At 52.7% G+C, this 134,130-nt stretch overlaps 25 protein-coding genes across 25 annotated transcripts; 14 read left to right on the forward strand and 11 right to left on the reverse strand.

Annotated features, from left to right (window-relative positions):
• Positions 1-10,190: 10,190 nt before the first annotated feature.
• On the forward strand, positions 10,191-12,133 carry ETH_00019280 (DnaJ domain-containing protein, putative; the record flags this gene model as incomplete). The annotated part of the gene is made up of 6 exons (XM_013375716.1): positions 10,191-10,299; positions 10,525-10,626; positions 10,732-10,906; positions 10,968-10,981; positions 11,528-11,692; positions 12,006-12,133. The coding sequence occupies 6 exons, from the start codon at positions 10,191-10,193 to the stop codon at positions 12,131-12,133; spliced, it is 693 nt and encodes a 230-aa protein (XP_013231170.1).
• A 2,477-nt stretch (positions 12,134-14,610) lies between these two features.
• ETH_00019285 (fatty acid hydroxylase, putative) lies at positions 14,611-16,458 on the reverse strand (the record flags this gene model as incomplete). Its single annotated transcript, XM_013375717.1, has 3 exons — positions 14,611-14,926; positions 15,173-15,448; positions 15,728-16,458. The coding sequence occupies 3 exons, from the start codon at positions 16,456-16,458 to the stop codon at positions 14,611-14,613; spliced, it is 1,323 nt and encodes a 440-aa protein (XP_013231171.1).
• A 7,147-nt stretch (positions 16,459-23,605) lies between these two features.
• Positions 23,606-33,224, reverse strand: ETH_00019290 (aspartate carbamoyltransferase, putative; the record flags this gene model as incomplete). The annotated part of the gene is made up of 14 exons (XM_013375718.1): positions 23,606-23,764; positions 24,248-24,535; positions 24,766-24,889; positions 25,138-25,451; positions 25,841-25,936; positions 26,021-26,131; positions 26,326-26,633; positions 27,875-28,003; positions 28,343-28,436; positions 28,681-29,109; positions 29,301-29,993; positions 30,233-30,500; positions 30,646-31,224; positions 31,588-33,224. The coding sequence occupies 14 exons, from the start codon at positions 33,222-33,224 to the stop codon at positions 23,606-23,608; spliced, it is 5,229 nt and encodes a 1,742-aa protein (XP_013231172.1).
• Positions 33,225-33,874: 650 nt separating this feature from the next.
• ETH_00019295 (MORN repeat protein, putative) lies at positions 33,875-36,876 on the forward strand (the record flags this gene model as incomplete). The annotated part of the gene is made up of 5 exons (XM_013375719.1): positions 33,875-33,955; positions 34,575-34,652; positions 34,984-35,440; positions 36,014-36,147; positions 36,577-36,876. The coding sequence occupies 5 exons, from the start codon at positions 33,875-33,877 to the stop codon at positions 36,874-36,876; spliced, it is 1,050 nt and encodes a 349-aa protein (XP_013231173.1).
• Positions 36,877-37,743: 867 nt separating this feature from the next.
• On the reverse strand, positions 37,744-43,452 carry ETH_00019300 (uncharacterized protein; the record flags this gene model as incomplete). The annotated part of the gene is made up of 9 exons (XM_013375720.1): positions 37,744-38,489; positions 38,651-38,704; positions 39,019-39,110; positions 39,420-39,943; positions 40,112-40,352; positions 40,678-40,952; positions 41,070-41,724; positions 41,939-42,270; positions 42,403-43,452. The coding sequence occupies 9 exons, from the start codon at positions 43,450-43,452 to the stop codon at positions 37,744-37,746; spliced, it is 3,969 nt and encodes a 1,322-aa protein (XP_013231174.1).
• A 1,347-nt stretch (positions 43,453-44,799) lies between these two features.
• On the forward strand, positions 44,800-50,220 carry ETH_00019305 (GTP-binding protein, putative; the record flags this gene model as incomplete). The annotated part of the gene is made up of 13 exons (XM_013375721.1): positions 44,800-44,814; positions 45,788-45,828; positions 46,251-46,438; positions 46,703-46,830; positions 47,190-47,275; positions 47,573-47,618; positions 47,722-47,784; positions 48,168-48,266; positions 48,808-48,920; positions 49,228-49,382; positions 49,836-49,876; positions 49,969-50,044; positions 50,171-50,220. The coding sequence occupies 13 exons, from the start codon at positions 44,800-44,802 to the stop codon at positions 50,218-50,220; spliced, it is 1,101 nt and encodes a 366-aa protein (XP_013231175.1).
• A 460-nt stretch (positions 50,221-50,680) lies between these two features.
• On the reverse strand, positions 50,681-51,502 carry ETH_00019310 (uncharacterized protein; the record flags this gene model as incomplete). The annotated part of the gene is made up of 2 exons (XM_013375722.1): positions 50,681-50,719; positions 51,209-51,502. The coding sequence occupies 2 exons, from the start codon at positions 51,500-51,502 to the stop codon at positions 50,681-50,683; spliced, it is 333 nt and encodes a 110-aa protein (XP_013231176.1).
• Positions 51,503-52,163: 661 nt separating this feature from the next.
• ETH_00019315 (uncharacterized protein) lies at positions 52,164-52,700 on the forward strand (the record flags this gene model as incomplete). The annotated part of the gene is made up of 1 exon (XM_013375723.1): positions 52,164-52,700. The coding sequence occupies one exon, from the start codon at positions 52,164-52,166 to the stop codon at positions 52,698-52,700; it is 537 nt and encodes a 178-aa protein (XP_013231177.1).
• A 276-nt stretch (positions 52,701-52,976) lies between these two features.
• Positions 52,977-53,887, forward strand: ETH_00019320 (uncharacterized protein; the record flags this gene model as incomplete). The annotated part of the gene is made up of 2 exons (XM_013375724.1): positions 52,977-53,261; positions 53,549-53,887. 2 exons carry the CDS (start codon positions 52,977-52,979, stop codon positions 53,885-53,887), a joined length of 624 nt encoding a protein of 207 aa, XP_013231178.1.
• Positions 53,888-54,340: 453 nt separating this feature from the next.
• On the forward strand, positions 54,341-58,456 carry ETH_00019325 (uncharacterized protein; the record flags this gene model as incomplete). The annotated part of the gene is made up of 1 exon (XM_013375725.1): positions 54,341-58,456. The coding sequence occupies one exon, from the start codon at positions 54,341-54,343 to the stop codon at positions 58,454-58,456; it is 4,116 nt and encodes a 1,371-aa protein (XP_013231179.1).
• A 1,605-nt stretch (positions 58,457-60,061) lies between these two features.
• On the reverse strand, positions 60,062-66,538 carry ETH_00019330 (uncharacterized protein; the record flags this gene model as incomplete). Its single annotated transcript, XM_013375726.1, has 1 exon — positions 60,062-66,538. The coding sequence occupies one exon, from the start codon at positions 66,536-66,538 to the stop codon at positions 60,062-60,064; it is 6,477 nt and encodes a 2,158-aa protein (XP_013231180.1).
• A 1,867-nt stretch (positions 66,539-68,405) lies between these two features.
• ETH_00019335 (protein antigen, putative) lies at positions 68,406-69,637 on the forward strand (the record flags this gene model as incomplete). Its single annotated transcript, XM_013375727.1, has 4 exons — positions 68,406-68,548; positions 68,737-68,971; positions 69,243-69,467; positions 69,611-69,637. 4 exons carry the CDS (start codon positions 68,406-68,408, stop codon positions 69,635-69,637), a joined length of 630 nt encoding a protein of 209 aa, XP_013231181.1.
• Positions 69,638-70,701: 1,064 nt separating this feature from the next.
• Positions 70,702-72,914, forward strand: ETH_00019340 (uncharacterized protein; the record flags this gene model as incomplete). The annotated part of the gene is made up of 4 exons (XM_013375728.1): positions 70,702-71,107; positions 71,303-71,729; positions 72,014-72,365; positions 72,528-72,914. The coding sequence occupies 4 exons, from the start codon at positions 70,702-70,704 to the stop codon at positions 72,912-72,914; spliced, it is 1,572 nt and encodes a 523-aa protein (XP_013231182.1).
• A 1,099-nt stretch (positions 72,915-74,013) lies between these two features.
• Positions 74,014-75,892, forward strand: ETH_00019345 (uncharacterized protein; the record flags this gene model as incomplete). Its single annotated transcript, XM_013375729.1, has 4 exons — positions 74,014-74,241; positions 74,410-74,694; positions 75,045-75,288; positions 75,585-75,892. The coding sequence occupies 4 exons, from the start codon at positions 74,014-74,016 to the stop codon at positions 75,890-75,892; spliced, it is 1,065 nt and encodes a 354-aa protein (XP_013231183.1).
• A 1,763-nt stretch (positions 75,893-77,655) lies between these two features.
• ETH_00019350 (uncharacterized protein) lies at positions 77,656-79,154 on the reverse strand (the record flags this gene model as incomplete). The annotated part of the gene is made up of 6 exons (XM_013375730.1): positions 77,656-77,774; positions 77,920-78,015; positions 78,320-78,464; positions 78,632-78,720; positions 78,839-78,939; positions 79,087-79,154. The coding sequence occupies 6 exons, from the start codon at positions 79,152-79,154 to the stop codon at positions 77,656-77,658; spliced, it is 618 nt and encodes a 205-aa protein (XP_013231184.1).
• A 1,667-nt stretch (positions 79,155-80,821) lies between these two features.
• Positions 80,822-87,290, reverse strand: ETH_00019355 (uncharacterized protein; the record flags this gene model as incomplete). The annotated part of the gene is made up of 17 exons (XM_013375731.1): positions 80,822-81,183; positions 81,370-81,444; positions 81,590-81,705; positions 81,834-81,946; positions 82,114-82,238; positions 82,399-82,531; positions 82,736-83,357; positions 83,555-83,601; positions 83,724-83,816; positions 84,065-84,287; positions 84,567-84,691; positions 84,858-85,001; positions 85,174-85,347; positions 85,511-85,860; positions 86,089-86,263; positions 86,491-86,751; positions 86,907-87,290. 17 exons carry the CDS (start codon positions 87,288-87,290, stop codon positions 80,822-80,824), a joined length of 3,522 nt encoding a protein of 1,173 aa, XP_013231185.1.
• Positions 87,291-87,332: 42 nt separating this feature from the next.
• Positions 87,333-87,671, forward strand: ETH_00019360 (uncharacterized protein; the record flags this gene model as incomplete). The annotated part of the gene is made up of 1 exon (XM_013375732.1): positions 87,333-87,671. The coding sequence occupies one exon, from the start codon at positions 87,333-87,335 to the stop codon at positions 87,669-87,671; it is 339 nt and encodes a 112-aa protein (XP_013231186.1).
• A 574-nt stretch (positions 87,672-88,245) lies between these two features.
• Positions 88,246-89,193, reverse strand: ETH_00019365 (uncharacterized protein; the record flags this gene model as incomplete). Its single annotated transcript, XM_013375733.1, has 2 exons — positions 88,246-88,418; positions 88,578-89,193. 2 exons carry the CDS (start codon positions 89,191-89,193, stop codon positions 88,246-88,248), a joined length of 789 nt encoding a protein of 262 aa, XP_013231187.1.
• A 1,535-nt stretch (positions 89,194-90,728) lies between these two features.
• On the reverse strand, positions 90,729-94,040 carry ETH_00019370 (uncharacterized protein; the record flags this gene model as incomplete). The annotated part of the gene is made up of 2 exons (XM_013375734.1): positions 90,729-92,482; positions 92,708-94,040. The coding sequence occupies 2 exons, from the start codon at positions 94,038-94,040 to the stop codon at positions 90,729-90,731; spliced, it is 3,087 nt and encodes a 1,028-aa protein (XP_013231188.1).
• A 3,265-nt stretch (positions 94,041-97,305) lies between these two features.
• ETH_00019375 (sec7 domain-containing protein, putative) lies at positions 97,306-108,973 on the reverse strand (the record flags this gene model as incomplete). The annotated part of the gene is made up of 18 exons (XM_013375735.1): positions 97,306-97,926; positions 98,072-98,308; positions 98,484-98,969; positions 99,128-99,775; positions 99,967-100,223; positions 100,329-101,308; positions 101,419-101,810; positions 102,177-103,310; positions 103,630-104,073; positions 104,220-105,195; positions 105,628-105,705; positions 105,803-105,923; positions 106,105-106,204; positions 106,401-106,784; positions 107,032-107,305; positions 107,492-107,549; positions 107,749-108,042; positions 108,217-108,973. 18 exons carry the CDS (start codon positions 108,971-108,973, stop codon positions 97,306-97,308), a joined length of 8,241 nt encoding a protein of 2,746 aa, XP_013231189.1.
• Positions 108,974-111,890: 2,917 nt separating this feature from the next.
• Positions 111,891-115,743, forward strand: ETH_00019380 (uncharacterized protein; the record flags this gene model as incomplete). The annotated part of the gene is made up of 8 exons (XM_013375736.1): positions 111,891-113,214; positions 113,339-113,838; positions 114,023-114,108; positions 114,368-114,532; positions 114,691-114,842; positions 115,015-115,105; positions 115,359-115,475; positions 115,686-115,743. 8 exons carry the CDS (start codon positions 111,891-111,893, stop codon positions 115,741-115,743), a joined length of 2,493 nt encoding a protein of 830 aa, XP_013231190.1.
• Positions 115,744-117,021: 1,278 nt separating this feature from the next.
• On the forward strand, positions 117,022-120,663 carry ETH_00019385 (uncharacterized protein; the record flags this gene model as incomplete). Its single annotated transcript, XM_013375737.1, has 6 exons — positions 117,022-117,579; positions 117,747-117,857; positions 118,079-118,770; positions 118,938-119,299; positions 119,425-119,554; positions 119,727-120,663. The coding sequence occupies 6 exons, from the start codon at positions 117,022-117,024 to the stop codon at positions 120,661-120,663; spliced, it is 2,790 nt and encodes a 929-aa protein (XP_013231191.1).
• A 1,829-nt stretch (positions 120,664-122,492) lies between these two features.
• ETH_00019390 (uncharacterized protein) lies at positions 122,493-123,394 on the forward strand (the record flags this gene model as incomplete). The annotated part of the gene is made up of 2 exons (XM_013375738.1): positions 122,493-123,039; positions 123,243-123,394. 2 exons carry the CDS (start codon positions 122,493-122,495, stop codon positions 123,392-123,394), a joined length of 699 nt encoding a protein of 232 aa, XP_013231192.1.
• An 868-nt stretch (positions 123,395-124,262) lies between these two features.
• On the reverse strand, positions 124,263-127,531 carry ETH_00019395 (MA3 domain protein, putative; the record flags this gene model as incomplete). The annotated part of the gene is made up of 10 exons (XM_013375739.1): positions 124,263-124,385; positions 124,505-124,675; positions 124,811-124,954; positions 125,140-125,295; positions 125,540-125,693; positions 126,003-126,164; positions 126,297-126,460; positions 126,680-126,918; positions 127,112-127,274; positions 127,424-127,531. 10 exons carry the CDS (start codon positions 127,529-127,531, stop codon positions 124,263-124,265), a joined length of 1,584 nt encoding a protein of 527 aa, XP_013231193.1.
• A 4,678-nt stretch (positions 127,532-132,209) lies between these two features.
• On the forward strand, positions 132,210-133,026 carry ETH_00019400 (uncharacterized protein; the record flags this gene model as incomplete). The annotated part of the gene is made up of 2 exons (XM_013375740.1): positions 132,210-132,667; positions 132,879-133,026. 2 exons carry the CDS (start codon positions 132,210-132,212, stop codon positions 133,024-133,026), a joined length of 606 nt encoding a protein of 201 aa, XP_013231194.1.
• Between the last annotated feature and the right edge of the window lie 1,104 nt (positions 133,027-134,130).

The raw sequence follows: 134,130 nt of genomic DNA on the forward strand, positions 1-134,130 counted from the left end.
CAAGTACCCAGGGGTTTCTCTGGGGGCTTCTCTGGGGGCCCCCTGGGGGCCCCCTGGGGGCCCCCCAGGCGGGCCCCCCAGGGGGGCCCTCCTGAGGGGGCCCCTCCTTCAAGGCCCCCGGGGGGCCCCCAGGGGGGTTCCAGCCCAGCTCTCTATGGGCCCCCAGGGGCCCCCACAGAAGTGGGGGCTGGTGGACCCTGGGGTGCCCCTTAAGTCGTTTAGGCAGCAACACAAAAAGGTTTCATTTTAGTCAAGAGTTTAAGAAATGGCTGTTGGACTAAAGTTTAGAAAAGGTCTTTGAATTTGGACTTAGAGTGTAAATAAAGACATTGAAGCATATAATCCCACGCAGCTTCTATAACTAAATTAAATATATATGTATATTATATATATACTTATATACACATCTATATCTATATATATTATATATATATATTCAACTGGATAAACTATATCATATTTATATATATACACATACATATATAATTTATATAAAGGGGTTTTGAGCAAGGCTCTGTAGAGCTGTCTAGTGTTATTTGTCTTCTGAAAAGGCTTATGAGGACTTCATTTCAAAATTAAAAGAAAATAATTTTTTTGCTTTTCTCCAGGCTGCTGCTGCCCCTCATAGAACAGCACCTTCTGCAGCCGCAGCAGCAGAAGGCCCCCAGGGCCTGCCCCAAACTCCAAAACCTGTTGGGATTTCTTTTAATTAATTTCGAGATCTTTGGAGCCCTGGAGAGAGCTGCAAAAACAAAGAAAGAGAAGCTTGAGCGGGGACCTCAGGCACAGCCGACTGGAGTTGGCTGCAACAAAAAAAGGCGACAAAAAGAACAGCAATCTGGCTTTTTGGGGTTTTCTTTAAAGGCAAATTTGCTGCATTTGGGGCAGCTGGCACCCCAAAGAGAGGCCCCTGAGCTTTAGATCTTTTCCCAATTCTAATATCCAAAAAGCCCTGAGCTTTAGATCTTTTTCTAAATCGAATATACAAAAGAATTGAGTCTTTCGTTTTCTCTGCTTCTCCAGGCACTTCACAGAGGCCTGCTGCAGGCTGCGGGACAGTGTTCATATTGCTGCAGCGCTGTGGCCACAAACTTCCCCCTTTTCTGCCTGAGTCCAGTTGCTTCTAGCTAGCCAGCACAGGGAAGCAAATAAGTTTTTAAATCCAAACAAAATAGAGAAAATTCCTCGCTTAGTATTGACCCAGTAAAACGGCCGAACGACCTCAGCTGCCTTTCGGCAGCTGCAGCACTTCCGTCTCATTTATCTCTTGCAAATTTCCAATTTGTACACTTTCCGGTTTCTCGTCGGCTATGCAGGAAATCGCAGAAATCCCTGGCCGTACGCTGTCGCTGCTGATGCTGCGGTTGCTGCTGCTGCTGCTGCTGCTGCTGCTCTTGCTGCATGTCTCTATCCGCGATCATCCCATGAAGGGTGCCTGCGTTTGTTTGGCTGCAGCCAGGGGCCCCCTTGCTCAACTGGCCAGTATGAAAGGTCCTCTTTGGTCCATCTTTCCTGGAAAAAGGTAAGACGAGCTGTGAGGGCCCCTTCTCTGAGCGCTTCCCCTAGTTTGCATGCACATGCAATCGGTTGGGTGCGGGGCCCTCAGTCTGCAGAGCACTGGGGCCAGTGCTCACTCTTGTGAAGTCCTTTCAGTCTATCTCCTGCATCTGAGGGCCTTGTGTCTAGCAACTTGGGCTTTTCACGACGCAGCAAGACGGAGCTCTCCGTGACACAACTCCCCAATGCAAACTGCTGCAGCAGCACGTCGGCAGCTTGCTGCTGCCTGCCGTTTCCTAGAAATTGAAGTCAACTTGCTGAATTGCTAGAGAACCGTAGAGCCTCTTGTTTGAAGCAAGGATGGCTCTGTGCAAATTTAACAAATCCAAAACATTCGCCACGCGATTTTTCCTTGGTCGCTCTTGAAGTAACTGCTTCGGCATGGCGAGGAATAAGGGATGTTCTTTTTTGCCCGAAACAAAGAAAATGCTGCTCACTTTTTGCCCTGCAATGGCGTTATTTGTTTCCTGTCCCTCCCTTACATGTCTCCTCACTGCATGGGCCAAGCCTCGGCTTCATTGCTGCACAAGCATCTAAGACGTTTATCCTCGCGGCAATCATCTATATTCTTTCAGGAGAGCAAAAGTCTTCTTCGTCTTTCAGATATAAAGAAGAGTGATTTTCGTCCAGAAGCATGAGCCAAAATGCCAGCGCGCTTGGCAGGCCCATTAAAAGCAGGCATTTTGGTCGGTGGTGACAGACTATTTCTCTGGAGGTTAAGTGTGTAGGTAGCTTATCACTTTACTAGGAACTAGTGAAATGAATTGCAGCGATGGAGCCTACAGTCCCAATGACACTGTTACTTAATTCGTTTCATGAACGGCCCATAGCATCAAGCGCAGCAAGCAGCCCCAGAATAGTTTTCATTTTTCCATTCTTTCACAAGCTTTCTTCGTCTCCAGTAGCACACAGGCCGCTTCAACACTTAACATTTGATATTTAATACTTGCAAGTCCAACATGGCTGTTGGGGGAAACAAGCTGCTAGCCAGTATCCCAAGGGTCGCTAATTTGCGAGGTGATGAGTTTAAGTGCGCACTGTAAGACATGTCGATCGAGAAGTAACTGAAAGTGGTTTCTGTACTAAAGAGATCACAGCTGCCAAGAGGCCACCAGAGAAGATGTGTAGAGCTGCGCCGTCCCCACTAGCTCAAGAAATTCAAGGTCTTTCCGCTGCAGGAAAAGAAACTATACTTGCCACAAGAAACATAGCACTAGAATTCCACTTGGCGCCATTAATGGGCCAGTCAGCAGAAGCCCCTACCGGTCGAGACTCGGTGAACTTCTACAATGAGTCTAGCAAATGAGTGGACCAGGCCGTTAGCAAGCAGCGGAGTAGGCCCAGTTGTTGTCTTTAGCAAAAGTGGGGAACTTTTGTTTGTGGGTCGCATGGCATTAGCTAGTTAACGCAGTCCGACAAAAGTACTTAGCCATTAGCCAATATATTCATTGACTAGCTATCAGCAGTTCAGTCTCCTACTAGTTCAACCTTCGGAGCTGCCTCTACAGTATTGAAAGTGAGCAAAAGGTAAATTTCAATTCCCTTCTCACTGAGCCATTAGGTCTTAAAGAATGAGTTGTAGTGCCTCTGCGTCTCACTAATGCCCAAGCGCCTTTTAAACACGTGGCGACTAAAGCCCTTGAAGAAATCAGCTAGCGCTATCCAGATGAACGCCACATTTATCTTTTTTGCCTCCAGTGAGCACTCTACCAACACTTTCGCCAATCCTGTCAGAGTCTCCAGGACGAAAGCTCAAGCTTAACTTAGGAAAGTGTTGGCGGCGTCAGATTTCCTGACTTTCAGCGCAGTTCACTCAATCACTGACAACTCCCATTGTATGATCTGCATCTCCTGTCGCAGCGCGACGAAATGCCATTTGGCGGGATTGTCTTTATGCCGATCCCGTGGGTGCCAGCTGGGGGATTCGAGCCCCTCTACTAACTCTAGTGGCGAAGTCTCAGGTGGTGGGTTCGATTCCCCCTCCCGGTTATTTTCAATGGAAGAGATAGGCAAGGCGCCACGAGATAGACAGCCTAGCTGCGAGACGGCGCGCCGCTCCCAGTGCCTCCCCCTTGCGCCTGGTGCACGGCCGAGTCAGCCAGTAGTTTCTTTACAACAGCAAAATTCTTCACTTCATTTTCGCCAAGAAAAGAAGTCCCCACGACGCATTTGGCCCTGCGGGGCCGTGGGTGTGGGGCCGCTGCGCGCGGCGGAGGAATTCTGGGAACGAAGGACAGGGGGGCAGTCCCCCCCTAGGTCAGGCGGAGCTTACTGCTGGCTTTGGCAAGGGGAAGGAGGGCGCGTGGGTTTGGACTCAGGAGCAGCAACTGGCTAGGGCCAGGACTGTGTATAAGGACTTCGCCGAGGAATAGAAGGACGCGCTGGGCTAGCGAAGACTGCAAATAGGCGTCGATTTTGGCTTGGAACTGCGGGCGGGACCTTGGGGGGAAAAGGCCTTGGCCTTGTGGGTTCTCGTTTTCTAGGGATTTTCAAAACTAAGGTCAAAGACGCCCAAGTAGACCAATGGGGGCAAAATAGCCAAACAACCTAACAAGCAGAAGCCCAATAGACCCTTGAAAGCAAGGCGGTTCAAACCTATTTGGTTTCTGCTCTGTCTCCCCAAGGCCTTGGTGGTCCTGGTGCACCATTGTAGTGCTACGCACTACAGGGGGCTGGACTGCGGAGGGGAGCAGGCCTTATCGCCCAAGGACGAAGTCACTCTCGTTTGTTCTGACCACCTATCACTTCAATCTACACATTCTGAATTATATGGCCCTGAAGGGAATTTCTGGGCTACACCGAAGAGCGCTGCGGCGGGGCCCCACACGAGGAGCGTCAGCTCTGGGCTTTTCCAAAGAACATAAAAGCTACCCACGGATGGCGCGCCCTTGGGACAAATCCTCTACATTCGACTCATACCTCAAGAACCAGTGCTCGCCCCCGACCCCGCTTAGGCCTCCCTGTTTAAACGCCCAGTCTTTAAAGTGTGGGAAGGGTGGGCTGCCTCAGTCCGGCCTCAGTCATACCCACCACCGTCCCACCCAGAGCGTGGTACGTTCTCCCTTGCTGGGACAGGCGCGTGCGGGGTGCTCGATTTCTGCCTTCCTGGTTCAGAGGGTCCATTTGCCTGGGTAGAAGCTTTGGCTCTGGTGGCTCGGCTGGGCGTCTCTCGTAGCTCTAACACGGACTGCTTGGGGAGTCGTGCCGCAGCTGTGGCCGCTTGTTCCCAAGATACTTCACCTGTCGCGTTCTCTGTAGCCACCACGATGCTACCTGGCCCAGGACTTGGCCACTAACAAGGGGCCTATGATAACCTAACTTCGACGCATTTCCTTGAAACAGTAGCCCAAATATCACAGTCTGTTCTCTTCATAATCCCCCTCACTCAAGTTCTTGCCCCCTTGGACCTGTGGGGAGGAGGCCTGCCCGCGCTCTCTCCAGCCCCCTTCTCCAGGTATTTACGGACACCTCTGGTGTACATTCATGCTGATTTGCCGATAAACTGCCTTACTTCGATACTAGCAAAAAGGTCTCGTCCTCCTTCAGCGTTACGACCTCTTGTAGGTCGCCAGCTAACTATCCTCTTACCGTCACTGACAAGCCCTATTGTAGTGCCTCTGCACTAAGGCGCTGTGGGACAGCTGGTAAGGTCAAAGCCCATTTCCATCAGCGGAGCTTTCTGCCCCTCTGGCCCTTTCCAGGCTTTTCCCATTCAAACGGCCCCGCAGTTTCTGGGCAAAGTGGCGCTATTGAGGAGGCCGCTCGGGAAATCCTAGTACACTGTGTTCTCTACAACGTCTACTGTAGTGCGCGGCGCCTACTGATGCGACTACGCTGCTTCCTGCCCCTCTAACAGGTCTACATACTACGCCTAGTACAGCCCCATTTCTCGGTCTCTATTGCCTTATTCCATCGAAATACGACAATTCTAAAAGTGTTTTTAAATCTGTCTCGCCGATTCGCCCCCTTCTCGGAGCTCACCTCCTGGGCCATATGGGGAGGAGGTCCGCATTGGTGCCAGCGCTTTCGCCAGCCCCAGTCTCCACAAAATTTCCGCACATTTCACGTATTCATGAGAACTAATAGACGGTTTTTCTTATTTTTATCCCCTTGGGAGGGCTCTGTCTTCCCCCAGTGTCGCGACCCCTTGTAGGTCGCTAGCTAGCTATCATCTCTAGGACACAAGCCAGCACCATTGTAGTGCCTGTGCACTACTCTACGATGCTGCACAACCCTCAACTCTGGCATCCAATGAAATCTTCTCTGTTACTGGCGCGTCTGTCGCGTAATATCTACCAATTTATTAGAAAGTTCGTTTGTTTCAAGTTCTCAAAACCACATTTCTCATACATGTCGTTTCTTATCGTTCTTGCTCTGCTGGTCCGGTGAGGATATGACGCGCACCGGTGCCGGCGTTGTCGGCAGCCCCAATCTTCGAGCATTCGCAGGGACCTCTAATTTATGCATGTTAATTTGCTAATAAATTGTATTTCTACTTCAGTAGTAAGAGGTTACAGCGCTCAATCCGCGTCTCAACCTCTCAACCGCTTATACATCACTACAGAAATAGTGTGGTGGCCGAGGCTTGACACTTCTCGTCAAGGTGCAGAGGGCACGCTCTAGTCCGTAAGTTGCGGCATTTGCCTACAAGGTGAGCAATTCCTTTTGTTCCTTCTCTCCCTCAAAAGCTCGGACGCTCCACTGGGGCCTGCGCAGCAAGGCGGTGGCCCTCAAGCCGTGGGGCTGCGACGGACCCAGACGGCTGGCTCAGGCTGGCAGTTCTCGCGAGTGGGGCTGCTGCTGAAACGCACAAAGCGAGATGCCGCCGGTGGACGCCTAAGGCTGAATCTGCGGGGTATGGGAATATCCCATTAGGCCCACTTGCATGCATTCAGCTTCTGGCGAAAAATACGGCGCTGCAGAACTACTCGCGTTACAGGTGCGGGGTGTGACATTTACAAGAAGGTCGCTTGGACCAACAAATTCGCACAGCTGCTAGCTCTTCAAACGTGTGTCAACTCGAATACCATTAATGAGTTGTTAAGTATTTAGGAGCTTGAGGTTCTGGAATGGTTGTGCAACTCCACCAAGGAAGAAAACTGAAACTTCTCTGGACTACTGGTCCTCGAGCCAAGAAGAGACCAGCGCCGAGGGAGTAGGGCCCGCGAAGCATCTTTCGCCGTGAAAATGGCCATCTCTGAAGAAAACATTGACTTCGCCAGAAAAACTGTCGCTTCCTGGTTTTCCTTACAAAGAAAGCAACAAACCTACGCGTGTATCTGAGTTGGTAAACGCTGTATCATTTGGGCAAAGGACACCACTTGAAATAGCCCTGCTGTCTGCACCTATGAGCTTTTCTGCATCATCCAAGGGGATGCCTCGCGTTGATATCGAAATTCTTGAATTCAAAGCTCTTGATTAGGACATCCGGCTCTACTATTGTTGCCCCTGTCGGGCTAATGCCATTCCTCCATTTACTGCCCTGAATTGGGCGAGATTTTGTGCTCAAAAAACTCGAAAAAGTTAATTTAATTCAGGAAGGTACTCTAGTGATTCAAGTAGTTCAGATCTGACGGGAATTCTAGGCGCTAAAGCAGCTGTGCATCTGACGGGTACCAGGAATATCGCAGTCTTGACGCTGTGCAGCAAAATTCCCTTTCCCAATTTATACTTCAAAAAGCCTTCAAATCTTCTCAGCCCAAATTTCCAGTAGTGCTATGGCAAAGGATATCTCATTATCTTGACTCTTTAACTTATCGTAAAACAATGTGCTCCGAAAATATGTTTCATTGGTTCAAACAGTAATATCTTCTTTGTAGCCTGTTTGGTACTCAGTCTTCCCTGCACACCGGCCACAGCGCCTGCTGCCGCCTAGACAACTGCAGAGCTGTTTTCCGCTGGATATTAGCATTCGTCGTCTGAAAATTGTTTTGCCGTGCGGAGAAGCTGCCGCCGATTTGGCTGGTCAATATTCATCGCCCAGGCATTAAATCAAATTGATGTCCAGGATAAAATATGATAAAGCCACAGTTCTTCACGGGCTCTCCATTTATGTACACTCTGAATCAGTCCACTGTGTGTTACACTTCACAAAGAAATTAGATTAACCACGAGCCGACAGCTCTATTGGGAGCATTTCCTGAGAAGACACAAAGAGATGGCAGCGCAGACTTGGCCCGTAAGTTTCTTTGACTTCACTTGGTGGTGAAAGGAAATTTTTCCAGGTCAAATCCTGTGTTGTGGAACAGTGAAATCCGATGAGTGTTTTACTCTGTTCCGTATGTAAAGTTCTGCAATAGCTTAATCTTCTCCGACAATTGCAGGAGCGATTTGTACAAATGAAACCAAAAGCTGCCTTTCCGTGCGATAGCAGCCAAGCAGGCAATGCAGCATACTACAGGCAGCTATCTATGCATCAAGCTGAACTCAAGTTTAGTTTGGACTTCGGGGCCTTCGGGGCCAATGCATTTGCTTGACTCTCTTGAGGCAAGGCGTCTTCTGCGATGGCAAGCCCACACAGCTGATGAGTAAGAAACTAGGGGAGTTTTAAAGGGAAGTGGCAGGGGGGTCCATGATAGCATGCTTCTATAGGCACAGAGGCTGCCATGGCGTAGGCTGCGCGGAGTCAAAGCAAAGCTTGAAAGTCGTTTGCTGCAACTAGTATTTAGATGCCCCGTGCTCACTGTCGCTAGGGCCCTTTTTGGTTCATTTGTTCCAGCTCTTTTCCTCTCCTTGTATGTCCTAACGAAATCAATCGACCAGCAATAGCCCTTGACCAGTCAAGAAACGATCTTTATTAAATTTCACAGCCCTTGGGCTGCTGTCTCTCCATTTGTGCTGCACTCTTCTGCAGGTACACTAAGGCTTAAGCGCGCCGTTTCTTGGTTCATAATACGCCAAAAAGCGGAAAACACGGAGTTGCACAGTTGCGCAGTTAGAGCTAACTTCCATCATCTGAATCTCTTCAAAGCCTCAGTGACTTTTCTGGTGTTGGAACCATGTCTCTAATCGAATAAAATTGAATATAAGATTATAAAGCAAGTATGAGAGCCTGGAGACTCTGGAAGACACGCTGTGTGCAGTGGATTTCAATGAAGGCAGAAAGTCCCATGCTGGCCTTCAGCGAAGGGGCATTTACCGAAGTCAAAACGCTTCGGCTGGGCTGCACCGCCTTCTCTAGAGGTGCGACTAATCTGTAGGGGAGCAGCACGGGAAATGATACTGATGCCATTATCCCTCTATGTAACAAAATACGCACCACAACCACTCACTGTTACTAGGGCCGCTGCTGCTGACGGAGTGTTACTGGGGTCAGCAACACCTTGACAGTAGCAGCAGCAGCAGCATCATCGCTGGTTTTGGGGGTGCTGCTGCTGTCGGAGTGTTAGTGACACACCAAACGACTCAAACTCTGCCTTTAATGATACTGCTCCGCAGCACTAGGCTCCGAGCTACTGCCCTAAAGGCGTCTTGGCGCATTTTTTCTGTTCTGGAGAACTGGAGGACTTGTGCCCTCCCACGTGGTTGGTTTGCTGCACTTATTGTCAGAAATACGCAGGACGGCTCAGCCCCAAAACTCAAACTCCCCACTAAACTGCAACTCCCCCCGGCCACTCTCCGGGCCCCAAGCCCTGCTGGGGGCCCCTGGAGGCCCCAGGGGGCCGCAGCAAAGCCCCAAGAGGCGCAGCAAAGCCCCGATGGCCCCCCAGTTGCATGCGCGCCTATTCCTACTTTGCCCCTGGCTGCAGCCCTGTGGCTGTGTGGCCACTGTGCTGCGCTTCAGCAGCAGCAAAGCAGCGCACTGAGAGGCTGGCTTTCCGGGGGCCTCCAGCCCCCAACTGGAGCAAAGCAGAGTCCCCCTTGGTAGGCTAGAGGGCCCAGTTTAGTGGGAAGTTTAGTAGTGGTGAGACAAAGAGGGAAAAAGCTGCTGGGCTGCAGCAAGCACGCGGCCTGGAGCGCGCAGCCCTCGCCTGCGCTGCCGCGAGCCTTCTGAACTTTCAAACGGAATTCCATAGTGCAATTAATTAATAAAAATAATAAATCTGGCGGGAAAAGAATTAAAATTGGGGGCTGAACAGGCAGCGGGCGCAGATACACTGCGGTTGAGCTGGTGCTGCCTCTCGCGGCTAAACGCGGCACACCGAAGGCAGACTTGGTTTTAAAACCGGCGAATCTTGTTTACATTGGGAAATGGATTGAAAAAGAAGTCCTTTTTGGGAGTTTTTAAATATAAAAAGGGAACTGAATACGCGACGCCATCGGGGGGCTGCTGGCGTGAAGTGGAGGCTGTACATACACCCCAAAGGTGGCGTTTGTAGAAAGCCGGGGGCCCTCGCGACTGCCGCTCATCAGTTTCTCTTTTCTTCTCTTATCTTGTCTTTTATTAGCACTTACACTGCATAGGTACTCCGCTTTTGCCGCAGCAGCCGGGGACGGCGAGAGCCAGCAGTCTCAGCAGCAGCAGCAGCAGCAGCAGCAGCTGCAGCAGCGGGCTGCTTCTTGGTTTCCGCGTGGAAGAGGAGGCCGTCTCGGGCCGCGGCGCTGTCTTCCCGAGGTGTACGTACACCGCAACTGCAGCAAAGGTCCGCATACACCCGAGCAGCAGCAGCAGCAGCAGCAGCAGGCCCTTCACCATGGAAGTCCACACTTCAGACTATTACGCCATTTTGGGGGTTTCTAGGGGGGCCAGCTCTGAGGAAATCCGCAAGGCCTACAGAAAGCTGGCCATCAAGTGGCACCCAGGTCCCCAAACCCTAAACCCTAAACCCTAAACCCTAAACCCTCACTTCCGGGCGATAGACCCGGCCCGAAGGACCCGGAGCCAGATATGTCCTCAAGAGGAATTCCTGGAGAAGCTTCCCGCAGCAGGCCAGCAGCAGCAGCAGCAGCAGCTGCAGCAGCGGCAGCAGCAGCAGCAGCAGCTGCAGCAGCAGCAGCAGCAGCAGCAGAGTGTTGTGTGTGCTGCAGACAAGAACAGGGAAAGGCAGCAAGAAGCAACAGAGCGGTTTAAAGCAATTTCGGAAGCTTATGAAGTTCTTTCCAATGACGAGAAGCGCCGGCTCTACGACAGTGAGTTCCAAACCCTAAACCCTAAACCCTAAACCCTAAACCCTAGGATGTAGACGCATCTGGAGCCGCGTGTGCGTGCTGCTGCTGCTGCTGCTGCTGCTGCAGTCAGCTTCTCCCAGCCGACAGAAGGGCCCGGCCTGCGGCGCACTGCCTCGTCTGCTGCTGCAGCAGCAGCAGCAGCAGCAGCAGCAGCAGAATTCGCAAGGTTCCATGAGGCCTTCCAGTTCAGCGACGCGCAGCGCATCTTCGAAATGGCCTTTGGGGGTTCTCCCTTTGGACGGTGAGGGTTTAGGGTTTAGGGTTTAGGGTTTAGGGTTAGGGTGTAGGGTTTATCGTTTCAGGCAGAGAGTTCAGGGTTTAGGGTTTGGGCGGCGGGGGTTTAGCGTCTACGCCGCTTTTTGGACGGCGAGGGTTTGGCGTCGAGGGTTTAGGGTTTAGGGTTTAGGGTTTAGGGTTTGGGGTTGGGCTGTTGGGAGGAGTGGGCGGAAGGGGTTTCTTTGTTTGGTGGGGAGTAGAATTTAGGGTTTAGGGTTTGGGGCTGCGAGGCGCTCCCAAACCCTAAACCCTAAACCCTAAACCCTAAACCCTAAACCCTAAACCCCAATTGGGTGCAGTGGGTTTGGGGGGCCATAGCTGCTTCGCTGAGCCGTAGTGCCTGCGGGCTTGCTGCTGCGTGCTGCTTTGTGCCTGCTGCTGCGTCTTTGCTGCTGCTGCTGCTTCTTTGCCGCCGCTCCAACTTGCTGCTGCTGCTCCCTTGCTGCTGCTGCTGCTGCTTCGCTGCTGCTGCTCTGTCGCTGCCTCGGCATCACCGCTGCCCCGCGTCGCCGCCGCCGCGCGCCCACGTGCCCCCCCGCCGCTGCTGCCGCTGCTGCCGCTGCTGCTGCTGCTGCTGCTGCTGCAGGGGGCATGCAGCAGCAAATGCAGTCGATGGGCAGCGGGGGCTTCATGATGTCTTCTTCTTCTTCTTTTGGAAATGGCGGATTTTCCCGATCTGTTTCTTCCCACACAAAACTCGTCAACGGCCGCACCGTCACCGTCACCGAGGAGGTCACCACCACCCCCGACGGTCTGCTGCTGCTGCTGCTGCTGCGGTTTTGCTGCTGCTGCTGCGGTTTTGCTGCTGCTGCTGCTGCGGCTTTGCTGTTGATGCAGCGGTTTTGCTGTTGGTGCTGCGGTTTTGCTGCTGATGCCGCGGTTTTGCTGCTGGTGCTGTTTTGCTGCCGATGCTGCTTTTTTGCTGCCGCTGTTGTTGCTGCTGCCGCTGTTTCGCTGCTGCTGCTGTTTCGCTGCTGCTGCTGCTGTTTTGCTGCTGCTGCTGCTGAGTGCTGCTGCTGCTGCTGAGTGCTGCTGCATGCGTGTTGGTTTGCTGCGTCTTGCAGGAGTTACTCACCGGACAGTGACGCAGACTGAAGACGACGGGAGGGGCAACGTGAGGGTTTACCAAACAGACCCCGGCAGCAGCAGCAGCAGCAGCAGCAGCAGCAGCACGAGGCGGCTGCGCTACTAAGACTTCCGCTTTTTTGGGGGCTGAAGACAAGTGCGCCTCCGCTTTGCAGCAGCGTGCAAGGAGGCTGCGAGTCCCCTGCAGCAGCAGCAGCGGTTGCTGCTGCTGCTGCTGCGGCGGCGGCGGTTGCTGCTGCTGCTGCAGTGCAGCAGAACCCCAGTGCCCTATACTTTGCGATGATGTAGAGTTGTGTTGTGCCCTCTTGAACAGACCGCCGGCGCTGCAGCAGCAGAGCCTCTTGCTAAGAAAAGCTGAGGGCTGCTGCTGCTGCTGCTGCCGCTGCTGCTGCTGCTGCTGCCGTGGGGGAGGAGGCATTGCTGTAGAGATGTGGCGGCAGTGCGGTGGCGACAGCAGCAGCAGTAGCGGCAGCAGCAGCAGCGGCAGCTGCTGCAGCAGCAAATCGAAGTGCTCTTGCGTTTTTTCGGTAGTTACAATTTTGGCTGCCTGTCGCCTTCTGTCTCTTTTACTTCTTTTCGTTAATTCATCATCAACAGCAGCAAACTGCTAACCCGTAGCAGCAGCTGACGGCTGAGCTGCAGCAGCAGCGCTGCTGCAGCACGTGCTGCAGCTGGAGCAACAGCGCTGCAGCGACAGGTGCTGCTGCTGCAGCAGCACGCGCAGCAGCGGCAGGCTTGCTGCCGCTGCTGCATCGCGTGCTGCTGCAGAGGAGCGGTAGCAGCTGCAGCAACACAGAAATTGCTGCACCAGCAGCACCGAACAGGACTAAGGACAGCAGCAGCAGGAACCATCTCAGCAGCAGCAGCAGCTGCTGCTGCTGCTGCTGCTGCTGCTTTTAACTTGGTTGATACTCCCCTTATGCTTTCGTTTATCTAGCAGTTAGAATGGACTAGCATTTTTATTTATTTATTTGTTTCCCCGATTTTGCTGCTCAAATTTCGCAGCTAGCTGCTGCTTGCTGCTGCCAGCGCGTGCTGCTGTTGCGATTGCTGCCTGCTGCTGCAGCTTGCTGCTGTTTTTTCGCGCTTGCAGCCTGCCGTTCTGTTGCGGCTTGCTGCTTTTGCTGCTTCCGCGGTTTGTTGCACCTGTTGCTGCTGCTGCAGTATGCCGTAGTTGCAGCAGCAGCTCGCTGCAGCTGCAGCAGCTTCTGCACCAGCTGCTGCAGCAACTCCTGCTGCCTCTTTCATGTCCTCGCGCCAATTTGCTCCTAACAGGAGGACTAGCCAGGCGCCACAAACGAATTTTTTATTTACTTTAACTCCTTTTTTGCTGCTGCACTGAACCACATTTACATGCAGCTGTAAGTATATACAGATATGCAGCAGCAGCAACAGAAGTAGCAGCAGCAGCAACAGCAGGACCCCCAGGCGGCGTCCGTCTACTGTGGGGTGTGAGGTGTACGTACACCTGGCGACGTTGAGGTGTACGTACACCTCAGCAGGGAAGAGGCGCGACAAAAAACTTAGCAGCAAAAAACGAAAAGTTCATTGAGACCTGTCAACAGCGAGCTGCCGGCTTTCTTAGGCGGGCCAGCTAGCTAGCTAGCTAGCCAGCTAGCCAGCCAGCTGGCCTGTCAGCCCTCTAGCTAGCTAGCCAGCTAGCTAGCTTGCCAGCTAGCTCGCCAGCTAACTCGCGACTCCTACATCTGGAGAGCCGCACAGCTAGCTACTCCGCTAGCTAGCTAGCCAGCTAGCTAGCTGTTTGGCTAGCTGGCTAGCTAGCAGCTAGCTAGCCGCTCGGCTAGCTGGTTAGCTGCAGCTAGCTACCCAGCTAGCCAAGCACAGGCCGGCACGGGCGGCTGGCGGAGCAAAGTCCAAGAAAAGAGAAAAGAACAAAACTGACAAAAGATGAAAAAGAGAAACGAACAAGACAGAGACAATCCAGCAGAAAAGGGGGTCCCATTTGCTTCAGAAAGCAGCAGCAAAGGACAAAATCAAATCCCCCCACGAGGGAGAGCAGCAGCAAACTGCTGCTGCTGCTGCTGCCGCAGACCCGCTGCGGCCGCGGCTCCCCGGATCCCTTGCTGCTGCTGCAGGCCCCGCTGCTGCTACTGCCCGCTGTAGCAGCAGCAGCAGCAGCGCTGCAGCACAGAACAACCTGAAGCCTTTCAAAGTCCTTTTGGGACCTCTCGCCCTTTGTTGCTGCCTGGCCTCTGCGTCCACCTGTCACTGTTTGCTGCTGCTGCTGCTGCTGCACCTGAGCCTCCCCAGTGCTGCCGTCATTGACCTACATAAATAATCATTCTTCCCCAGAAGCTGCTGCATGCAGACGGAGCCCCCGGCTGCCAGCAGCTGCTGCAGCTGCTGCAGCTGCTGCTCTTTGGGCCCCAAATAACGCCAGAGGGCGCAGCAGCAAACCCTCACATGAAATAAAGAAGTACTTTATTTTATAAATCGAACTATATTTCTGAAATCAAGCATTTGAATGCATGCAGCTCCGCAGCGCGGCCGCCGCTGCAGCCAGCTGCTGCTGCAGGCATTTGCCGCTGCTGCTGCAGCCAGCTGCTGCTGCTGCTGCTGCAGTCACTCGGAGGGCGTTTTCTTTTTGTCGTCGATGGGGGTGCCGAAGACGATGTCCCAGAACTTGCTGGTGACGCCAAACCCTAAATCAGGGTATTTGAAGTGGTGCTTCATGTGGTAAACCCTCAAAGTGTTTATGTAAGGCACTTTGTCCGCTATGCTGCAGTGGTGAGTTTGGTAGTGAATTAAATCATAACACAAGTACCCACAGAGGCCCCCTGGCCACGCGCCCCACACGAACCACTGGGGGAATATTGCGCAAAACAAGAAGAACACTGGCAGCGACAGCAGCAGCAGCAGCACCGGAGGCATCACCAGCCTGCAGCACAAACAGCAGCAGCAGCAGCAGCAGCGTCGGCAGCAGCGGGCGGCGTTTCTGCGGTGTACGTACACCGCGCGCGCCGCGCCCGGGTGTACGCGCACCTCCCGCAGCCCAAAGCCGTCGGAAAACGGCAATTTGCGCGCTAAAAACGGCGTTTAAACGCGAAATAAATAAAATAAATAAAATAATCGCCAAAAATAAAACGAAAATGCAGAAACGCGGCGGAAAGTAGCGAAAACGCACCGCAGAGGGTCCATGGGGAGCATGTGGTGGATGGAGTGCAGCAGGAAGTGCACCACGCGCACGGCGCCGCTGTCCGGCAGCTTGTCTTCGGGAAAATGAAATAAAAATCTGTGCATGCAATACTCCACAAAAGTCCAAACGAAAAGTCCAAAAAAAAGCATTCCAACGCTCCACGGCAAGGGGTGGGTCTTGAAGGAGCAGTAGGCCAGGTAGCCGCACACGGGGCCCCACAGCAGCAGCACCTGCCACCAGCGCGTCTTCGTCAGCGGCTCCAGCCTACAGCAAAACAAGCCACCAAACCCTCCTGCTGCAGCAGCAGCAGCAGCAGCGGGGGAGCAGCAGCAGGGGGGGGCGGGCAGAGGGGCGGAACGGGCCGCCGGAGCCACGGACAACGCAAATCAGCAGCAGCAGCAGCAGCAGCGCGAGTGCCACCACCCTCAGCAGCAAACAGCAGCACGGGCAAAACGCGCAGAAGCACACTGCGCACAAAACCCCCCAAACGCCGAAAACAAACAAGCAGCAGCAGCAGCAGCAGCAGCAGCAGCAGGGGCTTACTGGGGCCAGGGCAGCAAAGTGTAGACCTTGTCGGTGCAGTGGGGAGTCTGGGAACAGTGCTTGTAAAGGTCATGTCTCATGAAATAGATTTGAGGCACGAGAGGTTTGGAAAAGTCTATTAAAGACTCTGGAGAGGGGGGCCCCCCCTGGGGGGCCCCCCCCGTCTTGCTGCTGCTGCCCTCGCTGCCCAGGGAGGTCTCGGACTCGTTGTCGGTGGTGGAGTCGTGCGCTGCAGCAGCAGCAGCAGGCTTCGCGGGCTTCTTCTTGCTGCTGGCCTTGCTGCTGCTGCTGCTGCTGCTGCTGCAGAGGCACCCCGCGCCCGCCCAGGCTATGTAGCGCTCCCGCTGCTCCTCCAGAATGCCCACGGCGAGGCCCCGCAGCTGCTGCAGCGCTCTGCTGCTGTGGCCCACGTCGTCGAAGGCCTCAGTGATGTCTTTGCCGAAAAAAGGCTGCAGCAAATCATTTCCTCCGGGATGCATGAAGCCCAAGACATCGAGGACGAGGCCCTGGTAGGCCACCAGTTTGCTGCTGGCGTTGGCTGCGGCGGAGGCCTCCAGCTGCTGCCGCGAGAGCAGCACGCCGTGCTGCGGGCACGCCGCGCAGCAGCCCCGCGCTGCTGCTGCTGCTGCTGCTGCTCCTGCTGCAGCGCCCGCAGCAGCTGCGGAGGCGCACAGACCCTCCCCTGCAGAGGGGGTCAGCGGGACGGGCTGGAGCACTGCAGCGTCCGACATGGGGAGGCGAATGCGGCTGAGACACAAAGACACGAGAGCCAAAAGGCACGGAAAACGCGCAGCAGCAGGGAAAGTCTCGAGAAGAAAAGAAAGAAAAGACAAAAGAAAAGAAAAAGAGAAAAGAAACGAAAGACTGGAGGCGAAATTTGCGCCCGAAACGCGCGGCAGCGCGCAGTGTGCCCACACCAGCACGCTGAGCCCTTGCTGCTCGCGAAGAGAAGCTCTTCGCGGCCCTTTTTCTTTGAAAGGATTTCAAAATTCAGAAAATAAAATGAAAGTCTCGAAGATCCAAACGGGGCGCACCCGCAAAGCACAAACGAACGGCAAGTGTACAGACACCGCAGCCGCCAGCGGACACACGAAGAGCCCACCGAGCCAAATTCCAAACTACTTTGCAGCTACAAGATTAATTCACCAAAAAGTCTCAATCTGAACTTTCTTCAACAGTAGAAACGCATTTAAAAGACCTCCGGAGAGAGGAAGACACCCCACCCCCCCTGCGCAGCAGCGACTCAGATGTGCGCGCACCTCGGCCCCGCGCCTCCCGCCTTGCGCTGCTCTCCGCCCCTTTATTGCAACAATTACAACTTTAGATTTAATTCAAAAGACTTATTTTTCAACTTTAAAGAGAATTCCAGCGCAGATTTGGCGCGGCAGCGCGGCAGACACCCGCATGGCTCCAGGGTCACCTCAACCAATGTGGGTTCCTTAGGCTGCCGTACACCTCGCCGCTGGCCCTTTTTAATTAGTTTCTCAACACGTAAAAAGCAAAAAGCAACTCAGGAGAATTAAGATAGACCCTGGGGCTTTTTATTCTGCAGTTAGAGCCGCAGAAAACGCTATTTTGCTCGCCCCTGCACACTGCAGCCTTGCCACGCGCAGCAAGTTCAGCTGTATGTACACCACGCCGTGGGACACATAACCTGCAGCGCGAAGAAACCGCCTTCTCTTTTTTCAGGTGTCTTCTGGCCTTTCCTAACTCAAACAAGGGCCCGTCTCCGCGCCTGCAGCCCCCCTCAGCAGCCCACTAACAGCACTTGTTTTCAAAGCTTAAAACTCCGCCTCCGCGGCAGTACCACCTTCTAAAGGCCCCACCTAAACTCCAACTCTGCAGGCCCAGCGGTCTACAGTGTCTGCGCGCAGCTGCGGCCAATGGATCTTAGCCCGCGGCCAAACCGCCGCAAGGCGAACTTCTAAGAGGGTCTTGTCTTTTGTGGGGAATAGCCAGATAGGGGCGTGCAGCTGCTGCTATTAGTTAATTCATTAATCATTAGTGCAATTCAAAATTTGGCGGATTCGCACTAGCTATTGCCGCGCTACTTCCTGATTGCCGCTGGCTTGTGCGCGAGCGGGATTCTAGACAATTTAGGGAAAACCAAAAATAGTTTTCCGTTAGAAGAGAGCTCCACTCATGTAGAGTTTAGGGGGACTATTTAAATGACGCTACAGAATAAGGTATTATTGGCAGGGAAGTGATGTCACAAGGGAATTTGTGGACATCCTTTCTCTGCCGAGTATCCTTCTCTGGCGCATTTATTCTTCAAGAAACTGTATGAACCCTCGCTATAGATAAACTGAACTCTATTCCATATAATACATTAATAAAAATGGTGGAAAGTCCATTTTGTAATCCATATTTACCGGAAATGACTCTGATGCTCTGCAGCAGATTGCTATCTGAGCAACTGGGGCACTGACTTTCCCTTGTGCCAACGTATGTAAGACATTGCCTGGGCATTGAAGGCCCATAAAGAAGGCCAATGCTAACCCTTTTATGACATATTTTTAGTAGCACATATCTGGTAGTGGCTTTCTCTATCGTGACTGCAAGGCAACGTAAATAGCCCGTAAATCCGTCATAGAATAAGACATATGAGCCCCCCTTAGCTGCCCCACACTCAAAGAAGTGTAAGGCCCTTTTACCCTACTACTCTATAGAGCTTGAAACGCCGGACGCAAATAGATTGTGTATTGAATGAACTGAGCTCATAGCTGCAATGGGAAACCAAGTCTACCGGCCCTCTAATTCGGACTCTTGTACTAGGGACATATATGTATATATATATATATATTTTCGATATATAGACAAAAAAGGCCAATACAACAGCATGCCTCGTGTGAACCACAGTTTGATCTCTACAAGCTTCTTTAGTTTTCTTCGCCTCCAACGCCCCGTGAAAGGCAAGCCGCTAGAGGCTGTAGTGTGGAATTTACTCGGCTTTGAAAAACTATGCAGCTCATTAAAAGTTAAAAATGAGGGCTGTTGCGTGTTAGCTCCGGAACCCCGTAGTTCTTTTCACTCAAAATGTTGCCCTGAGCAGTGGCCTCAGGGCAACATTTTGAGTGAAAAGAACTAAGGGGTTCCCAGCCCAATGTACAATTATTGTGAAGAAGGAGCATTGGTCCCGACATTTTATGCCGGGAACAGTCTGCTGGGTCGCCTTTTGATGAACACGAGGTGACAGATTCCACAAGAGATTCTGTTGGCAAGCCTCTTAATCGTCATCCACAGGCCCATATAGTAGAGCGGACGCTCATGAAAAGTGCCTCCTGAATCATGCATTTTCACTGAATTGAAGACAGAGATTCTAGTGACACTCAATGAGTGACACTCAATCCACAATAATCCTTACAAGGTCCCTGTCTGAGAGGTAGAAAATATTTTGAACATTGGAAGTTTTTACCGGCTTGCCAGAGCTAAATAGTTTGTTGGGATAGCTTTGCACTCGGGCCGCTTCACAGGCAAAAGTTGTTTGCCAAGGAAAGGGTGAAGCCCATGCCGAGTTGGTTCACGGATACTCCCCCACGGGGGCTTCGGCTGTTGAATTATTTTGGAAAGCCTCAGCAGTGCTTGCAACTCTAATTGCTTTGCTGTATCTGGCTCAGACTTCCTCCGCTCAGCCTGCTGAATCTGGGAACACTCTAATGCGATCCCTTTCTTTGGTATCTATTGCCCTATACGATATCGGAAACATGCCAAGTCAGGAAGGCAGCACCTAGTGTACTGGATCACTGAGTAGGGGAATAGAGTTTTTAGTCAAAAAGGGACATTCGGAAAGCCAGAAAATTATAGTTTTTCTAGCTCCACTAAATCGAGAACAGCCAGTTGAACTCCCCAGGGACTACTTCGAAACTCGTGGCGGGAGGGGCGCTAACTGAATCTTGAACTCGGGACACAGGCTGCAGGCAGCTGGGTCTGAAACTAAAAGGCACTTTCTGAAAGCAATGTTTTTGTTACTCCTCCATTTCACATTTCAAAGGCGAAACACGTCCCAGAGAGGAAGCCCACCATTTACCACAGGCTAAAGTCCAGCGAGGTTGCGGCCCACCCGGATTCAACATCATCGCTTCCCTGCCCAGGAATTCCTGCATGCACGTAATTCGTAAAGACAAGGCAAATACGGAGTAACTCCAGATGAGACGAGTATCAGACAGAGCGGAGCTTCTTTACTGCCCCAAGTTCACACTGGCTATTACGCCGTGGCATCCAGCACAGCCGAAATTCTTATTTTCTGGTTTCTAAAGCTTACATTTATACAAGCAGCAATTACCAAAATCTCACGCTTAGCCAAGCGCCTCGAGGACCCGGCTCCACGGTACTTTTTTTGGCTGCAAGATGAGCAAGAACACAGTCAATTAGGAACCTCCAGCCTTCTGGCCCTCGTCTCCAGTCACGTAGCCACACAGCAACAGGCTTCCTCTCGGCGGCATCTGCCTTGCTTAGTGAGCTGCACAGATTTATTTCTATCTCCGCATTTTAAGGTCACGAAGAAAAGCTGCCCAGGAGACCCTCGTCGCGCCTCTCTTCCTGCTCGTGTTCCGAAGCAAGGAGGATCGTGTCGCTGCCTCTTTGCCTCTTTCTTGTGGTAATGACCTTGTAGCCAACAGTGAGCGCCGTTTCTAAGGCGTTCTAGAAAACGTTATCGGGGACGGGACACATCCAACGCGACACGCCATGATGCGGGCTGCTGCTTCACTTCAGTAATGAAGAAGCCTGTATAGTCCCCTTCTTATAAATCTGCTTGTAAGTACATCTGGCCACGATAGCTGCCTCCTCATTAGTGTACCCCATTTGCCACAAAATACGGCGAGCTTGCCTAGCTCCCAAAGCATCCGGCGCGCTTCGTCCATGTGTGGGGGACTGCAGCGACATAGTGGCTGCACAAGTCTGCCGTCGTTCAAGGACAAGACAGTACGTTCGTTGTGACTAACAGCATGGCAAAGGGTGCAAAAGATGCGCATTGAAGGACGCGCATTGACTAGAATCGTCGACAGTTACTACCTTGTTACCCGTGAGACTCTACCTCTCAGCCAGAGAGGAGCATATTGAGCGTTTCTACTCGACTGGTCTAGGAAAGCAAGTCTGCCAAAGGACAGACAGATCAATATACGGGCATACGCGCAACTAATGCTCCAAAGTCCTTGGCGCCAGCAGTAGAACAGGCATGCGAGCAAGGGCGGTGGTGAAGATCGGGCAACATGGGTGCGGCACGCTAAAGAGTTTCTGCTTCCTAACTCAGGTGGAGCTTACACCTGCGTGGCTGAAGTATTTCACCATCCCGGCGGCAGACCCGCCGAAAGAGCGGCATTCACAAGTGAACAACGGAAGAAACGTGAGGTATTGAAGTAAAGGGAATTTCGAATCCAGCAAAACCAAAGCAGCTAGGCAAAACGTGGCGACACAGGCTGTCATAGGGGGGGGTAACTCTATTTGGAAGCCGCGAAAGAGGGGCAGCTGCCTTTTAGCTTCCTCAGCCTTGGCTGGCAATTCTTATTATCTTGCGCCAGCTTGGAGGGCTTAGGAGAAAAATAAAAGTGCACAAGACCGGGTTTGAAAGCTCCATATCTCAGCAATTGATTCATGACGGGCTCCTTACGCTGCGTTGGAGCCCGAGGCCATCGTGGTACTACCAAAACACAGCCCTGACGAGAAGCAAAAGCCATCGGTAGGCAATAGGTGGGAAAACCAGGCAAGAGAGAACGCTCAGGGCTCAAATCAAAAGGAAGAAGGAAAAGGAAGTGGGCGTGAGGTTATGGAGTGTTTTAAGTATCTGTTCCAGGCGCGGCATCCCGCACCTTAGCATCAGTTCCATTCTGTGTGAATTGCCACACCCGTCCACAATCTCGTGCCGAAATTGCCCTGCGTAGTGGAGTGTGGATTAAGGGACCTCAGAAGAGATCCCAGCTGAACTTGAAGACAACTACGAAAAATAAGGCAAAGGAAAGGGCAATATAAAGATGAAGAGCATACCAAAGCGCTAGCTTATTGGACTCCGAGCAGGGAACAAGCCGCGGAATTACTCGAGCACGGCACTCCGCTTAGGTTGCATGCTTCAGAGGCATGAAGACACAGAAAACACACAGGCATTTTATCAAGCAGTGCTGCAGCTAAACAATCACAGGACATGAAAGTAAAGCGAAGCGCTCGTTACATCAGCACCTAGTGACACAATTTCAAGGCCTGCTAATTATGTCCTTCAGAGTCTTGCGCTCTTCGACTGCGCGAGAACGAGCTACCTTACCAATGCAGTTGGCCATACAGCCTGCTGGGCTTGCCAATTTAACCGAGTACACGGCTCACATGCATCTGGCCCTTTTGTCCAGAGGTCCTAAACCTGGAGTTTCCTACAGAGGCCAACAAAAGGCACAGCTTTGTGTTTGACCTGCTGGGTTCGCACTGGCTTATGCGTAAATTCCGCTCAGGAACGCCCAGCTCTTGAACACCAGCCTTGGACAAAATGTGCCTTTCCCTACTAATATTTTACTTCGTTGCCAATGAACTTGCCCTGTGGGTTAAAGCTGAGTTAAGCGCAGTCAAGCATGCGCTGTAGAGAACACTGTAATATTGCTCACATATTTAGGCAGCTATAGACAGACTGTGCGCAGAGACAAAGTGCAAGGCAGCCGAAAATGTGACTATCACACGTTACTGCCCTGAGTGAGGCTAAATGAGCCACAGCCCAACTGAGCCTTAGAGACTGTAAAAGGCTGTCCAGTCATAAGCAACCGAGCCCGATGGCCAATTGTGCCTTTTCCCGTGGGGACCGCCTTTTATACTTCTGCTATCGGGACTCAATGGCAACTCGTGTTGGCCGATGCACGGGCTTTTCTCACCTGACTCTTCTAGTACAATGAATCACCAATGGACACTGTTCTGGGTTTAAGCCACTAAGAAAGATAGTCTGTTGGTCTTGTGGTGTTCACTGGACCCATCTTTCCTGATACACTGGTCCACCTCTGGCTTGCCCACAGAATACGGCTGCTACTTTGAAAGAAAAGGAAGCCCTGCTGCTGCTAATTCTCTGCCGGGTGTTCCTGTTGAATGAGTTAAATTTAATGCTAAAGGTGATTAATGCTCTGGTGCTGACCATGAACCTCCCAAGTGTTCTTTTATCACCGGATGGAAGCAATTTGGTGCTTCTCTACAGCCCCGCGCTTTGCCCCTAGGTTTATGCCCTCATTAAGTCAAATGCGCTTTTAATGCCACCATCCACAGTACCGCAATATATGCTTTCCCCTGGCAAGCAGCGGATATTTCTGTACATTTTTGGGCACCACTTACCTACATTCGTGCTCAGCAGCACTAATTTAGGAGACTACTTGCAAAGCAGCATTTATTCATTCATGTTCGGGTCCTAGGTAACTTTTATTTGCCCATGTTTAGCAGCTCCGCGGCCCTTTGATACAGCTGCAGGGCAAGCGAGAAAACTGAAAAAGCGAAATCTACTGCTGGCTTTGAGGCATTTAGAGCGAGCCATGTTGGGGTTTTGAGAGCCAACGCGAATATGAATTGAAGACGTTTTCATCTCTATTCAATATATGAGGATGAAATGGTCTTGCTGGCTGTTTGCAGCTGGCTCTGAGGCATTGAAACTGTGCCTTTTTGGGGTTTTGAGAGCTAATAGAAATGTCATTAAGGAGCCTTTTCATCTCTACTCAACACAAGATGATACAATGGTCTTTTTGGCTGCTTGCTGCTGACTCTGAGGCCTAAGCCTTTTTGGGGTCTTTAGAGCTAATTGGAACACAGCTTAAAGTCTTTTCATCTTTACGCAATATATGAGAATAAAATGGTATTTTTGGCCGTTTGTTGTGGGCTTTTAGACATTTAAAGTGAGCCCTTTTGGGCTTTTGGACCCGCTGGGCCTCAAATGGCGCACTTTGGAAAGGGATAAGGACAAAGAGTCAAAAGCAAGAGGGCCATGCGCACAAACAGGCCGTTGGCCGCCTGGGCAAAGTACAAACAAAATTTGCTGCTGTCAACACTTTCGCCCAACTCCCAATTCCGAGGCAACGGGTGCAACACCTGAACGCAAAACCACTTGCGCAGCCACCTGTCGGTGCCCCCAGCTCTTTTGCATGCAAATGTAAATATATAAGTGTATATATACATAGTATGTATATATGTACAAGTATATACGTTTAGACGCATATATATATATCTAGATATAGATATATATATGTATATTGTGTAGTGCAAATACATATTTGTATTGGATATATGTGTATATATGTATGAGTGTATATAAACACTCATACACATATATATGCAGTGTTTGTATATATACATATATATATATATATACACTATGCACAGTGTTTCTTCACACATACAGACATATCAACAGGTACATGCACACCTATAAAGTATACCTATATAACACAAACTGCATACAAATATATATATATATATATAAATATATAATATATATATATATATATATATATATTGCTATTGGCAAAAGAAACACATTATATATAAACCCTTAGTCAACTCTGAAGCCCTCACCTTCAAAGTTGGCTTTGCAAACCTCCTCAAAAACTCCAACGTCACCTGCATCTCAGGGGCCCCCCTTCCAGCCTCTTGTGGGGCCTCACTGGGGGCCCCCGGGGCCCCTGGAGCCCCTGGGGCCCCGGGGGCCCCCACTGGGGTTGGGGGCCCCCCAAGCCCCTCTGGGGGGCCCCCCGAGGGTTTAATCCTTTCTGTTTGTATTCTTGTTAAGTATAAGAAGTCAGCGTGGGGCAGCACAGACTCGAGGGAGTGGGCGGTGCAGCAGAAAGTGTCTGCTGGTAAACCCTAGGCAGCGCAAACCCCAAACCCTCGACAGCAAACCTAAACCCTCAGCAGCAAACCCTAAACCCTCACACACAAACCCTCCACCCCAGCCCGGAGCTGCGCCCTCTACGCCGGTGGCCCTCAACTGAGCCTCGCCTAGCTGCAACCCTCAAACCCTAAACCCCAAACCCTAAACCCCAAACCCTAAACCCTAGACCCTAAACCCTAAACCCTAGACCCTAAACCCTAACCTGTTGCTTAAAGACGCTTCTGACTTCTTCCAAAAACGAACTGTCAGGCTCGAAGCCACTATAAGGCACGAAAGTTAGGCGAACTCCAAAGCGAGCTAGCAGCAGCGCCAGAGAGTGCACAGTCCTTCAGCACAAACCCCAAACCCTAAACCCTAAACCCTAAACCCTAAACCCTAAGTCTGTAGTCCTCCCTAAATCACGTGACCAAGGCAGCCCGTGAACTGAGTTCCATGGCAGCTGCCACAGAAGCAGCAACAGCACAAACAACAGCCGCAGCAGCAGCAGCGCGAACAGCAACAGCAGCAGCAGCAGCAATAACAGCAGCAACAGCAGCAAGAGCAGCAGCAACTGCAGCAGCAGGCGTTAGCAGACCTTCCGTATCTGAGGTCGCCACAGAAGACTAGGGAGAGTTGTTGTGTCTTTTGTGTCTCTCCCCGAATTGCTGCTGCTGCTGCAGCAGCAAACCACTGCTGCTGCTGCTCAGCTATGGTGAACAAATCCAGCAGAGCCTGAGTCGGGTGTTCTCCAGACCCGTCGCCGCCAGACAGCAGCACGCAGTTCCCGCTGCTGCTGCTGCTGCTGCTGCTGCTGTTGCTGCTGCTGCTGCTGCTGCTGTTGCTGCTGCTGCTGCTGGGTTCCGGAGAGCAAAAGCCATATTGCGGGGAAGCCACCGACGCACAGCTGCCCTGAAGAAGACGAAACCCCAAACTTTAAACCCTAAACCCTAAACCCTAAACCCTAAACCCTAGACCCTTTTCCCCATGCTCCCGATGCCAACGCAGTCCTCAGCTGTCCTCCGCCTCCCCTGTGGTTCCTTCTGTTACTGCTGCTACTGCCGCTGCTGCTACTGCTGCTACTGCTGCTGCTGTTGCTACTACTGCTGCTGCTGCTGCTACAGCTGCTAGTGTTGCTGCTGCTGCTGCTGCTGCTGCTGTTGCTGCTGCTGCTGACCTTTTTTGGATGTCTAAGAACTACCGCGTCGGCGTGAGAAGCTGCTGCTACTGCTACTACTGCTGCTGCTGCCACTGCTGCTGCTGCTGCCACTGCTGCTGCTGCTGCTGCTGCTGCTGCTGACCTTTTCTGGATGTCTAAGGACCACCGCGTCGGCGTAAGAAGAAAACATCCTCATCGTGTCTGAGAGGGTTTCGCCTTTCTTGACAGAGCTGGCAGCCTGCAGGCGCGCAGCGCCAAACCCTAAACCCTAAACCCTAAACCCTAAACCCTACACCCTAAACCCTAAACCCTAAACCCTCACCTTCAAGTCTGGATTGCTAATTAGACCTGCCCCCAAACGAAGAGCAGCAGCTTCAAATGAACAGCGCGTGCGGGTGCTGGGCTCGAAGAAAGCTGTCGCCACAACTTTGCCCTAAACGCACACCCAAACCCTAAACCCTAAACCCTAAACCCTAAACCCTCGGAAGTAAGCTGAGCCCCTTACGTGAAGCAGCAAGCCGCTACAGCCGCAACCTTCCTCCTGCTGCCCACACAAAATCCCAAACCCTCAGCGCCAAACTCTAAACCCTAAACCCTAAACCCTAAACCCTAAACCCTCGGACGCGCCTGCAGGGCCCGGCCCAGGGCAGGGTCTCGGTGGTTGTGCAGACTTTTAATTTTGTGAGCTGTCAAAATTAGTACAGCAACTTCAGCAGCACTAATGAGCTGTACAGACACCAGAGAGCGGCCCCGCAGGCCAGCAGCAGCCTCGCGAATCACCGGCAGCAACTCCTCCGCAACCGAAAACTGCTGCTGCTGCTGCTGCTGCTGCTGGGGGTCTTCGTGCTGCTGCTGCTGCAGTGAATGCTGCGCGCAAACGAGAAGTAAGAAGCAGACACGTTCTCGGGAGAACGAGGGGTCCGAACCCGTAAGCCCTAAACCCTAAACCCTAAACCCTAAACCCTAAAGACTAAACCCTCAGCTCCGTCTGTACGGTCAGCTGGATGGGGGACTGGCACGCAGAATGAGTTGCGCCTTGGCCAGTGAAAGAGTAGAGGGAGCAAACGCTGTTGTGGTTGAGGGATTAGGGTTTAGGGTTTGGGGTTTAGGGTTTAGCGTTTGGGCTTTTACCAGCGACGGTGCGTGAGAGCCCGTAGCCGACATGCTGAGCAAATAAGCTCTTGTGAAATTAAAATTGGGTACAAGCCACTGTCAAGGGTTTAGGGTTTAGGGTTTGGATCTAGGGTTTCAGCTGTTTCCTCAGGGCGACTCGAGGGCCCCACAAGAATAAACACGACGCCTTTAAACCCTCAAACCCTAAGTTTTAATAACACATCCCAATTCTTAAATCGGGCACTGAGAAGTCTTTTGTTCAAACCCTAAACCCTAAACCCTAAACCCTAAACCCTCGAGCTGCAGCGCCATCTATGGCGGGGGCCCCTGACGGCGGCCGATGGGCCCACGAGCCGCAAATGCCCGAAGGCTATAAACCCCAAGCCTTAAACCCTAAACCCTAAACGCTAAACCCTAAACCCTAGATGCGAAGCAATTAAAACTAAATGTACTTTTGCTCTTTCCTCAGAAGACAAGCAGCTCATGGGAGGCTTCGACTTTCCCAGAGCACGAGCAACAACACCTGGACCCGAAACCCCAAACCCTAAACCCTAAATCGGCGCCAAAAGGTTCCTGCGGCTCCCTGGGCTCGTTTTAAACCCTTTTTCCTCACCTTTGTATCTCTTTCTGAGTCACCTCTCAGTCTCCTCTCCGGATATTGTTTCTCGCCTTTGTTTTTCTCTTTTTCTTTTCTTTTTTTCAGCCCTTCACCCTTTAAAACCCTTTTGCGTCAGCCTTTTGCTGCGTCCGCAGCAGCGGGAGGGGCCCCGAGGTGACCCTGGGGGCCCCTCGGGGCCCCCGGGGGCCCCCCTGCTGCTACCCAGGGGCCCCCAGGCTGACTGGGGGCCCCAACGCCTGCTGCTGCAGCAGGCTGCTGCAGCAGCTGGGGGCTGGCGGGGCGCGAGGGGCCCCACAGCGGAGCTGCTGCTGCGCCTCTAGACTAGTTGCGCTAAACCCTAAACCCTAAACCCTAAGCATTTGAAAACAAGCTGCTCCTTACTTGCTGCTAAGCAGCAGAAGGCCAGGGGCCCCAGCTCGCTGGCCCTGCTGCGGGGCCACTCACGGCCGGGGGAAGCAGCAGCAACAGAACCTGCTGCTGTTGGTGCTGCTGCTGCTGCTGCTACTGCTGTGGCTCTTTCCAAGCCTGCAAAGCTGAGTTTGTAGTAAGTGTCTGTACACCTCAAGGTCTTTACTAGACAGAAGATCAAAACAAAAAAGAAAAGCAAAAAGAAGTTATTCAACCGGCGATAGAAGCTTACAGGTCACGGCGCTTGCTGCTGCTGCTGCTGCTGCTGCTGCTGCAGTTTCAAGTTCTCTCGTAGTGTCTCTTGCAGCAAACTCTGCAGCCGCCGAAGCTGCTCATCTTCAGTCCCAAACTGGCCCCACAGAGACCTTCGCCACAGCCCACAGAGCCCCAAACCCTAAACCCTAAACCCTCAGCCACAAACCCTAATTAAAAAGCCTACCTTGTCTGACAGCAGCAACCTAAACCCTAAACCATAAACCCTAAACCCTAAACTGCGAAGCGCACAGCGCAGAGCCTCGGACGCTGAAACGCACCTTTGCTGCTTGGGCGGCTGCTGCAGCAAAACGTTGATAATCCGCGTCTTCTGCTGCAGCTCTGTCTGCAGCAGCGGCAGCAGCAGCAGCAACAGCAGCAGCAGCAACCCCTCAGTCTGGCACTCCACCCCCGAACCATCAGCAAAGGAAAAGGACGCACCCCCAGTAGAGCAGCCAATGCAGCAGCAGCAGCAGCAGCAGCGACAGCAGCAGCAGCCCGTAGGGCACACCGGCGCGACGCAGCATTACAAAAGAACAGCGCAAGCGCAGCAACTGATCGCTGCAGCAGCAGCAGCAGCAGCAGCTCACCCGAAGTGCCTCCTCTGTTGCTGCTGCTTCCCGTAAAGCATCAGAAAGGCTGCTGTTTGTCCGCTGCAGCCGCTGCAGCTGCTCCTGCAGCAGCGGGGCATTTGCCTCTGGTGGCTCCAAGCCTTGCTGCTGCTGCTGCTCTGCGGCCAGCAGTGCATTGTCTTGCTGCTGCTGCTGCTGCTGCTGCCGTTGCTGCAGGTAGTCGAGATCCGACGAATAAGAATTTGCGGCTTTGAGTGGACGAGAAGTCGGCGCAGTGTCCCGTGCCCATGCTGAGGCATTTCTGCTGCTGCTGCTGCTGCTTCTGCTGCTGCTGCTGCTGCGCGGGGAGGATGAAGAAGCAGCAGGGGAATCAGCTTCATCCCTGTGGAGGCGCAGCACTTGGTTCTCTAGTGCAGCAGCAAGCAGCCGCCGACACTGCTCCTCGGCCTGCAGCAGCAGCAGCAGCAGCAATAGCAGCAGCAGCAGCAGATGCAGAAGCAGCAGCTAAGAGCGTCGTTGCATCGATAACGCCCAGAGACAACGTGATAGCGCCAGCAGCAAGAGCACCAGCAAGAGCAGCAGCAAAAAGAGCAGCAGCAGCAACAACTGCAGCAGCAGCAGCAAAGCTTCCAGTATACCTTTTCGCGCTGCTTCTTCTCCCGTGCGCAGAGGGCTTGCAGCGCCTTCAGCTGCTGCTGCTGCCGTTGCAGATGCTGCTGCTGCAGCGCTCGCTGCGAAGCCTCAACGAAAAGCGAGAATGAGCCCTGCTGCTGCAGCAGCTGCTGCTGCTGCTGCTGTGAATGCTCCTGTTTATACGGCTGCTGCTGCAGCAGCTGCTGCTGCTCAAGTTCAAAAGCTTCAGGGGCATTGAGCCCTGCAGCAGGTGATGATCTGCCAGAGTTTCTCGTTATTCGTGCTGTTGCTGCTGTTGCTGCTGTTGCTGTTGTTGCTGCTGTTGCTGCTGCTGCTAGCTCTTCGGAGAGAGTCCGCTGGAGGCCTTGGGCTGCCCCCGCTGCAGACGTTGGCTGCTGCAGTTGCTGCTGCTGCTTCATTTCGTTCTTAAGCTGCTGCAGCTGCTCTTCTGTTTCTTGTACCTGCTGCCGCAGCTGTCGTACGACGTCCTGCTGCTGCTGCTGCTGCTGCTGCAGCTGTTGCAGCTGCTGCAGCAGCTCGTCGCGCTCCCCCCTTGCTGCCAGCAGCGCCTGCTCCAAATCCATCCGCTGGACTTCGGCTTTTTCCTGTTGCTGCTGCTGCTGCTGCTCCTGCACTTCTCGCATCTCTTGTTCCCGCTGCAGCTGCTGCTGCACCTGTTCAAGCTCAGCAGTAGCACTCTGCGCCACAGCAGCAGCAGCAGCAGCAGCAACAACAATGTCTTATGTAGGGCAGCAGCAGCATCGCGCCCAAAGGGCAGCCCGGGCAGCAGCAGCAGCAGCAGCAGCAGCACCGGTAATATTTCCAGCCAGGTCCAAAGAAGCAGCAGCTGCAGCTGAAGCATCGCTTGCAGCTGCCGTCGCACGAGCGGCAACAGCAGCAGCAGCAGCAGCAGCAGCGGGGAAAGAGCAACTACTACCTGCTGCTGCTGCTGCATGCACTGCAGCTCTTCCTCAAGAGAAGTGACAGAACACCGCAGTCGAAAAGTCTCTGCTGCTGCTGCACAAAGTTCTTCGAACTGTTCAGCAGTGACTTGTGGGGGCGCAGCAGCAGCAGCTGCAGCTCCTGCCGCAGCAGAGTCCACCTCGGTTCTTTGCTGCTGCTCCTGTCCCTGCTGCTGCTGCTGCTGCTGCTGCTGCTTGTGTTCGTCCGCCTCCGTCTTCATCTGCGTCACCATAAGTGTAAGCCTGCAGGAAACCGCAGCAGCAGCAGCAGCAGCAGCGAGGGGGCTGGAGCAGCAGCAGGACGCAGTTGACTCTGCAGCAGCAGCAAAGAAAATAGTGCCAAAGGAGGCAGCAGCAGCAACAAAGACAGCAGCAAGCGCCGTCGCACTGCATGAGTTGTTTGGCCTGTCGCTCGTTAATGTCGCGCTGCTGCTCCGCCTCCAGCTGCTGCTGCTGCAGCTTCTGAAGCAGCAGCACGCGCTCAGTGTCATGCTTCTGCCTTTCGGTTTCGAGCTGCTGCTGCAGCTGCTCCAGTTGCTGTTGCAGTTGCTGCTGCTGCTGCTGAGGCGGCGAAGGCGGCGTCGCGTTACATGAGAGCGACGCAGCAAGGGCTTGCTCCACTGCATCTACTAGCAGCTGCTGCAGCTGCTGCTGCCCCTCTGCTGCTGCTGCTGCTGCTGCTGCTGCTTGCTCTTCAAACGGTCCACTCGAGTCCCTCTTGGGACGATCTTGTACTGCATCAGCAGCACCAGCTGAATCGCCAGCTGCTGCGTCCTGTGCAGCTGTATCTGCTGCTGCTGCTGTTGCTGCTGCTGCTGTTGCTGCTGTTGCTGCAAGGAAGCCTAGACTTCTGAGGTTCCTCACGACACATTCTGCTGCTGCTCGGAGGTCCCCATACACCTCAGCAGGCTGTGGAGAGGAAGGCGGCAGCAGCAGCAGCGCCTGTCTGTACACGCTCACCTGCTCCCTGTGAACACAGCAACAGCAGCAGCAGCAGCAGCAACAGCAGCAATAGAAGCAGCCGCACAAGCAGCAGCAGCAGAAGCGCCGGCGAAAGTAAAATACAGAGAGCTGCATGCAGACAGCGGCATGTCGCTACGGATGCTGCAGCTGCTGCAGCTGCGGCTGCTGCTGCGGCAGTTGCTGCTGCTTGCTGCGGCAGCTGCTGCTGCTGCAGTTGCTGCTATTGCTGCTGCTGGAGCTGCCAGCAGCAAAACAAGCGCTAGCTCGCTTATGCGCGTCTCTTCAGTACGACAAAGAGCTATTTCAGGATTATACTGCCAATTAGGGTTTAGGGTTTAGGGTTTAGGGTTTAGGGCTGAGGGTTTACTTGAGAGCGGCTAGTTCGTGCTCCAGCTGCACAGTGTAGCAGTCTGCTGCTGCTGCTCCGCCGCTTTTGCTGCTGCTGCTGCTGCTGCTACTGCTGCTGCCTGCCTCTCCCACAAGAGCCGCAGCAGCAGCAGCAGCTGCTGCTGCTGCTGCACTCTCCGCTGCAGCAATGCTGCCGCTCCCGAGGCGCCGTCCCACACTAAGCAGCATGCGGCTGGCAGAAGAAAGCAGCGGCTGCTGCTGCTGCTGCTGCTGCTGCTTGCTGTTCCCGTTAACGCTGGCGTTGCTGCTGCTGCGAGACAGAAAGGAAAGAACAGAGCTGCTGGGGGCTCCATTTTGTCCGTCAGTGTCTGCTGCAGCGCTCAGTGCAGCCGCTGTGGGCGTTGCTGCTGCTGCTGCTGCTGAAGACTCCCTGCTGCAGCTATCGCCACATATACTGCTGTTCGTTGAAGCGTCTGCTGCTGCTGCTGCTGCTGCTGATTTACATCGAGGTGCTGCATCCCGCTGCTGCTCACAAGGCTCAATCCTTGACACTTTTGCTGCTGCAGACGGAGCTACACCTGCTGCTGTTGTTGCTGCTGCAGGCACTGCTGCTGCTGCGGCTGCATCGGCCTCATCTGCCACGTTCATTTCTGTCTCGACAAAATCTGCAGCATCATCTGTTGCTGCTGCTTTTTCTGCTGCTGATCGATATGCTGCAGCAGCAGCTGCTGCTGCTGGAGGCTCAGCTGCTTTAGACAGTTCTGCTGCAGCAGGTTCTACTGCCGCCGTTGGTGCTGCGGCAGGCTCTGCTGCTGCGGCTGACGCTGCAGTAGACTCTGCTGCTGCAGTTGATGCTGCAGTGGGTTCTGATGCTGCAGTTGACGCTGCAGCAGGCTCTGCTGCTGCAGCAGCACCTGCAGCAGGATCTGCTGCTGCATCGCTCGCTGCTGCTGCAGCATCAGGCCCTGTCACTGCAGCATCACGCCCTGCAGCAGCATCAGACTCTACTGCTGCAGCATCAGGCTCTGCTGCTGCAGTTTGTCCTACTGCTGCAGCATCAGGCCTTGCTGCTGCAGTTGGCTCTATTGCTGCAGCACACTCTGCTGCTGCATCTGGCTCTATTGCTGCAGTATCTGGCCGCGCTGCTGCAGCTGGCTCTATTGCTGCAGCATCTGGCCCTGCTGCAGCAACTGGCTCTGCTGCTGTAGCATCTGGCCCTGCTGCAGCAGCTGGCCCTACTGCTGCGACAGACTCTGCTGCAGCAGCTGGCTGTAATGCTGCAGCAGGCTCTGTTGCTGCAGCTGCTGCACCAGCACTTTCGACTGCAGCACCCCTGACGGCACCATCCGACGTGCAGTCTTGCGTTTCCGTGCTGCTGCTGTTGCTGCTGCTGCTGCTGCTGTTGTCGTTGCTGCTGCGGCTGCTTCCGCTGTTGCTGCTTCTGTTGCTGCTGTTGTGTCTCCTTGATCTAACTTTTTGCTTAGTCCCGCTGCTGCTGCTGACAGTGTTGCAGCTGCCGTTACCGCCTCTGCTGCCGCTGCAGTTCCTGCTGCTGCTGCAGTTCCTGCTGCTGCTGCTGCTGCGGCGGCGGCGGTTCTTGTTGCTGCGCGTGCTTGAGCTTCTGCTGCTCCTGCTGCCTCTCGCATGTGTACCCATTAGGTGGCCTGAAACGTAGCAGCAGCTGCAGCTGCTGCTGCTGCTGCCTCGTCGGAAGACAACTCCGAAAGAGCCGCACTCCACTGCTCTGCTGCTGCTGCTGCTTACGCTGCTGCTGCTGCTGCTCTTCGCGCAGCTGCTGCTGCTGCTGCTGCCGCTGTTCCCGCCGGCTGTGCCTCGCCCCCTCGGGGCGCCCTCAAGCAGTATGGAGCTTCTTCTGTGTCTGCTGCTGCTGTTGCTGCCTTCTCCGTTGCTGCAGTACGGCAGCAGCAAGTTTTGCGTAAGAATACTGCAGCAGCGGTGGGGCTCCTGCGCAAAGTTGCAGCAGCAGCAGCAGCAGCGTGAGCTGCTGCTGCGACTCCAGCGGCGTTCCCTAAAGGTCCCTAGTATATCCTTATTCGTATTTCCTATTTTTCATGAAATTATTGGCAATATAGTCTTTTGCTGCAGCAGATGGATCTGCCGCTGCTGCTGCTGTACAGACAGTTCTAGGCGACGACACTGCGCATGCGCATCACTGGCAATGGCAGCAGGAGCAGGAGCAGCAGCAGCAGCAGCTGCTGCTGCTGCTGCAGCTGCTGCTGCTTTTTCGCCACTTCCAAGCCTCTTACACTAGTTGGCGACGACACTGCGCATGCGCATCACTGGCAATGGCAGCAGGAGCAGCAGCAGCAGCAGCAGCAAGCCGCCGCCAGGCAGCCAGTCGGCTGCGGCGGGGCCCTTTGGCACAAGTCCTAAATAGTAAATGGCACTTGATTTAGACTTTTAGACTTTACTGAATAGACGTTTCACCTTTAGGAGCAGCAGGAGGCCCCCTCGAAACCCTAAACCCTAAACCCTAAACCCTAAACCCTAGACCCTAAACTGGGAAGTGACCACAGCGCAGCATCTTGAGCCCGCGGAGCCACTTTTGAGGCGCAGCAGAAGTGAAAATATAAAAAGCAAATAAAGTTCGACCTAAGTTCGCCGTTCGGTGCGAATTGCTGCAAATAAAAACAAATATATTTATGTTTATGAATAAATATAAAATAAATATAATTGTATTTATAAAAGAATATAAATATAAATATATTCAGGAAATAGTTGCAGCAAAGTGGAGGAAATTTAAGCTGGAGAAGGCGGCCGCCGCGCAGGCGCAAATACACTGCAGCAGCAGCAGCAGCAGCAGCGAGATGAATATGTACAATGATGAATGAATAAAACGCCACAATTAAATAAAATACAATTTAAAAAGCTAGAAATTAACAAAATGCCATAATTAAATAAAATAGAATTAAGACAAAACGCAATTTGCTGCAGTTGCATGCAAATAAAAAAAAGCCGAAAGAAACTTGTGATAAATTCCTGCAGGGGGGAAAACCCGCAGACACAGAAAAGCCCAGCAGCAGCAAAAAGGCTGGCCACAGGACTGCAGCAAAAGGGGAAAAGGTATTTGCTACGAAAGAGAGACAAGTAGATCAAAAAGCAAACGCAGAGAGCTGCAGATCTGGGGAGAGGCAGCAGCGCAGCAGCAGCACCAGCAGCAGCAGCGCAGCACCAGCACCAGCAGCAGCAGCGCAGCAGCAGCAGAAGCAGCGCAGCCGCAGCACAGCAGCAGCACAGCAGCAAAAGAGAGGGGTAGTTGAGGGTCAGCGGGCAGGGCAGCAGGAAGCAAGAGGAGCTTAAAGGACACAGCTGCTGCTGCTGCTGCTGTTGCTGCTGCTGCTGCTTCTGGTGCTGCTGCTGATGGTTTTGTCTTTCTTTCAACTTAGACACCTAGAGTGAGCGGGCCACGATCGGCAAAGAGCAGCAAGAAGCGTCAAGACTCCAGGAGGCTCTCCGCTGGGAGCAGCAGCAGCAGCAGCAGCAGCAGGGGTCGCAGCAGACGTGGGGAGCCGCCTGTGGCGCAGAAACGCCGGCGCCGCCGCCGCCTCCGCTGCTGCTGCTGCTGCTGCTGCTGCTGCGGGCGATGTCGGCGGAGAGCAGCCGGAGCGAGCTGCGGCTGCTGCTGACAGCAGCAGACGGAACTTCTGTTGCTGCGCCCCACACTTTCTGCGGCCAGGGCCGCGCGGTGTATGCAGACGGAGCTTCTTATGAGGGGGCTTTTGTGTGGGGCCGCCGCGAGGGCTTTGGGGTGTACGTACACCCCAGCGGCGACAAGTACGAGGGCTTTTTCAAAGAAGGCAAAAAGCACGGAAGGGGGAAGATCACTTTCCGAAACGGAGGCTTCTTCCACGGTAAACCCGCAGCCTCCGCCTCCTGTTGCTGCTGCTGCAGCAGCAGCAGCAGCTGCTGCTGCTGCTGCTGCTGTGCTCCTGCTGCTGCTGTTATATTGCTGCGGCTGCCGCTGTGCTGTTGGTGCTGCTGCTGTTGTGCTGTTGGTGGTGCTGCTGCTGCTGAACTGTCGCTGTTGTTCCTGTGTTATTGGCGCTGCTGCTCTTGCGCTGTTGTTGCGGCTGCTGGTGCTGTTGCTGCTGTGGATGCCACTGCGGCTGCTTCTGCCGTGGCTGCTGCTGCTGCTCTTGCTGCCGCTTCTGCCGCTGCGAGAGGGGCTGCTGCCACCAGACTGACAAAGCTGCCATAAGGGAACTATATATGACGCGAGCCGCGAGCAGCAGCAGCAGCGGCAGCAGCAGCAGCAGCAGCAACTGCTGCTGCTGCAGCTATTGCTGCTAGAGCAGCTGAGCTTTCCCTCCTATTGGGCTCTCCGCGTCGCCTCTGTCTTCCCGTCCATTTGCATATTTGCTGCTCTGCTGCATCTTAGCCGGTTTCCCCCATTCTGCTGCTGCTGCTGCTGCTGCTGCTGCCAGGCGACTTCGTGTGCGGCCTAAGGGAAGGCGAGGGCACTCGGCGCTTTGCAAATGGAGATTTTTATTTTGGGAAATTCAAAAATGGTCTTTACCATGGCAGAGGCACTTATACATTTGGCCAAACCAAACAGAAAGTAAATCAAATGCGAAGTATCGTGTTACTGCTGCTGCTGCTACTGCTGCTGCTGCTGCTGCTGCTGTTTGCACTGCCCCTGCTGCTGCTGCCTCTACTGTTGCTGGTGTCGCTGCTGCTGCCTTTACTGTTGCTGGCGCCGCCGCTGCTGTTTGCACTGCTGCGGCTCCTGGAGCTGCTGCTGCTGTTGCCTGCTGCCGCCGCTGTTGCTGCGCCCGCTGCAGCTGCTATAGATGATGATTCTGCTGCCTTTGCTGCTGTTGCTGCTGCTGCTACTAGCGCAGTTGCAGTGGCGCTGCTGCGTCTGCTGCTGCTGCATCTGCTACCTCTGCTTTTAACCGCTAGCGCGCACCGCAGCAGCTCGTTCATGCGTCATTTGCTGCCGCTCCTGCTGACGCTGCTGCTGCTGCTGCTGCTGCTGCTGCTGCAGCTGAAGGGCGAGTGGGTGGAGGGCCACATGGTGGAGGGGGAGTGGCTGTGGCAAGATGGCACAAAATACAAAGGCACTTTTTGCTGCAGCAAACCCCAAGGGGAAGGCAGCTGGAGCTTCCCTGCGGGAACTGAGGTCGCAGGAGTCTACGTGCAGCGCGTGGTGCCTGTGGAGCCCGCAGCAGCAGCAGCAGCAGCAGCAGCAGCTGGAGAAGAAGACCCGCCACCTCTCCCGGTCAAAAAACAGCAGGTCTTCCTCTCCTGGCACACAGAACAAGTCCGCCCCATTACCCAAAACTAAAAAGAAAACTAGGAGCCCCTGGGGGACCCCCGGGGGCCCCCTGGGGCCCCCGGGGGTCCCCCAGGGGGCCCCCTGTGGGCCCCCTGGCCCACAGGGGTCCCCCTGGGGCATTTAGGGACCAAGGGGGCCCCAGGGGCCCCCAGAAAAAGGGAACCGGTCCCAGGGGCCCAAGGAGGGCCCTAGAAAGGGGCCCCCTAGCTAAGAGGCACTAGTAAACCCTTTTAAAGGGTTTAAATGCCTCTAATGGGCCAACTGAACTTCCCCTGAATGCCATAAAGAAGCAACAGCAGCAGCAGCAGCAGCTGCGAGGCCCTGCTGCGCTGCATAGGGCCCTAAACTAAGAAACGCCTTTGAGCCCCTTTTGGTTTATCTGCTTCACTTGCTTCTAATTAATCCTTTCTCCGCGTTTTAAACAAAGCAGCAGCTTTCTACATTTAAAAAAAAGCAGCAACTTTCTACATTTTAAATAAAAGCAGCAGCACAGAATTGCTGCTGCTGCAACAAAAGTCTTCAACACTAGACACTCAGCCAGCCCACGGACCCTCTTTGTCTCTCAACAGCAAGCAGCGCCATTTGGGGGCCCATGTGGGGCCCCCAAGAGCCCCCGTGGGGCCCCCAAGGGCCCCCGGGGGCCCCTAAGGGCCCCCCAAGAGCCCCCATGGGGCCTCTAAGGGCCCCTAGGGGCCCACAAGGGTCTTCGTGGGACCCCCAAGGGCCCCTAAGGGCCCCCAGGGGCCTCTAAGGGCCCCCAAGGGCCCCCGTGGGGCCCTCAAGGGGCCCCTCAGAAGGATGCAATTTGAACATTTAAGAAGTTAAAAGGGGCCCCGCGGGCCTATAAACGCTGCGCGCAGTTTGGAGCCGTTGCTGCTACTTAAAAGGCCGCAGCAGCAAAGGCAGCAGCGAGGCAACCGCCTCCGCAGGGAGGCCTGTGCTGCTGCTGCTGCTAGTCGTGCTGCTGCGGGTCATGCTGCTGCTAGTCGTGCTGCTGCGGCTCATGCGGTTGCTAGTCGCGCTGCTGCGGCTCATGCTGCTGCTGCTGCACACTGCTCCTGCAGCAGCTGGTGCTGCCGCTGCTGCAGCAGGCGTCAGTTGAAGCTCGTATACCTCCCAGCCCTTCACTGACAGCAGCAAAGTTTCCAGTGCTGCAACAGCAGCAGCAGCGCTGCTGATACTGCTGCTGTTTCCTCTGTCCAAAAAGAGCGCAACGCGCCTTACTGATGGCACTGCTGCTGCTGGCTCTCCGCCTTTGCTACTGCCGCTGCTGTTGCTGCGGCTTGTGGTGTTGCTATTGCTGCTGCTGCTGCTGCAGCTGCTGCTCCCGGGCGGTGTAGTCGGCAGCAGCTGCAGCGCAACGTCGATCCGCACCCCCTGCTGTAAGCAGCCGATGTCAGCAGCGGCAACGACTCGCCGCAGCACATGGTTTGCTGCTGCTGGGGCAGCAGCCTCTTGCTGCCAGGGGCTGTGTTCAAGCAGCAGGCGCTGCAGCTGCTGCGCCTGCTGCGCTTGCTGCCGCTGCTGCTCCTCCAACGGCTGGCGCTGCTGCTGCTGCTGCTGCTGCTGCTCTTCGCAGCAGTTAGGGAACCCCTCCAGCAGCTTTGCCCCCACTGCAAAACCTGCACCAAACTGAACACAACTGAAGCCATCTTGCTGCAGCTGCTTCTGTGGCAGTAGCTGCTGCGTCTGCATGTTTAGTTCTCAGCTGCAGCAGCAGGCGCGCAGGCTGCAGCAGCAACCGTTGTCGCTGCTGCTGCTGCTGCTGCCGCGGAAGTCTGACCTGCAGCAGTAATGGCTTCAGCAATGCTCTTGAAAAGCGACAGAAGAAGTTGAGCTGAGAAGAAAAGAAAAAAAGAAGCAAAAAAGAGAAAAAATAAAAAATAAAATAAAATAAAAGAATAAAATAATGCAGAAATAAAAGAAATGGCAAATCAGCAGCACAATGGAAAGAGGCGCAGATGCAGCGCCGCACAAAACTGGAAAAGCTGCTCATTTGCACAAAGCAGCAAAAACCAAATCCAAAGAAAAAGGCAAATGTAAAAAGCTGAGCAGCAGCAGCTTCTGCTGCTGCTGCTGCTTCTGCTGCTGCTGCCGTTGTCTTCACCGCTGTTGCTGTGTATCTTGCTGCTGCAGCTGCTGCGAATATACCTGGTCGACGCGGTGAAGGGCAGTGCTGCGGCTCTTTCTGCTGCTGCTGCTGCAGCCACCGCAGCAATTGCTGCAGCAGCGCGTGTCGCTCCCTGCAAAATGCCGCAGAAACAAAAGAAAGCACGAAGCTGTGCAGCAGCAGCAGCAACAGCAGCAGCAGATGCCGGAGCAGCACCACAAACTGTACGAAGTGATCTACGAATGTTGCACACACACCAGCTGCTGCAACAGCAAATTACGCAGCAGCAGCAGCATCAAGAGCGGCAGCAGCAGCAGGAGCTGCATCAGCCGCAGCATGAACAAGAGTAGCAGCAGCAGAAACTGCAGCAGCTACAAAAGCAAGGGGTGCGACAGTAGCAGCAGCACCAGCAGCAGCAACAGCAGCAGAAGCCCAGACGGACTGCAGAGCTTCTGCCCATTTGGAGATGTCCACTTTTCTTTCCTCTTCAGACCACCGATCTTCATGCCAGCAAAGGGCCCGCACGCATGCGCAGCAGCAGCAGCAGCTGCTGCTGCTGCTGCTGACGCCCGTTCCCGTGCAGCTTTTCAAACTGCTGCTGTTGTTGGGAGAGCGTGGCTTTTCTCCTGCTGGCGCTGCTGCAGCAGCTGTTGCTGCTGGGGGCGGCAGCAGCAGGAGCAGCAAAGCTTCCGGCGCAACAGCATAACGTGAGGCTTGCTCTGCTGCTGCTGCAACAGCAGCAGCAGCACTTGGCAGGAACTCCTGCCGCTGCGCTTGGTGAGATGAGGCAGCAAAACAGGGAGTCGGCATAGGCACACAAGCTGCTGCTGCTGCTGCTGTTGCTGCTGGCTGCTGCTGACGCCTGCTGTCCTGCCGTTCGTGCGGCTGCCTCCTTCCCTGCTGCTGTGCCCTGCTGCTGCTGCTGCTGCTGCTGCCTCGTGAAGGCAGCAAATCCTCCAACGAGTCCTGCGGAAGCAAGAAGGAGCAAACAGCGGGGGAGCTGCAGCGGCAGCACTGTAACAGCACTGGCAGCAGCCACAACAGCTGCGGCAGCAGAAGCATCGCAATAGCACTAGCCGCAGCAGCAGCAGCAGCAGTAGCAGCAGCAGCAGAAAGGCAAAACGCCCGCCTCACAATGCTGCTGTCGGCCGAAGGTACGGACTGCAGCAGCAGCTTAGCAGACTTCGTGTGATGCCGCTCTCTCGCTGCTGCTGCTGCAGTGGGAAGCTCCCAAGTCCCTTGCGCTGCTGCACCAGAAGCAGCAGCAGAAGCTGCACGAGCTGCAGGAGCATATCTTTTAAAGGCTGTGGGAACAGCAGCAGCAACTGCAGCAGAAGAGGCTCCATCAGCCAGGTGTGATCCCATTAAAATAGCCCTGCAGTTAAAAGACAAAAGGAAAAGCTATCAGTTGCAGCAGGAGCAGCAGCAGCTGCAGCAGCAGCGGCGGCGCATATGCAGAACATGCAAGATGAAGATCAGCAGCAGCAGCAGCACCAGCCCAACAAGTGGGAGAAGCAGCAGCAGCAGCAGCTCATGAGGTGCGGCCAGTTACAAAGCCCGCAAAAGCCAATACAGCAGCGGCAGCTTCAGCCACACAAATGGCAATGTCCTAAGCTGCTGCTGCTGCTGCTGCTGCTGCTGCTGCTACTGCTGCTGCTGCTGCTGCTGCTGCTTCAGCTGCTATTGCTGCTGCTGCTTACCTGCCGATAGAATCTGAACCAGAGAGACGCCACAGGAGAGCGGCAGCCTCAGCCCGCTGTTGGAGGTTCAATCGCCTCCTTTGCAGCTCTGCTGCTGCTGCCGCTGCTGTTGCTGCTGCGTCAGTAGTCTCTCCCTGCCTCTGTTGCTGCTGGTGCTGTGACAAGGCTCCACTGTACTCCTGATGCAGCAACATGCTGCGCAGCAGCTGCAGCAGCAGTGCTGTTGACACACTTGAAGACCCGCTTCCAGATGTGTGCTGCTGCAGCAGAACCTGCTGCAACAAACATATCCGCAGCAGCAGCAGCAGCAGCTAACGGGCACGTCAGCATGGCGCTTGCAGCAGCAGCTGCAGTGATAATGACAGCAACAACAGCAGCAACAGCAGTCTCACAAGATGCTCGGCTGCAGAATGAGGAAGCAAAACACCGCAGGCCGCGCAGCATAGCATCACTGCAGACAAGAGCTGCTGCTGCTGCTGTTGGGCTGTTGCTGCTGCTGCTGTTGCTGCAAAGCCCCTGGTCAATTGCTGCCAGCATGAGATAAGACCACTCAACAGCTCCTTCTTGCTGCTGCTGCTGATGGTGCTTCTGCCAGACGAGGGCCAAGGCTGAAGCGCAGCAGCCACTGCAGCAGCGAACCCGCCCAAAGGCGGCCTTTGCAGCGGGACTGCAGCAGTAGCAGCAGCAGCAGCAGGGTCGCCAGGCGCCTCCTCATCTAGCAGCACCTGGCAGCAATAGAGGTTCTGCAGCAGCTGCAGCTCAGCCAAAGCACCTGTTGCAGCTGCAAGGTGCTGCAGAGACTGCGCAGCACGCCTTGGTGCTGCCCCTGCTGCTGCTGCTGCCGCTATGCTGCGCAGCAACGGAGGGCCCCACACATCTGGCTGTGGGGCCCTCCACTGCAGCAAAACCTGCAGAAGCAGCAGAGTGTCGGCCAAACTCCCTTTGCTGCATTTGCTGCTGCTGCTTTGTTGCAGAAGCGCAGGCAGCTGAGCAGCAACAGCAGCAACAACTGCTGCTGAAGGGAATTCGGCGCTGCGCCACTCCTCCCTGAGCATCAGCAAAGAAGCAGCAGCAGCAGCAAAACAACAGCAGCAGCAGCAAATAACAGAATATGGGGCGCGGCCAAGGAGGTCAGAGGCAGTGTCAGCAGCAGAAGCAAAAGACAGACAGGCCAGCAGCAAGAGGTGAAGAAGCCGCAGCATGAAGTGCGCCAGACGCGGCAGCAGCAGCAGCAACAGCAGCAGCAGCAGCACCAGCGCACGAGGTGTATAGGGACAGCGCTGTTGCTGCGTCCCTGCTGCTGCAGCGGCCGGCGCGCAGCAGCCGCAGCAGGTGAGGGGCAGCTTCTGCAGCAACCTCAGACCAATGGACCTCTTCTGCTGCTGCAGCTGCTGCTGCTGCTGCTTCTGCCGCTGCTGCTCCTTCTGGTGCTGTGGCCGAGTCTGCTGCTGGTGCCGCAGCTGGTGCTGCTGCAGTGCGGGCAGCAGGCCTACAAACCCGCAGGCACTTCATCAAGTGCAGCAGCAGCAGCAGCTGCTGCGGGGAAAGGAATGCGATGTGCTGCAGCAGCAGACTAGGAAGACTCCGCAGGAACTGAGAAAAGCAGCAGCAACAGAACAGCAGCAGCTCTTGGCAGAAGCAGCAGCAAAGGGGTGTCGGCGGCAGCATGGACTGAAGCAGCAGCAGCAGCAGCAGCAGCAGCAAAGAGAGCAGCGGGAAGCCCACCTCCGGCCTCCACATTGGCGCTGCTGCTGCTGCCTGCAGCAGCATCACCAAGTCAGAGCCTTTGTACATCTCGCGGTGCAGCAGCAAAGCCTCATCTGTGTCTGGGGACTGCAGCAGCTGCAGCGCTGCGGCTCTTGCTGCTGCTGCTGCTGCTGCTGCTGCCGGTGCTGCTGCTGCGCTTGAGGCAGCTTCAGCGCCAGCAGCAGCAGCAGTACCCGCAGCAGCAGCACCTGGAGCAGCAGCAATCGACAGGGGGGCCGCCAACTCCGCTGTTTTTGCTGCCGCGGAAACAACGGAAGCTACTGTCCTGCTGCTGCCGCTGCTGCTGCTGCTGCGGCGGCGGCGGCGCAGCAGCTGCTTTGCGCGCAGCAGAACAGCAGCAAGCAGCAAATATGCTGCAGCTGCTGAGGGCTCTTGTTTGCTGCTAAAGATAGGCCATCTGCGGTAGATATGATCTGCAGCTGCTTCTTCTGAGACTCCCGCTGCACTGACTGCTGTTGCTTCTGATGCTGCTGCTGCTGCTGCTTCAGTGCCACAGTTCGGCTCAGGGTCAGCAGCAGCAGCAGCAACAGCCGCCTCATCCTGCCGGTGCAGTTCTTGCTGCTGCAAGAGATTACACTGCTGCTGCCAGCGTTTGATGTCTCGAAGCAGCAGCAGCTGCTGCTGCGCTGCAGCCGGTGCTGCGGGAAGCTGCGGCAGCAGCCGCAGCAGCGCAGCAAGTGCTGTTGCTGCATGTTTGCTGCTGCAGCATTTTAGCTGCAGCCCCAACAGCCGCATGCACTGGCCGGCGAAGTGGGCCCTGAGGAGATCTGTGGGGAGCTGCCTATACACCTCAACCAGGCGAACCTCTGCTGCTGCTGCTGCTTCTGCTGCTGGCGTGCTGCTGCTGCTGCTGCTGTTGCTGCTGCTACCAGATCCGCTCCTTGACAGTACACGGAGGACCGACTGAGCCACGCCTTCTAGGGCAGAATCACTCGGCCACCGATGCTGCTTCTGCTGCTGCTGCTGCTGCTGCTGCACTGGGGCAGGGAAAGAAGCACAAGCGTGCATGCCTAAGCAGCAAAACAAAGGCCCCGGAATAGACACTGGCTCTTGATGTTCCTGCTGCTTCGTTTGCTGCTGCTGCTGCTTCAGGAGCCGCCATTCAGCAGCTGCTGCCTTTGCTGCAGCAGCAGCAAGTAGGCCGTGTGACTGCTGCCGCAGCTGCAGCTGCTGCTGCTGCTGCTGCCGCCCCTGCTGCTGCAGGGACAGCTGCTGCTGCTCTTCCTGCTGACGGGCCTAACCGGTGGGGAACACGCCGTCCTGGATGAACAGCAGCAGCAAGCTGGCCACCTACAGCAGCAGAAGCTGCTGCTTTTGCTGCTGTTGCTGCTGCTCCTGCCATTGAAGAGGAGGGTCGGGCAGCTGCAGCGGTTGCTGCTGCTGCTGCGGCAGCAGCAAATGCTGCGCTGGCAACAGATGAAGCCATATTTAAAGGGCCTGCAGGCGTGAGGCAGCTGTTTGTGCTCAAGTGTAGCTACACTGCAGCAGCAGCTGCTGAGGCCCCGATACTGCAGCAGCAGCAGCTGCTGCTGCTGCAGCAACTCCAGCAAAAAGAGGGCCACAACTGTTTTTCAAGCCCATTTGAATATTAATTGTCAGTTAAATATTTAATTATTTAAATTTCAATAATGATCAAATAGGCAAAAGGCTCAGCAAGGCCGCGTGAAGGGTCTTGAGGGGCCCCCCATCTTGGGGGCCCCCCGTGACCCTGGATTCGGAATGCCGCTGCTGCTGCTGCTGCTGCTGGTCTCCTTGATGCACAAAAGAAATGTTGTAGGAAATATTGAGATTGATTTTAAGAAACTGCAGCACCTCGTGTCCTGCTGCTGCTGCTGATTTCTCCGCGTTTTCCTTCTACTGCTGCTGCTGCTGCTGCTGCAGTGTAGAGGCTGCTGCCGCATGGGCTGCCCTATACTCAAGTAAGAAGCGCCGGAGGAGAAGGCAGCAGCAGCATTAGCATCTACACGAGCAGCAGCAGCATCTGCAGGAGCAGCAGCAGCTTCTACGGGAGCAGCAGCAGGAACCGAAGAGGAGCAGCAACAGCAGCAGCAACAGCAGCAGCAACAGCGGCGTGGACCGCAGCAGCAGCAAGGGCAGCAAGAACGATTGTTCTACTCGCAGCCCCACATATCTACGTCAGCAGCAGCAGCGGCAGCAGCGGCAGCAGCAGCAGCAGCAACGCCCGCAACAGCAGGAGCGGCGGCATCCGAAGCATTTGCAAGACCATCAACAACAGCAGCAGGAGCTTCCGCAGGAGCAGCAAAGGCAGCAGCAGCAGCAGCAGCAGCATCGAGCCACTAGGGGGCTGCCGATTCCCTTATTGCTGTTCCCCTTTTTCCTGTGCAGCAAGACACAATGGGGATTCTTGAGGTTTGCTGCTGCTGCTGCTGATTTTGCTGTTGCTTCTGCTGATTTTGCTGCTGCTGCTGCTGATTTTGCTGCTGCTGTTGTTTCCCTCTGCTGCTCCTATTGCATCAGCTGGTTTCTCTGTTGGCAATAATGCTGCTACGTCTGTTGGAACAGGTGCTGCTCGTGCTCTTGCTGCTGCTGCTGTTGCTGCTGTTCAGTTTGCTGCTGCTGCTGCTGCCACCGCTGCTGCTGCTGCTGCTTCCCCCGTTTATAACCCCCTGTTATACGTTACTGCTTGTGTTGCTGCTGCTGTTTTTTTCAATTTTTTTCCTTTTCAATTATTTCTTTTCAGTTTTTTTGACTCTTCTTGAATTAAATGAAATAAAGAATAAAACTTCAATTAGAATGCAATTAAATGCGATTAAATGCATTTAAAATGCAATTAAAATGCAATTAAAACGCAATTTAATTTTCTTTTCTTTTTTTATTTGCAGAGAATTAAAGAAATTGAACATGAGATATCCCGCACCCAAAAGAACAAAGCCACAGAAGTCCGCTGAAGCAAGAAGTTTTTTAATTTAATTTAATTTAATTTAATTTAATTTAATTTAATTTTAATTTGATTTAATTTAGTTTTAATTTAGTTTTAAATTAACTTTATTTTATTTTACTTTCATCTCTTTGTTTTAGTTTTAATTGCAAGTTTCATTTTGCTTCTGCGGATATTATCCTCAACTTCTTTTTCCCTTTTCTCCAGATTTTATATTTTTATATTTTTATATTTCATAATTTTAATTTATATATTTTTAACTTTTTAATTTTTTTAATTCCACTTTTTTTGCTCCGACTAAATGCCGCCTTTAGCGTACACAGCCCCAGATTTGGGGTGTACGTACACCTCAGCAGCTGCTGCTGCGCTGCTGCTGCGCTGCTGCTGCACTGCTGTTGCACTGCTGCTGCTGCTGCGCTGCTGCTGCTGCTGCTGCTGCTGCAGCACCATTTGGGAGGCCTCAAGGCGAAGCTGGCGAGGCTGCGGTGAGTCTAGGAAGTTCTAAATTTAAAGACTTAAAAGGTTTTAATTAATTATTCTTCTTTAAATAAAAATAGTTTTAAATCAAGTATTCTTTTTTGAGTTAAAGTGGTTTTAAATTAAGTGTTCTTTTGAATTGAGATAGTTCATTTTAGACGCAAGAAGCTCCTTTTACCTTTCAAACAATTTTCCCCTCAAAACCCCAAACCCTAAACCCCAAACCCTAATCCCTAGACCCTAAACCCGAAACCCTAAACCCCAAACCCTAATCCCCAGACCCTAAACCGCAAACCCGAAGCCCGAAACCCCAAACCCTAAACCCAAAGCCCGAAACCCCCAACCCCAGCCCGCAACCCCCCCACCCCCCAACCCCAACCCCAAACCCTAAACCCTAAACCCTAAACCCTAAACCCTAAGCCGCGCGCAGGTCGGAGCTGGTGGAGGGCACGAGCCGCAGTGGGGGCCCCAAGGGCGAGGGTTTTGAAGTGGCGCGGCAGGGCGACGCGAGGGTTTGTCTAATAGGGTTTCCTTCTGTGGGCAAAAGCACTTTGCTGAACTCCTTAGCAGCAGACGCAAACCCTCAGGACGGCCAGCTGAAGCAGCGCAGCGCAGTCGGTGCGCCCCTGCTGCTGCTGCTGCTGCTGCTGCTGCTGCTGTTGCTGCGGGTGCGGATGCGGAGGCTGCTGCTGCTGTTGTTGTTGCTGCGGATGCGGGTGCGGATGCTGCTGCTGCTGCTGCAGTGCCAAGGGCCACTGCTGCTGCGGGTGGCTGCCTGTCGGACTGCTGCTGCTGCTGTTGCGGCTGCGGGTGAGTCTATAGTGCTCCAGAAGGCGGGCGGAAGCCGCAAACCCTAAACCCTAAAAAAGGGTTTGCGCGCAGGCGCCTACGAATTCACCACCCTCACCTGCCAACCCTCGATGTTCACCGTCGATGACGCAAAAATTCAGCTGCTGGATTTACCCGGAATTATAGAAGGGGCTTCGGAGGGGCGGGGCCGCGGCCGGCAGGTTAGCAGCAGCAGCTTTGCTGCTTGCTGCTGCTGCTGCTGCTGCTGCTGCTGCTGCTGCTGCTGCTGCTGCTGCTCCGGCTGCCGCCGCTGCGCGCCCGTGTTCGCGCGCTACTCTTGCTGCTGCTGCTGCTCCGGCTGCTGCTGCTGTGCTCACTCGCTTCCTCCCGCTACTCTTGCGGCTGCTGCTGTTGCTGCTGTGTTGCTGCTCTTGATGGAGGGTCGGTTGCTGCTGCGCCGCAGCAGCAATGACGTGTGCCGCTGCAGCAGGAATTTGCAGTTGTTGTTGCTGCTGGCTGGACACCTTTTCAGTTATAAACTGAAGCAAAGTGCTTCTTGCTGCTGCTGCTGCTGCTACAGGTTATTGCTGTTGCCCATTCTTGTGATTTGGTTCTAATGGTTTTAGACAGCACCAAAGATGACACGCAGCAGATGCTTCTCACGCGGTAAGACCACTTCCTCCCGCTGTTGCTGCTGCTGCTGTTGTTGTTGCTGCTGCTGCTTTTGGTGCTGCTGCTGCGGGTGGTGCCTTTATTGCTGCTGCTGCTGCTGCTCTTGTTGCTGCTGTTGCTGCTGTTGCTGCTGCTGCTGTTGCTGCTTCTGCTGCTGCTGTTGCTGCTAGCGGTGCGGCTGTTGCTGCTGCTGCTGTTGCTGCTTCTGCTGCTGCTGTTGCTGCTAGCGGTGCCGCTGCTGCTGCACTTCGTGTAGCTGCTTTAGTGTTGAGCTTGGGCTCTTCTGTGCAGCGAGTTGGAGGCTGTAGGAATTCGCCTTAACAAAAAGCCGGCGAATGTAAGTGCTGAAGAGTCTGGGGTTTAGGCTTTAGGGTTTAGGGTTTAGGGTTTAGGGTTTAGGGTTTAGGGTTTAGGGTTTAGGGTTTGCGTGGTTTCTGCAGGTGAGCTTCAAGCCGAAGAAAGCCGGAGGCCTCACCGTCAATTTTATTGTGCCCCAATCGGAGGTCAGGCTGCTGTTGCTATTGCTGCTGTTGCTGCTGCTGCTGCTGTTGCTGCTATTGATGTTGCTTGTCTTGCTGCTGCCGTCTCCATTGTCACAGTTGGTGCTGCAGCTGTATTTTTTTTGCTGTTGCTTTTGCTGCTGCAGCTGCACTAGTGCAGCACATCGCATCTTCGTTTGCTGCCGTTATTGTCACTTAGCTGCTGCCAGTGTTGCTGCTACAGCAGTGCTGTTGCTGCTGCAGCACTGCTGTTGCTGCTGCAGCACTGCTGTTGCTGCTGCGACTGGTGATGTGTCCCGTTGCTTCTGCCGCCTGCTGCTGGTGCTGCTGCCTGCTGCTGCCGCGGCCCTAAGCCCGAGGCCAGCGCTGAGGGTTTGCTGCTGCAGAAGTGCGTTTTGCTGCAGCTGACACAAAAAGCAGTGCAGCAAATTCTGCATGAGTACAGAATATTCAACGCAGACATTGTTGTTCGCGAGGACTGCAGTGTACGTACACTCCAGGATGCCAGCCCCAAACCCTAGCAGCCCTAAACCCTAGCTGCCTTAAACTCTAGCAGTCCTGAACCCTAGCAGCCCTAAACCCTAGCATCCCTAAAGCCTAGCAGTGCTAATCCCTAGCTGCCCTAAACCCTAGTAGCCCCACACCCTAGCAGTCCTAAACCCTAGCAAGCCCAAACTCTAGCAGCCCCAAACCCTAGCTGCCCTAAACCCTAGCAGCCCTAAACCCCCTAACAGCTCTAAACCCTAGCAGTGCTAAACCCTAGCTGCCCTAAACCCTAGCTGCCCTAAACCCTAGCAGCCTTAAACCCTAGCAGTCCTAAACCCTAGCAAGCCCAAAACCTGGCAGCCGTAAACCCTAGCAGCCGTATGCCCTATCAGCAGGAAACCCTAGCAGCGCGAAACCCTAGTAGTGTCAAACCCTAGGAGGTCTAAACCCTAGCGGCCCCAAACCGTAGCGGCCCTAAACCCTAGCAGCCCCAAACCCTAAACCCTTCTCCGCAGCAGTGTGGAGGTTGGGGTTTTGCAGACGGATGCTTTTATTGACGTAATTGAAGGAAATCGGAGGTTTTTGAAATGCATTTATGTTTACAATAAAGTGGATATGCTCACTTTGAAGGAAATCGACGAACTCGCCCGCAGGTGAGACGCCCCCACTGCGGTGTACGTACACCGCAACCCAACGCAGCAGCAGCAGAACCAACGCCCCGTGCATGCACGCATGCATGCATGCGTGAGTTAGTAAACGCATGCATGCATGCATGCATGCATTGACATGCATGCATGCATGGATGCGTTTAGTAACTCGCCGTTGCTGGCGGCTGGAGAGAAGAGCCGGAGCTGTTCTCGAGAAGAGACTGAAGCAAGCCACGCATGCATGCATTAGAATGCATGCATGCATTGTAATGCATGCATGCATGCATGCATGCATGCATCTGGCTGAGTGCAGGCCGAACAGTGTGGTGGTTAGCAGCCAGGCGGGGTGGAATTTGGAGCGGCTGAAAAGAGTGGTATTTGAGGGTTTGGAAATAAAGCGTCTGTACACCAAAAAGAAAGGCGAACTTCCGGACTTCACGGAGCCCATTATCCTCACCGGACAAAGAGGTAACCATGCATGCATGCATGCATGCATGCACGCTAGCGTGCATGCATGCATGCTAGCGTGCGTGCGTGCGTGCATGCATGCGTACTGTTGTTTTACATATGCGTGCACGCATGCATGCATTGTGCACGTGCATGCATGCATACTTATTGTACACCATGCATGCATGCATGCATGCATGCATGCACGCATGCAGATGTGCGTTCTCGCGCTGATAAAAGTGGAGAGGAAACAGGGAAAGCGAGAAAGCATGAAGGATATTTTAAATGCATGCATGCATGAGATCAAGTGTGTGACTCTCGGGTGTCTGTACACCTCAGACAGGGGTAGTGGCTGTTGTTCTGCGGCGCTTTCCACCTTTTGAAGTTCATTTTAAATTCTCTTTTTAACTCCAAATTTTACTTTTTTGCAAAATCCGTTCGGGATTGTTCCTTTGCGCGTTTTCCACTTTGCAGGCCCCTGCACCGTAGGAAACGCCGTCTCTTTGATTCATAAGGTTCGCTGCTGCTGCTGTGGCTGCTGCTGCTGCTGCTGCTAAGACAGCTGCTTGTAATGCTAGCGCTGTTGCTGCGGCATGCATGCATTCAGGATTTACTAAAGGACTTCAAGTTCGCTTTCGTTTGGGGGGCTAGTGCGAAGCACCAGCCGCAGCACGTTGGGCTAGGTGCGCGTGCTATTGCTGCTGCTGCTGCTTTTGCTGCGGCTGTTGCTGCTGCTGCACTTGCTGCTGCAGCTGCTGCACGTCGGGGTGTCTCGACACCTCGTGGAACTGCTGCCGCTTTGCATGCAGGGCACGAGCTGGCGGACGAAGATGTAATTCAAATCGTCAAAAAAACCTAATTGCGCAGCAGCGACTGCTGCTGCCCAGCGGCAGCAGCTGCAGCAGCTGCAGCAGCTGCAGCGGCGGCACGCGGAAGTGCGTTTACTTGATTTTCGCACTCGTGAACCTCAGCTTTACTAAATCGCGTAGCTGCTGCACCAGCGGCCAGCAGTGCAGCAGCTGCAGCAGCTGCTGCAGCGGCGGCAGCCACTGCTGCGCAAACAGCAAATACTTTCGCAGCAACTACAGCAGCTGCTGCTGTGACAGCAGCTGCTGCTGTGTTGCTGCGTCTCTGTATGTACTTTTAATGAGAAAGGATGTGAGACTGCTGCTGTCTCCCTACCAAAAACGATGTATGCAGTCAGCAGCAGAAGCAGCAGCAAACTACCGGTGCTGCTGCGGGGTGCTGCTGCGGGCGCACTAGCTTGTGCTGCAGCAGCCTTTGCTGCTACAGCAGCAGCTGCTGCAGCTGCTGAAGCTTTAGTCCTCCTCGGCGTTTGGGTCCCTCAAAATGATCTTCTGAATTTCGTCCACAAATACACAAAAAGACAAATAAAGAGAATATTATTTAATATGTCCAGCCACTGCTAGGACTGCACTTTTGTCTGCTACGAGCAGCAGCAGCATTAGCAGCAGCAGCATTAGCAGCAGCAGCAGCGGCAGTAAAAGCAATGTCAGTCACCGCAGCTGCAGCCACACAAGCAGCAGGAGGAGCGGGTGCCAGGCCACCGCCAATGGCACCGGGCCACGAGCAGCAGCAGCAGCAAAGAACAGCAACATGAGCAGCAGCAAAACACGGCAACAGGAGCAGCAGCAACAGCAAAAGACAGCAGCAAGAGCAGTAGCAGCAGCTAAAAGCAGTAATAGGAGCAGGAGCAGTAGCAGCAGCAAAAACAGCAATTGAAGCAGTAGCAGCAGCAAAAAACCACACCAGCAACATCAGCAGCAGCAAAAGCAGCAGCAGCAGCAAAAGTAGCAGCAGCAGCAGCAGCAGCGTAAGAGTCTGACGGCTTCTGTGATGACGACTTTGTAGAATGCTGCTGCGTCTTTGAGCCTTTCGAGAATTTCATTTTTTGCATTTTGGGATTTTTCTTCATCAGCAGTTAATTCATCAAAAGTGAAGTTTTTGCAAACTGTGCAGATGTCGGTTTTTGCTTCTTTTTCTAAAAACCTAAACACAAAAGAAAGCCAACAGGGCCCCACACTTTCCATTTGCTGCTGCAGCACTTGCTTCTGCAGCACTTGCTGCTGCAGCACTTGCTGCTGCAGCACTTGCTGCTGCAGCACTTGCTGCTGCAGCATTTGCTGCTATAGCACTTGCTGTTGCAGCATTTGCTGCTGTAGCACGTGCTGCACTGCGGTACTTGCTGGTGCAACATTTGCTGCTGCAGCATTTGCCTGTTTGCTGCAGTGCTGCACTGGGTAGCTGTTGCTGCTTTCTCTTTAACTCTTTGCTGCTCGCTTCGCTTTTTGCTTCTTGCATGAACTTAGCGATTCTGTGGGGCTGCTGTACTCATCAGCTGCTGCTGCTGCCTCGGTGCATTGCTGCTGCCGCTGCTGCTCCCCACATTTGCTGAATTTGTGTCTAAGTTCACTTCCTCAGCTCTACTTTGCTAGTAGCAGCACGACAAATGCACAAACCAGCAGCAGCAGCAGCGGCAGTTGCAGCTGCAGCACACATTACACGAAGACGCACCGGCAGCGGCCACAGCCAGCAGCAGCAGCAGCAGCAACAGCAACAGCAGCAGCAGCAGCAGCAAGATTTACTCCTTTGCATATTGCTGTCCGAACTGAAGATATATTTCGGGAACGAAGGCAATTTTGGGGCGTATGCGGACCTGCATAAAAGCCTTTGATAAAATAAAACACAAGAGAACATTAAAAAAATGAATTAAAATAAAAAGAAATAAATTAAAATTAAAGAGAATAAGTAAATAGATGCTGAGGCTAAGATGCAGCAGAAATGCAAAACAAGAAGCAGAAACAAATAAAGAAAATCGGCAAAAAGAAGCAGCCGCCCATGCACTTGAGCGCAGCAGCTGCGAGGGCAGCAGCTGCGCCAGAATCTGCTGCAGCAGCAGCAGCAACAGCAGCGCGATTTGCAGTGGAAGAGCAGCAGCAACAGCAGCAAGATCTGCAGCGGCAGAGAAGCAGCAGCAGCAACAGCACGATCAGCGGCGGGAGAGCAGCCGCAGCAACAGCAAGATCCGCAGCGGCCGAGCAGCAACAGCAACAGCAGCAGCAGCAACAGCAGCAGGCCACCTCGATCTCTTTGTTGTCTTTGGTGTTTGCGCTGGCCAACAGCTTTTTCTTCAGCGGCTGCACTCTAAACAAAATGGGTTTGGAGCGAAAAGGATTAAAAAGAAAAAGTTCTCCTTCGCCGTACAAAAAAGGGGAAACAGAACCTTCAAACAAAAGCAGCGGCAGCAGCAGCAGCAGCAGCAGCAGTGGCTGTACACCTGGTGGCTTGCGCGAGGCCGCGGGGTGTACGTACACCTGAACGCCCGCTGCGCCCGGAAGCGAAGATCCACTAGGAAATGTTTATTGCCAAATTAAATTAAATTAAAAATAAAATGCAAAATGAATTCAGCTGCAACACCAGCAGCAGCAACCGCAGCAGCAGCGACACCGAAAGCAGCAGCAGCACCTGCAGCAGCAGCGAAGGCGAAAGCAGCAGCAGCCACGGCGACAGCAGCAGCACCAGGAGCAGCCAAATAAGCAGCACCCCTGCAGCAAAATCTTCCCTAAGCAGCAGCAGCAGCAGCACCAAAAGAATATGCCGGCGGCAATCCCCCCACTACCCCTGGCAGCAGTAGCAACAACAGCAGCAGCAGCAGCTGCTGCTGCTGCACCCTCAACGGCCGCCGCAGCGTCTCCATCCACGCGCCTGCCCCAAAAGCAACAGAAGCAGCAGCAGCAGCAGCAGCAGCAGCTGACCATCTTTTCGTTTTTGAATGAGAGCAACGTGGCCGGAAGGCACGTGCTGCGCGCTGCTCCAGACACAAAAGGAAAAGCCGCAAAGAGCAGCAACAAAACGAAAGTTGCTGCTGCTGAAAAGCCGGTGGGAGGAAAAGAAAACCCCCACGCGCCCCCACGGAACTGAAGCCCCGCCCATTGCTGCTGCTGCTGCTGCTGCTGCTGCTGCTGCTGTGCTGGTGTTTTGAGGGCGATCCTGCGTCTGTTGCCGGTGACGCTGCTGCTGCTGCTGCTGATGCTGCTGCTGCTAGTGATGGCGGTGCAAGGGCTGGCCCCGGCACTGCCGGCTAGAAGCTGCTGCCGCTGCGGCTCTTGCTGCAGCAGCTGTTGCTGCTGCTGTTTCCGTAGCTGCTCGGGTTGCTTGTGCTGCAGTTGATTCGCGCCGTGGAGAGTTGCTGCTACAAATATGAGCTGCTGCGGTTGCTGCTGCTGCTGCTGCGTGCCGAGCTGTATTTGCCTCGGAAACTCGCGTGCTCTCTGCTGCAGCTGCCGCTGCAACTGCGGCGCTGCGGCGCTGTTGGCTGCCCAGCGGCTGCTGCTGCAGCAGTTGTGCCTGCTGCTGCAGCAAGGCAGCAGCAAGAGCCTTCGCTGCTACTGCGCGGGAGGTTTGCTTCGTGCTGCAGCGCTTCACACACTGGGGCAGCAGCAGCGACGGCAGCAGCAGCAATAGAGCAAACTGCGCGCTTTGTCTCAAAATTGGGCAGAATTTGAATTTAAAAAGGAATTATTTTCTAATTTTTTGGAATTATTTTTGTTTTAATTACTTGTGGAGTGCAGCAGCTGGGGCTGCTGGTGATCTTGCAGCCGCGGCGCATGCGACCGCCGCTGAGGCCCTGCAGCAAGAAGAAGCGCAGCAAAGTTTTTGCCTTTTGTTTGCACACTGGTGGCTTAAATTAAGATATTTAATGCTTTTAATTGAGAATTTAGGTCCCAGGTTATGTGCTTTGCTGCCAACTTGCTGCGCTGAAGCCTGCAGCAGCCTGCAGCAGCAGGAGCTGCTTAGCTGCTGTTTCCCAGGAGCTGCTCGCGACCAGGTGCGTCGCAGCAAGCCCCCAGGCATCCCGAAGCAACAGCAGCAGCAGAAGCAGCAGCAGCTACAGCAACCGCGGCGACGCAGGCAGCAGCAGCAGCAGCAGCAGCAGATGCCTTTGTTCCTCCTTGACCATGGAGCCCCGGGGTGGCCCCTCAGGCTACTGCTCGTCAGCTGCTGTTGCTGACGCCGCAGCAGCACCAGCATCAGCAGCAGCAGCAGCAGCTTCAGCAGCGGCTGGCGAGCGGGAGGATGGGGAGCACCTAGTGCTGCTGCTGCAGCAGCAGCTCGAGTGCCTGTACACGAACCCGGACCCTCAGAAGAAGGCAGCAGCAAACAGCTGGCTGCTGCAGTTTCAGCGGTCTGCTGCTGCTTGGACTGTGGCGCGGCAGCTGCTGCTGCAGCAGGAGCAGCAGCTGCAGCTCGCGGGGGCGCAGACGCTGGCGTGGAAGATAGAGAATGAGGGTTTGCTGCTTCCGCAAGAGCACAAGGACGAGCTTTCTGCTGCTCTGTTTGCTGCTGTGATTCACATGCAAGAGCAGCAGCAGCAGCAGCAGCAGCACGAGCAGCAGCTCAGCTACGCGGTGGGGGGGCGGCTGGGCCACTGCCTGGCAGCGCTTGCCTTCCAGCGGATAGCGGACGTGCACCAGCAGCAGCAGCAGCAGCAGGAGCAGCAGCAGGGGGAGGAGGAGCAGCAGCAGCAGCAGTTTGAGGACCAGCAGCAGCAGCAGCAGCTGTGGGAGCCGGTGGCGCAGCTGATCTCGTTCGGGAGCCGGAGCCGAGCGGCGTCGCCGCTGTCGCCGGCGAGCAGCGTGAGCACCAGCAGCAGCAGCAGCAGCAGCACCAGCAGCAGCAGCAGCCTGGCCCTCGACTGGAGCCTCTGGGTCAGCTTAGCAGCACTTGCTGCTCTCCCCTCCATTTTGCGTTCTTTAGATATTCCCTCGAGGGGCCCCCGCAGGCACTTGGATGGGGCCCCCAGCCGAGCAGTTGCTGCTGCTCGTCCTGCAGTTTTGTCCTTCGGAACCAGCGTGCTGTCTGCTGCTGCAGCGGCGGTGGCGGCCAGCAGCAGCAGCAGCAGCAGCAGCAGCAGCAGCAGCGTGGAGGCGAAGTGCGGGGAGGCGGCGCTGGCGCTCCTGTCGGTGTGGCTCGAAGGCGCGGAAACAGCAGACATTCCCGTGGGAGATCTTTGCAGGTCTTTGGGAACTTCTTTAAATTCTTTTTTTCATGAAAGTTCTTTAACTGATTGTCTTGTTGCTGCTCTTCCGCGGCTGCCGGCGTTCATGGCTCTCTGGGGTGTACAGACAGCTCCGGGGGGCCTCGAGGCCTTCTGGGGGCGCCCCACAATGCCTGCGCACACTCCGGAGGGTTTGCTGCTGCAGCAGCTGCTGCTGAAGTTTCAGCAGCTCGCGCAGGACGTCGAGGACAACTTGCTGCTGCTGCAGCAGCAGCCGCGCAGCAGCAAGACCGCCGCGCTCATCCGCTGGTGCGGCGTGCTGCTGACGGTGATCGAGGGGCACCCGCAGCTGCTGCTGCTGCCTGCTGCTGCTGCAGCGGGCCGGCTGCTGCTGCTGCTGTGGCAGGCGAACCCCCTCACGTGGCTGCGGGTCTCCGCCTTCTGGGACCAAGTGAAGGAAATGCGGCGGGACGGGCTGCTGCAGCAGGAGCTGCTGCAGCAGCTTGCTGCTGCTGTTGCTCCCTGCTGCATCTCCGCGCTGCTGCGCCACAGCCGCCGCGACAGCTGCTGCTGGCAGTCCGAAGGAAATGAAGAATGGGTTTCTTTCATTGATGCTGCTGGAGATGTGCTGACGGACTTGTTGAGTTTGTACGAGGCGTGTGGGCAGCAGCAGCTGCTGCAGTTCCTGTCTTTCTTTGCTGCGCTGCTGCTGCAGGCAGTCGACAAGGCCGACGCATGCGCTGCGGAGAGTTTGCTGCTGCTCTGCGACGCCCTTATTGAAACCCTTAATGGCATCCCGCTGCCGCTTGCTGCTGTGCTGCTGTCGCTCGAGCGGCTGCCGCAGGAGCCCCGAGTTGCTGTTGCTGCTGCGCTGCTGCTGCGCAAAGTCACCATACATTTCACAGAAGACCCTGTCTATGACGGGCTGCAGTCGGGGCTGACTGCTTCGGTTTGCTGCTGCCACCCGCTGCTGTCAGCCCTCTGGGTGTCTTCTGTGAGGTCCATTGGCAGGTTGCTGCTGCTGCAGCCGCCGCTTGTTGCAGACACTTTGCTGCAGCTGGCCACTTGGGGCGGCCACCACCTCGGCTTTGCTGCTCTCGAGGACCTCCAGCTGCAGCAGCAGCAGCACCTCCCCACCGACTCCTCCCCGGAGGCCGTTGCAGCTGCTGCAGCCGCCGTTTCCAATGCAGCCGCTGCGGCTGCTGCTGCTGCTGCTGCTGCCGTTGCTGCTGCAACCGCAGACCCGGCCGTCATGGCGGAGAGGCGCCTGCAGCAGCTCCGCGAGTTCTACCGATTTGTTGCTGCTGCAGCCCCGCAGCAGCAGCCACAAGTAGATGGCACGCTGCATGCTGCAGTGATTAAGCTGCTGCAGAACTTCCCGCCCCTCGACATGATGTGTCTTGTTTGCGAGCTTCTGCAAGACACGGCGGAGGGCATCCGCAGCAGCAACAGCAGCAGCAGCAGCAGTAACAGCAGCAGGCGCCAGCAGGCAGCACGCCTCCTTGCGCGACTCGATTGCTGCGCTGCTGCCTTTTTTTCAGAGAAGGTTGAAGTGTCCAGGGGCCCCGCTGCAGCTGCTGCTGCTGCTGCTGCTGGCAGCAGCGACTCCAGCGCAGCAAGCGACTGCCTGTCGCTCTTGCTGCTGCGGTCGCCGAAGGAGCAGCAAGAGTTCCTTCAGAAGCACGGGTCTAGCTGCTCCCTGAAGCAGCAGCAGCAACAGCAGCAGCAGCAGCAGCAGCAAGGACAAGGCAACGACACTCCCTTGTGGGTCTATTTGCTTCAGCTTGTGCAAGATGTGCTGCTGCACTGCCCTGCAGCACCGCCGCGGGTGGGAGCTGGCAGAGACCGTTTGCCTTTTTCTTTGCTGCTGGACTTGAAGCCCCGAATGCCGCAGCTGCAGAAGCCCGAGAAGTACTACCAGCAACAGCAGCAGCAGCAGCAGGAGCAGCAAGACACGGAAACAGGAGGGGCTCTCTTTGTCCGGGCGCTGCGGTGTCTGCGGCTGCTGCTGGCTGTTCTGGGCTGCAGAGAAGATGCACAAGACATGTGGGGAGCTGTGATTTTGATTGTGGAATCGTGTCTTTCTTCTGCTGCTGCTGCAGTACAGCAGCAGCAGCAGGAGCCGAGCGTCGCAGCTGCTGTGGCGCTGCAGGGCTGCTGCATCGTGCTGCTGTCCGACTTGCTGAAGGTCACAGCAGCAAATGCGCAGCTGCAGGGTTTGGTGCGTCAGCGAATCTCACATGATGCTGCTGCTGCAGTTGAGCTGTATGTACACCTGAGCCCTCACCTCTCCCCGGACATGGCTGATGCGTACATCCCGCTGCTGGAGTTTCTGTCGGCCTTCGCGTCAGCTTCTGGGCAACAGCAGCAGCAGCAGCAGCAGCAACAGCAGCAGCAGCAGCAGCAGCAGCAAGGAGCAGCAGCAGCAGCAGGCGACAGCAGCTTTTTCAGCAGCCGAACATACGAACAGTCGCTCGTGCTGTGTGCGCACATTCTGCGGGGCGACGACGCAGAGGTGGCTAAGAGGTGTTTAAGTTACTTGTACGTTTGCTGCTGCTGCTGCCCGAAGGAAGAGCAGCACCAAACAGAGCAGCAGCTGCAGCAGCTGCTGCCAGCTATCCTCGGCTCTCTGGGCGTCTGGGGCATCGAGAGTCTGGCCGTGCTATGGAAGGTATTCGCGCAGTGGGGCGAGAGGTACAACAGCACTTTGCTGCTATGCGTTTCATCCTGGCTGAAGGAGCCCAGCAGCAGCAGCAGCAGCGGCAGCAGCAGCAGCAGCAGCGGCGGTGCAAGTAGCACCAGCTCTGGGGCCGCCGCAGGAGGCAGCAGCAAACGATCCCCTTTGCAGGAGTTGGATCCGGTGCAGCAGGAGCTGCTGCTGCACTGTCTTGAAGTGTTCAGAGGCCCTAGGGTGCGGCAGCTGCTGCAGGACATGTGTCTTCTTGCTGCTGGTGCTGCTTCTCCAGCGGATGCTTTTGTTGCTTATGAGTTCACTTTACATGACGCAGGCCTCACGAAGCACTTGACTGACACACAAGCAGCAGCAGGAACAGCTGCGAGGCCAATAGAGCTGTAGCAGCTGTTAAGGAAGCAGCAGCAGCTGCTAAGGAAACAGCTGCTGCTGCTGCTGCCTGCGCCAGCAGCAACAACTGACTCCTCGGGAGCAGTTGCGAAGTGGCTTTTTCACTTTGACAAACAGCTTGGAAGCAACAGCAGCAGGGGGTTGCTGCTGCTGCTGCTTCCCCTTTTAAAGGTGGTGTTGTGGGGTGTTGTGTCATATGTGGATTTTGCTGTTGTGGCTGGCTGCAGCAGCTACAGACGAAGCAGCTCCAGGGATGAGAAGCAGCAGCAGAAGCAGCAGCAAAACAGGCACTCTTTAATATACCCCAGGCTGGCACTAGACTAGCTGTGTGGCTGCCCCTGACATAGGAGCAGCTAGCTGGCTAATGTTAGGCCTCGTATAGGAGTAGCTAGCTAGCTAGCTAATGCTAAGCCTGATATGTGGGCAACTAGCTAGCTAATGATAGCCCTGGCATAGTAGCAACTAGCTAGCTAATGCTACGCCAGGTGTAATAGCAGCTAGCTAGCTGCTAGGCCTCGTATAGGAGCAGCTAGCTAGCTAGTGCTAGGCCTCGGCCTCGTATATGAGTAGCTAGCTAGCGAATGCTAAGCCTGGTATAGAAGCAGCTAGCTGGCGAATGCTAGGCCTCGTATAGGAGCAGCTAGCTAGCTAATGCTAGACGTCGTATAGGAGTAGCGAGCCAGTTAGTGATAGCCCTGGCATTGTAGCAGCTAGCTAGCTAATGCTAGGCCTAGTGTAAGAGCAGCTAGCTGGCTAGTGACAAATCTGATATGGGATCAGCTAGCTAGCTAATGCTACGCCTGGTAGGGGAGCAGCTAGTTCTCGTGTAGGAGCAGCTAGCTAGCTGATGCTAGGCCTCTTATAGTAGTAGCTAGCTGGCCAATGCTAGGCGCTGTATTGGAGTAGCTAGCTAGCTGATGCTAGGCGTTGTATAGAACTAGCTAGCTAGCTAATGCTAAGCCTGGTGTAGTAGCAGCTAGCTAGCTAGTAGTGCGGCGTCGAGTTCAAAACGGCATTGAGCCTCGTGCTGCTGCGAATAGCTGCAAATGAATTAGAATGGGCAGTTTGTGGTTTTCCCTAAAGATATTTAGTACTGGACTAGGATATACACGTTTGATCACGAGGAAGCAGGAGCAGCAGCAGCAGCAGCAGCAGCGCCAGCATTTGCGCTGAGGCAGCCCTTTGGCACGCCTTCGCTGCTGCTGAGCACCTGTCACACAGCACAAACGGAAAAGTGTTGTTTCTGCAGCTAATTGCTGTTGTTGGTCGCGCTGCTGTTGCTGCTGCTGTTGCTGCTGCTGCATCACTGCTGCTCAGGTGCTTTTCGCTAGCTGTTTCGGCTGGTCAGCTTAGCCACAGGGCACTCCCTACCTCTAAGCGATTGGTTGCAATTTGGCTAGCTAGCTAGCTAGCCAGCTAGCTAGTCAGCTAGCTGCGGGCCCCCAGCTTGCTAGGTACTACCACCAATACGAGTAACAGCGTCTTCTTCGAGTTGTTTGGAATCTGAGTAGCTTGTCCGCTCCGCCACCTCCTCCGCATGCTGCTGCAGCCGCTGCAGCTGCTGCAGCAGCTGCTGCAGCAGCCGCTGCAGCAGCAAGACTAGTCTTGCGTTGAATGGCGTGGCTGCTGCTGGTCGTTGGGGCCCCTGGTTTGCAGCGGCGGTCTACGGCGAGTTGCGGGGTCTGGCCTATCAGAGCTAGCTGTGTTGCTTCTTTGTTCGCGCTGCAACTGCTGCAGCCGCTCCCGCTGCTGCAGCCGCCGCCGGTAGCGCTCCGTTTGCTGCAGCTGCCTCAGCTGCTGCTCCAGCAGCTCTTTGCCCTGCAGCACTTGGCCATTTGCGGGCGCTCCGCGCAGCGGCAGCAGACTTGTGTGCTGCAGTATTCCTTGCCGGTGCTGTCGCAGCAGCAGCAGATTTGCTTCTTGCCGCTGCCGTAGGCAGCAGTAGCGGTGGCGCTGCTGCTGCGAATCCATCACAGCTTGCCACTGACGCTGCTGCTCAACCGTCATTGGACTCCTTTGCTGCTGCTGCTGCTGCTCATCCTGCGGCTGCGGCTGCGGCTGCAGCTGCTGCTGCTGCGGCTGCTGCTGCAGCTCCTGCTGCTCTTCCTCCTCCTCCTCCTCCTCTTCTTCTTCCTCCTCTTCCTCATCATCTTCATCTTCATCAGAGTCTGACTCTTCGCCGCTTGTATTTGAGTCCAGGTCTTCATCATCCTCTTGAGTTGAGGCTTCGCTTTCTTCTTCTTGCTGCAGCAGCTCTTCTTGCTGCAGCAGCTCTTCTTGCTGCAGCAGCTCTTCTTGATGCAGCAGCTCTTCTCGCCGCAGCAGCTCTCCTTGGTGCAGCAGCTCTTCTTGATGCAGCAGCTCTTCTTGCTGCAGCAGCACTTCTTGCCGCAGCAGCTCTTGCTGCTCCTGTTGGATCATTTGCTCTGTGGCCCCTAGCTGCTCTTGGCTCGGCGTCAGTGGCTCCTGCTCCTGCTGCTGCTGCTCCTGCTGCTCCTGCTGCTGCTCCTGATCGGACTCATCAGTATAATCGCGGCGGCTTATTTGGTTGAAGTCGAAATCTCCATCAGCATCGTGGCTGGAGGTATCGCTGTCTCCTTCTTCGTGCTGATGCAGAAGTTCCTCAGGCTGTTCTTCTTCTTGTTGCTGCTGCTGCTGCTCTTGCTGCTGCTGCTGCTCTTGCTGTTGCTGCTGCTCTTCCTGCTGCTGCTCTGCTGCTGCTTTTTTCTTTTTCTCTCCATTTTCGTCTTCAGAAAGAGGCATTTTGTAAAAGTCAAAGTCGCCATCAGCGTCATAACTTGAAGGTGCACTTTCATCTTCTTCTGGCCCTGCCTTTCGGCCTTCCCGCTGCTGTGCTTCAGCAGCAGCACGCTGCGGCCTGATGCTGCTGCTGCTGCTCTGCTGCAGCACGCAGCTGTCTTTTTGGAAGTCGCTGTCGTTGCTGGGCTCGCTAGATATGGACGCCTCGTCGTCTGACTCCTCTGCTTGCTGCTGCAGCAGCTGCTGCTGCTGCTGCTCCTGCTTGCCCAGAGTTTTGCGGCTTCTGCTTCTCCCTCGTTTTTGCAAAACTTCTTCGTCAGAGGGGGGCGAAATGACCCCAGACAAATCCTCAATATCGGGGCATGCAGTGGCGGCAGCAGCAGGTGGCAGATGGTTGCAGCTGCTGTTTTCGCTGACGCCGCTTTTGCTGCTGCTGCTGCTTCTCTGGTTATTCACGCTGCTGCTCTGAGCACATCCGCCGTTGTGCCCCGCCCCTGCTGCAGCAAAGTTTTTGGCTACTCTCGCAGCAGCTGCTGAGGCATCAGCAGCTGCAAGAGCAGCAGCTCTTAAAGCAGCTTCTGCTGCATGCACACCGTTTTTGCTGCGGTGCTGCTGCGCTTCTGGTGCCAACCCCATGCACGCTCTCAGCCCAGGTCCATTGCATTGCTGCGGGTGCTGCTGCAGCAAACCTTGTGGCTGCTGTCTCGGCAGTTGGTGCTGTGCCTGTTGCTGCTGCATCAGCAGCTGTCTTTCCCTTTGCTGTTCCAGCCATGTCGGGTAGAGGTGGCGTCGAGATTGCCGCTGGTGATGTTGTGGCTGCTGCTGCAGCTGCAGCTGCAGCTGCTGCTGCTCCTGCAGTTGCTGTTGCTGCTCCTGCAGTTGCTCCTGCTCCTGCAGTTGCTGCTGTTGCTGCTGCTGCTGTTGCTGCAGCTGCTGTTGCTGCTCCTGCTCCTGCAGTTGCTGCTGCTGCTGGTGCAGTTGTTGCTGCTGTTGTTGTTGCTGCAGTTGGCGCTGTTGCTGCTGCTGCTGTTGTTGTTGCTCCTGCTGCTGCTGCTGCTCCTGCTGCAGCTGCTGCTGCTGTAGGAGCTGCTGCTGTTGGTGGTCCTGCTGCAGCAGCAGCTGCTGCTGCCGCTCCTGCTCCAGCAGCTGCTGCTGTTGCTGCTCCTGCCGTAGCAGCTGCTGGCGTTGCTGCTCCTGCTGTAGCAGCTGCTGTTGTTGCTGCTCCTGCTGTAGCAGCTGCTGTTGTTGCTGCTCCTGCTGTAGCAGCTGCTGCTGTCGCTGCTGCAGCCGCAGCGCCTGCTCCTGCTGCTGCGTTTCAGCCCGCATGTTCGTCTGCGGCAACGGACCATGTAGCAGATCCATTAAGCACCGCATCGCTGAGTTATCTTCATGCGGTTGCTGCCTTTCTCGCTGCTGCTGCAGGTCCTGCCATTCCCGCTGCTGCTGCTGCTGGTACCCCTGCAGTTCTCGCCTTTGTGATTGACGCAGCTGCTGCTGTTCCTGCTGCTCCGGTTGCTGCGGTTTATCTCTTTGCTGCCCTATATAGTTATCAAGACATTGTCGCAGCAGTTGCTGCCCTGCGCCAAGTGTATCCCTCTCCTCGTGCATCTTTTGCTGCTGCTGCTGCAGTCTTTGTCCATTCAGCAAGTGCTTCATATGCTGCTCTTCTTGAAACTGCTGCTCCTGCTGCTGCTGCCTAAACAGCAGGTGTAACTGCTCATCAAGGTTTTGCCGTACCTGCTGAAGCTCCTGCTGCTGCTGCTGCTGTTCAATGCTCATGTTTACAACTGATGCATTAATTCTGCTGCTGCAGGGTTGCATCTGCAGCTGCTGAAGCTGCTGCTGCATGCTGTTAAGCTGCAGCTGCAGCAAATGCAAGCGCTGCTCCACGCTATGATGCTGATGCTGCAGCAGCTGGCAGTTGTAATTGTCGCACTTTGCTGCCGCTAGCTGATTTTCGGCCATCTGCGCATGGCGTGCTTGCTGCCGGTGTTGCTCCTGCTGCTGCTGCTGCTCCATCTGGGCTATCATGATTCGCTGCTTTTGCAGCAGTTCCCGCTGCATCTGGAGCTGCTGGCGCTGTTCTTCAACCACCTGCCTGAGCCTGTGGGCATCGTAAGATAGCGTAGCAGCTTCTGCTGCTGGTTCTGCTGCCAGATGTCCTGACCCAGCTGCTGCTGCTGCTGGTGCTGCTGCTGCTTCCTCAGTGAGGCAGCCAGCCACCAGGCGCCGCTGCACCTTGTAGTAAGTACACAGCTGCTGCACCAGCCCCAAAAGACTCACTCTTTTGAGGCAGCAGCTGCGGCAGAGTCCTCTTTGCTGGCTTGTGGCTCTGAGGCGTATGCATGCATCTAGCAGGATCTTCAGCCGGTACTGCTGCTGCCGCTGCAGCCGCATGCACAGTTTCCGCTGGAGCTGCCGCTGCTTCTGCTGCGCCTCTCGCTGCTGCAGCACCTGCTGCATCTGCTCGTGCAGCAGCTGCTGTCCCTGGTCGGTGCTGCTCTGAGAATCCCTAGAAACTGCAATTGTTGCTTGACTCGACGGGTGCTGCGGCGAGGCTTCCTCGCTTTGGTGGCCCTTCCGCTGCTCCTGCTGCTGCTGCTGCAGGTGCGGCTGTTGAGGTGCAGCAAGACACGCGGTGAAGGGCCCGCACGCTCTGGCCTTGCTGTCAGCAATAAAATCGGGAAAGCGGCTTCCTGGAGAAGGTGCATCTTCTCGGCCTTGCTCAGACCTTTGCAGTTGGCGGAATGCTTCTTGCTGCAGCTGCAGCTGCTGTTGCTGCATATGCTGCTGCTGCTGTTGCATCTGCTGCCGTTGCATATGCTGCTGCTGCATCTGTTGCTGCTGCATCTGTTGCTGCTGTTGCATCTGCATTTGCTGCTGTATCTGCTGCTGCATCTGCTGCTGCTGCTGCTGCAACGGCTGTTGGCCCTGCCTCTGATCAGCGGGCCCACCTTCGGTCAGCTCTTGGAGCATGAACTGCTCGACCAGCTCGTGCCAGTGCATGTCCTGTTGCTGCTGCTGCTGCTGCTGCTGCTGCGATTGCTGCTGATGCTGCTGTTCCTGCATTTCTTGGTATCCTTCCTCCCCGTCATCATCATAATTATATTCTAGAGGCCACGGGACTTGCGGTTTGTAAGCTGGCAGCCAATGGGGGTGCTGCGGCAGCCAGTGTGGCGGGAGCTCCCGCCGCCGCTGCCGAACTGGTGGTTGCTGCTGCTCGAGCCTTTGTGGCTGCTGCTGTTGCTGCGGCTGCTGCTGCTGCTGCTGGTGATGTTGATGCTGCTGCTGTCTCCGCAAAACGGGAGGAGCTGACGCCGCCATAGCTGGCATAAGCTGCTGCTGCGGAACAGCACATCCTCCTGGCAGCAATTGCTGCTGTTGCTGCTCCTGAGATTGGGGCTCCTGCTCCCTTTTGGGGGGTAGGAGCTGCTGCGGAGTTGCCCACTGTTGCCTCGCCGCCTGCTGCTGCTGCTGCAGCTGCTGGTTGTGATGCACTGGGTGAGCGTGCGTCCACAAGGGCTCCTGTGTCTGATCTCCCTGTTCATGCCCCACTCTCTCTTCTCGTTCTCGGCGCAGCACTGGCTGCTCGTGCTGTTGCTGTTGCCGTTGCTGCTGTTGCTGCTGCTGTTGCAGTGGCTGCAGTGGCTGTTGCGCAGGAGCTTCCCGAAAGCGCTGGGGGACCTCGATCAAGTCCAAAAGGTTGCAGGCGGCTGCTGTAGGCGCCCAGCGGCATCGATCTACCCCTCCATTAGCCCGCCGCAGCTGCTGCTGCTGCTGCAGCTGCTGCTGCTGCTGCATTCCGTCCATTTCCCTCCGCTGGCAGGGCTGCTGCGCTTGGGGCCCTGCTTCGGGGAGGGAAGCATTTGCTGGCCATAGCCCTTTAAGCAGCGGGGCGCCGAAGAAGGAGCACAGATCTGCATGAAGTCCCTCGAGCTGCTGGCGCAGCCTTTCCTGCTGCTGCTGCTGCTGCTGCTGCTCCCGCTGTTCCCTGAGGTGCTGCTCTTCGAGCCGGTTTTGCTGCTCCCTCATTCCCTCTTGAGCCCGCAGGTGGCGCTGCCTCTCGGGTATTCGGAGCTGCACACAAATGCACTCCTTAGTTTCATCTGCCCCGCAGACACACTCGAAGTCTTCGTCTGCAGCTGGGCCTGCGGCTTGCTGCTGCGGCTGCTGCTGCTGCTGTTGAAGCTCCTGCTGCTGAAGCTCCCGCTGCTGCTCTTGCACGGGACTGCTCCACTCCGCATTTGAATCTCGCCACAATGCAAGGATGCTCTCTTGAGGAGTTATCGGGCTTCCTGGAGGCATAGCATGGTGCTGCTGCTGTTGTTGATGCCTAGGCGTTTGGTGGCGCTGCTGCTGCTGTTGCTGCTGGTGATGGTGCTGGTGCTGCTGCGGCTGCGGCTGCAGAACCACCTGCTGCAGCACATGAGACGCTCTGCTCTCTTGCAGCTCGACTGGCGGAGCAGATTCGTGGAAGTGCCCTTGCCTCCATATGTCTCCGCAGTGCATTGTGCTGCTGCTGCTGCTGTTGGCGCCAAACCACGTTCTTGGTTCCGTCTTCTGCTGCTGCAGCTGTTCCTTCAAGCTACGCTGCACCTGCAATCTGTGCTGCAGCTGCAATCGATACTTCTCAGAAGTCGGGACAGGCTGGAATGGAGAGCAGCAGGAGCACATGGCGCCTCCATTTTCATGATGGTGCTGCAGCAGCTCAGCTTGCTGCAGCAGTTGCTGCCGTTGCTGCAGAGCCTGCTGCGATTGCTGCTGTCGCTGGAGGCACTGCTGCTGCAGCTGCTGTTGCTGCATGCATTGCTCTCTCATGCTTTGTTGCTGCATATTCTGCAGTAGCTCCTGCTCCTGTAGCATTTGCTGCTGGTGCTGAGCCGCCTGCTGCTCTTGAAAAAGCTGCTGCTCCTCCTGCTGCTGCTCCGGCTGCACTGGCTCTGGTCGAGGGCAGTTTTGCTCAGCAGGGGGGCGGCAGCTCACTGACTCGATCAGAGGCATGCTGAGACCCTGCAAGGGCTGCCTAGGCACTTGCAGCAGCAGCTGTGACAGTTGCTGCTGCTGCGTGTTCTCCTGCTGTTCCTCTGTCTGCAGCGGCTTCGGCTGCTGCAGCTGGTCCCACGCCCTCTGTGAGAGGGTTCTCAAGTATGAAAAAGACGGGCTTTCACTCAGGAGCATGTCATGCTGACTGTCGAAGTGCTGCTGCTGCTGCTGCTGCTGCTCTTGCTGCTGCTGTTGCTGCTCACTTGAGAGGAACGGAGACTGGCTGTGAAAGAAGCTGAGGCCGTTAAACGGCAGCTCGTGAGAATCTGACATTTTCAGTTTCACAAAAATGCCACCGCTGCTGCTGCTATTCCTTCTGCTGCGCGTTGGTTGCTGCTGGTCCGGAGGACAGCTCTGAGTGCCTCTGCGCCGTGAAGCTAGTCACGAGTTCACCGTGGGTTTGAAGCCAGCTTGCTTTCCTTGAACTTGCAACAGCTTCCGTTAAACTGCGAGTAGAGTCTACTTAAAGGGCTCTTGGCTTGCAAACTTGGTGCAAGGCCTCGTAAACGATGGTCGGCGGCTACCCGAGCGGCTGCAGGGTTGGCAGGAGGAGCAGGAAATTGTCAGCAGCGAACTTTCAGAGGCCCACTTCAGAAGGCAGATGAAACAATAGCAGGGCCTGGGTAATAAACAAGATGTGCTTGCGGAGGTTCCTGCTACAATTGCGTTTCGGAAACTACTGCTGACGGAAATGGCTACCGCCGACCGTGGCGGCTGCAGTGCTGCTTGCCCTCGTGTCAGCGTGGAGACTCCCTTTCTTGGGCTGCGTAATATTGTATAAACACAAGTAAAAGGAAGAAAAGATGAAAAGGGACTTCTTCGGACTCACTATGGCCGTGGACAGCGGCTGCTGCCACCAGGCGCTCGTCAAACCACCGACTTTGGCTGCGCGGTGGGCGGTAAGCGCGGGGCGGGGTCTTCAACTTGAGTTTGTCTGTTCAGTTTTCGATGTTCAACGGCGAAAAAATATCACACAAAAGAAAAAGAAAGCTTTTCGGATACCAACATACAGAGAAGGAGTGGGTGATTGTGCGTGTTCACAACAGCAGCCATAGAGCATCGGCTCGGGCGATGTAACGTGCACTGCTGCTGTAACTAGAGGTAGAGGCGCGGCCAGTCTTCTCGTGGTTCAGATTCTGGAATTCCTTTAAAGGAAATCTAGTAGAAAACACCAAACTATAAACTTTAAAAAGGACAAATCTTGTGGTGTAACTGCAACAGCCTGCGACTGAGCGAGCCCGACCGCCTAGCCGTCGGCTGCGGCTGGCACCTACTAAGGCCAGCCAGCCGCGCCGGGCTGGAGCACGGCGCCTTTTCGATTCTTCGCAAAAAAGCGAGATATGACTTAAAAAGCTGTGTAGGCAGGTTGATTGTTTACTCTTATTTCTAGGAAAAATAAAATACGCAGAAGAATGTGTACGCGAATGAGTAAGTTTGCCCTCTGCCCCCCACTACACTACAGGGACCTCGCCACAGGGTGAAGCTTGAGCTCGGTTGCGGTTGCTACGCTGTCTTCCACGCTAATTCAACCTGAGACAGTCTCATAAAGCACTTTAGCATTATTTTGTTTGCATTTTAGCTTTCAATGCAGTCCAAATCGATCAGTTTTAGCGGTCCGTCTCCGCATGAGCAGCGGGTCCCTGTAGTGCGCTAGCGGACTCACTGCCGCCAGTGGGTACAGACCTGACAGCTTCTCTGCTGCGTGTATCCGGACAAATCAAAGAAAAACTCCTTAATTTCACATAAATAGCCTCAAAAGTCCTCTGATCCACGGAAAGGAGGCCATAAAGATCCAGCCCCCCAGCTTTGCCCCCTAAGGTGGGTCGGCGACTTGGCCAGCCCGAAGACGCTGATGGGAAGTTGGCTTTCGTAGTCCGTTGGCCCGATTTTGCCTAATTTATCTCATAATTTGTTAATGATATTATATTATATCGTGTTCTTTCCACGGAATAGGCCGCTATAGGGACAATAGGGGAACCGTTGTAATGCCCGCGCATTACAGTTCCCCTGCAGAGACAGGAGCGTTAAGTCTTAGAAAGCAGCTCCGGTGGCTGTAGCTTCAAAGGCTGCAGCAGAATCAAGAACTCGATTTATGTGCATTTCGGTACTGCTTTTCTAACGCGGAGGACAGAAATATAACATGGAGGAGGCAGCACAAAAGGCCATGGCTGCCTTCGCCGAAGGCAACGCCGAGACAGCACAGCAAATTTTGGGTTCTCTGGACTCTCCTCCAGTCCAATTTGCCCTACAGAGAACAAGGGAACTTGGAAATGAAGCTTTCAGGTCTTAACCGTTAACGTTTATTACCTAATCCCTAATTCCAAATCCCCGTTCGCTCCATCCCAGCGCCTCGATCGGGACTCAGAACCCCTCAGCATCAACAACAAATCATGAACTCCCCGAAGAAGTAATATAATTCCCTGGATGCTTTAGGCAGTGGGATTTCAACTGGCTGTGTGTGCGCGGTTCAGGGCTGGCAACTATTCATTAGCTCTGCAGCACTACAGAGACGCCATTGTTGCACTCAAACAGCTCATGCCTTCTCCCGAAAAGGCCAAAACCGCGCAGCAGCAGCAAAATACATGGCGCGAACAACTGCAGCAGCTCCACTCCAACTGCAGCGCCTGTTATGCTGCTCTCAGCAACTACGAAGAGGCTCTCAGGGCCGCCCGAGATTGCATTAAGCTCAACCCGAAGTGGACAAAGGTGCAAAAATTACCTTCTTCCACTGTTTCTGTTTCAGCTGCTGAGCCTCAGCCAATGCATTTTGTGTTTTGTCCATTGGCTCTGTCGCTGTGAGCGTCCTTGAATCCACCTAGGGGTTTCTACTGAAGGATCACGAGGCAGCTGAAACTCTTCTCCCAAGGATCTGTTTTCTCTTTTCCGATTTGAATTGTTTCCATTTCTGTGGCTTTCTTTCTACGTCATGAAGTGAAAAGCATGGGTGAGGTATCTTCGCTTTGTGAGTCCTCCACAGGGCTGGTACAGAGCAGGGAAGGCCCTATATGTCAAGGAAGACTTCGAAGGTGCCCTCAAGACATTTATGCATGCACAGCGGCTGCAGCCAGGAGACAAAGAATTGGCGAGCTGGACAGAAAAAAGCAAAGAGCAGCTGCAGCGACAGAGGAGATGCATGCGTTTTAGTGTAGACTACAGCAGATTCCAGGATGTGGATCTGGGAGATGATGATGAGGCACTGTCAGTGAATAGTTTACTCCCTGTTGTTGTCTTCTTTTCCACAGATTCTGCTGCGTTTGCTTCTCCTAGCGCAGCCATTGCCTGTCGGTGTTTGTGTAGTTGCTGTTGCTCTTGGTTTTCCCGTTGGTCTGCTGCTGCTGCCTCTAGAGTAACTGCCTCGGGCCTTTTGACTGATTGTTGCTCATGGCGTCATTGGTGTGGCTGCTGGTAGCCTTTGCTGTAGCGGGACTTGCTGCTGCAGCGTATATGCATGCAGGGAGGCGGCAGCTTCTGCAGCAGTTGGTGGGATCGGCGGCAATGTCCTCGAGTTTTCCCCAAAACTTTCGGAGGAACAGCGCCACCACATTGAGGCCCTACTGACAGGTGTAGCTTCTTCATTATCGTTGCCGTTGCGGCATACTTTGCCGCTACTGTCGCTGCTGCTGCAATAATGAAACTGTTGTAGTGAGGTTTGTGCTCCAGCTTGACAGTAGCTGTAAGCGTGGACATAGCAAGGGTGTTCTAGGAATTTGAAAAATGCATTTGTGCAACTCCATAAAGGGTGTTTCCCGAAACACCGGCGGCAACGCAGGAAACAATCATTGGTGCCGCTGCTACAGTGAAAGGCAAGCATTTAAGCAGCTGTTTATGCTGCAGGAAGTGGTGCTGGGTCTGTAAGTAAGCGGACCAGCAATTTATCAAAGCTTTTACATTTTGACCCCGCAAAAAACGCTGCTGAGCCACCGCAGGACTTTTCCGTTGTATATGAACAACTGAGTGCTGCACCTGCGTCGCCTGAGAAGAAGCAGCAGCGACTAGCTGCTCAAGCTGGCGTGGCTTTTTCCAAGTACCTCCAGGAAAGTTTTTCTCTCTGGCAGTTTCTTCCGTTTACCTGACTAATTACTTCTGAATTGTCAAACAGATTTCTTCAATCCTCTGTTTGCATGTGTTTCCATGGATTCCCCCCGTGGATCCTTCTTTGCCCTTTTGTGCGCCTTTATTTCCACCTCCACCTGCCGTTTTTTTATTTCCTTCTCATATTCTCTATCCATTTGTTGCTGGCTTGACAGAGAGTGGCCCTTGTTCAGAATATTTTGGAGCGCCTCCCAGGGTGGAAAATCAATTTTTTCAAAAAGATTGGCCTTTTATCTCCAGCAAAAGTTCTTCAAGTGACTACTTCCTTGATTGACGAGTAATGTAATTGCTGTCCGTGACCCAGCTGTACGATTGTCGCTGTTGCTATTCATATGCTGCTGCAGATGGGGACAGACCTCCGTGAAAGCCAGCGCTGCCGCAAGTCTGCGAATTGTCCACTGTCCAAGGCTTTTCGCTCTAGTGTGATGAGAGCAATCAGGCACACGCTGCGCCGTGGAGCCAACAGCACGAACCGCACGAATAGTAGTAGCAACAGCAGCTGCTCCACTAGCTCCTGCAAAAAAAGCAACGGGCTCAGCGTTGACCATCAAGACACCGTCTCCAACGGGCACCATCATGTCGACCTAGAACAGAAGCGGCAGAAGGAGCACTGTTTGTTTTTGGGCGTGGGTGACTGCGTGACTTTGCTTGAAGTTGCTCAGCTTAATGCTGAGGAGCAGCGACGAAGCGGAGAAGCGCATATCCCACTAAGCTTAACAGCAGTTCCTCTCTATTCCTCTCCTGCTCTGAGTAAGCCCTGCATTGTGGGCGCGCTTTCTGCCTGTAGGAAAGAAACTGCCTGCATCTGGACACACAACACCTCTGGCACATCTTAATCCTGAATTTTTTTGGCTGGGGCATTAAGTTTTCTTCCACGCTTCAGGACTTGGGTATATTGCTTGGGGCTAAACATTTTGGGTTTCCGTGGTGATGTGAGGGCTGCAGTGGCGACATATGCCTCATTGTTAAGAGCTAGAAAGGCATCGGAGGCCATACGCTTCTTGCCTTTGAGCCCGTACCTTGTGCAGCTGCAACAGCGGCAGCAGCAAGAGATGGAACAAGAGCAGCTGCAGCAACAACAGCAAGAGGGGCGGCAACAACAGCTGCAGGGGCCAGCGGAAACCGTGACATGCAGCGAGCTGACAGAAACGGCAGATTCTGCTGCTGCAACTGCAGAGAAGCTAGAGCACAGCTACACCAGCAGCAGCAAGAGTAGCAGGAAGCAAATGCCGTTGATAGTACAGCAGCCCTTTGACTGCCTTGTCATGGACCCACTGCTGTTTGAGGTCGGTGTTCTAGGGAGGCAACTGATACCTCTGGCGCGCCATGCACGTACACTTTGCATCCCTCAGCCGCTGGTAGTTCCCTCCAGGTAAGGGCGTTCCTGGGTGTCCATTATAAGCACACCACCTCACATTCCTTAGCTGCCGGGTGCTTCAATTGGATTCTATCCCAGTATTGTTTCTTCTAAGGTAGAGATGATGCTTACGGATGGGAATTGTTTGTCTATGCCAAATAGTTCTGTTTCGGAAGTTCATGGAAAACCATGCCGAATCGAGAACCAACGATCTCCCCAGTCTCCCGAAGCTTGACTCCAAATCTACACTCTTCAGAGCTTAAGATCTAAGATTTACAGTCTGCGTGTTTTATCTGAAGCATTAAAATTTGGATCCAAGCTTTTGAAGTTCGGCTTCCAGCAATCAAGCCTCTCAACGCCCTTCCTGACATAGTAAAAGGGAAGGGCCAAGAAGGGGTAGCAGCCGGTCAGTCAAATCGATTCGACTTGTCTCCTCTTGAAGCCGGAGCACGGTGGACGGCCCACGTGGAGCCTGTTGCTTTGCAGCTGTGTCCAAGTGAGGCAGAAGAGGCTGCCATGGCAACCGCAACAGCAGAAACGGGCAGTGACGCTTCGTCCGCATGCACTTACGGAGATATTTGTACACCGCGGACAAAGGCCAAGGCGGTGCTTTTCCTTCGTTTTGACGGTCCTTTGGAGAACCTGGATAAGGTGATAGCCGAAGGCCATTGTGTAGTGTTCGTTTTGCTATTTCTGCTGCTGTTGGTATCGGTTCTCAGCAGTACCTGTTTCGAAACGCTCCTCCACGCGGGCACGTTACGTGCGAAGAAGCCAACTTGAATCTCTGGGTGAATCTGCTGATATTGCTGCCAGGACTTGCCGTTGCATCAGTCGACGAAGGTCTTTCTTGAGAGCAACTCTCACCCTGGCATTGTGAATTCATTCGCTGTTTGGATGGAGTTTTTCGAGAGGCAAGCAGAGCCAACAGAGGAAATGTCTGGGTGTGATGAGAGCCACTCACCCGAGAAACTCTTTTTCTCCACAGCTCACCATGAGGCAGGACAGCACAGCAGCTTCAACGCAGCATCAGCTGCAGAGGGAAGGCACTATGGAATTCGGCACGTGAAGCAGGGCCTGTTCTGGGTCCCCACAGTATGGGTGGGAGCGAATGAGGGCCTCACAGTGCAGGTGGCGCACTCACCGACAAAGCTCTCCCTCAGGTGCTGTTTTCACACTGCAGCGACAATTGTTGAAACATAAGAACTCACCGTCAAACGGTACTTCTGAGCCTCAGTTCTCAACCTGCCAGCCCTAGGCCCCTCAATGGAATAGTCTTGCTTTCCTCGAGCGTGTCGATGCGACACAGAATTCTGGAGGTCCTAGGTGGTCCCAGGGGATCCGTAGCCATTCCGGCCAACCGACCTTCCCCGGCGTGTGAGCAGCGAGCAGCAGTCCTTTCCTATCAGCTGGACATCGCACGAGATCCCGTTTTGACACGATGTAAGTGCTTTCAGCCAAGATATAAAATAGGCAGGAGCTCATTCTGCATGTTCTCTTTTGTAATTGCGGCTTCAGGTCGTGGCCGTGTGTACTCATAGCAAACATGCGCACTTATTGTTGCCCCACTATCATCTATTTCTGTCCTCTGCTTCCTGACGCTGCGTGGATAGACATTTCTGTCTCTCGTGAACCCAAAAGGGCTTTGAGACTGAATAACACTTGCTCTAGACTTCTGGATGCGATGTTTTGAGTGCAGTGCTGCAAGAGGCACTTCTGCAGCAAGTGCAAGGCCAGATATTGAGCTTTGAAAAGTCAGTAAAGAGAAAACTGCTCCTGCAGAGGGCCAAGACAAGCAACTGTGGGCCCCACGGGGGCTCGCCTGAAGGGCCTCAGCAACAATTGGCAAAGGCTGTGCGCGCGTCACTTCCGATTTCGATTTTGTGCGGCGGTTGCTGCGTGCTTCTGCCCCTGCTTTCTCTCGAGGCAGCAGTTTATGCATTTCAAAGCTCCTCCGAGATGCGGGATGTGCGAGACTGTGGGGCATTAATGCCTATAAGAGTGTTTGCAGCTGAACCGCTTAGTGGGGCATATGCAATAACCCAAAAGCTGCTGGCCGTGAACGCCGAGGTGTGTTCTATATTGCAGAGATATTTGGGCTTGAGCCTAGGCCATCTATCTTGACACGATTCGTTAGACTGTCGCCCTGCCGGCCTGTAGCTCGAACTATCAATGATGGTGCACTAATCACTTTTGTTCTGCACTTCTTTGTGTCCTAAACTATTCTGGTTGTATGTCCTTCTTTTGTGGGCCCATGCTTACTCAATGCAAAGCGTACTGGCTGTCAGTGTGGATTTATCCAATGCGTGTGGCGCAGAATACGTTTAGTCACCCCAGACAAAAAAACACGCAGCCAGCCGGAGAAGCCCTAGGTGGCTGGCGCCCAGTCAAAGAGCTCTCAGAAAGTATCAAAACGGCCGCAGCAACGCTCCACAAGCAGCAAACGCAAAGCGTTGAAGTTCCTCCAAAAGAATCCAAGGCCACTGGGGCTTCACTGCAGCACAGAGCGAAACTAAAGGACACGACAAAGGTGATACAGACGAGTATCTTCTCTTTGCTTCCACCAGAAGGTACAAGGCGCCTAACGCTTTTTCGCCTGAAGTCAAACACGGGACACGAGAGGAACACAATAATGGAAGAGCAAAACCAAGGCTTGCGATAGAGCGATCAGGTCATGTGCATTCATAATGCTGCTCAGCAAGATGTTGCGCGGTGTTCAACTGGTGCTGTTGCTGCTGCTGCTGCTGCTACAGATGCCGAAGATAGTACCGCTCTTCTTGCCATTGCAGAGGCGCACCGGATGAAGCCGGGAGAGGATATTAAGCAGCAGCTGCAGGTGGCGCTGCAGCAGCAAGATCATATTGGCGGCACTCCAGGGGCTCTGTCTAGGCTTGAGCATCCTGCCACATTGCTTGCCTCCCTTGGTCTTGATAACGCTGGAGTTGGAGGAGGAATTTACGCTCTTTCTAAATACGTCTCGCGGGTAAGGCGACGTCTGCGTGTGAAAAATGAGACAATGGTGCAGAAAGAACGCATGCGGCACATCCATCTTGGAGAAACTTGCGGACTCACGACCACATAGACAAGAGACAATTTTAATAGAAACTGAACTGGCAGAAAAGATACATGCAGACGCATGAGCCAGGAAAGGCTATATGTGCCTCGAAGCACTCTTGCTGGCATACAGCTGAAGGAAAGTCAGACAGTCCACCACGTAGAAGCAACTGCACTGTGTGAACAGATCAACACAGGTGCCCATGGCATCCAGAGCCTTGCAATGCATCTGCTGCTGTTCCAGGTGTGCCGGCTCATGCTGCATTTGGCTTGGTTTAGGCCCTTCTCAGGAGAAGGAACTCCAGCATGCTTCTGTCGGGAGTGCGGGTAATGGCCGCGCTGCTGCAACTTGGCGTGCAGCCTGAAGGAGATAACGCTGCAACGGAAACAGCGGCGGCGAGAGTGTGGCATGCTGCAGCTGCTGCTGCAACAGCTGAGGAAGGAACTTACTATGAAGTGTCCCTTGATGAGGAAGACTTTTTGCTTTTAAGCGACCCTGTAAATATTTGGAGTGCAAACTGTAGTAAGCACATGCCAGAATTGTGTGACTTTGCTTTAGGCGAGTATCTTACTTGATTTAATTTGTTATGCAACTTCTGCATCCGCTCAAGAGCATGTGCAGCTTCTTATGAGACTGCTCTGGGGAATACCGTTGTTGTTGACTTCTTGCCGCTGTTGCTGTAAAGCTCCTGTGCTGCTGCCTGCTACTGCGATTCAGACTCACCCAGGGCACGGCCCTTGTGCCGTTGCATGGTCTGAAAAAAAGCTGCGATCTTCCAATACAGTAAAACGGACAAGAAACTGTTGGTACTGCTGCAGGTCCGGAGACACTGGCAAGCCTCAAGAATAGAGGCTGCCGAAAAGCCGACGATCCCGTCATTTTCAAAGCCCAACGCAGCGGCATTATCAATGCCCTCGGGATATGGTTTGAGTTTGACATGGGAAGATACACGGTGTCCACCCAGCCCCTTTCCATGAGGAAGATACTGGAGCAGCAGCAGCAGCAGCAGGAGCCTGGAGGAGCAGTGACTGGCGACGCAACTGCTGGCAGTAGAGCGACTGTGCATTACACACAAGCCTGGAAGCAGGCAATGGTTTACTTCCCTCCCCAGCCAGTGGGTCTTTAGAGCCAGCCCAAAAGGGGGGAATTATGGGGGAACACGTTTTTGCTTCTGCACCTGCTGTTGCCGTTTCTAGTGTTCTGTCTAGTGCTGCTCTCCCCAGGCGTAGGTGCACCAGTTTAAGTGAATCACTTAACGGCAAAATACCAAATCTCCCTTCTTCTGTCCACATAATTTAAGTGTGCGCCTGCATACTGCGCAAATTGTTAGATAGGCCCTGTTATCCAGGTGTGTTGAGCCGCCTGCCACATTACCGTGGGTCTTACTTTTGTTGTGCTCTAATGAGCAGTTACGGGAGCTGCGCTCTGTGCGGCTATTAATGATGCCGCATAAACTGCAGTCGGAGAAGCTATGGGTGCTGCAATAGTTACGCATGCTTTTTTCGTGCAGGTGTCGCGCGGGGAGACCATTCCCGTTAGTCTGCAAGCAACTGAAACCAAGCTGAAAGCATTCTTGAGTCCTTGCAACAAAGCAAAGGAACAGAACGAAACTACAGAAAATAAAGAGTAGGCACTGCTAGACTGCATGCGACACTATTAGGAAACGCCGTGCTACTTTTGTTGCTTCGCTGCTTCCCACCACTACCTGCACCGGTGCTCCTCGCTACACGACAAGTCATTGGTGCTGCTGGTGTTGCTGCGGTTACTCTTGTAGGTATGAAAACCGCATGCATTCGTTGTGGAAATCTCTTCGTGAGGCGCACAGGGAGGCGTCTGAGGCCTGGGTTCAATTACTTTACTCCCCGACCGACTCCGCAGCAACAACAGCTGCTTCACGTCCCCAGCCCGCACAGGTACAAACAGCCAACCGTTCGAGCAACCACACTGGCTCAGTAGTTTTTGAGTATGTAGTAAGCTCAGCAGTGGCACTTCTGCCACTTTGACTTGTTAAAGACTGAACTGTATAATGCTTGCTGAACATAACCCTTTGGGATGTCAATCGACGTGACTTTTGCTCAGCAGCATTTTTTCTTCAAATATATGCTGTATTGAGAGTAACTCAAGTCCGTTGAACATTTGCGCAGCTGCCTTTCTTTCGACACAACACCTCGAAGTCTTCTTCTCTGCCTCCTACTGTTCGAATCTCTGTCCCTTCCTGCTCTTGCCTGTCTCTCAGTCTCCGTTTCGCATTATTTTGTTGCCCCTTTCTCTATTAGATTACTTGTTTGTGGGTGATTCACTGAGTCGCTTCACTTTTTGTGCGTTATTGTGCTCCACTCTGTCCCCTCAGATCGTTGCTACAGTCACAGAACTTGGTTGCTGGGCCGGCGAGCAGCGAAGCTTCTTTCTGGATCCTGGGGACGCCGCAGATGTACTTCGGGCACTGTTCTTCTGAGTAATAAGCGTTACTTTCTAAACACTATAAAAAATAAACCCTCAACTTAAACACACTACTAATGCTTCTGGTGCCTTCCTGTACTTGAATTGCTCCTTTAAATTTGCACCTTTCTCAACCTTTACAGTGTTGGCAAACTAAGCCCCAAACCCTCGCTCGTGAAGCACGCATAAGTGGCGAAAAACGAAATTAGGCATGCCCTCAAGGGCACGGCCAAACCATTGGTAGCCACACAGCTAGTAAAAGCCGGCTTCTATTATGCTGCGGCACGCCAAGCAGCAAGAATCGGCCAAGTTACCGGTTGCTGGTCCGTTCCCAGCTGTCTGGAATTCACGCTACACCTGTCGTAACGTCGCTCCCATGTTGCATACACTGCAATGGCTCCTAAAAGTGCTGCAGTGGACCCCAGAACAAAAGGTAATGCACAAACGACGTTAGCGGGGTCTTCTGCGGCTCCCTGCCTGTACAGTTGTCCACCCATCCGCTTCCGAAGGGTGTGCTGGCTGTAGTTCACTTGCTGCTCCTGCTGTTTGACGGGAGCGTGTTTGTGAAGCTGGGAGCGAATACCGCAAACGCACGAAACTTCACACCGTTTCGGACATCACTGCTGCGTATCAGCCACCACAAAACATTAAAAATAGTTGCATGCCTAGATCCTAGAAGCTTGAGAGGCTCTGAGCACTTTTAAAAATGCGTACCGATGCCTTCGCTTGGACTGGGGGCGATCTCCACGGATGATATGAGGTCTTCTAGTTCCCCTTCCGCGTCGCTGCCCTCACTCATGCTACAGTCAGCTAAAGAAATCAACACAAGCAGCAGAAAAAAAGTCACGCACATGTAGACAGACGCATGAACCGATTGGTACGGCAGCAGAACCCGCGTCAGCAGCGCCACATTCCCGTGAAGCTGCCCGGAGAAACGCTAGATGTAGGACTCCAAACTACTGTGCACGGCGTGCTTTTTCGCCCGGAAAGCACAGGCATTGTTTCCTGTTTGGATAGCACGCAAATTGTATGACTGAAGCGGCAGAAATAGTGGAAGAACCAATGCATGCATGCAGCACCAGCTGGCGCTGCGTGTAGGTGCTGGTGCTCTCACTTTCAGCTTCACGAGCGTTCCCACACTGAGATTTTGCGCTTGAAGTCGCGCGCTGATTCTGCTGCTGCTTCACTACGGAAGCTAAGTCGAAGCAACCCCGGCTGATCTGCTCATGCAAATCTACCAACAGCTGAGCCACCTCCAACTGCGCACAGGACACGAACACAGTGGCAACAGCACGGCCGTCTGCAGGCTAGTAGTGCATCCAACAAAAACAATTTCGTCTGCTGTTTGGTTCTGGCCCTTACAACTCGATCTTTGAAGCAAAGGCTTAGTACTGGGTAACTGTGAACTACTCTCTGAGTCCCTCACGTCGCTGTCGTCTTCAACTGAGACCGAAAAATCGCTTGCGAGCCTCTCTGAAAGCGTGCATGCCAAATCCTCCACGTCAACGTTTTTGTCTGCACAACTCCAGCTCAGCTACAGTCTCATAGTCCCCACGCAACTGCTGTTTTCGCTGCTGCGAGCAACAGAGCATTACGGCGCGAGCTTGAGCAGTCGGGTTTTGTGATATCTCACTCTCGCGAAACTCAGCAATGAGGTCTTCATACAGTTTCTGCCGCTTTCGATGTGAATCCCTTCCACCCCATCCTTGCTCAACGGCTAAGTTGAGGAGTGTCCTGCAGCCCGAACGGCAACAGTAAGGAGACAGAGGCCGTTGCCGTTGGGCATTTGAAGCTGTGTATCTTGGGACGCGTCATATATTAAGTTGCAGATTGTGTATTTAGCAGTGATTGACGTAAGGGCCAGGCACTACCTATGCTCACCATTGCGCCAGGACCGCCGAAACAGCCTCCCTGAAAATTGGCTCCGCCTCCTGGCGCCGCTGATGCATTTTCTGGTGCTGTTGGGGCCTATTTTGGGTTTATGTGCAGCAAAGAAAATCTGAACGGCGGGAAATGCAAAAGAAAGGCGGAATTGTCACCGATCTCTGCCGATGCTTGTGGAGCATTGGAGAGGTCGATATACGTCGCCACTCCTCGGGCCGCCAACGGACTCTGCAGTTAGCGCTGGTTACAATGTAATTCACACAAAGAAGCGAAGGTTTTCAAAAAGAAGGCCAAAGCTCAGCAACGATGAGTTAAGAGGAACATGTGGCGTGGGGAGGCTGCGGAGTGTCGAGTAAGTAGCACGAAACAGATTCTAGGAACTTCTAAAGTATGCTTTTTTTTAACATCTCGGGGAATAATTAACATTTGAAGGATTAGGAGTTAAAAGGAGCACTGAAGAGTAATACTGTTGCATGCGTTGGGCCCCACAGGAACTGGACCGCCGCCGACACTTCGAAGGTGCTGCAGACCTTGTTCCCAAGAAGTCAAGCGGAAGAAAGCTGTACCTAAATATTCTTCAAAAATGCGAGCTTTAAAATTACTCTCAGTATTGCTTCTCAAGGGAGCCCAATGCTTGTTTACGCAGAAGCCGACTGTTCTATACTAAGTGTTTCAGAGCAGCGATAATGCTGGCCAGGGCCAAGGGACGGCAAAAGTTTTATTCTACTCATCTTATCAAGCGCGTTAGTTTTGCAGGGCTGGCGCAAACCTATGCAGACGACTTCAAGGCCCGATGGCACAGGGGCTGCGCACCTTCCAGCATTCCCGAAAGGTGGGAAGACAAGACAGTACAAAGAGAGAGGCTGTCACGAATTTCGCATGCGTCATCACTCGAAATTGCTCTGGAAAGTTAGTTTAGAGGGGTACATACCTAAATGGTAAACATAGAAACACTGCGCTCTTGCGAGAATTTAGACAGCCGCTTCACGCCACACAGTTCAGACTACGCGCCTCAAGCATCCATCAAAAGCTATCTTTATCCGTGAAAAGCATTCTGAACGTTGGGCCAGATCAGAATTGCATGGCATTCTGGAACATGACAGCCACCGCAAGCCACAGGGTTGGGCGTGCCTGTGTTTGTGTCAAACTGGTGAGTCGTTGCCATTTGTTGGTCCATAGTTTAGATTCACTACGATCTTTGAGAAGACTCGCTTTAGACATCCGCAGCTACACATGGAGGCTCCATTATGCTACAACAGAATGCGTGCAAGACCGACGCTCCCACGCAAGTCCATCACCTCAATTTTTTAGGAACGTCTCTTGGGCCGGTGTTCTAATAAATGGCTGTTTAGATTGTTTAACGCGCCGTTTAGTCCATCGAAACATTGCGTGGACCTTCGTCGAGCTAGGCGGCCGCGATAAAATAGCGGCAATGACTGCTTGTGCTACCGAAAAAGAACTAGAACTGGGCTCATCATGCCCTCGCAGGCCTGAGGCTATGGGTACCTTGTAGAAAACGCGCTGCAATCCGGCGTTTTATACAGAAAGAAAGGGTTACCTAGAACTCAATCACTGGGTTAGCAAGTGAAGAAGCTGCAGTGCACTATGAACTCCCCGTCTTTCTATGTGGTACACACCATGCTCGCAGGTCTCACGTCTCCAAAAAAGCACGCAAGCGGCTAAAACTCTTGCTGTTTAACGGGTAAACTGGCGGGCGTGCAACTCTGCGTTGCTAGAGCATAAATGCCGTGGTCATGAGGCGACTCTGCTTGTTCTCCAGATTCGCTTTGAGCTCCTTCAGATTTTCAAGGCCTGCATCTCGTTCTTCAGCTTCTAGTGTCTCTCTGTGTGCATGATGAAGCCCCACAGCAGCATAACCCACTTCCTGCTTCCGCCTTTGTATACGCTGCCGGAGTTGCTGCTCTTCGCCTTCTTCTGGAGACTCCGACGCTTCTGCGACTAGTTTCGCTTCCAACCTTTCTTCAAGCGCAAATTCTGACTCAAGACCGAATCCACTTTCCGAAGCGACATAAATTTGATGCTGGCGTACGATTGCCAAAGCCATCTGAAGAAGGTGTGGGTGTTTGACAGTCCCTTAGGCACAAAAGTGGGCAGGATCGACGAGAATTTGAGCCATTGCTTCCAGAGAGAAGTAGCGCATTGCAAGAAACTAGCAGCATGAGTTGCAGTTTAGGATGCTAGTAAATCATCTTAGCATTCATCTTCGGGTGTTTTCGCCTTATTTTTTTGGCAGGAACAGTGCTTGCGCGAACTTCTTACCAGCCCAGTTGTAGTACATGTGGCACATCTTGTACGAAAGAATAGCAAGGTATTGTTTTGACCAATCACTTTCGTCTGAAAGCCCACAGAAAAGAAGCCAAGCACCCCAGTTGGCCTCACACAGTTTGGCTTGCAGTAAGCCCTTCCAGCAGTTGCCACGCATCGTTCCTCTCCAGGCTCCTGTCAACGTCAGCTTCGGGAAAACCGAGTTTACCCTTACTTTGCACAATATGAAATTCGGAAGCAGAAGGAGACCCTCGGGTTGGATCAGCTGTCCCTATGAGGAACTTTTCTTCGAGGGTTTCCGTATTTGGAAGCACCGGGGTGATAGGTCCACTGCACCACAGCAGCAACGGAGAACAAGGGTAAAGTGCGGTGCACTTCTCGAGCAGTCCTTTGTGCATAGCAGAGATGCTGGCAATGCAGTAATCCCCTGATCAGGGCTACGCTGGAGAGAGGCTAACCTATCAATGTATGAACCGACTGGGAGCCCTTGAACCCCTTCTCTTCCTTTCATGAAGAACTTGATTGGGTTGGCGGGACGATGCGGGTTTACTAAAACATTAATGAAAACGCGCTGAGACATTCCGCAGACTGCACAGGGGAATCTAGAGCTATGGCGGTAGCGCCTGCAAACCGTGGAAGGGGTTTAGAAGCCTTCAGTGTGATGCTTATACGGGTACGGAAATGCAACATTTGCTTTTCTATTTGTAGAGCTTGCACTGCAACTACTAGCAAATGTACCTGAAAAATCTGATGCACCGTTGCTTTCTTTAAGTAGATGATGTCTCCGGGATTTAGCCCGCTACCGACGATGTTGACTTCCGCAGCAACTTCTCCATCCACAGAGACAATAGATGCTCCGAATTCTGCATTACAGTCGTAAGTGGAAGCTGGTGCCAGCGCTTGGTGCTGCCTCTTCGGCCACGTGCATTCCTCACTTTCATTCACTGTCGCTGCTTGGAAAACGCGCATGTTTGTGCGTCACATATTTGGAGAGACTCTGTTCGATGATTTTATCTAGCTAACCGTGGGAGCTATCAGCCGATGCTGAAAACAATAACGTCGTCTTAATCATCCACCTGGAATTCGCCCTAGCGTATACCAAAATAGGATGATCCTCCGGTAGTGTGATGCCTTCCTCATCTTCTCTTCGCTCAAACTGAGGAGGGCAAAATTAGAAGAAAGGCTTTCAGGTTCAGCTCTGCTATCAAAAAGAAGGAAGGAATTTGAGAAAAAGCTGTCATGCTTGCGCTTATGTTGATGCCTCTTCAAAAGCAGAAGGTGGCATGAACAGCAATCTACCGGTTTGATAATAGTCACCATAGTCACCACATGGTACAAACACTTAGAGCTGAGTGTATACCTGGAACTTCTCTGGTTCAGGGAAGGTAACGATGCCGACTATGAAGCCTAAAGGTCTGTAGAGAGGCACCGTGTCCTCTGGAAGCTTAAACCGAAGGATGTATCGGCCTTCTGAATCCGGAATTGCTCTTGGACAGCTCAGAGTTTGAGCGTCCGGCAATGCATATTGTCCCAGTGCCTCTGCTTTGCCAGCAAACCTCCGCATGGCAGAATCCGAGCATACGGACACAGTCACTGCAAACTCTGCATCTGGGAATGCGGCTGCCATTGCATGTTCTACAGTCAGTTCACGCGTTTCTGGAGAAAATTCGATTTTCCCTAGGTCAGCATCAATGACTCTTCTGATTGCTCCTACTTCGTGGGCCAGAACGTCCCTTATCTGAGAAATGCCGCTAGGAGACGATCTATATATAAGGAGATGAACCGGTGCACGCCTAATCCTTCCATCGCCGAACCTAAGGTTGAGCTTTTCCCAGAAAAGTTTAAAATGCCTAGCCATGTCCCTTACGACTCCAGCACGGTAGTAATGGGGCGAAGACGCTCCAATGTGGCTGACGAACTGAGTATGTTCGACGTTTGTTCCGCCAACAATGCCAACAACCCCGCAGCGTGCGTTTGGTGGACTGAAGACACGAAACGTTCGCAGCAAAAGGCACTTTCCGGAATAAAGGCTGGCAGTCTGGAGAGAGATGCATTGGTGCGGCCTTCAGATGCACTGAAATGACAGGTAATTCAGTGCCTGGCACTGGGTTACCTTCGAAGCCTAGCTTAAGTATGATGCGCTGAAGTCTCAATAAATATGCACCGATGCCACACATACCCGAATGAATTGACTGCAATGCCGATCACCCTTACTACTTCAGAAACCTGAAACTATACACACATATGCTCCTCAGGTAACCACGCAGCACGGTTCTTCACCTGACTAATTGCGAAATGCAAGGAAGAAGGGTAATTTTATCACACGCACATGACGCAGCTACACTCACCTTCTTGATTCCCTCACTCAACGGAGCAAGCAGCTGGTCGGCAGCCCAAGGCACTCCAGCAAGATTTGAATCATCAGTTATCTTCGTCTGGAACTGTAGGTATACGTTCCACCACATATTCATCGACTTATCGTCAGGTCTATTCTTGAAACTCTGAAGAGTTTGCAGCTTGCAGCACTGTATAGGAAAGTCTAACTGAAGTGACACCTGCACATTCGCACAAGGGGGTCAGCAGGATACCAGAGGTAGCCCCTGTTTTCGTTACGTAGCACGAACTCCTTAGGTGTAATGTAAGATGATAGACAAACGTAGTGTGCCGCAAGGCCTTCTGGGGCGCCTACTTGTTTTGCAGCCACCCGCACTCTGTTGTTGACCTCATCTGAGTCATATGCAAGCAACACAACGGCCCCCCGGAGATACTGCTTGTTTTCACTGAAAAGTTCTCGCAAACTTCTCTTTGTCCGTTCTACCCTTCCTTTCTTCCAGTCTTGCTCGTTTCTGATAAAGTGCTCGCAGCAGGCAGGAGCTTCCATGTCAACCGCCACTTGATTCTTGTAGCGAATTCTAAACGCCCAACACATTTTAATCCGCGCACCGTTTTTGTTATTCATATCTATCATGGGATGCACCAGGCTTGGTGCTGGACGAAGTGTGCTACAGCTACGCAGAACACCACGTCCAGGAGATAAATCACGCAAAATGCTCGCGTTTTGATGTTCTCGGGTTCGGCTGCACGCGAAATGCCTGCTTGGTGAGCCATGCACAGTCCCCAGCTTGTCTCACAATTAAGGGTACTTCTAGTGCGAACAGTTTCAGCTATTTTCTTCATTGAAGTGTAGTCACCTCTGGCGCGTGAGCTCGATTGTATTCTTGATAGTTTCTACTGCTCTAGAACTCCCGTGTTCCCTGCGCCCAGTGCAGACAACCAGCATCCAGCGACCACTCAAAGGAACTTTGTGACGTAGAACCTGAGGAGAAGGACGAAAGAAATTCCACATGAATATTTAGCTTTGCACGGTGGAGGAGCCATCGAAAGCTGCAAGGAGTAGCTGGTGCATATGGGCATGTGGTTATACCCCTCGTCCTGCATGTAGTGGGACTGATGTCTCATCGGCACTTCCTGAAATTTCGTACGAGGTTGTTGCAAAGCCGGGCACGGAAATCTGGGGATAGGTCGACGTATGTATCTTGTTGATGTTCTTTTTCTTTGGCGCCCCACGAGATCCTGGGCTCCCCAAAGGATGGAGAGGTTTCTATGAGCCTTTTTAGACTCGTTATCTGCGTGTTACTCAAAAATACACATGTTCAAGTGTCGAATACAACTTCTTGCGCACAATCACCCACATGTTCAAGTATCAAATACAACTTCTTGCGCACAATCACCCAGAATAATTTCTTTAAACTCCCTATTGGTTGCCACTCACGTGGCAGGGCATGCGCTGCAACGTACATTCTTCTGGATGTCCACTGGGAGCCCGCTATCACCTCCAATCCGCAATTTTAGCTCCGCCATTTGTTCTCTCACTGCCGGCATGCGGATGATGCTGTTCATTAGCTCCGTGCACTCGATCAGGGTCTCCTGAGCACTCTTAGGCCTCAAAATAGGTCGACAGCTTCCTGTCGCCTGAAACACTCGCGCCGCAGGCTTCAGCTTTACATTTTTGCGCCACCCCTGCTCACCGGGATTTCGGTGTGTGTGTGTGTCGGTGTCAGCATTCTGGCGCTATTTTGAGGTCCGTTGGCACAGCTCGCAAGCAATGTCACAAGGTGGGCGGGTGCGACCTCACCTGCGGGGCTTGTGCAATGACTCTCAAAAGGTTGACAGGTAAATAACATAGTCTCGAACCTCCGCGGGCTTCTTTCGTTGTCACTACCTGTTTTCCATCAACATTTTGGTTGTACATATCTTTAAAGTACTGCGCTACGCTAATTGTGGCTCCTCCTTTTTCGAAGGTCGCGCGGTCGGCCGTTGTGTCCGTCACTTCTACAATTCTGTAAATATTTCCTTTATGCACTGCAACGCAAAGACGGTTCCTGTACTTATTCCTGGCAGTTTGATAATCCATCTCCCGCAGGCGATCTTCAAGGAGGCCAGGCTCAAGCTTGCGGTCATGCCGGTTCACCTTAATAAGCCAAGCTGCAACAACGGGATAACGGCAGAATATGAATCATCAGGCACGGAAGTTAAATTGAAGGAAGTCATTGGCTGGTATCGCTAGGGGCGCTTGTGCACCTGTTAAGTTGTTCGGTGTTGCTTTACTGTCAAACAGTGATACGGCTCTCTCCAATGGAGGTAAGTTTTAGCCATATCCAGAGAGTGACTAGCCAAGCAAAAGCACTGAGGCTACCATTGTAGACAGCTTACCTTTTTCACTTTGAATCAGGGTTGCGTCAATGCCGTAGAGCTGCGCATCAGTTCTAAGAGTACGGGTATCTAGTTTAATGTAGTGTGATTGGCCCAGAGCCCTTCGGAAATTCGCTGCCTCCAACGTAATCATCATGGCCGCAACGAAATAGAAGCGCCAATTAGGGCCCGTTAACTGATCACCAAGCACAGTTAAACGGCAGCATAATGCAAAAAAGATCGCCGGTGCGTATTTGCAGTGACAGTTGATCAATGTCTGTACTCCACGGTACACGAATAGAACTGCCATGGATTTACAATGTATTATCACGTGCGAAGATGTTATGTTTTACACGGTACCAGATTGAGAAGAAGGTCAGTTTGCAGTTAAGCCCAATGCAGTCCTAATGAAGCTCAACGGACCTGCCGTTCCTCCCCAAAGGTAACATTGTACACCTTCGATGCAGCTTCTCCTTCTCGTACAGCAACCTCACGTGTTTGTTCGTCAAGTATAAGCTCTCTAATGCGTTCTGAGTAGACGATAATCCACCTTAATAACTCAGAGTGCTGAGCCCCTCTTGAGACAACCCTCCTCGGTGTCTCGCCGGCCAGCGGCTTCTGGGTTCCCGTCAGAGATTTGAGGAGCTCAGCCACAACCTTTCTACGTTCCTTCTTTTCCTCAACCTGTTGACGCAAGATAGTGCTGGAGTAAATGGAACGAGCTTGGCCTAAAGGAATGTGGCAGTATTCGCAATGGATAGTTCGGTTGGCGTCACGTGCACCTGCCAATCTTTAAGCCCCACTTTCCTTTAAGTTAAAAAGGCGTTACGCGCACCTACCGGTCTCCCAGTCCCACTTTCCTTTATGCTCAAGGGATAACCCCAGGCCTTCAGGTCACTTTCTAGGTGCATGCTCCAGGCATTGCACAATACCTGGCCTTTTCTCTGCCTTGTCGGTTCGAGGGCGCGTTCGAGGTACTCTGGCAAACGTTGCTGCCTTTGGCCTCCTCTAAATCCCCTGCCCCTTCCACTTAGAATGCATCTGTAGTCCGCTTCCCGTAATCCACTGGGCTGTTCCGACGGCCCCCAATCTCTTCTGCTCTGTCCATGCCTTCGCTCTTCCCTTTGCAGACCCCTGTGGCCACCTCCACGTTCGTCTCTCGGGCCTCCTTGCCTACCCGGCCGTGGATCCCTCCTCGTGCCTCTTTCACCTCGCTCTGACATACTTTTTGAGTTTCTCTCTTGCCCTTCTTCTGATGCCAATCCATGCCGGATTTCGTTGGCCTCGCAACGTGTGGAGCGCTGGAGGCGTGGGCGGCACGCAACGCATTCAAGCTTTTCAAGTATATCTTGTGTTATGAACTCCAACGGATGAGTGTTCTATCCCCTACCTTCGTGACTCACTGGAAAGAAGCAAACTCTGCCGGCTCAGTAAGCTGCGTACCACCGTGCTGTGCACGTCACTCTCGCGCCACACAACCCCACGTTGTCCCTTCTGTACAGCAGCTCGGCACAAGCAGTACACTACCAGATGCCTCTGAAGCCATCGAAACTGATTTCATAGAGAATATAACTGTTCTGACCCCAGTAGAGCCTATTCAATAGGGTGAGACCACCGAAATAGGGGAGAGCTCTGCCGCGTTCGATAGCGACCTTAACACACAAAATTCACGCTTGATATTGTTTGAACTAGTCATGCTTCGTTGAAAGTTTTTGATTTTTTCAAATTTGAGTCTCTTTTGAAGTAAGACCTACGAGGTCACCCTTTCTCGGGACCGCGCACGAGCACACGGCTAACTGCATGTTGCATGCTTGGCAACGGCGAGAAACAAAAACACTCATTCGTAATAGAGCGTTTGGAAATGCCAGAAAATATATCGAAATTCCTTTTGGTGCATGCTGGCAGGTTATCCCCACCGGCGTTAAGTACTGGTTCCCAACACCGTGTTGCACAAGCGATAGCAGTACGTTCGGCCCAATAAAGCCCCTAATGTTCCTCTGCACCTTTAGGTATTTTCATCGAAAACTAACAGAAAGAAACTACATCGGCAAGCGCATACGCACAGTGATGACTGACTGGAAGGCATACTTACGCAAGATACTGCACTACTGACGAACTACAGATCCGGCTAGTAACAAATTTGTGTCAGAGTGAATACTAGTTTAAATTTTTTCTATATCATAATGCGCCAGATAAAGGCGCTGTCAACCGTATTATTGCCACTTCTTGGCCCTGTGAGTATGATGTTCCTGGGGCACCGCGGTAGTAAAGCCTTGCCGTAGCCGTCACCTGCTGGCTTTTCAGAGCTCCAGGTGGTATATGGCTCAACACGCTGCGGATGCGTTCCTCCGCTGCAAACGCAGGAACGCAGATATATCATGAGGGAATTGGACTAGTTCGGAACATCGTTTACTTGCGCACGTAGCCTATACTCTTAAACGCTTCCCAGTCTGACTTGAACGCAAAACCGATGATCGTATCATAGAAAATGGCAGGCCTTCGCAACTCACTTGGTGTCGGGTTCTGAGGAGAAAAAAGAACGCGAATCATTTGCTTGCTTCCATGGGAGACAGTCCCCTTCGACGGCTCGAAAGCAAACAATCTTGCGTGGGGTGAAGGGTCTACACTGAACTCAAAGCTCCCCCACACTTCACCTCTGATAGCAGCATAGGGAGGTAAACCGTGGCGACCTGGACCCCACGCTCCAGCAACAAGTAGTGTGCGCGTGACATCATCGTCGAGTATGTCAGTGTCCTGCTGCGTTCCTCCGGTTTCCCCCTTCTGCCTTTCTTCGCACGCTTTTGGAGGAAAACTCCCTATGTGTTCTTCGGACCCGTCGTGAATGGGCCTATCTACTGGCGGGAAACTTGTGCGATCCGTTGAATTCCGAGCAGAGGCAAGGGAAGGAGGGCCGAATCGTACTTCAAGCGCCTGCTGGAACTCAAGGCGCTTTTTATCAGCTCCACATTCACTACACGCTTGCTGCAACTGTTGGTTAGAAGGCACTTGGTTCCTTGTTTTGAGGGATACACTTCCCTCATCGGCCGCCACACGATTCAAAGGAGCATCACAGTCGTCGGTGCCTAGAAGGTTACGCTCTGCAGAAAGCCTTGGAAGGAGCTCCATGCAGCAAGCTAAACAGGTGCTTCCGTCCTGCAGTGCCTCGCGAAAGTTCCTACCTTCAGGACGGCCGCTGCAGTCACATCTGTGGCTGTGGCTATTGTACCCACTGCGCAGTGAGCGGAGTCCAGCTTCGCGAGGGGAGGAAAATGGCCCGCCGCCTAGCAGTGGTAAGGTCACATACATCGGATTTGCTGTTGCTAGGCCAAAAAAGCTTAATGTTCTTGAAGCTTGTCCCTCAATCGCAAATGTGAGCTCAAAATCACCTTTTAGCCACCCCTCTACAACAGAGACGGAGGAAAATCACAAAAGCATACTTAGCTTCTGTTCTCTTCTGATGCACGGCCATGTTGTTCCAAGCCTTCATAATGACTCAAGGAAGAGAGGTGCGGCGAGACAGACAAAAGGAAACTTTACCTGGGAGCTGCGGCCTAAAATGGAATGCCACATCCACTGAGCTCAACCCAAGGAGTACACCATGTTCTAGCTCGCACGAGAAGCAATTCAGCCCTGTGCCTGCTTTTCCACAGTCGAGCTGAGGGTACCGAGTCTGTTTGGGCCGAATAGCAAATGCCAGTGGAGTGGATGTCTTGTTTCTGAGAGTTACGACGTAACTTGTGGATGAAGAACAGGCAGCTCCTGCATGCATGTTGGAAGCTTTTGCACAAGCTTTTCGCATTTTCAGAAATGTGAAGCATGCATGCATGAAGCCGGGAAGAAATGAGTCGTACAAACGGAATGTTGCTCGGTCTCTAAGCGGAATTGCGTTGTGCAGTGTACGGAAACAATTAACATGTCCTGGGCGATTGTGGTAGTTGCGCTCTCGCTTATCGCGTCACTGCCTAGCAGGCGATTACCCTTGCCTTGGGAAGTGCAAACCACAGCACCCATGTCGTAGGCTGCCAAGGAGGGAATCACGTCTACTGTTTGCTCGGTGCCTTTTCCACTCAAAGGGATTTTTATCCGGGTGCGTCCTGACTGTAGCGTGAGTTCTGCTGTGAAGCTCTGTGGAGACAAAAGATATCATAACACGACTTCAAACACATCGAGTAGTAAGAAGCAATGCCGTGTATAAACGGTGCAGCAAAGTCGTTTTAGCGAGAATCTCTCACACGCCCGCTGCTGTGAATCGCTTGTTCTGCAGAGCCAGTATCCGCTGCATGTATATATTATATTGCGAAATGCAAGAATTTTTACTTGCCTTAGGAGCAGTAGGCTGAAAAGCTATGGTGAGGCGCAGCGGTCGCCCAGGACCCATCTCTCGGGAGGAGCTGACGAGATTGAATCTGCTGCCTAGCGGAAGTGGCAGAGCTTGGAACGAATGGTAACAGGGCGGTGCAAAGGGAGCACGGGTGAGAAATACGTGCTGGAACACTTGTTGTCCCACCATTACGGAGCCGAAGTTAGCCTGAGTTGGCGAGGCGGCGACTAGTGCAGGTGTTGCGCAGGTGGAAACCTACGGCGATCAATGGTAAAAGCGAGAACTCTGGCGGGACAATTGGAAACCCAGCCGCATGGTTGGAGTATGAGATGTTGCTGTGTCAGTGACAAAGGCTGGCGAACTCGGTATTTGCGAACCTCACCTCAATGAATGATTCCGCCATTGGGCTAACGGGGAGTTGTGAAGACACAAGCTCCTCTCCAGAAAGAAAGGCGTCGACCTGTTTAGCCGTAAGACGATAAATTTTAAGTGGTATCAGCCAGCGAGCGTGATGGTACGCCCGTGGGTTTACAAAAGCAAAGAAATCGCCACCCCCATCCTCTTCCAGGCTAGTCCACCGAGCGCCTCCAGCCCGGGCCACCTCGAGCAGAACCTCACTTATGTTTCTCCCACATGTTTTCTCCCAGGTGGAAAACGTCTCTGCAGCATTAGCAGCATTTGAAGCAGCAGGTGCAGGACGTGCATCGTTACCTGCGCTCTCCGCGGATTCTTCCACAGCAAGTGTTGCTGAAAAGTCGCCTTCGTCTCCACTGTTCATTACTGGCCTTGAATTCAATCTACTTTGCTTGCCCTTTGCCTCTCCATGCGTCAAGCTCTTCTCCATTGTGTTCTTTGTGTCTGGAGGTGTGTTAACTTCGGTCTTGCTTGTCTTCTTTACACCTTCCCGGCCTCTAGTAGCCCCTACAGATGATGCTGCCTGAGCCTTTTCTTCACGCACTCCCCCCTTATTGGACTGTACTTTCTTTCCAGATGCAAGTTTAGTACTTTCAATGACAACTGAAGTGACGAGTGATTTCTTAATATCCTCTCCCTTTTCTTGAACTGGAGTGACTGGCCAGAAATGGTGCATTTTCATGTATTCGTTTGTGGGGGTAAAGCAGATGAAGATTGAGGCGCAACGTTTCTTTAAATCCATCAGGATTCGAGTTGGTGTGACGCTGAGGCAACTTATTCTAGACGGTGGCTGTTGGACATCTACCAAAATAGCCATTGACTGTGCGGCTTGCTTTGTTGTTTCAGGGGATCTTGCATGGTTCTGACCCCCCTCAATCTCTCCTTTCCCCGGTGCAAGTGTATTGACTGAAAGCTTTAGCTCTAGGGTTGCCGTTGATCTCTGGCCAAGCGGTATGGCAGGAAACTTTAAAGTGGGAGAGGGCAGGATCGAAATCGGACATTCCACAAAAGTGATTGCCCAGGGAATTTTGACTTCGTACGCAGCTTGGCTTGCCAAAAGGACCCGCAATCGCAGGACTCCTTCACGTTCTATAGCTTTGCCAGTGGCTAATTGCAAGGCATGCGCATCACATCGCAGCTTGGCGGGATCTAGAACAACAGCGAGCGTTCGTGTTTCTCCAGGTAGCAACACACCTGTCCCACCGTAATCAATGTGGGGTAAGTACTGGTGCAGATCGTCCCATGTTCTATTGTTTTCTCCCTGCCACTGCTCGGGCGCCAGAAAAGAGAGCGGCATCTCACGAGCTCCTTCCGCAGGTACAATCACAGACCCGCATATCCTCTTTGAAGTAGGGTCCTCTTCTTTCGCAGGAGGCTCTCTCGATGGAGCAGCGCCGTTGCTCAGGTCTTGTGAAAGGAAAGTACTTACCTCGCCTGCTGCTGGGAAACTATCTTGATTTGTTTTAGTGGATAATTGTTTCTCAGTTCCTCCACAAATATCTGAAAATTGAGGCGGCTCCAAGACTCTCAAAGCGCGATCAGAGGAGCGGAAGCCGTACGATGCAATCAAAAGAGATGGATTATGCACTTTCATTAGCTGCATACGACGAGTCGTGTTGTCCGAAGTTCCAAAATTCAGGGTTGTACGAGAGAGGCGCAGATGAAGCTCAGTGAGGGTGCCTGCACATTGAATGAGGCTTTATCTACAGAAGAAATATAAATGTGGTCCACCGCGCAACTAGTGAAGAATCGCACAACTGTGCTTTTTCTGTGACACGGAAAAAGTTTCCATCTCATTTGCGTCGCTGTGGCCTGTCCAAACGTGGCTCTTTCACTTAGGCAATAGCTGTACACATGCAGAGAGGAGGCTTACGTGATCAGTAAACGTGCCTTTTGGTTGCACACCTGTGATGGCAGTCTCCGCACAAAGTATTTGATCACTCGCTTTGATCTGAATGGGTATTTTGAAGGCTATTGCCTTCAGGTTTGTCTTGGCAATGACGGGAGAAACAGGTTGTACGTATTCAGGATGCCGGTCGAAGAAGGAGAACGAGAGACACACGTGTGCAGTGAGAGAGGCGACTCCCCGTGGTTGTACAAAAGAACAACGCGGCTCTACCCATAGGACCCCCTCTTCTGCCTCGGGTAAAACCACTTGCAGGGTGCGAGTTAAGGAGCTGTTGCTTGTGACTTGGAAATGCTGCCGGTACACGCGATTCGGTACACAAATTCCCAAATCGTGCAACGGGGCGTCCATGCAGACAGGTGGCAAGATGCATTGCCCGTCCACAACTACTATCACATCGTCGTGCTGCTCACAAAACGAACGAAAATGCAAGTGGCCTACGCTAGATTCTGGCGCTAGCCTAGTGCCTAATCTGATGTGCAGACGAGTTGAAAAGACGCGGATGAGGCTTCTCCAGAGCTGTACTGCTTTGTATTTGGAAGCCTTGAAAGGTACGAAGTATAACGCGATGCCAAGATGGAACAATACCTCTTTGTTGGAAAACTGCAAGGCAAAGAATCCAACAAACCGTCCTGTTCGGGTTGGAGCATGAACAATCGTGATCTCCTGAGTCTGAAGGGCATCTAACTCCCCCGCAGCGTTCTTCACAAGAGTGCTTCGAAGAGAGAGCTGGAAGGTTGTTTCTGGACAAGATGCCTCTCGACCAGCCTGCTCCTTTTTCTTTCCCAATAGCTTGGATAGGCCGCTAGACACTATTTTTGCCCAGGCAAACGTGTTGTGCTTATCGGAGATCCTAAGTCGTTGTGCTAAAACTACTTCTTCACCTTGTAGAGCCTCCAGCCATCCGGAAGCGTTGAAGCTTCTCGTGTCCTCTTCAGCCTGCCCAAATACAATATCTTTTTCTAGAATTTCTGTTGGCTGTGCATCTACAGAGTTCAATGTGGCAGTTTCCTCCGTGTTTTGATTTCTCGCAGGCAACTCAGCTAAATCTTGTACACTGCTGGTCGTCTCATTCGGCTGTTCGCTGTGTTGTGAAGATGGGGATTCAGGCTCAAGAGGTTCTTGGAGCTCCTCTGGAGTGACCGGGAAGAGGCGGTAGGCAGTGCCGAGGCTTCCTGTATTTGAAAGTCTAAAGCGAACCGCCGCCACTTCACCCAGTTGAATATGTCCAGCAGGAAGATAAACAACTCCATCTGTAGGCGCCTCTTCTTCTGGACCTCGCTCTCCTCCGGTTTCTCGATATTTGTTTCCCCGACTTAGTGCATGCTTCATAATTTTCGATTGTTCTCTAATCAAAAGCTCGGAAGCTGCAGCACGAACCCCCTTTGCTGACGTCGGCGATTTATGCAGGAGCTTCAAAAGCTCCTCAGGGGATTGCCTGTGCGGCCGGAAAGACAAAGCTGATCTTTTTCGAGAACATATTACTGGCAGCGATTGTGGTCCCGTAGGGGAAAGTAAAATGACTTCAGTACTAAGATCTTCTTCCTTCTGTGGAGCGAATACTACCGTCAGTCGCGCACTTCGTCCAGCGGAAATCCTCCCCGGAGCCTCGAATATTACGGAGATGATGCCTTCTACATCGTCAGCCAGGGGCAGTACTCGGAACGTGCTAAAGCCCAAGCTTACGTTGGTTACTTCGACATTTTGTGTGTACACAGCTCCTGCTTCGAACCCGTTAAATGTCACCTCCGCAGGGCAGCACCTAAACGATGGGCCCGAGTGCACTCGCCCCGCTATGCGCTGAGGCGTCCCCTCTAGAATGGACCTCTGTTGCGCCTGAAGCGCTCTTTCAATTTTCTTCTGCTCGAACACGCTAAGACTGCGTCTTAGTAGCCGAGAGTGCTTTTCTGGGACAGTGGCATCCACGGGTCTGCAATTTAGCGAGCACTGCGTCCCGAACTTTCGCTTAAACTGTATCCTTTTGTCAGGCTACAAGTGCTTGCAAAACGCTTGCGAGGTGACTTACTTATCGGCTGCTAAAGAAAGGTCTCTCAGACGCCCTGCATATGCGCTTTGTTTTCGGCTTGTGTGGGCAAAGGGGCCCTCGAGGCAACCCTTGTTTTCCGCTTCCCCGCACAAGCGCTCAACAGACCCCTGCCCATTATATTTGCTAGCTACAGCACAAAGAAAACAAATGCAATTACAACATACGAGTTTCTGCTGGCAGGCCCTATTGTATAAGAACAATGCTGTCTGTGAACATACCAACGACTTATCTTTTAGTCATATCCTTACAGCTGTTCTTTAATACGGAAACACATTGATTGCTGTTTCTTCTTTTTGCAGCCATTGATGCAAAATGCAGGCATCAGCATGCGCCTGCCAACCAAGTAGAATGCTCGTTAAAGTCTCACTTAGGGTTTACTGGATTTCGTTATTTTTTCGCGTACTTGCTACAGAAGTCTTTGGTAGCGCCTTCTGAGCCGTAGCCCATTCCTCCTGCACGATTTTCTGGACGATGCTACATGAGCGCTCACGCTGTTGTCGCTGCAGTTCTCGATTTTGTTCAGATATTTGCTTTCTTAGTTTCTTTATCTTGTTGGAGGCGGGGCCAGCTTCGTCAAGTGCGCTATCTGGAAGGGGGCATAAGTAGAAAGACTTGCACTTACAGCTGCTCAACTGAATGGGAACTCACGGTAGCTCCTGTGTTTCCTAAAACTCAAACCAGTCACCTTAGGTTTCACTAGGAGGCAGAGTCACATGCATGCATTCTGCTGCATGTGAAAATGTCTTAGAAGTTCCAAAGTCCAATTCAAGCACTACCAGTAGCTACGAAGGCAACGTATGTGCAGTGGAGTACGCAGGAGTCTGCGTGACCAATTGCGCTATGTTTATGCATACTCAAAGGCATCGTTTTTGCTCCAGAACCTAGTATGAATTTTTTAGAAACAGCCTGCTATCGAGAATTCCACTTTACGCGTCGACGCTGGCGGGCCCCTCAAGTCTGATGTTGAAAGCGCGCACCGCGTCTCTGTTCACCCCAAAGGGCTGCGTCTTGCCAAATTGATGCAAGCTCGAGCCAGCGACGTGAGACTGGAAGCTAGAAAAAGGCCCGCTCAGTATCACTACAGCATTAATTAGCCACGGCACTGCATCGGCGGCTTCCGAATCAAATGTTTACTAAGGGAACGTGCTAAGCTTGTTTCGAAGAAAAAGAAGTTGCTTCTGGATCAATTTGCAGCTAACTGAATGGACTCAAATATTTCACATCAATAGCTGCACGAGGCGCCTGTATACACTGTCCTAATGGCTCTTGTGAAGAGCTTTATATTGTGCAGGGGGAAATGAAGGAGGCCAACTGTGTAAGCATGGAGTTCCACGAAGCGCCCAACTACCTGATAAACCATCCTTGGGCACAAGCCTACACAAAAGAATATGATTGCTGTTCGTTGATGTCTATGTCGAGTTCCCGCGAGTTGCCGCTGCATGTACCTAGCGACGACGACCGCGCCTTCCACTGTAAGGTGCTGCTCCTTTCTCGTGCTTTGGCGTTGCAGCGTTCCGTATGTAGCATGACACAGACAAATGCGCGTATCGAAATGTTTTGCAAGGCTACCTTCAGTATTTATGAGTGTGTAACGCCCATGGAGATAAGCCCGTATTCAGTTACGTACGGCCTTGGGGCTTGAAGCCCCAGCGCAACAGTCTGCGTCTTTAACCCTGGGTTTTCTCCTGCGAAAGGCACACAATAGGAGAAATTAAGCTTTGGAACATGCTTAAATCTCATATTTGAGGGAAAGCTGTGTAGCTTCGACAGACGGAAATGCATCATCAAAGCGCTGTCATGCACCCCCACGTCTCGCGTGTACCTGCAATGCAGTTATAGGTATAATGCCACACGTAAAATACTCAGATTTCTCAGAACTTGATTATGTTTTCTGGCAGGAAAATGTGACTCGTAGTATCCACTTCCTACATTGCTGGCCATAGATCTAGCATGCTGCTATGGTGGTTCGCGAAGCACATGTGTCCGCTGCTCGTATCCTGCTGTAGGGCAAAGCTTTAGAAGCTCACTAAGCTGTCCTCGGTCACGTATGCTCTACATACAGGGGTTACATCGTCAAGTACATGGCATGTTCACTACGTGACTGATGCCTCAGAGCTACGGAAAGGCTAGATATCCCACGGCCCCGCACTTCAAAGAAATCCGGGAGTTTCTCGCTGGAAAGCACGCCTTCACTGCACGCAGCTGCAACTGACTTACGAGCAGCAATACCCTCCTGACACTGACATCGCTGAGACCCGTCGCTCCTCTGAAGGATTAGGAGAGCGTGAAGAATAAGCTTGCAAGCTACTAGCTCCGCTCTTTGTACCCAGGAGAACTGCGCGTGAAGAATAAGCTTGCACCCAACTGCACGAGTGGATGCGACTCCACTTCGGTTAAATGCCTACTACAATAGCATCTCTTAAAAAGCTAAAAGCTGTATGTAATTCCACTCAGAGGAGCAAAAAACCAAAACTGGCACGCCACGGATCCATGAAGGCAGCGGCCCCAGTGTTCTTTTTCATGCTCACGAAGACAGTTCTAACCACAAGTCTACAGCGATGCACTAGCACTTCGGTCCGCGGTTGCTATGCTTGTTGCACTGTGGCTGCCAACGTCAACAACATGTTTCTTTGTGGTGATGCACTTCTCGTTGCCGCTGTCGATCGAGCTTCCAGTGCTACTGTGCCCTACGTTATCCGGGGCCCCCGTTGTACCACTGTTTCCTCTGTGCTCATCCGACGCCTCCTGATGGGCTTGCACCGGATGGGTTGAAGGGGGCTGCGGGGTGGGCAGTATCAAAAGCAGCTCTTGTACCACTTTCGGGAATGTTGAGACGACGAAAGGAGATACAGCTGATACCACCAGCCTCTGGCTATCTGTTAAAAATGACAACATCCTCAATAAAGCCTCCTCCATTGACGGACCCTGTGCAGCCTCATCTGAAGCTTGAGCTTCCTGTGTTTCTGTACTTGACATATCCGGTTGCCGCTGCAGCTGCTGCTGTTGCTGTTGTTTTGGCACGAAGATCACTGGAAGGACCGAGGCCGGAGATATCGGTGTCTTGAGATCGGAAGGTATGGGACTTGCCGCCACAAATGGACAGGTCAGGACAACCAACAAAGTATTCTTCATACTTTCAAGAAAAGCGTCGCGGTAGACTACGGGAGCTTGCTGAAGGGACCCGCAAGTACAGACAAACAACAACTGCTTAGGCAATACCCTTGCTTACATGTAGTTACTCAAAACGACAGCAAATGTTGCGCCACACTGACCAGAGCGCACTCGCTGTAGTCCCCAGCTAAGACATGCATCGCACCTTTGCTTCAGTTACAAGGAGCTGCACCAGCTGGGTAAGCGGGGGCAGAAGACCTTCAATTCCTCCGGGATGGTCTCCCGATGGTCCCTGGAATCTCGACACCTCTGCAGACGGCAACTGGCCGGCAACGAAATCCACATAAAATCCTTTGACCTTAAAAGGCTGGAGCAGCAGCTCCATCTTCGTGAGGAAGAGGCGGCAAGCCAAACTCGCTGCGGCAGCTTTTCTCTGGTAGACCTAGCAGAGCAAAGAACATTGACCACAGACAATGGGCAAATTTGCGCTTCCAGCACTGTCATTTTGCCAACAGCAGCCAATAGTATAAACCCCGAAAAACCAGGTGTAACTCTTGCGTCGAGTCATCCTACTACAGCTACAACACAAGCAAGCAGGCACAGATATGGCATCCTACTTCGTCTAAGCCGAGAGTGGCTATGGCTGCTTCTGGTGTTAGTCGCCGCCTTGTCGGAAGAGCCATCCATGGCATCCCTGCTTGCAAGTCACGCTGATGTTGAAGCGGATCGTGCTCTGCCGGGAGGGTGAACATGGAGTCTCCAGTATTAACGCCGTTATGGTGATGCTGAAGTTGCGGTGGAGGTGGGGGTGCGTCTCCTGGAGGCGGTGGAGTGTACGGGTAGTCAAAGCGAAGGCTCAAGAGAGGAAAGACGACAAGCTGCAAGCAAAGCCTCCAGGTATACGGGTCTTCTGCCGCCCTCGTCCAGTAATCTACTGCAGCTGCTGCAACAGACACCGCATCTCCTGTAGCGGGTGTCAGCATGCTCTGCGATGCTTCATTGCGTTCCCTGGAGTGGCCCGGCGTTTCTTGGACAGTAACAGCGCTACTCTCTGCCTGGCCCGGCTGGTTTCGGCTGCAACGGATGAGCATTTGCTGCAAAACCTGGGAAAAAAACGACGGCAAGCAAGGAGCAAGTGAATGACACAGATGCATGTACATTTAACTAACCATACCCTTCCTGCGTGTGTACCGCGGAGGCAATATGCGTGCATCGTGTGCATTGATCCGTGTGCAACACGCATACGAAGTGTTGGGCCTACAGCTAGAGCTTTGACCTTCACGGGTCGTGCCGAAAAGCTGCAAACAATAGCCAAGACCTGCATGGACTGAAGCCACATGGCCTGGCAGTCCAGGCGAGCCTTCCACGTGGCGCAGCCTCCAGTGCTTGCAGCAGAAGCAGCGTTCGCTGCAGCTGCAAGACACGCCGACACTGCCCCTCCCTTGGATCTTAAGGCCTCTCCAACTGAAGGTATTAACGATGCCAGCAGGGTCAGGGAGCTGCAGTTCGCTTCATAGGATGAGGCACTGCTCATGTTCTGCTGATGCTGTTGCTTGTCGTGTGCGTCTCCCTCTATCCTTGCTTCACTGGGGGAAGAGGCCGCTGCCTGTGCGGGTGGAAACGGCGGAACGTAAATACAGAGGGCCATCAAAGTCTGCAGCAGCATCTGGTAGTGGTTGCGGTGCTGCAGTACGAGTAATGCCAGTGCTTCGGGGTCCTTCACCCAGTCAGACAGAGAAGCAATGATCTTCCGCGCTAGCTGCTGCGGCTGCGGCTGTGTCAGCTGTTGCGGTAGCGGAGCAGTTGGCTGAAAAGCAGGCAAAGGGACCAGCCTCTGATACAGAGCCAGGAGGACCTGGATAAGAAGGGGGCTGCTGCACGCCCTCAGGTTGAGCCTAGAGACAAGGATCTGAACAGAAAGCAAAACGCACGGCAGCACAGGAAAAGCAAAAATTGCATAACAATAAACTCAAACAGTCATGAATAAACAGTTGATTTCCACGCACAACTAGGGCGGAGGGCTGACTGAGTAGCAAAAAGGCCCTCGGTGAATATATTGTCCGTGGTTCCTTTAGATTTGGAATTTTCAGAGAAGCCTACAATGGCTGACTGGCAGATGCGCTGTACGTGCATGCAGAAAACGTTAGGGTGAAGGAGGGTGAGAAGTTGCAGATGATGTATTGCCACTTGGGTAGCCGCAGTGCAGCCAGCTAAATCTGTGTCCGCTGGCTGGGTTGTTCTTGTCTTTGTGTACACTGGGAGCAGCAAAGAATCTTCGTCGGACAAAAGTCGCAGGCATATCCGGAGAACGGTTACAACTAGCCGCTCTATGAAGAGCAACTCCCAGTGCGGAAGACCTGCACGCAGCAGCCCCAGAGCACAAACGCGGAAAATACCACTCTGAAGCCTCAAAGGGCCATACTATATCGGAATAATCGGCAGGTAAACAAGCACTGTCGCACTTGTTGGTGTGTCCACCAGCCGGCGGGACCCAATTGCCTGGAACACGTTGCAAACGCTTCTCATGGTGGCTTGCGAGAGAGGATCTTTGCTGCATGCATCTAGCATGGCCCGAGCCCACAGGGGTCTGTCGGCATGCGTTCCGGCCACTCCTGAGAGCGGCTGCTGCTGTTGTTGTTGTCGCTCTTCCGTGGAATCTGCCAGGCCTACCACTTCGAGGGGAGTAGGAACGCCACTCGCAGCAGTGCCTATAGAGTAGCGCCTCAGAAATGTGTCGAGATACACGGCACAAAGAAGCCAGGTAGAACTCTGGAGGAGAGCATTCCCGTACTGCTTTGACCGGTGAAGAGACAGGCTTCCAGGAGTCAGCTCACTTAGCATAAGCGCTCCCAGCAGTTCCAGGCAAAAAAGTCGGTCTGTGTAGGCTCTGTACGTAAGCAGTTGCGGAGTGACGCACCCCCGCAAAGGAGACCAGACAGGAGGGGGCAAAGAGTACGGGAGCGTTCCACTGCCTTGGGTCGATGTTGCAGTTGATCCCACCGAAGCACAGGTAGCTGAGCTGATGTTACCGCTGTTTAGTCTTGAGGTGTCAACGTCCACACCACGTCTCTGTGTGTCAAGTAGATAGGTGGACAACATGGACTGTTCAACTCCTGGGGAACACGGCAAGCCGAGGTCTTCAGGGGCTTGTATGGGAGAGGGACTATGGTTTGGAGTCCCAGAAGAAGCTGACGATGTAACAGTAGTCAGGCTACCACTACTGCAACCCGCTACCCGCGAAGGCGCTTCACCAGAGCTGCGATTCTGCGAAGCTGCAGCGGCTGATGTAGGATGCAGTTGCTGCTGCAGCAGCTGAGACTGGGACGGGCAATCCGATGGAACGCCTGGATTTTGTCGGATGGGAGGGAAACCCGATACGATGTGCAAAAGGAGGACAACAGCAGCTGACAAAGATGATATCGGCTCGATCTGACGAAGAACTCTGCAAACGAAACACACATTCGAATTAAGAGTAATAAAAAGTGGTACAAACCAAACCAGGAAGGACTTTCGGGATGATGTCGGGTTCAAAAAACACCTAGGCAATCTTACTCAGCAACTGCCGCATCTACGTGGATGCCCTGTGACAATACTGTCTTCAGACGCAAGTAGGGAACTTTTGCGGAGGCGAATTCCTCATCCTCTGCTGCGGTAGAGCTCGGAGAACGCGTTGCCGCATTTTCCTGCTGCTGCATCTGTTGCTCATGCTGAGGTAGCTCCACATGCCCTCTTTGCAGCTGCTGCTCTGCTCCTGAGGTGTGGCTGCCAGCCCGAGCGTCGCCCTGGTAACGAGGAGGACGCGGCATCTGACGCAGCTCTGAAGCGCCTCTTTCTGCTTCCGTCTCTGAACAGGATACCACTGGCACTGCAAGGGTGGAAGGAAGAAGCGCGAAGTCCGTCGAAGCTCTTAAAACATACAGACCGTCACACGCGAAGTTTAGCTCCTGAAAGTTGTCACAAACGAGCACATGATCTCAGCACTATTGTAAAATGCTATGGCAACGGCGTCTGTACTAATGGGCAAGCCGTTGACATCACAGTGTGTCTGTCTACACATAACAAGCACACACTGAAGATCATGTCTGTCCGCACACACATCTGTGCGCAACCGCATCTGCGGCGCTGGAGGCAAGGTGCGAACACGCTACTGAAACATTCACGAAGGGGCGAATAAAGAGGACAATACGCTTAGATGCGTCTTGGATGTGTCTGATAAAGTTTGCGCTGCAAGGAATTTATATAGACAAGCCTGCAGCGGCAGCAAAGACTGCTCAGCAAACAGACGCGCTTGCACTGACTGTTTATCGTACCTCTGACAAGGTGACCATTTGGCCGTGGGCTCCGCTGTTGTCATCTCCGTCACTTTCGTCGTCAGAATCGCCCAAAGCAAATAAGATGGAAGTCAGATCCCCCAGCCAGCCTCCGCCCTTCCTTCCAGCTCCTCGATCTCTCCTGGAAACTGGAGGCGTAAACTGTGGCGGGAGCAAAGTACAGAGCGATGGAAGAGCTGCACCGCCAGACCCCTCAAAGTCATCTAAGTTCATAAGGGCTGGTGGTAACAAATCAAGGGAATGCAATCGGAGCAAAAGCTCTAAAATTGCCCCCCAACCTTCTTCTCTGAGAGAGGCTCCAGAGCATCGAATAAGGTACATAACAGGGGCTAGGATTAACTGGGAGTGCGCGGGCACCGTATACACGAAGTAGCTGCATAATTCAGCCACAATCACGTTCAAAGCAACAACTTGACCAAGGACTGTAGCAGCACGTGCCAATGAAACGAAGCCGCACAAGATCTCCTCAAGCTGCCGCAAGTCAAGTGAGGATTCGAAAGCCCCTCTGAGAACAGAAAAGCATCCGCTGTTCCACAGGCATTGAAACATCTCAGCTTCCAGCCCTTCCTCGGCAAGGATTTCCGCGCCTGCGTTGCTGCGGGCGCAACCATTGTTGCTGCAGCTATCAGCGGTTGGGGCTGTTCGCAGTTTGGGCACACTGCGGTATGCCGTTGCACATTCTCCTGACTTGAAACCCGAAGCGCCACCGTACGGTGAAGCAAACGCCCCCCAACCCAAGCCAGCCCCTTCAGCAGGTGTCCATCCGTCTGCAAGGATGTCAAAAATGTCAGGCGGCTGCTGCTGTTGCTGTTCTTTGGTAGCAGCGTCTCCCTTTTGCGCTTGGCCTGCTTGCGACGGAGGGCTTGTCGCTAGAGCTGTCTCTTTCAGCTTGATCTCTTGGTGTCGTATGGAAATGTATATATTCTGGAGATAGAACGAAGGCAGATCTGAACCGTTATTAATGCCTCGATTGTTTTTTACAAAGTCTTCTACTTTCATTTTGCCACGGACTTGGTTGTTGTGTTGGTCAGTATTCAGCATGATGATAGAATATGACAGCACAAAAACAGTGTCCTTGTGAACCATAACGACATACCCAGGTGGTGGCTGCGCCTGAAGAAAATCCGGCAAACAGGAATAGCAACGACGCCCATCTGCAAAGAAGTTAAGGAACCTCTGTGTATGGCGCCCTCAAACCCTAACTGCCCTACATGCTAACATTGGCGAACAAGCTTGTCGATAAGCACGTGCTCGTCTGTTATTTCCAGACCTTGATGATGCTCTCGGGGACAACATACAATCACCACGCAGTATGCAAAAACGAATAGGAGCAGCTACTAGACCAACAGATTCCTCGTTCTCAGGTAAACGGAACCTCCGTTATATTAAGCCTTCACATTTCCGCAACGCAATATCTACGGCACGTGCTTACAGGGCTGAACTCTGAGAGTTGCTTAGTAAGTTCACTGATGTCTGTCTGCTGGTCTCCATCCGCTGCTCCTTCTCGAGCAGCCGCTGCATGCGTAGAGGAATACAGTCCCTCATCCACCACCCAACGCCACAGTGACAGCTCCACCGGCTCCGTTACAGCTGTGGACCGCTTGTTTGCATTGGCATCACCTGGCCCAAGCGACTCTGCATCCGCCGTTGCAGCTGCTGTTGTTGAGTCGTCTGCAGTCGTCTCTGCAAGCTTCTCCTTGTTGTGGGTACAATTGACTAGGGGCTGCTGGCGGAAAAATTCATCAGCGAAGGCCTCCATCACGCGTTCAATTTGTTGGGACTCTCCAGGCAGACGGAAAGTCTTCAGGAACTTTCTTAAAGCGGCAACAAGGCCAACGCCGCCGAATGTAAACATCGCAACAAACTCTCGTAAGACCTAACCAAAGGACAGAGAGACTACTGAAAAAATGACTGCGTCCGCCCACTCCCGTGCACGCCTGATCATGCGGGCAGCGTTTTCATGCGAGGGAATTCGTGGAAGTGCTTGCGCATTCGCAGGTTAATTAATGTGCATCAACTTACCTCTGCATTCCACGGCTTATTGGTACTCAGGTACACGCCGACAGCACGCAGATCGAGTCCCCTCGTCTCCTTCAGGAAGAGGGCGGTGCTCCTGGGCGTTGCTGGAGTGGGAAGCAGCCCAAGTCCCTCAAGCTGAGGGATTGCCTCTTTCGTGTTGGAGTTGAAAAGCGCAGCACCATACGAAAGGAGAGCTTTATGCTTACGTCGCTGACCAAGGGGCAAAGCTGCTTGAATACGCAAGAAGTATTCTGCAGCGGACTCGTTTGCAAGCCGTGCCTTAGGAGCCTCCAGTTCCGCTGATTGCTGCTGTTGGCGTTCCGCTGCTTTGCGTCTGTTCAAGTTGTCGCAGCGGGAACCCAAAGCAGAAATGAGACGGAGGACAGCAGCGAGCGCCAAGCGGTTGACATTAGAAAGGCCTGCGGGACGAGCTACTCCGGCAGCATCTGTCGCTACGTTTTCCGTTGACGCTGCTACGCCACTCTCGGCAATGGAGCGGGATGATTTCAAGGGTGACCTCGGAGGGGCCTTCCTCAGATGAAAAGCGCTGTGATGATGAGCTCTACCGCTCTCTGGAACTAGGCCTGTGCTCACTGAAGACGGAGAAGACCCTGAAGGAGACAACTGCTGTGTTGGAGTCTTCGCTGGCAACACATCTGAATAAGAGAGCCCTGTACCCACGCAAGCATGTGAAAGAGAATGGCTTGGTGACCCTTGCTGTCCAAAACCTTCGATATCACCCTCTGCAAAGCGATACGCGCCTCTGAGGGTGGGCACGCGGGGAGCTGCCAGCTGCAGGAGCAGCGTTAGTAGGGCCGCGAACATGTTGGAGCGACGAATATCCCCGTCATAATTCAGCATTAGCTCAAAACCAAACGAACTGTCGCTGCAGAGTTCTCGAAGCGTGTCTAGGGCGAGCTCCTGTGCCTCCGCTGCTAGCGTTGTTTTGGATGGTCCTCCACAGTTGGCCGTCGATAAACTGAAGCATCAGAGAAGTGTTCACAGGTCTATGGTAACCATCACCAATCTCGACTAATTCAGTAGGGAAGCTGATCAGCTTTGAAAACAAAAGCAAAGGGAAAAGATGGGCGGCACAGCAATAGTGGACAGCCAGCTTGCAGACCACGCCCTTAAAGTCTGATACCATAGAGATTCAGCTAAGCAAAAAAAGCCGGCTATACAAATACTAAGCCCACAAAAATACATGCGACGCAGCTAGACCAACGCAGAAAAGACAAAAACAATGGCGAGAACAGACACACGCAGTGAATGTTCGCATGGAGACCATGCTTAGAAGTATGATGCTGCACAGCTACAGCCAGCAAAAGGAAGCGCCACCTGGCATGGTGCAGCATGCGGAGAGCGTTGAGATGATCCCGCTAGTCTGCGCCCAAGTGACGTTGATACATACCGTAGCAGCAGATACAAACATCTTTCCATGTCGTCCTTGATGCATGACCGAAAAAAAGAAATGAAGTCACCAACCACCCTGTCCCAACACAACCCAACAACAGCAGCATTGGCTCTTTCGCTATCGTTTTTGCAATAAAAGCAATGCGCCTCCCAGTGATAAGAATTACACCTACCTCAGCGTCAGCGACAAAAGCATAAGAGGCGCCGAGCGCGGGTCTTGCTGCAGAACAAGCGGCAAGATCTGGGCTTGCAGAGGCTGCAATAGTGAAGGAAAGGAGGAGATGCTGCCCCTTCCTACGGCACAGAAAAATGCATACACTGCCAACGGCACCTTTTATTTCCTACCATGGGAGCCCATGCACTCGCCATTTACTAAATCGGGGTTTGTCTCACGGCACAAGTTCCCCAGAGCCTCCTGCCCCCACGACCAACAGGCCAGAAACAGGGAGCTGCACCCAAAAGCAGCCTGCCTTACCAGCCTCAAGAATAACGCAAAGCAAGCGCAGCGAGAGCACACGAGTTTCCAGCATCGAAGCTCTGTCCCTTCCACGATGTCCCAAAAGGATTTCGAACTCCTGCAGGAAAAAGAATATCTGTGCAGTTACACGGCAATCAATGCAATGGACAGCGCAAGGAACCACGCCTAGCAACAGAAAACGTTGCATTCAGTTGTATCATTTCTCAAAAAAAACAATGCTAGTACGAAGGCTCCAAGAAGCCCTTCTTTAAAAAGGAATATGCAACATAGAATACAATTCAGTTGTGCCTTACTCGGTCAATGCCGCCAGATGCACCGTTCCTTGAAGCCCTATCCCGCGTGCCTGGGACAGATGCTGGATGAGTGGCGCCCGTGCTTGCAGCTGATACTGCTGATGTATCGAGGTCGTGAGAACCCACTTCAAGCTTATCTTGCTTCCCCGCTGAATCCCCCCTCTCGTCGCCAGTTCCTTCTGAGGCTGCGTGAGGGGAGCCTGAGGCAGGCAGTGGGACAAAAGGGGGAAGCGTGATCTTCGTTCTACCGCCTCCAGTGCAACAGGCGCTGCCGTTGCTGGCGTTGCCGCTGGAATTGTTGGCAGTTATGCGAGTCTCGTCGTGCGACAATAACCCAGAGATCAGGGCCAGGATCCGTAGGCGGCTCTCCAGCCCGTAGCCTTTCTGAAAATCAAGCCAGGCAGAAATGTGTTTTTTCAAGACTAGTATTCCGTCGTTATCTTTCCAGTGGGGTAACCGAAGCACTGAAGAGTCACCTTTGTGGGAGCAGAAATTCCACCTCCACCTGATAGGAAACAAGCGGCGCTGAGTGCTGCGCCCACTTACGTGTGGATACAGTGGAATGGCTGCAACCGTGCAGCTGCATGCAAGCATAATACTTCATGAGTCCTACCAGCACCGGTTCACTTACAGGGAAATAAGTGGTCCCTGTGGATCTAAGTGACATAGCAGATTCAAGGCGAGCAACGAACTGCGGAGGAGTTGATGCATGCTGCTCCTGTAGGCTCTGCTGCTGGCCATGGTTGTTTCCACTCTGCTTCCTCGGCAACCCTTCCTCTTGATGAGGCTTTTCTTGCTGACTAAAAAGTGTCTTCAAGTTCTCCAAGGCAAAAAGATGACGAATGATAGCAACAGCACGAGAGGTTGCAGCGTTTCTTAGCAGGGGGCTAGCTCGATGCAACAGGCTGCAGACCACAGGTACCAAACGCAGAAATCCAGAACTGGCAGCTATTATCGCCACTGCTGTTGCACGTAACCGGCGCATCGTAAGGCCTCTGGCACCTTTCTAAATGAGCAAGCAAAATGAGGGAAAAGCACACATTGCAGGATGCTACTGTGAACAACCTGGTGCGGAGAGGTTCTCGCTGTACCTGACGGCGATACAACACTGTATGGTTCCTGTGACACAAGCGTCCGATAATAGATGCCCTGAGAAGCGAAAAACCCAGCAATTCAATCTTGCGCGTCCAACGCGCTCGAGCACTAGCGGAGGTTGCATCGTTTCCAGCTGCTGCTGTAATGATTAAAAATTCTCAGTGTAGGATGCTGTAATTCTAACACACACGTACACCTACGCCAATATAGTGCTACAGCCACTATACAGGTCCAAGGTACGCACAGTACGCACCTGAAGGACCAAGAAGAGAGTTGCTAAGGAGGTCTAGACACTGCAGCAGCAGCAGTTCCTCCTCAGCAGCAGGTGATGTAGGAGTAAAGTAGACACCACCGTAAGCCTCCGATCCAAGCGCAAAGGCACCAGACGCAGCTGTACTTCCTACGGATGACTGCGTGGGTGCAGAATGCAGCCTCTGAGCTGCCTGCAACGCACAGTTCCTTAACGATAGAATCAATGCGTGCACGCATCGCCGGCCTGCCGTGCTCCGGCAGCGAAGTAATCCCACAGTTAACAACTGGTCTAGTGCTGAATAACACAAAGTGCACACAGGAAAGCAAGAAAAGCGAACGCCAATTTTTCACGCGATGGAGGCAAGCGGTGCATGAGCACTTTGATGTAAGCGGCCACAGAACAAATGCAGTCCGAAAACACAAGGGCGAAACGAGAGATGATGCTTTTCGGAAGCACTAATGCACGTACAACGCAGAACGGCAGACGCCAGAGCCCGCATGCAGCTTTGGTGCAGCAGCTGTTGTTGCTTGTTGAGGCCTTGCTGCTGCTTGTGCTGTAGTTGCTGCTGTGCAAGCACAAATAGAAAGGGGTGAATGTGCTGTTCCTGTAATTCTGCTGGAGGTGGCTCCTTCGCCGCCTCCGCTGCAGCGAGTCTTTCAGTAAGCATCTCAAATGACTTGATCAAAGGTGCAACAGCTGCAGCAAGCTGCTGCCGAGAAGCCGCAGAAACCCCTCGCATCTGTGACAAAGCATGCGTCCGCAAGGCTCGCAAAAGTGCAGATGTTGCGAAAACCTCCCTCTTCAGAGTGTTGAGGACATCCCGTGAAGAGCCAATGTCTTCTGCTTCACCATGTAATGCTGCAGCGAAGTCAGTAGTAGCGTCACTGTCCTGGCCTTGCTCCCACAGAATGACCTTGCTGGTGCTATTGCTTTGGGAGGGGAGGCTGGCAAATTCTCCACTTGCTCTGGGGTAGATAGTTCCGGACACCCCTTTTTGTTTGCCCAGGTTGCTGATACTGTTAGGGTGCACCCAACCCTCCGAGACTGCGCCAGACTGCGTCATTTCTTCGAAGTTTTCCCCAGGTTTGTCGGCGCATGCTTCTGGTGAGTTGCCGCCACTTCTAGTCGGTTCCGGTCGGTTGTTACAATGTGTATTGTTGATATTTCCGAAGGCATCACCTGCTGAATCCGCGGGGCATGAGAGTCTCGAACCTTTACGCTCCATCTCCTGCAAACCGAGCTGACTACCGCCAAGACGTGTTCAGTGCAGCTGCCAGCTTGTAGTGGCAGCGAGCGGAGCTGCTTATAAACATACGGAGTGCGGTGAGAAATTCATCTGTAATGCTGCGGGAGAGAGAGGGTAATAGAAGGCCTAAGCGTGGGCTTGGCTCAGGCCGACCGTGCGGCCGGTATATGGCTTTGCCCTGAAGCAGCAAGCGTGTAAAATGCGTTTGTACGATAAACCCCGTGACCCAGCGTACTATACTAATCAACAGTAAGTGGATGAGACAGCAGACCCTATACGCAGAATCGCCGAGCTGTCAGCTGCCCATCGCCTTCTGACTAAACACACTGATCTTCCGGGGACTGAGTGACAGTAAAATATGCCATTTGCTCTAACTACTTGAGCAACTGAGATTATTAGACAGTGTTGATGCAGGAGAGAATACCGGAGCGGCGGAGCCCCAAGATGACTTCACTGGCTGCAAGTTTGCATGCGTGATTCAGTCGGCCTCTTTGCCATTCATTTGAGCATATCAGCTCTTCTACTTCTAGTAGCTTCCAGTTATTTTATCTTTTAGTTATGTTGTTCAGATCAGTTACGCATCCGAAGCTACCTGGGATGGTATCCCCTGAGCTACGCCCATTGGTAACCTCTCTGGCTGTGCAGGTGAGCCACATAGTGCCATTTTGTCCCCACTCCTATCCCTTTACGTTTCACAGTGCTAAAGCTTAAGGCTGATTTTTTCGTCAGATGGTCTGGCTTGCGGATCAACAAGATGCTTCATCGGCCTCTACTCCGGTTCACATGTTGTGTGTCTCGCCTCCGTAGCATGTTGCAAGTACGGTTTTCTGGTAAGAAGCAAGCCCAACTTGATGCCACATTCTGCATCTGTTGATCGAATAGTTCTTCCGTCGCTGTTTATTTCTAGGGCACTTCATAGATACCTGCATTCTAACCACGCGAACTCTGAGAGGAGCTTTTTAGAGATTTGAGCCACAACAGAAGCAAATAATGGCATGTGCACGATGCAACAGGCACAAATATGCAGTACAACGTATACATCGCGCATTACTTAAGTAGCGATGACGGCATAGAGAAGTAAGTGAACTGTAGTGCTTAAGTGTGGTTTTACTTGTAGTTAGTGATAACTCCAGCCGCGTATATAAGGACAGGATCAAAAGCCCGCTTTGCGAGTGGGTGAAGTGCGCCGTGATTCCTGAGAATGACACGAAGAACCAACTTTCAGACCACTAGTTCAGTGCCCTTCGCTGCAGTGCGTGACCGCACCTTGCAGTGGAGGAGTAAACATGAGCTGAAGGCTCTACTATGCTTTCACATTTGATAGCGCAATTCCATTGAAAGGAAAGACGCTGGAAATGGCAGTTTTGCAACTTGATGTTGTGCTTACTGGTTCGTCCGCTCCCCGTGTCGACTGTCTTTCCATTAGCTACTCCGGTGGAGCACACTCTTTTGCGCGAATTTTACTCCTCATTGGCAGACTCGTGACGATTGGCAGCAGTCCTTTGCTCAGTTGGCTCCTCTATACTGAATGACCCCTTGCTGTAAGAGGTAGCGGTTTTTGGAGAACCCATACATTCGGAGAAGCCATGCTGCTCAGCTAGAAGGTACCGATCCTGTGGCACCTCAACAAAACTTCCCTGGACTATGGGCAGAGCTTAAATATGCTCATAATGTGGAGCGTAGCTGTACACATGTAATTACTACGCAAATCTGCGTGTACGCATTCGCTTCACTTTGCGCGCAGCTTTACTGTGATGCCATAGTTCGAGTAGAAGCGCAGAGTATGGTTGGGAATGTGGTGTGCCGGCGATTCACGGAGTGACGGGCATTTCTATTCACGATATTCCTAATTCTATTTTAAATACAATTAAAAATGACATGAAAATTAAATTCTGCATATATGGAAAGCAAATGGAAAAGGTCAAAAGCGCTCCGCAAAAAGGATATCCGTCTCCGTAAGCGCATACGCAGACAAAAATACCTAGGTCACTTGAGTGCCGGCCAGCAGACCTCAGAACCTTGCATTTGCTTCTTATTGATCGTAATTCGACTCCTGAACAGCAGCTGCAGCAAGTAAATAAGGAGGGGTACGTATGCTGCCGGACATTCACTTTGAAGACTACACCGCAAGTACCTAGATTATGCTAGCCTTTCTTCCCAGTAATCCAGCCAAACATAATTCCGGCCTCTAAGACAACGGACGCTTCACCATGGAGTTCTCCTTTTATTTTAACGAAGGGCTGTAGCAACGTCCCACAACGCAAGGATCCGCAACATCTGACAAGCAGAGCTGTTGATGGCGAACACCTGCAACTAGACGGAAGTGACGCTTATGTATTTGGGTTTAATTTACATACTGCCATTACGGTTCTCCATTTGTGACACCAAATGTTCTGCCTATAGAGCCACCTGGGATCCTGCCAAGAGACAGCTGTGGTTCTGGGCACTATAATGGGGGGGAAATTGCTCGGAATAATCACCTTCTAAAGGATTTGCCGAGCAAATACTAAGGAGTGTGACAGAGAGCACTGCTGTTGCTGTTTGCTTTGCTCCGCTGGTAGTGAGGCACAGACGAGCATTTGGGGCTCTGGCGCGACATACAGTGGTGACAATTTATGTTAGAGGAATCTGCTACATTTTTTTCCTGGAGAATTGCTGGCTGGCTGAAATAATGTGTCTTGGCTCTTTGACTCAATATAAGAAGAAGTACATGACTAGTTGAAGTTGCGGATGTTGCAGAGTCGTCTCTCGCAAACGGCAGCAGCTACGTAAGCATTCATGTCACTACTATAACCCTTTCCAGTTCGAAAGGGCGCCCCACTTCAAACTACATTTTCTTCGCGATCTGTGTTATCTTTTTGGGGAGGAGCTACACCTGGTTCGATGCGAACTCACAATGCCAGGGAGACGTTGGGCGCGCGCCCGTAGTCGGGGTACATTTGCGGATGGCTCTGTAGATATCATACGGGAAGATAAGAACGCTCCCACTGTTAACTCTGTACCAGAAGCTCCAAAGCAGTCTGCTGGTGGTTCTCCACTGGGAGCCTGTGGTGCGGAGAAGTGCGAGAGTTCAGTCAGCAGCCTTAGCGGAGACGTAACGGAAGGAGGGGACGCCGTGTGCCCTTCCCGAAAACGTGTTCACAGTGCGAATAGGTTGACTGCGGATGAGCCAGCATCGGTACCAACTTCCCAAGAAGATGCATGCGCCTTCCATAGCCCTCGTAGCCTGCCTGGGGACTCGTCAGACGCAGGAGGGCTTTCTACGAGGGCGCCACCGGAGCAAGAGGCTGGCCATTTACATACAGGCACCTTGAGTACGGCTGAAGCGACCCATGCGCCGCCCGAAAGTCTAGATGAGGGAGAGATTTTTGCCTCGAGGAGTCCCCTTCAGCCCGTAGGCCTAGACGAGCAGCATTCAGCAAGTTCTGGTAGTCAGGGTACACAAAAACAGCGAGCCGAAAAACAGGGAGACCAGGAGGTAGTAAAGTTACCGGCGCAGCAGCAGCTGCTCGTGCTAGATCCGCAGCAAGTGCTACCGGGAGAGCAGCGTGAATGCACGCCTGGTGGTGTGTCCCTCATCGTAACCCGGACGTCTCCACCCAGTGAAAGTGAGGGTGAATGGATTCGCGTTGAAGAATTCAAAAGGGACGCAGCCGAAGAGGCTTCTGCTTCACAGAAGACTTGTGCCGATGTTTTGTCTTCTGTGACGGGGCTTCCTGAGTGCACTCTTCCGTCGGCACCGCGACAGCAGGCATCTCTCCATCCAGTTTGCATTGGCACGGCTAGTCAATCTGAGGAGGGTGCCTGCACGTATACTTGCAGCACAGAGCCACTCAAGGGGATGGCCTACGGAATGTTGAGCGACACGACCGGCTGGGATGCGTCCAGCCCATCTTTGGCCCAGGCAAACCAAAAGAGTGCATTGGACCGCTTGAGTGTGTACGTTATGTCGTTGGCAAACACTCTAGCTGGGCGTTTGTTTGCTGAGCAGCAGCAGGGAGATCCGGCCAACTACGAACCTGGAGACACTAGCACGGAGGTCAACGCTTTCCATGAGAAGCTGAGTGAAGCCTCTCCTCAGGCAAGGCAGAGTAACGGCCGCAGAGACAGGCTGCTTCAAGCTGTGCGCAGTTGGCACCGCTGCATCCTTGAAGTATATGGAGGTGCAATTGAAGACATTACAAAAGTGGCTCTGCAGGTCCTACCTGCTCATGCAACAGGTGCGAGATCTACTGCTTTTGGTGTTGCGGGTGTGAGTTCGACAAATGCGTTTGATGCTGTAGCTGTTTCAACTAATTTATACATGGACTAGCAGTTGTGAACTACGATGTTTTCACGCTTCAGACGATCGGAGCGAACGACAGTTCCTGCTTGTACAGGGACTCTTTGAGGTGTTCTGTCTCTATCGCGCGCACTTTCTCTCCCCTCCAGAAGAATTGCTGCAGGCAGAGACGTTGCATCACCAATGGAAATTGCGAAAGAAATATTCAATCGATGCTACTCAGGCTTCAAGTACTGAAGAGACCTCGTTGCCGCCTGTGTTCGTGCTTAGTGAGCGATACGGGGACTTGGCGGTGGACCGTCGGAGAGGCCTCCCAACATCCGTGCGGCTGGCTCTTTATGGCTTCGTTTCGTTAGCACTAAAAGTCGTCCGAGCACTGCAGCTTCTCCTGGAGGTTAACGCTCTAAGGAGCGGAGGAGAAGGCCCGCGATTTGCGCTCTGTTTACGTCTAGAGCTGGTCAAACTTCTGCTGAAATTAATACTTCACGCCCTTACTCCATTCGCCTTCTACTGCGAGGAGCAGAGCGTTTATCAGGCCCTTGCTGTGCAAAAGGAAAAGCAGGTATGTTCCACGGGTGCTTGCATGCACGAAATTTCGCGACGACACCCAGTGGTCTCTTACGTACCGAAGCTTAAAGGCTCATCAAGAATGTAGTCTTCAAAGAGTCTTTGTCATGTGATGTTCAAGCTGGGAGGCGATGTGAAGCTCTGTTGCTACTCCCAGTTCCGTGGTGCGCACGTTTCAGAAGATTTTAGAATCGGAGAGGATGCGGCCTTCCTACGGCAGACGCACTGGCAGGAAGATACCTCCCCTCCCATCTACAGCTCGCCAGTACGCTGCAGTTTAGAGTGGCTCTTGGAGAGTTTTTGTTTCCCGTTATTTCTGTTTTTGACGTGAATTGCCATAGCTTGTCTCACGTGTAGAGCGCAGTAGCCTTGCCGTCAGGCTCTGTTTCCATTGGAGGAAAGGTGCAGGGATAGAACTTGCTTATGGCCGCACTCTAAGCCGGCAACTGCGGCTATGCTAGCTGTTGATGTTGCGGTGGGCTGTGGATGCGGCTCGCTTCTTTGTGTCTATTACATCTTTTCAGGTTCCCGAATGATGGGCAGGCAGCGTTTGCTGCCGCCGCGAAAGAACAGCTCCCTCGGCAGTGGATTGTCCTGGTGATTGAGTGGCTTTTCAACGAGCTTAGAGCTATTTCGTCTCCTAGTCGCATGGTCGCCACGTGGCATCACCTACGCTTAACTCCCTGGCGGTACTTTGCCCTTCTATGTTAAGTCCGAACTAGCTCACGCGTGTCAGGGGTTAGCAGTCCTGCAGTTTCTGTTTGCCCGCTACGCCCGCCGCTGATTTCACAGTATTTTGTGCAGCTGTGTGGCCAGTCGATATTGCAGTACTAGTTTGGCTGTGCAGCCTGTGGATCTTCAAGGCTGGCTGCCACCCTGCATATCCCCACAGGCCGGTTCTGGCGGAGGTTCTGTATCATCTTCGCCCATTCATTCACCTTTACCTTTTGAAGCGAGCTAAAACCACGAAGTCGTGGACCTCATGGTTGGCAGCCATGCGTGAGATGTTTACAGAATTCGTCTTTGGAGCTCTTTGGAGCTCGCGAGGCTTTACAGACAGCAGCACACGCCGCTGCAGCGCCTATGACCTAAGCCGTAGACGCTTTCTATGTGTCGGCCCTTGGTGTTTGTTGCATTTCAGCTCCCGTGGTGAATACGTGTTTTTTTGCAGTTGTTGAAGCAAATTCAGTTTCTTTGTTGCATAGCTGCCCTGAAGTGATGGAGCGCCTTTCGCCTATCGAGGCTGCAGAGCTTCATCGTCGGTGAGCGAGCTTTTTGTTCATATACATATTTATATTTCCACTTACACGCATGTACATATTTCTAATTTCAATTATTTGTATATATTTCCATTTGCGTCTTTTTTGAATGAATGCAAAAAAATGAACGAGTGAACAAAATGACTTGTCTCGATCTCTTTCGCAGAATGACATTTTAAAATACTTGAAAATGGAGTCATTTCGTACTTTTCCTATTCGTGTGGCATCAGCTGTTTGCATCTATTGCGTTTTGCAGCCTAACGGGACTGCCCTATGCTTTGTTGCGCCCTCCTTTCTTCGACAAATTCCTCGCACGACCTTGTGAGGCCATTGACTTCGTTGTGAGTCGTGTGCCGCTCCTTAACCACTTCAAGTGAGTCTACAGGTTGCTCACATAGTTAACTTTGCTTTTTTTGTCTGTCTGCCATTTTGTAGTTTGTAGTGTGTTCTGCAGGAAACTAGCAATGCAGTCCACTGACGAAAGTTTCTTGTTCACTGTCGCCACTTGTGCAGGCCGTTCAATAGTTGCATGCACATGACCCCATTTGTGACTGCCATCACTTTTTTTCTGCGTCTTCTGCAGTGTACTAGATGCGTTCCTAGCGTACAGGGACCTGTACTTCATAAGTTCCAATACATGACTGCTCAGTTTGAAGAGCTCCATGTCCTCCGAACTGCTGTTTTTTTGCAATCACTACTCCTGCAAAGGGGAGCAGGTGCATTTGTTACCGTTGTATCAAGGCCATATGACAGTTTTTAAAGAGCGACGATTGGATGCTCTCCGTGCTGACTCCTGAGGGGCTTTATTTGGGAGTAACCTACGGTGGCACTCAGCAGACGCGTCTGTGTGTTTGCCGTTCTGGAGAATTTTACTCCTTTAGTTGTGGAGGCAGCTGCTACAGTTGCGCATGCCTTTTTCAGTTCCATTCTTCCTTCTCTGGCACTAGGTGTCACTCAACTTGACACAGGGCCATAAAAGCCATTTGGCTTTTTTATTAGTATGCAATGAATGCTATGGAGGAATTGAGTCCTAAACAGAGGCAGTAACGGGCAATCTGGTGTTATTCATTAGCGCTTCAACGAACTTTCGCTCCAATTCTATTTCTAGTAACCCAGCCGTGGTAACCGCCAGTTTGTCGCGGGGCGTCGCACCACGGACGCTGGCAGTGGATCGGAGCCGTCAGAGGCTGGCTGGAAGTTGCGTCTCGTCTTATTTAGTTTAAGTAGTTAGCTGGGCGCAGATGAGTGGCGGCACGGATAATGGACTATTTCCCCAACAGAGGGTCACGTGGGCAGTGTGTCGCGAGCCAGACCAGCGAGGCTGTCAGCAGCTGAGTGTTGCAGCAGTAAATGGATTAGCACTGTCCTTCCAAAAGCCTGTGTTGAGGTAATTCTGAAGAGATCTTCATTTAATTGCCTTGTTCTACGACTAAAATGAAAAGTCAAGCGTAAGTTGTAAGATTCATCAACGGCGCTTCACCAACGGTGACGGTCTGAGTGGTCTGTCTTGCCCCTTGACAGCCTGCCGACGTTCTTCCCATGGAGGTGCACGATATCGTATCTGCAGCTACATACCACTTTTGTAATTAAATGGATAATACGGAAGTCATGAAAGAAAGCTTGTACTTGTTGGAATCCAGCGTGTTCTACCCGAACTGTGGAGGTGAGCCAGGGCAATGCAGACTGGTCCGGTGCGACGGGATGCGGCTTTGGCCTCCAAGCGGGATGCCCCGGCTTTGCTTTAACCGAGTCCGTAGGCCGTAGGGCATTTCATTCCAGCGGGATCGCATTGCACAGCAGGAGTGTAGCCTATCGGGTTCGCATGCCCGTGAACACCACCTCAACTCGAGAGTCGAGTGAGGATTTGGTTTCGCTTTGATATTAGCATCGGCTATTCATCCTTATTGCACACGCACACTATGGGGGCTTCACAGTCGAAGGAACGCATCAGCAGGTTTGGACTTAGGGAGCTCCGCCTAAGCAGCTCCCAGGGGAGGCGACCACGCTTGCTACCCGCCGCTGATTCTAGCGGCGATTCGGACCGTCTGCAGGATAAAGGCCGCAAAAGGCCATTACGTAAGAGAAGAGGCCGTCGCAAGAGCATCCAGAGAGCCTGGCTGTGTTACAGGGGACGCACTCTCGCCCCAACGTTTACTGAAGGACAAATTGGTAGCACTGTCCCGATGCCCTGGCTAGACAAGCCTCAGCGTGGAAATTCCGCGTCTCCCCGTGAGGAGCCCTTTGTAGAAGATCAGCGCCTTGCCAGTGGAACTGATACGGTGAATGCAGGTTGTAGCGATACGGGACCACGGTGTGTGGAGCGCTGTGAAGAACAAGCGGAATTCGCAGCTCGCCCTTGGCAGGTTTCGACCTACTCACGAAAGGGAGGCCCGTTATGTATGGCATATGCAAAGTGTCTGGATGTAATGGAGGAAGATGTCGTTGCCGCGTTGATCCACCACCCCTCGCCTGACGAGGTGTGCAGATATTTCATTGTTGCCTCAGAAGACTCCTTTAGTTTTGAATTGCGCAGGAGGCACCTTGTATTGGGCGTGTAATGTCTGGTAAGGAGCTGACATTCTGCAGCTGCTGATGATGTCCAGCGTCTGTCCGATGAACCTGTGCTTTTTGACGGGCTCCTCAGGCACTTGGCTTGATGTACATTTGCTGCTCTCCAGCTCCGCTGTCTGTTGAGCCCACCCTAGAGCCCAGCGCCGACGTTTTGGGATATGTGTTTCCTGGGACGTGTTTTAAGGTGTGCTGGCTCACCGTTACCTCCAGCCGAGAAGCTTTGTGATCCTGGAAGCGAACTTACATGACTCCGGAAGAACAACAGCTGCTGTTGGCTGTCGTCGCAAACGAAATTCGTTAGTTTCAAGTCCTCTGAAAGGCACCAATGGCTTTTTGAGAGGCCACAGATACTTACGTGTGAGCATTTATTTCCACATATTACTACCCTTTGGTGTTTTGCTTTAGGTACTCGACGTAAGAGCGCATATCGCACAGATGTCTTACCTACTGCGTCTGAAGACGGCTGAGGGCTGGGTAACAGGAGCATCCTTGCAGATGATCCGCCTACCTCAGCCTCCTCGCGTGACAGGGTGGAAGACCACACATGAAGAGGCCGTTGCTGCTAAGCCTAGTCAACGCGGCTCGACTACCGGAAAGCCTTCTGTCTCCATTACAACTCAGCAACAAGCGGGGGACCTCAACTCTTTTCATTGTCGTGCTAAGTGTGGTTCTTTTACAGAAGATATTCATCCAACGATAGATGGGGGAGCAGTAACGGATGGATCATCTGAACTCGAGGAGAGTCCGTCGACTGGCTGGGGTACTGTGTATGCCTGCCGTGCCACTCGGTTTCTCAGCTTCCAGGAGTGTTTAATGCTAGCAGAAGAACGCACAAGCTATAGTAGTCTGAACAAATTGACTTCGGCGGCCACCATGCAAAAATTTGAAGCAGCTTTACAAAAGGCAACCACACGCCACTTCCCGAACGCAGGCAGCAGCTTTGAAAGAAGCAATTTTTGCACCACGAGAACAGAAGGCACGCGTTTTGATTCAAGCCGAATAGTTACAAGGAACAGCATACGCAGTGGTGGTCTCAGTCCACTGGAGCATTCTTTCATGCTCTTCCGTGTTGTAGGTTCCCGTGCTGTACCAATAAGGTGAGCTGACATGCGTATTTGCTGTGCACCTGTTACTCTCATCATGGTTAAGTGCAGGACAGTCGCGTTTTTGTTGACAGAAGCACATTTGTGTCAGTTTTCAGTCGAGATGTGGCCTGAGCATATTCTACGTGTTTTGGAAAGTATCACCCTGAATGGTGCTGCAGCGCAACTCCTCACTTGGGATCCCGCATAGTCGGACGCCTCTTGCGTAGGCAAGTTTTTCCTGTTCTGGACGCGTGCCTGGTGTGCTGTGTTCCGTCATGTGGCCGACCGGGGACGGGTAACGACTGCATCATCGCGGGCTTGGGCACGTTAGGAGCGGGTGAAAGTGATCTCTTGCATGCAGTACCTACTACCCGCTTGTGCGGCAAAAAGTCAAAGCGAAATCTGTGCTACTTCACCCGCAACAGGCGAGTGCACCTGCGTGTATGCACGGACAAGGGTTGGGTGACTCTTGACCGGCTCATAGAGCGAGTAGATGAGTGTGAGACTATATATGACCGGCCTGTCCTCTACGAAATTGTAGGTGAGCTCTTGTTGGCATTATGGGAAAGGCTTTTGCTAGTAACTTTCAGGGTAGTCTTGACCATGCAATGGTCGCCTTGCCTTACTCTGTTGCTCACGGATGGGGGTATTTGTAATTTCATGCAGCCGATGGCTACCTGGTTAACGTGAGGCCAGCACTTGAAATAGAAGGTCAGGTTCGTCGCACGCTGCCACCAGCCACTTTGGTTGAAGTCTATGAAAGAAAAATCAACGCAGAGGGTCTCGTACGCCTGAGGTAGGCAACTTGGTTTGTCCTCTAGCGGGACTGTACTGCACTGTGCGAAATTCCGTTTTCGGTGCTCCAACGTGCCCTCATGCACGGTGGCTAATTAAGACGAAGTCGCTTAGAGGACGTTTTTTGGTTGGACTTTTACTCTGCGTTTTTTATATTTCCGTCTTTGCTGAAGGCTCATTGATGGATGGATAAATGAGCGGAGAAAAAGCTCTGGGGAGACAGGATTTCTCTTCGCCACTCGTACAGTAGATCGGCGTGTAGAGACATTTTTGCGACATATTATGGCTGTCGTCGTTCTCCTGCCCGCGCTGTGCAGCAGTGACAGTCGTGTCCGCACAGCAGCGGCCTCCTGGGTTGCAGCAACTGTAGCCCAGTCCGCTATCGCCGCCTCTGCTTTGATGGAAGTAGTCGACACGGACCTCGTGGAGTCGGCGATAAGGCCGTGCTCCTGTTGTTACTGCAGAGGCTTGAGCGTTCAACGAGACCAAGGGAACCGAGTGACATTTAGGTCCAATCGACCAGCGTCGGTTTGTAGCAGTAGTCAACGACATGGGGATTGTTGTTTCGTCTCTCCAAGAGGTACTGCCTTATGTGTGAACAAAGTAACCGGGGGCTCGCCGGGAAATAACCTGAAGAGTGGCCGTGAAACGCGGCCCAGCGGGGATAATTCACATCAGAGCGACGCAATTCCGGCGTTATCTTCTCCACCTAGTCAGTTGAAAGTCAAGGACTTGCTGCTAGCAGAGTCTCCAGTGATGGAGTCTCCAAGCTCCTTGGGCTCAGCGTTGCCAAATCCTGGAACTCGTTTAGGGGAAGATGACAGAAGTAACACCTTCGCATCAATCGGTTCTGGAGTTGGCTTGGTCAATGTGCACGCGGGAACGCGGGGTAATGATTGCAGTGTCGGACGCTGCCACAGAGGGAGATGCATTTTTGAAGACATAGAAACCATGCATAACTGCATTGATACTTGCCGTAATAATGCTAGAGATTTCAAGAAATCAACATGCCCTTGGGACACACTTTTTTCCCTAATTAAGGTATCGTCCCACTGCACCGCGCGGAAGTGTGGCTGCTGCTTGGGACGGGCAGTTGCCGGCCCAGTTTGATGGATGTGGGGACTGTTCCATATTTCTCAGCATGACATAGTCAAAAGGTGGCTGGTTATGTTTTCTTGCAGGCTGCTTCAGCTTTACCGGGAGACTTGCCACTGCAGCCGTTGAGCTGCCCTCATTGTTTAAATGTGGATGCAGTTATGTTTGAGCTTGCCCGAGACCAGCCAAACAATGTAGAGAATGATAGTAAACTTTTCAGGAGCTCCAGCATGCCGTCGAAAGGGACCAAAAGTGATTCGACTCCATTTTGTTGTAAGAGAAGCCTGAGTATACACCGACGAAGCTCTGTTGGAGCAACTCGTTGGGATTTCAGCAGCTCGTTTACTAAACACAGCTTGAGGACAAGCGTAGCAAACGTGCCCAATTATTCTATTCATCCGCATTTACACTTATTACATTTCATGTCGCCACCAGAACTTGGGACAGGAGCACTTAGGAATTACGGAACTGCAAGGAAGGTCCTTTCTCCGTCAGATGCACTTTACCAGTTTTGCGTGGCGGCGGTAAGCTCTGGGGAGGGGACAATCTTTTAACTGCACCGGTGTGGGTGTCTGGATACTGCTTGATACAGTTGCAGAATTCTGTTGCTCGAGCCAATACCGGCGGGAAATCGCTCCACCAGATCACGATCGTACGGATTTGTAGTTTGTGCGCGGGCGCGGGTAAACGGTTTGTGTCCCATTTCACAGGTATATTCTTCGCTTGCGGAGCACAGGGAATCCGTTCTACCGCACACTGTTTATCGCCCCCCAGTCGGCAGTTTTCTCCCCCCTATAAACAATACATCGGGGCTTGCCGGAAGGGCTAAGCAGCATAGCTTACTGCAATCGTACAGACCGTATCTGGCTGTAAAAGATGGGAAACTTGCACTAGGCAATCTCAGCCGTTTTAATAGCTTCTCCTTCCACCAGCCTCCCATTTTCGTGGTGGGTTTGACCGGGAGGAGGCTCAGGCACTCACAAGAAAGGACATTCAGTAAATGTTTACGCGAGTCACCCCTCTTTTGGGGTGTTAGTGGTGCTGGTGCTGCAGATCCACAAAGTGGAGCGGATTTGCAATGGCATTTTGGTCCGGCGTTACCTACACGAAAGAAGCATGCTTTTGTTGATGAACACAAACAGCGGTTGCAGTCTTGATGAGGCTCTCCCCAACCCTATACTTAAGCCTCAAGTACATCCGACTCAGGTAAGCACCCAGAGTTCATCAAATTCCTAAGCTTGTGTGCTTGTGAATGCTATGCTACCAATATACGGCAGTTCAGTCAGGGGCAAACAATACATATAGTCTTCAGAGGAGTCAATCAGGCGCTAATAAACCGCACTACCTTAGGAGCTTTTGGATAAAATGAACAGCTGTTGTATCTAGAACGAGAAAGAATATATGAATTTTCTCAGAAATATGTGTCCCAGGCTTATTTGAACGAATATTTCCTTTTTCATGGATGCACTGAAGAACGTGCAGGATTGATAGCATTAACGGGGTTTGATTTTCGCAGAGGAGGCGAGAACGGAGGTAACCTAAAAGCTACCTTAATAAATATGGCTGCATAATGAAGATGTATTTAGCCTGCAACTTTTGAAGCAAGGCGTTGCACTGCCTTCTTCACTTTTTCAGGGAGGTTGTTTGGCATTGGCACATATTTTTCTCCACATGCGAGCAAAGCTGACCTGTATACGCGCCCTAACGACATCTCGGTCAAAGCAGTTGGACCTGCACCACTTTCGGCTGTTACGTTTCACGTATCCCTGCCAACTCGGTTGGCACAGCCGCCACCAGTAGGAGCGCCCAGTGGGTGCGCTTCACTCTGTAGCACTGCCGCCCGCATGGGGGGCGGAGGCGGAGGGAACTCACATGGGCTCGCGTTCCAGAACACGAACAAAAGTTGTGGCGGCATTAGATTTCGCAGGAGCAGTGGGGCGACTAATGGGAAGGGAAATGCCAGGTCTACACCAACCAGTTTTGTTGCTTCTGGAGTCTCCTGCACACCAGACGGACCCCAGAAGAAAGATAAGGAAAAAGGGCGTTTCAGAGCAGTATGTGCAAAATTTGCAAGACAGGGGAGCGGCGCGAATTTAACTCGATCAAAGGACGTTTCGCTTCCGGGCCAAACACTGAGCAAGCAAACGAATTCTAGTTCGTGTCCAACAAGCTCGCAGCAGACGGACCCGACAAGCGCAAAAACCCAGCAAAGCGGAGTGCAAGGAGCTTCTTTATGCCTAAATCCGGCAGTCAGTCCACCGATTATGCGGTGTCTTCTTCTCGCGCGCGTTTGTCTAGGCGAAGTGTACAAGGCTGTTTCTCCTATGCCAGATGCACGCATGCCTCCCAACAAGCCGACTACTACATCGGCAAAGCTAGCCTATGATTCAGGTAAGGCGCATGCATGCCCAGCATGTGTATCCGCATGATGAATCACTTAGTGCAGGCTTCTCCTTGCAGATAAGCCAGGCGCCGAGACCAGTGAAAATGATTCTGTGCCACTTCTAAAGTTCATATGCGGTGTTTAGAAACGGAAAGAGTGTTGCAACGGCGTCCCCGAACGAGTGGCTTGCTGCTTCTTCGATATTTTGCAGTGATGGCGGAGTGCCGTACACGTGGGGGCGTTGTGGACGGTGTCGAGTTCGTGGTGTTCGAAAGGGCCCAGGCATTACCAGAGTTCATCATAACGTATTCGCACGCCCCGCACTGTCAGTGTGCTGAGTGTCACCGGCAGCCTGCTCAGTAGCGTCACTCTGCATGAGCATGTGCGAAGCTTTTTACACTTTAGCCGCCACAGTTGTAGCTTTCCACCGGAATACTGCTCACCTACAACGCATCTTCGTGATCGCCTGGACCGCAAGGTCGCGTTGCTCCTGGCTGCAACATGGCAGCGTTAGAAGACGCGCTGGAACACGCTCCCTTTTCATTCCATTGGCTTCCTCACTGCCAAATGGACGAAAAGCTTCTACGTACGGTGGCCTTGTGCCTGTGCATCACTCCACTAGGACGCCAGCGCACCAGTGATCCGTCTAAGTGCTACTGAGTTGTACCCTACCTAGTTGTATCTTCTACGGACACTGGTTCAGGCAGCTCCCGGACATCGAACATGCTAGCATTCACAGCGGCAAGCACACTTCTAAAGAAATGTGCAGATGTCGACCTTTACCGTCGCTCGCTACTGCGGGGAGCGGCGTTAGAAAGAAGTTAGGAAATAATGCGCTGTTGGGTCCCCTACAGCCGCTTGTTACGTGCGTAGGGCCAGAGTCGACTTTATTGATACTCACTGCCATCGTCTTCCTGACCCCTACTCTTAACACATGCAGATGCAATGGTGCTGAGGGGAAGGAATGCCACGGTGTAGCACTGGCACATGCGCCAGCACACAATGCAATATGCCACATGACTGCCAGGGCCAGGTCAAGCCAGCTTTGCGCCTGCGTTGCCCTGCAGCAGGAACTACGTTATCAAACGGTCAGCTGACGAAGGAGACTAACCTTCGCTCTCCATTAGGCTACAACTGAAGGGGAGAGATCGCCACCTGCCAGTCGTAGTCGTCTCCCTGCTCAGTAAGCGCCAGTGTGACGCGAATGCAATGGAAGCACTGGCGTGCTGACTTACTGTCCGTCTTCAACTGCTTCTTCAGCAAATACATAATCAGCAGGCAGAAGCCCCTTGTTTCGCGAGGCCGCAACCATGTAGCATATCTTTTGCTGTGCGTTGGGTACGTCCAACTCAATCTACGGGCAAGCAAAACAAAAAAGACCAGTACCCTTGTACGTCCAATGCACCAATTTAATGTGTATTATGGGGTTATGGAGTTGCAGCAGCGTTTGTAACCACTGGTGCAATGACGTACATCAGGGAGAAGATCTTTAATCTGCGCCAGGCCCTGGATAATGCATTCCTGATCAAGTTCTCCTAGAGCACGCAGTTGCTCAAGGAGTCCTACGACAGCTTTTGCTGCCTGCTCTGGATCCTTCGATCGCTCCATAGAGAAGATGTAGGCTTTGCGCACTACCTCGGAATCCTTTGGCACCAACAAGGCAAGCGTAGTGAAACCACCATATAAGTGGGCTGCAAATCCGAAGCTCCAATACAATACTTCGCATCTTAATGGGCATACGAAGTGTACACGAACTGTTGCCTTCATTCCATTGATCACCTGGTCAGGAGCCAGATTCATGTCTATAATTGCTTTCGCCGCCTCGGCTGCGTCGAGGGTATCAAGGTACTTGCGTATGCATGCTTTAAGTTCATGCTTAAAAATACGTGCTTCCCGCATCGTTGGGTCCGTTCCTGTCCATATCTGCGTTTGTACTCACACCACGGCGCAATCTGGACAGTAGCGATAATGCTGAGGAAAGCGCCGAATCCACTCAGGGGGACAATCATGCGTCTGCGGCTGAATTACCCTCAAAAAGTGCTCCAGCTTACTCAAGAATTAAGTACAGCAAGGCAACGCCCACCACCTGCGGAAGTCCCAACGCATACCTTTCTAAAACGTTCGCTTGCAGCCTTTCCTGGTTGCTCACAGAGCCACTTCTGTGCCTTTTTGAGGACTTGCATCCCTCCAATCCCTCCAAAGTGTAGCCTATACCGATCTCCCAAAAAGGCCGGAGGCAAAAGCTCGTCCACTACAGCCCGAGCCTGCAGTAAATCCGCCAACCTTCTCCACATTAGCAAGAAAGAATATACTCAGTCATCCACAATGGCTACGAACGAATCAGATAGCCGTGTAATAATGCATAGCTGTAAGATGAAACTGCTGTGGCTGTGGTGGATTTGCTACGACGCTGAGCATAAGTTCATCCCATCCGCTCGCCTAAATAACAGAGCGCTGGTAGAAATGCAAGGTCACAGATCTCAAAAGCGCAAAAGGTGAATCTCTTACCAAGCTTTTCGTCAGGAAATCGTGTGCCTGGGGCACGTCCAGAGCAAGGTCATCAACTGCCCCTACAAGTCGAGAGAATCCAACCTGCAAGTCATCTGGTTTTAGCGTCTTCCCATAAAGTCGGTCAAGAATATTACTGGCAAGTTCCCGGTCCCTGGAAGTAGATCACGCACAGACACACGCATGGCTACCAGCACCAGTAATGAGCCGAACTTTGAACGATATTGAGATATATCACTGTTGTGCACCTGTTATTTATTTGCAGTCCTCTACATACAATACTGATGAACAATGCGGGCTGAAGTGAGAGGCAAGTGGCATCAGCTCATGCACAACGCAATTCCGGTTCTGCTACAACATCAAGCACAATGTGCTCACTGCAAGTGCCTACATGCCCTGTTTTGCAGCCAGAAAAAGCAAGTGTCACCAGTTAGGTCCTGCATTCGTTATCAAGGCTTCGTACCTGGAACCTCTTGAGTAAGATGCTACAACGAGCTTTGACACAAACTCATGTTGGCAAAGTGGCTTGTCCTGTGCCTGCAGGAAGAGCTCTGCTTCCTGTACGCCTTCGCTTTCAAAGACGTCCTCCAAGAACTCCGCGAGGGCTGCTTTAAACTCCTGCATCCTAAAAACGTCAACCCCGCACACAGTTCGAATGAACGATGCCATCGGATATTTCCCAGTAAATGAGAAGTTGCCTTTACCCGCAAACCCCAGACTAAAAGCCCACGCTTCCGGACTCAAAAGAGAGACGTACTGGCGGACTGCTGCCTGGACAACAATGTTGCTTGCAACAACTGCAGGGTCGAGCTTCGAAACGAACGCGGTCGGCAAACGACTCAGAACATCGGCCCCGATGCAGTTGTCGAGTGAGGCACATTCTATGAAAGCAAATAATCGGCTAGCGACATCCGGCACGTCCTGCACCAACATCCACCACAAATGCGGCTAGAACTTGACGGCTTGTAGCAGCAAGCGCGTCCTACACAGAGATATCGACGACTCTACCACGCCTACATGCAATCTTCACAGGTTCATAAGAACGTCCGGTCCAATATGTAAATAGCAATATTAAAACGATCAGATACTTGTAAACCGCACACAATATGCCAGAGACGCCGGCACCCAGTCCTAGCCTACCAACTCAATGTCATCCGAGCTTTGCACCAGTTTCTCAAAAGCTCTGCACAGCTGTTGTCTTGTGAGAAGACCCTTATCGGCAAGAAGTGCAAACTCTGCGCTCATTCGCCGTTGATCTTCTGTGCTTCTGTCTAGGGAGGCGCGGACGGCATACACTACGAATGCATCGTGGTAGCATCGACAATCCAGCGCTTGAAGACGGGCGGCCAAGTCAACCGAGTCCGCGGACGCGAAGAAAGCTGCACGTACAAAACAGCCGGCTTGCCTTATGCACAGAAAAGCCCATGCATCTATATAACTTGACTGAGCACAGAACTCCTCAACCCCCACCACTGCCACAGCGTGGAAGGCACATGAAGTATAAAATGTGCTGCGGAAGTGTACGTCAAAGGTCTCGCTACACCGGCAAGGAAAGTGCCTCGTCGTTTCTACCCTTGAGCGTTTCATCGACGGCAGCGCGGAACTCCTCTGCGGTCTTGGGGGGGCGCACAAGAGCTCCAGGTTCGCGCGAAACAGAAAAGCAGCTCTGGTTGTTAATCGTGGACCGATAGTCGCATGCTCCCACTTCGATCACTTGGTAAAAGCAGTTGTCATCCTGTGATGCATGCCAGGCTCACTGTCAAGACTCTCTTAACAGGTGTATTACTGAGCTGAAATGTCCTAGCCTTTGCCCCTAAATCTACTCTCTACACACAAGCTCACCAATTCACACAGTTTTCATGTAAAAACTGAAATATATCTTACTTCTGTCTCGCTATCATACATGGGATCGTTTGAATCCATGGGAACAGGATTGCACTCGAGCTGGTCGCGAATTAAGTCGCCTTTGCGGTTCAGCAGCTTATCAGCCATCTTAACGAAACAGGAGCGCACGACACCTGTTCTCTGACGCTGCTGCTGCACCCGATGACTTTCCTATGCTCGGCAACGCAGCAAAGTGGGGAGTAGTCGGGTGGAGGATAAAGGTTCGCCACCCGTTCGCACGGCCTCTTGCACAGGGATCCCTGGAGTATCTGTGAACAAATGACCTCTCCTGGTGTCCCTTCTGGCTGCCTGAAGGCAGCGTTGTTGAGCTGTTGAGGCTCGCTACTGTTAACAACGGCGGGATCACGCTGTTGGGGAAGTTTGGTGCACACTGGTGAACAGTTTCGAGCCCAGATTGCAAACACAGCCCCTTCGCCTTTCCTGTGAGGTGTAATTGCGCACCGTCAAGCTGTGATGCCAGCTGTGTGAGGTCACTCACTCGTCTCCGTTAATATCCTCTTTGTTGCCGGCTGACCAGCGACGCTGACTGTTAAAGACCCCTGTACCTACAGGGTTCCTGCGTGTGTGCTATCTAGAGAAACACCCGTGCCAGAATATAGTGAAACGATGAATTCAGGGAACGAATTGGAGGGAAAAAACGTTGGTGGTTCATGTGCACAGCGTCGCCTGCCCTACGGGCAAGCCAATGCGGACGTGACGAAAAGTACTGTGGCAATGAGAAGGAACCGTTTTCTGCTATGAGGCTTCGAGAGGCTTCGAAACTTACAAAGCGAAGACGAGTCGCTGTAGAAAGATGGAAAAAGCTATTTGGCTGTCACCCCACGGCCCCAAGCCCCAGCCACTATTTGGCTGCCTCTGCTCCTTCACCAGGGAGGAATGTTACGTGTAACCGCTATTGTCGGGCGCACTGAAAACAAAGAATCACCTAAAAATGAAGCAGGTGAGGCTAACTAGCGGCCTCTGGAGAATATGAACGAAAACGGGAGTATCGAGCATTCGAGCATGCGCCTACAATGCACTGACACACGAAGTGGCCCCTCGCTTTCGTGCGTCACACAGTCATTATAACAGGGAATGGCGGGACTGAGCGCTCACACTGCAGGATCCTCTCCTTAGGTTTGGCTGACTAGTGACAATGAAGCACATTGAATGCTGACGCGACCTTACCGACTTGGTAGCAGACAATACTATCAAACGCGGTGGATGTGAGGGGGGATGAACGCCGTCCCTAGCTGTTGCTCTAGCCTGCGCCATGATTGGGACACCAGTTGCTAGCGTGAAGATGGGCTGTAGGGTCCATTTCGAGTAACCTTTGAGTAGGGGGCATGCCGTGTGGTGGTAGGTTCATGTAATGTATTCGGAAAGTGTGTCATGCTGGCCTGAGCCTCGCGTAGTGGCTCCCCTATTAGCAGTGTAGAACTGGATCTGCAGTAGGCTCTGCAGCTTTTGGGTGTGGGGTTGATCTACGTAGCCGCCTCTGCCCCAATCATGTGTGATCCTTGTTATAAACCCAACCTACGGGAGTCGGAGCTCCCTGCTTTCTTCCTTGATTTGGATTGAAAACACTGATTATTCTCGAGGGCATCTGGTTATGAGCAGCTCCCACACGCGAGTTCCGCAATTGGCGCATCCTGTTAGAGGTCTTTGGGCTGAGAATGCTACTCGGGTCTAGAGAAGGCTTTCCGGAACGGCTCCCAAATTGTACTGAGCTAAGCCCAGGGTAGCTCCCGTGTGCCTTTCCTGTCGGGGCTACGTAAGCACACACCTACCACTACTCACTGAAAGCATCGTAAAAGAATCAAAAAGTTCTGAAGAACATCACTGCAGGTCAAAATTCTAGGCGGTGCACTTCATCTCTCCAAATTTTTTTCCTGTGCTGCGTGAGTAAAAGGCTGAAACATGCACAAGAGAAAATGAAACTGCGCCGTGCATCGTGCACCACAGCTTCACTTTCGCTTACAAACCTTACACCCTGAGCCTAAAAGCAGCGCACATCAGGCCTCTCCATAGAAATGACTCCCTTTGTTGGTGCTCTTGGTTCTTTGTATTTCGTTTTCCCATATGTTGTGAATCCTGTAAACCTGAAGGTCACTTCTGGGCTACACCGCAGCGCTGCGCACTATAAAAGCCCACTTCGCCACACCGACGCCCACCTCGAGGGACCTTGGTAGCTCTACACCTTTACCGATCTTTCTAATATTGGTCTGCTTAGCTCATGGTCTCATTAGTCACTATGTTGGGTGGAATTAACTGTCCCTCAGATCTCTGGATGCAGTCCGCCGTCTCGCCCTTTCCGTGGACTCCACCAAACACCTGCTGCGTGCCAGGCGGATGTAAGTCTTTACCACTGCGCGTCTGTCAGCAGCCGTCCTAAGATTCTTCTACATCACGTCACCGCAGCAACGAAGCATGCTAGCTGGTGGTCTCAGCTTCGAATAATGACTGTGGCATGGGCTCTGCAGGGACTCGTCCCCTTGTTGAGAAAGTCCCCAAAAGGCTATATTCTTGCAAGTAACTGCCTCCCCGTCTAACGATATCTCACCCACACCGGATCCCTGCTTGTGATGTCAGTTGTGCTGTGGGTCCGTGCAATAAATCCCAGACACCATTTGAAGCAGCCAAAGCTGAACCTAAAAAAATTAAAAATTGTTTTATCTGAAAAATGGTCAAGCTGCGGCCGGTGCCGAAGCTGTTCTGCTATATAGTGGTAGAGGAAGGATTGGCGAGAGCACCGAGGCAGTATACCAAGATAACTGAAGCTCTGCCTTAGTCCGAATAACTGGTATCAGCTGGGTTGTCCATGAACATGGCTCTAGATTACTTTATGTAATGTTCAAGTATCTTCAAGGTAAGATTCGAGAGTCAATAGGGCATAAATTCTACTAAGGGAACGATTCGCTGGTGCTGCTGCTGCTGCTGATGCTGCCAGAGGTGCGAAGGTTCCTGCGGCAGCAATAGCCTCTCCATGGATACGAAGCTAATGCAACGAACAGATACTACAATTAGCTGCAGCGGTGCCGCAGTAGCAGCAGCACCAGTGTGTTGCGGTGCTCCCATGTCAAAGCTGCAAACTAAAAAATGCGCTAAACGAGTGCCCAACATTGCGACATACTTTAAGCGAGGCACAGGCGTCTGCTCTCTGCTTTCTTGGCAGTCGCTCGGCAACGCCTGGCGTCTCAGTCAAATGCACGCTTGTAATAGTTGTTGGAAGCATGATTAAAGCATTCCGTACGCCAACAGTATAGGTAAAAGCCTGTTGAGTCGATATTGCGGATTTTGCAGTGAAATACCCTACTTCGCATGTGACATCCAGATCGGAATCTCTCTCAACATGCTGCACATCTTCTATGCAAATCTTTTTCTTTCCCAAATGCCAGGAGGACTTCAAGAGGAGGATTTTCACAAGTCTTTCAAGGACATATGAGATATCCTCTTGTTTGACTATTCACGCTTGTCGGCAGCGCATTTAGGTTATTCTAGGGTATGGACCAAGTCTTAATGTCCTGAATTGAAACCCAAGCCTTGTTTCTGTTTCCCGTATTCAGCTATACATCGATATCACAATGTATTTCCGAGCACAGCACCCCTCAATGTTCGGCACCAGGTGATTGTTCGATCAAAAGAGGCATTAGCGTATGCACGGATATTTCATTCACACTGGGTAATCAGCGCTGGCACTCATTTTGAGTCCTCATCCGGGCCTCATTGCACTGCGTCATCTCCACGCGTCCCCACTGCAGGCATTCCTGCAGCGAAAAGCCTCGTTGCCACCTTATACTTCAGGCACCAACCTTCGACTATTTTGGTCATTATGCTGCTTTTTAGAGACATGTCGCTCGCTCTAGCACCTTGAGCCGGGCACTTACTTACGCCAGCAACAACATCGTAAGACTTTTCCTCATGTTACTTCCATTACATCACGCTGTGGTAAGTATTGATTGGCATGGCACAAAAATAGCTTGTGCACTGTACGTTACAGATGCTGGAGCTGCAAATGCTAATACGCTTTTACCAGCCATAATGCCCTTAGTTTGGAGAGTTGGTTAAGGGGGCCTAATATTGTAGCAGTGAGCTACCCTCGGAGAAGCACAGGAGGTACTTTCTCTTCATCCTATCGGAGTGCTATATGGACCAAGCACTCGGTGAGCTACAGCTTGAAGAGCAGTTCCCCTCGTGATGGCAACGTAAAAGTGTCGACAATTTCCCGCATGCTCATCTAACTAGCGCATTCGTGAGTTACTAGCGCCTAAGTGGGCACTCACTTGAATGCAAAGGTACCTCACGCTGCTGTGCTCTGTGCGTCGTCGCTCGCTGCAGGGGCTGGTGACCAGCAAGAGGCCAATGTTTTAGGGCTTCTCTGTGGGGTCGCTTTTCGCTTTTCCATTTGCTCCCCCTTTTAGTGATTGAAAGGAACAAAATTCATGGTAAAGCAATTAAGGGAGATCTTCAACGGGAGGCGCGTTTACACTTCCTTCAGCACTGCTGTGATCCGCGTCCCCTTCGCTTCAGCCCAAAACAACCCGTCTTTCCTTTTTTGTACATCGCATCTTCTCGTCTATATCTTGCATTAATTCTGAAATTCTTCCTCTTCCCACACTCGTGTGATTGCAAGGAAGTGTCTCGCTCCGTCGTCGAGATCCTGCCGCAGTACGTGACAGACCCACTATGGGACAAGTTTTCTCCGCCGCCGTGTAGAGGATTTTCATCCTCAAAGATCGAGGGTCTTAGAGCTGTGGTCTATATGGCTGGCAGGGATACATGTGACATGGGCACAGGTCGGCGAGCACCCGCCTCTCCTCGGTGTGGGGCGCATGCTCAGGGTCATGAGACGCTAGTTGCTAGGGATTCTTCCAGTAAAGTCATGGGGAGCGCAAGGAGGCAGACTCGGCTCAGGCCGTTTCGCCGGTGTGGACTATTGGCGTTGGTGGTGCTGCAGCTGCTGCTCGTCGGTCACTATTCTGCTGCAGTCGATGCAGCCAGAAGTGCGGATATACCTGTGGTGGAGAATATGGAGGGAGAAGTGAGTGCTCATACGGCTGGCGGTGTTGCGCAAAGGGGTGCTTCTGCAGGAGTCGACGCAGGTGTTGCATCGCAGAATGCAGGCCCTGTGGGCGTCACTGTTTCATCGGAAGAACAGGAGAAGGCAAATCTCGAGCTTCTTCGTACTTTCATGCTTGAGGCAGATGCAACAGAGACGGAGAAGTCGTCAGACACGCAATATTTGTAAGCATTCAGAGATGGCTGGACGTTGCTTGCATGTAGTTGGACAAGGCTCTTGCCTTATCCGCCGTCACCGTGGTGCCACCGTGGTGCATGCCTTCGACTAACTGCTGAGTGGTTCGTTTCAAAAGACTCGCTGGGTTCCTGCTCTGTAGATTAAGGCGTTCTTTGCCCCAAAATTGCCTTCAGATGCTCTGCGTGTGTGTACGTGCAGTTTGGGCGTCATGTCCCAGAAAATCAAGCGACATTTTTTAGTCGACCTTCTCTCGGTGGTATTGTTGTTTGCCGGATATTATATTCTGGCAACTGGACTTGAACCAAGGCCTACACCGAAGCCTACAGCCAAAGCACCACGGGTCTGACCAAAACCGACAGTCAAAGCACCACGGGCCTGAATGCCCACTGCTCGGGCTCTGAGGAACTCTATGTCCAAACGGTGCTCATAACGGTGGATGGTAGTGCGAAGGCCGTCTTGGATGACTTTTGCACTGCGTGCGTGCATTTTATGGTGCGGGAGGCTAGAGGGGACAGCTCCGACATGCATCGCAATTTTTTGAGATTGGATTGAATTTCACCTGTGTTGTTGAAGTGTGGGAGAAGGCGTTTATTGTGCTTGTTATTCGCGGTAGCGGGATTCCACGGCTTTGGAGATTTATCTCCGACTGTTAGGTGTCCAGGATATTCTTGTATAGGCCTTCGAAATATGAGCAAGGAGGCAGGCTTCCTTGGTTTCGTACTGCCTTCACAACGGCGACAACCCGTCATGACGGGCGCACTATCGAAGCACATTTTTGGTGGGCATCGTTCTGGAGCACTAGAATATTAAAACGAGACCCCGAACGCACTTTTGCTTGTAGCATTGTGGCAAGCAGCAGGTACCCCAAAAGGGAGGGCAAGCTTGACTTCAGGGCACCATAAGCATTCTTCCCAAGATCTTGAGACTGCTAGTATTGCATCGACAAAGTGTTATATTTTCTTGCTGAAATGTTGAATTGGCAGTACTGGGTGCACCATAAGAAGTATCAGGATTCGCCACATATCTGTGAAGCAACCCCGTAGAACAACACCCATCATTTTGTTCCTGTAGTGCTTAGAACTGCAAGTATATCAGCTGCTGGTCTTTCTCCACAGTCTTCAGCTAAATGCGTTTGCTAGGTTAACATCAAGATTCGAAAGAGGAGGATACCCGCGTTTGCATTTCTTCATGCTTGCTTTTCACGGCCTCTTCATTAGGTTTTGCCAGGTAAATGCACGTCCTTCCGCAGAGATGCACTTGAAGTCGTACGTTTTGGCCTAGATCATCGCTTTTGTTCTGCTGCATTCCAAGTGTCGTGGGTGCCTACATTGTAAGAAATGGCGTAGCTGTGGGATCACCTTTGGGCTTCGCGCCAAGCGTTTGCTGAGCATTGTGGAGTATAAAGCCATTCGCTTTAGGGACCAGGTTCCAGGTTCCAGCGGAATTATTT

This window comes from Eimeria tenella, genomic scaffold (assembly GCF_000499545.2).
Source record: "Eimeria tenella Houghton genomic scaffold, Eth_scaff3, whole genome shotgun sequence".
NCBI classification, from domain to species: Eukaryota; Apicomplexa; class Conoidasida; order Eucoccidiorida; family Eimeriidae; genus Eimeria; species Eimeria tenella.